The sequence below is a fragment of the Callithrix jacchus genome, chromosome 5, assembly GCF_049354715.1.
Source record: "Callithrix jacchus isolate 240 chromosome 5, calJac240_pri, whole genome shotgun sequence".
NCBI lineage: Eukaryota > Metazoa > Chordata > Mammalia > Primates > Cebidae > Callithrix > Callithrix jacchus.
In genome coordinates, this window is record NC_133506.1 from 132965078 (window position 1) to 133088823 (window position 123746).

At 47.9% G+C, this 123746-nt stretch overlaps 1 protein-coding gene, 1 long non-coding RNA gene and 1 other non-coding gene across 8 annotated transcripts; 2 read left to right on the plus strand and 1 right to left on the minus strand.

Moving 5' to 3' along the window:
- Window positions 1–17695: 17695 nt before the first annotated feature.
- LOC144582721 (uncharacterized) lies at window positions 17696–20354 on the plus strand. Its single transcript, XR_013536022.1, has 2 exons — window positions 17696–17809; window positions 18988–20354. It is a non-coding gene; the product is annotated as an uncharacterized LOC144582721 (long non-coding RNA).
- A 7555-nt stretch (window positions 20355–27909) lies between these two features.
- On the plus strand, window positions 27910–121100 carry SEC14L1 (SEC14 like lipid binding 1). 6 transcript variants are annotated; one of them, XR_013536020.1, is made up of 19 exons: window positions 27910–27994; window positions 29400–29503; window positions 30320–30412; window positions 68297–68446; window positions 68571–68702; window positions 70235–70363; window positions 71465–71699; window positions 73266–73375; window positions 77068–77257; window positions 78403–78491; window positions 80064–80134; window positions 81001–81172; window positions 81494–81628; window positions 84093–84227; window positions 86668–86919; window positions 88037–88215; window positions 88697–88798; window positions 91169–91283; window positions 101387–101797. XR_013536020.1 is itself a non-coding variant. In XM_035301882.3 (18 exons), the coding sequence occupies exons 3-18, from the start codon at window positions 30350–30352 to the stop codon at window positions 118210–118212; spliced, it is 2151 nt and encodes a 716-aa protein (XP_035157773.1). In that variant the 5' UTR covers window positions 27910–27994; window positions 29400–29503; window positions 30320–30349; the 3' UTR covers window positions 118213–121100. The 6 variants fall into 6 exon arrangements, 5 of the variants coding, with proteins under 5 accessions (XP_035157773.1, XP_035157772.1, XP_035157771.1 ...); XM_035301882.3 differs by lacking the exons at window positions 91169–91283; window positions 101387–101797 and adding an exon at window positions 118206–121100; XM_035301881.3 differs by lacking the exons at window positions 91169–91283; window positions 101387–101797 and adding an exon at window positions 89161–91124.
- LOC118154172 (U4 spliceosomal RNA) lies at window positions 38679–38816 on the minus strand. The gene has a single exon (XR_004744067.1). It is a non-coding gene; the product is annotated as a U4 spliceosomal RNA (small nuclear RNA).
- Window positions 121101–123746: the final 2646 nt, after the last annotated feature.

The following is a 123746-nucleotide window of genomic DNA, read 5'->3' on the forward strand; positions in this document are numbered from 1 at the left end:
AGAGAACAGCCTGGGCAAGATGGTAAAACCCTGTCTCTACCAAAAATACAAAAATATTAGCCAGTCATGGTGGTGCATGCCTGTAGTCCCAGCCACTCAGGAGGCCGAGGCAGGAGGATCACTTGAACCTGGAAGGCAGAGATTGCAGTGAGCCGAGATCCCACCACTGCACTCCAGCATGGCCGACAGAGCCAGACTCTGTCTCAAAAAAAAAAAAAGAAAAGAAAAGAAAAAAGGAACAGATGACACGTAGATATACATTCATCTCCATCTAAAAAAAAAAAAGATGAGTGTATATCTACGCATCATCTGTTGCTTTTTTTTTCTTTTGAGACAAGAGTCTCACTCCATTGCCCAGGCTGGAGTGGTGTGATCTCCACCCACTGCAACATCTGCCTGCTGCCTCAGCCTCCCGAGTAGCTGGAATTACAGGCGTGTGCCACCATGCCCAGCTAATTTTTGTATAAGTTTTACCGTGTTGGCCAGGCTGATCTGAAACTCCTGTCCTCAGGTGATCCTCCCCCTTGGCCTCCCAAAGTGCTGGGATTACTGGCGTGACTTTTTATTTTTATTTTTTTGAGATGGAGTCTCATATAGCCCAGGCTGGAGTGCAGTGGCAAAATCTTGGCTTACTGCAACCTGTGCCTCCCAGGTTTAAGTAATTCTCCTGCCTCAGCCTCCCAAGTAGCTGGGATTACAGGCTCATGACACCATACCAGGCTAATTTATTGTATTTTTAGTAGAGACGGGATTTTCACCGCATTAGCCAGGATGGTCTTGATCTCCTGACCTTGTGATCTGCCCGCCTCGGTCTCCGAAAGTGCTGGGATTGCAGGCGTGAGCCACCACACTCGGCCCATAGCTACTCTTTTTATCATAGTTGCATCTCTTTTTTTCTTGTGGAGATGGTATCTTGTTATGTTGCCCAGGCTGGTCTCAAACTCCCAGCCTCACGTGATCCTCCTGCCTGGGCCTTCCAAAGTGCTGGGGTTATAGACATGGGCCACAGAGCCCACTGGGTTATTCTTTGTTGTAAGGGCTAAAGAGAGGGAACTTCATTAGCATGCTAACTAGAGATTGAAACTGGTCTGCTTGGGAAATTTGGCTGCTGTTTCTCTCTCCTGATTTATTGGGAAGACAGATAACAACTCAGTATTGGTTTGCTGAGCATGGGTGAGTCCATTTTTATTTTAGTCTGGTCTTTTGGGGCCTAAAGCAGGAGTTTAGTCCAAAACAAGGGTCTCCTATAATTTTTGTTTAACAATCTGAAAGAGAATGAACTGAAACTAACTGTTCAAAGGTATATTTTCTTTTCTTTCTTCTTTTTTTTTTGAGACAGTCTCACACTGTCGCCCGGGCTGATGCGTGGTGGCGCGATCTTGGTTCACGGCAACCTCTGCCTCCCCAGTTCAAGCGATTCTCCTGCCTTAGCCTCCCGAGTAGCTGGGATTACAGGCGCACACCACTACACCCAGCTAATTTTTATATTTTTAGTAGAGAGAGGGTTTCACTATGTTGACCAGACTGGTCTCGAGCTCCTGACCTCATGTTCCGGCCTGCCTTGGCCTCCCAAAGTATGAGCCACCACATGCGGCTCAGAAGTGTATTTTCTCTTTGCTTTCTGTAGCTTTTATTGTTTAGTGCTCAGTCTTGGAAGAATGTGCTGTTCCATGTGCTCTAAGAGGAACAAAACAGTCCACCAGTACTCAGCTTTACTCATTTCCAGCCACCAGAGTCCCCAGCCTCATCACAGTTTAGCAGACTGTTTTTTTGGGGTTTTTTTGAGACGAAGTCACACTCTGTCGCCCAGGCTGGAGTGCAGCGGCACGATCTCGGTTCACTGCAACCTCCACCTCTTGGGTTCAAGCAATTCTCCCACCTCAGCTTCCCTAGTAGCTGGGACTGCAGGCAGGTGCCACCACATCTGGCTAATTTTTTGTATTTTCAGTAGAGATGAGGTTTTACCCTGTTAGCCAGGATGGTCTCGATCTCCTGACCTTGTGATCCACCCACCTCAGCATCCCAAAGTGCTGGGATTACAGGCGTGAGCCACCGCACCCAGCCAGTTTAGCAAAATGTTAGCTGTTACATTAACTAAATGCATAAAATGCTGATATCCTCTTTTTTTGAAAACGGTGTCATAATTCATCATAATTTGTGGGCATGCAAACATTTTCCTTGGAATCCACTGGACTCCCCTGTGCTTTTTAATTCTGTGCTTTCTGTGCAAACAACACAATAGTTGGAACTGACTCCAGGCCAACTGCTTCCTTTTAACTTCTGTCATGTTACCCAGAATAGAGGCGTGGAGTTGTTTACTCGGTTTTCATTGAGGAGCATTCTTTGTCTTCCAAGGAACACATAAGAAGCGTTCCGGTCTCAAAACACCAAGCTCTGAAAGGTGACTTTTCTGCTAGAGCAATTATGCTGGTTGACTGAGCTCCAGAGAGGAAACGGGTTCTTGGTTGTGGAGGGAGGAAGTGGCTTGCATTGTTGGACAACAAGAAAATGCTTGTTTCCAAGGGTCACTGTCCTCAGCCTCCCTTTAGAGAGCCTGGATCTTGCAGCCATCGGTTATGGAAGTGGCTCTGGGAATAACCATTTGCCCTGGGTGATGACTGTTGATGAAAACAGTCGAACTGTGTAAAATATTTGAAGAGATTTATTCTGAGCCAAATATGAGCGACCATGGCCAGAGACACAGCTCTCAGGAAGTCCTGAGAACGTGTGCCCATGGTGGTCAGGGCAAAGCTTGGTTTATACATTTTAAAGAGGTATGAGACATCAATCAGATACATTTAAGAAATACATTGGGGCTTGGTACAGTGGCTCACGCCTGCACCAAGTAATCCCAGCACTTTGGGAGGCCAAGGCAGGAGGAGCACTTGAGGTCAAAAGTTTGAGACCAGCCTAGCCAACATGGTGAAACTCCATCTGTACTAAAACTACAAAAATTAGCTAGGTGTGGTGGCAGGTGCCTGTAATCCCAGCTACTCAGGAGGCTGAGGTGGGAAAATTGCTTGAACTTGAGAGGCAGAGGTTGCAATGAGCAGAGATCATGCCATTGTGCTCCAGCTCGGACAACAGAGCAAGACTCCAGCTCAAAAAAAAAAAAAAAGAAAAAGGCAGGACAACTCAAAGTTGGAGGATGGGATTCCAGACTATAGGTGAACTTAAACATTTTTAGTTGATGGTTGAGTTTGTCTAAAGACCTGGGATTGATAGAAAAGGAATGTTCAGGTTAAGATAAAAGATTGTGGAGAGCCACAGACACTCAACACCAGCCTAAGAAAGTAGCCAGCAGCCAGCAGCTGGGAGGGGGCTGTACCCTAAAAAGCCACAGGGGTAGCTGCCTAAGGCCTTGGGAGCCCACCTCTTGCATCAGTGTGACCTGGATGTGAGACATCAATTCCTGATGGCAGAGTTATTTTGGAACTTTAAGGTTTAATAATTGCCCTATTCGATTTTGGACTTGCATGGAGCCTGTAGCCCCTCAGTTTTGGTCAATTTCTCCCATTTAGAATGGGTGTATTTACTCAATGCCTGAACCCCCATTGTATGTAGGAAGTAATTAAGTTGCTTTCAATTTTACAAGCTCATAGTCAGAAGGGACCTGTCTTGTCAGATGAGACTTTGGACTTGGACTTGTGGGTTAATGCTGGAATAAGCTAAGACTTTGGGAGAAAGGCACAACTGTGTTTTGAAATGTGAGGACATGAGATTTGGAAGGGGCCAGGGCCAGAATGATATGGTTTGCCGGTGTCCCCACCCAAATCTCATCTTGAATTGTAGTTTCCATAATCCCCAAGGGTCTGGGAGGAACCCGGTGGGAGGTAATGAATCATGGGGGCAGTCACCCTCATGCTGTTCTTGTGATAGTGAGTGAGTTCTCAGGCAGTCTGATGGTTTTAGAAGGGGCTTTTCCCCCTTTGCTCGCTCAGCACTTCTCCTTCCTTCTGCCCTGTGAAGAAGGAAGGTGCCTTTCTTCCATTAAGTCCACAATCTTTTATTATTTTATTATTATTTTTTTAGCGAGACTCTATAGTCTCAAAAAAAAGAGAGTCAAAACTTCTGTATTCTTCTCTTTACCAGACAATAAACTGACTTCAGACAGGCCTTGATAAAGAGGATTTTAAATATAGGTCCTCTTGCTTCATCCCGCCAAGTATTTTGAGATACTCAGAAAACATCTCCCACGACCTCTCTCGGTGCTAATTTTGTTCCTTTTTGCTTAGGAAACGGTGATTTGTATCCTGTGTTTTGAAAGCAGGAGAACACGCTGCTTTGGTTTCAACAACTCACAGTGAAGTCAGTGTCTAAAATACCTTCTCTTGGAGGGGCAAGCATCAGGGAAGAACAGTCGCTACCCAGACTGAAGGCCCCAGACCTCCACCCCTTCTCACCCGCAGCCAAGAGCAAGGGCTGAGCCCCAAAGGGGCCCGAAGCAAGTGGAATTGTTGTAGAAAACACCCTTGCCCAAACTTCAGCACCAAAAAGTAAAGCAGAAGGGCTTGGAGCTTTGAACAAAATACACAGCTGCAGATGCAGGGACTGCAGGTTACATAAAACACCCACATTTGCATTTAGCAGCTTACTTATAACTGGGGCACGGTCAGAGGCAGGCAGCAGCAGGACAGGGGCAGTTTTCTCAAGTAAATGACTAAAGGCAAAACAAGAAAACAGCTCTGCCATCGGGAACTGAGAGGAGACCTGTGTTCCTGCTATGGCTGGGAGCCTCCAGAAAATGCTTCTGGGACTTCATGGTTTGTTTATTGTCTGGTAAAGCAAAGAATACAGAAGTTTTGATTCTCCCCCCTTTTTTTTTTTGAGACTATATATAGAGTCTCACTCTCACCCAGGCGGGAGTGCATCGGCACCACCACTGCTCACTGCAGGCTCCAACTCCTGGACTCAGGTGATCCTCCTGCCTTAGCCTCCAGAATAGCTGGGACCACAGGTGTGCACCACCAGGTTCAGTGAATTTATTTTTATTTGTAGAGATGGAGTCTTGCTATGTTGTCCAGACTGATCTCAAACTCCTGGGCTCAAGCATTCCTCCTGCCTCAGCCTCCCAAAGTGCTGGGATTATAGGCATGAGCCACCACACCCAGCTGACACACATTTTTTTGTTTTTGTTTTTTTGAGATGGAGTTTTGCTCTGTTGCCCAGGCTGGAGTCAGTGGCATGATCTTGGCTCACTGCAACCTCCACCTCCCGGGTTCAAGTGATTCTCCTGAGTAGCTGAGACTACAGGTACCCACCACCATGCCCGGCTAATTTTTGTATTTTTAGTAGAGACGGGGTTTCACCACACTGGCCAGGCTGGTCTCAAACTCCTGACCTCGTGATCCACCCACCTCGGCCCCCAAAGTGCTGGTCAGGTGTGAACCACTGAACCTGGTCCCTGACATACATATTTTTAAACCCTGTAAAAATTCACATTGATTTAAACATTTTGGGGGCTTTTGCTGTTGTAAGAAATTTGTGTGCCTGAGGAATCCCTAAATAAGGCAGACTATTATGAGAACTTTAGTAATGATGTGAGAAAATCCAGAGCCAGAACCCAGAAGGAGGAGAAATTAATTCCGACCCTTAAATCTCGGTGTTACACAGAGGAAATGAACAAGGAAGGATGGTGTGGAACTGTGGAGGGCAGAGGTTGGGAAAAAAAACCTTCCAGTTGGAAGAGGCTCAAAGTAAAGTTCTGGAGTGGGAGCCTGGGAGGAGGCACCTGCTCCTGTCTGAACAGACAGCCGTGTGATGGACCTGCTCTTCAGCCCTTGGCTCTTGGGGCAGAGTAAAACTGAACCATGTTTTTATCATTGTTTGCATATTGTGTCTTACAAGTCTGAGAAGTAGTACAGACACAAATTTGCTAAAAAGTCAGGGCTTTTGATTTGGAATTTAAAGGGACATTTTTATCAGTAACAGGATATTGGAACAAACTTGGAATTTCATGAACTTTTCCACAACCCTCTTCCATGTCTGCAAGGAGCTACCTGACAGGATTGTCAGGGGTCACTGGGGCTGCAGAAGTCCCATCTCATCCATTGCTGCAGAGGTGAGAGTGGGCTGGGGCCATGGGTGGGAGGATTTTTGGACCATTATTCCAGGGAGATACCCCATATTTACAAAATTAAATGGTAGGCATCCTCTTCATTTGCCATAATTGGCTACCTGGTGTTTGTTGAGTTCCATTTGCCCAACAGTTTTCCGTCTTTCTTTTTTCCTTGTAGTAAATGCAACAGAAAGCCGGGCATGTTGGCTCAGGCCTGTAATCTCAACACTTTGGGAGGATCACGAGGCGGGAGGATCACGTGAGGTCAGGAATTTGAGACCAGCCTGGCCAACATGGTGAAACCCCGTCTCTACTAAAAATACAAAAATTAGCCAGGCATGGTGACACATGCCTGTGATCACGCCACTGCACTCCAGCCTGGGTGACAGAGCAAGACTGTCTCAAAAAAACAGAACAAAACAAAACAAAACAATGCAACTGAGGTAAGCTCTACACAGAGGCACCTTTGGGGGGCACATAGAAACCTAATCAACATCTTTCCAAGAGATTGGTATTTTAAAAAGAGAACAATAAGCTATTTTCTCACAGGCCAAATGAATGTTTGACAGCCTAATCAATGTGCCCTAAAGCTTTAAGACAGGGCTGAGGAATTATTATGTAACTTCACAGATCAACCCTTAGATGAGAATTTTCCCCATGGAGTTGGTCTGTCACCAACGAATTGCTCAAGAAAATCCAGCCCTACTAACCCTGGCCATCTCCTGCAGGAAGAAACATTTGGTGCAGCAGAGGGATAAGAAATTCTTTCATGACCAGGCACGGAGACTAACGCCTGAAATCCCAGCACTTTGGGAAGCTTGGATCACCTGAGGTCAGGAGTTCAAGACCAGCCTGGCAAACCTGGTGAAACTCTGTCTCTATAAAAATACAGAAATTATCTAGGCCTAATGGTGGGCGCCTGTAATCCCAGCTACTCAGAAGGCTGAGGCCAGAGAATCACTTGAACCCAGGAGGTGGAGCTTGCAGTGAGCTGAGATTGCATCATTGCACTCCAGCCTGGACAACTAAGCAAGAGTCCATCAAAGGAGAGGAGAGAACAGGAGAGGAGAGGAGAAAGGAAAGGAAGAAGTCTTTCATGGCCTGGCACAGTGGCTCATGCCTGTAATCCCAGAACTTTGGGAGGCCAAGGCAGGCGGATCACCTGAGGTTGGGAGTTCAAGACCAGCCAGCCTGACCAACATGGAAAAACCCCGTCTCTACTAAAAATACAAAATTAGCTGGGCATGGTGGCAGCTACTCTGGAGGCTGAGCCAGGAGAATCGCTTGAATCTGTCCCGGACCAACTAAAATGTGTGTCACCCTAATTATAAAGCATGGAAAAGGGAACAAAGATGACTCATTAATGAGGCCTCCTAGTCTCCACCCAGTGGACGACTGTCCCCGAGCCTCATACATTCCAAGGGCAATGGACATACTTCTGCTATGTAATATTATTCCAGATGCCTCCACGTCCAATGTACAGAGCACTCCAGCTGCTGGTCCAGGAGTGCCCTTAATATAAGGAAAGCCTTGGCCCCAGCCAGAGAAGGTCACGCTTTCCTAAGTCAAGGTTATAATTATGCATTTTGAAAGCCTCCTTCCTGTAATTGTTCTGATGTTCGTGGCAGGCACGCATGCGGGCGGTGCACTTGGAAGCTGCTGTCTGTCATCACCTCTGTACCGCGTTCCTCTCGGATTATGCAGGGAGCTCAGGCTTTGACTGGCAAAGTGATCCCAAGAGGCTCAGCATGGGAAAGAAATAGCTAGTACTTTCCAGAAACCATCCCACCTTCTTCAACAGGATGAAGGAAGCCCTGGCTTTGCTGACTTCCCAAGCAGGGTCTCAAAAGCTCACTTAACATCTGGGAAAACAAACCTCTGCACACACTGATGAAGGAAGAAAAATACAGCCTGTCCAGGCCGGGCGCAGTGGCTCATGCCTGTAATCCCAATACTTTGGGAGGCTAAGACGGTTGGATTGCCTCAGCTCAGGAGCTCAAGACCAGCCTGGGCAACATGGCAAAACCCTGTCTCTGCTAAAAAAAAAAAAAAATTAGCTAGGCATGGTGGCATGCGCCTGTCCTACTCAGGAGGCTGAGGCATAAGAATTGCTTGAACCCCAGGGCAGAGGTTGCAGTGGGCGGAGATTGCACCACTGCACTCCAGCTTGGGCAACAGAGTGAGACTCCGTCCCAGAAAAGAAAAAAAATATACAGTCTGGACAATCGTTAGGCCACCTGTCCTTAGGGATTAAGGGCGAATTCCAAATTCTGTTCTACCCTGGAAGGAATACATTTCAGGAGTTGGAAGGATGCCTTTCAAATCACACCTGGTCTTATTGGTGTGAAATTAAACAAGGTTAGGTGGAAGAACACCACCAAGGAGCTGGTATCCCTGTGAAAGAGAAGACCTGGCTGTTGTCAAGGAGCTAATAAGCTCTCTGGCAGGATGAGAAGCAATATTTATCTTACCCACCTACAGAATAAAAGAGTATGTATTTGATGAAATAATTTATGCTGAGTGAATGGGAAATATCTCTAATTGCAGGCAATTAATGTTTTCACTGATAAGGAGAGGGCACCAGGCTGGCTTGTCTCAAATGGCCCTTACTCTCCAGCAGTTCATACTTCCATTGTGTACATAATCCCTGGATTACATAAACCCACCTGCTTACACCTACCAGCTCCACCCACCCTTGCCAAAGCTGTCACTATGAGAAGAATTAGAGCCTTTGCAAATACATTCTGATCCAGTGCCAGAGAAAAGGCAGCAGCTTGGAACATCAGGAGCAACTTCAGGAATCTGACCTTCGGGACATTTCCCAGGCTACCCTGACCCTCATTCTGGATTTGCCCCGACTAAAAATACTTTCCTTGATTGCCCTGAAAACATTTTCAGCTCATTTCTTACACTGCTTCAGATGTCATTGTTTGGAGATTAGACTGACAAGCATCTTCTTAAAAATGTGAATCATGGGCCGGGCGCAGTGGCTCAAGCCTGTAATCCCAGAACTTTGGGAGGCCGAGGTGGGTGGATCATGAAGTCAAGAGATCAAGACCATCCTGGTCAACATGGTGAAACCCCATCTCTACTAAAAATACAAAAAATTAGCTGGGCATGGTGGCGTGTGCCTGTAATCCCAGCTACTCAGGAGGCTGAGGCAGGAGAATTGCCTGAACCCAGGAGGCAGAGGTTGCCGTGAGCCGAGATCGCGCCATTGCACTCCAGCCTGGGTAACAAGAGCGAAACTCCATCTTAAAAAAACAAAAGTGAATCATGGCCAGGCGTGGTGGTACACGCTTGTAATCCCAGCATTTTGGGAGGACAAGGTGGACAGATCACTTGAGCTCAGGAGTTAAAGACCAGCCTGAGCAACATAGTGAGACCACATCACTCTCTCTCTTTTTTTTTTGACAGGGAATCTCACTTTGTTGCAGTGGTGCAATCTCAGCTCACTGTAACTTCCGCCTCCCAGGTTCAAGCGATTCTCCTGCCTCAGCCTCCTGAGTAGCTGGGATTACAGGGGCCTACCACCACGCCTGGCTAACTTTTGTATTTCTAGTAGAGATGGGGTTTCACCATGTTGTCCAGGCTGGTCTCAAACTCCTGACCTCAGGTGATCCACCTGTCTCGGCCTCCCAAAGTGCTGAGATGACAGGCGTGAGCCACCATGCCGGGCCCCTTCTCTCCATATTCTGAGTGTAAGCATCACCTTTCCAACACAGAAATATCAGCCTTGCTGGGGCTCCGATATGTAACTGAGATTCAGCTAATTGCTCGTCCTTGCCGGAGACTTGGACTCAGAACTGAGGTGAGAGAGAGGCAGGGAACAGAGCATCGTTTTGTTGTTGTGGGTTGTGGCAGACGGAGCTTGGCTCTGGAGGCAGGAACCAAGGCCGCAGCATCCTGACTTGGCAGCTGCCTCACCCAGGTGAGGTGGCAGCTCCGTTGGTGAGCCAGTTCTTCAGTGCGATCCTGAGAGCTGGTTGTTCCTGGAAGCCTGCCTAGTGCCTGTATCTCTGGCCCTCCTGCCAGTTACTTGATCTCTCTCTAACGCTTCCTAAAGCCCTTCTGGCTTGAATTGGTTAGGCTGGATCCTGCTGTCTGCAGCTAAGAACCCCCTGGCTATTGCAGACAGAGCAGGGACAACAGGGGACCAAAGAGCTGTGGAGAGGTCGTAGGAGAGGCAGAAAAAGATTCAGGAAGTTGGCAAATATTTTGAATAATGGCCACTATTTATTGAGGCCATACCATGTACACTATCCTTTTTTTTTTTTTGGAGACAGAGTCTCACTCTGTCACCCAGGCTGGAGTGCAGTGGCACAATTCGGCTCACCACAACCTCCACCTCCCAGGTTCAAGCACTTCTCCTGCCTCAGCCTCCTGAGTAGCTGGGATTACAGGTGTGCACCGCCACACCCAGCTAAATTTTGTATTTTTAGTAGAGACAGGGCTTCATCATGTTGGCCAGGCTGGTCTTGAACTCCTGACCTCAGGTGGTTTACCAACCTCAGCCTCCCGAAGTGCTGGGATTACAGGCATGAGCCACGGTGCCCAGCCCATGTGCACTGTCTTTCACCTTTACTACTCTGTTAGGCATTATTCTCATTTTACAGATGAGGAAACGGTCTGAGAGTGGTTAAGGGGCCTGCCCAATGCCACACAGCCTTAAACGGTGAATTGGGAACTCGAACTCAGATCCTTTGTGCTCAAAGCCTAGGCTCTCCCTGCTTTGTTACTTTGCCCAGGCCAACATTGCCTGCAGAAAAGAGCAGACCCTCCTTTCCCCGTCCTTTCTGCTCCTCTTGTCTTCCAGCTCTCAGAGCCTGGACATTCAGCTAAGCCTGAGGAACACCACCGTTTACTCATCTGAATTTAAAAGGCTGTGTAAACGTGCATTAGTCAGAAGCAGCCCACACATTGGAAAACACTGATACACTGGGGCAAACATTCCCAGAATAGAAGACAGGTCGCTGAGTCCACCACTCAGGGGATGGGATTCTGGGAGCTATTTGCTTTCTGCCTTCAATAGTTGTGATATCTGATTTTTTTACACACAGTAGGTGGATTGCTTCTGTTGTCACATTATATGTTGCAATTAGTGCCACCAAATCAGTTGTTTAAGAGAGATGGGCAGGCAAGAAAACATAAATTGTGATTATTATTGGATAGTGTGATTATTGGTGATTTTTATTTTCTTCTCTCTTCCTTTTTTTTTTGAGGCAGAGTCTCACTCTGTCACCCAGGCTCAGTGCAGTGACACAGTCTCGGCTCACTGCAGCCTCTACCTCCTGTGTTCAAGTGATCCTCCTCCCTCAGCCTCCTGAGTAGCTAGGACTACAAGTGTGCACCACCACATCCAGCTAATTTTTTATTTTTTGTAGAAACGAGCTCTCACTATGTTGCCCAGGCTGGTCTTGAACTCTTGGGTAACATAGGAGCAGTCCTCCTGCCTTTGTCTCCCAAAGTGTTGGGATTACAGGCATGAGCCACCATGCCAACCCTATTTTCTTCCTTATGCATTTCTTTATTAGACGTATTTCTAAAATGAGCATGTGCTCTTGTTGCTTGTAGCTACCACAAACAGATAACCCTGACTCACCCTAAGTACACATGACTGAAGGCTAGCAGAAGGAGGGCCTGGGCCCGGCCAGAGCAGCAACACCACCCAAGGCCCTCTTTGGTCTTCCCACCTCTGCGCTCTGCCGTCCCCGCATCTCCTCCATCACAGGTGGCCTCTTCTCATGGGCACAGCATGGCTGCAGCAGCCCAGAAATCACACAGCATCCAGACACAGAAACAGGGGCTTTCTTTTTTGGTGTTACCTTTTTAAGATTGTGGGAACCCTTCCAGAACCCCTTGAACTGGGTCCCAGGCCACTTTTTTTTTTTTTTAAGATGGAGTGTCACTGTGTTGCCCAGGCTGGAGTGCAGTGGTGAGATCTTGGCTCACTGCAACCTCTGTCTTCTGGGTTCAAGTGATGCTCCCATGTCAGCCTCCTGTGTAGCTGGGACCACAGGCACACACCACCACATCTGGCTATTTTCTTTGTATTTTTCTGTAGACACAGAGGTCTTACCATGTAGCCCAGGTCTTAAACTCCTTGGCTCAAGCTGTCCGCCCACCTTGGCCTCCCAAAGTGTTGGGATTACAGGTGTGAGCCACCACACCCAGCCACCCAGGCCCACTCTGAAGTCAGTTCCTGGCAGGGGGATGCGTCAGAATCAGGTCCACTTGCTGGCTTGGCAGGGGCTGGCCTCCCCGGCACGTGGAGTGGGGTGGATGCCTGAATAAAGTCAGGGCCTTGGGAAGGAAGATGTGGCGAGACAGATGCCATGTAGACAATCTGTGTGTCCTCTATGGCATATTATTTTATAATTTTAAAATTTTCATTGATATAAAAACATTTAAATATTATCCTTGCTGTGTTTCGAAGCCCCACTGAGGATTTTGACAAGAGCCACGTGGGTGGGTTCCTCTATGAAATCTTCTGTTCCTTGTGGAAAATAATCATAGCCTACACACAAACAAAAACCATGTCTTGGCCAGGGGTGGTGGCTCACACCTATAATCCTAACAGTTTGGGAGGCTCAAGGATCACTTGAGCGCAGGAGTTGGAGACCAGCCTTGGCAACATGGCAAGACACTGTCTCTACAAAAAATATGAAAACTAGCCAGGCATGGTGGCTTGCACCTATAGTCTCAGCCACTTGTGGAACTGAGTGGGGTGGATCATTTGCGCCCAGGAGGTCGAGTCTGCAGTGAGCTGTGATCATGCCACTGCGTTCCAGCCTGGGTGACAAAGTGAGACCTTGTCTCAAAAAAAAAAAAAAAAATCGGAAACCACATCTTGTTTCTGCTTCAGGATATTGTTCTCTGGGAATGTCAGAAACCAAACAGGCCCCACCTGGTAGTCACGAGGCCCACATTTCCTTAGCTGTGCGTCACTGGGTCACGGGAGGCAAACTGCTGAACTGGGGCCCCTGTCTTGGTCAATAATGTCCCTTTCTTCAGCTGTAGTGGCTCAAAATTAAGTTTTGTCCTTTGCCGAGAAAAGCATTAAGGTTTTATCAGACATTATTTGATGTCGACTTAAATATTTAAGGGGTTGGCCAAGACAAATGAAGTGATCTTAAAGGTGACTCACATTCCAGCATTGCAAATTTGGAGGCTGGAGTGAGTGAGGCTGTTGGAGGCAGCTCAGGTTTACTGAGTTCATGCATTTCCTCAGTGCTCCTTTCAGCAGGTTGGAACTGGCTGCAGGAGAAACCACTGATCCCTTTCAGCATGTTGTACAGTCGCCTAACTGTTTAAAGCAAGTGACGCAGAAATTAAGGTGGGGCATCTGATGTCTTCCATCAGAGAATAAGCTTTACTTTATATGGAGATCCGAATTGACCTAGCAGCTTGGCTGCTGAACATAAGAATAAGTGGATTTATTGTTATTATTATTTTTTTTTTTTGAGACCGAGTCTCGCTCTGTCCCCCAGGCTGGTGTGCAGTGGCGTGATCTCTGCTCACTGCAACCTCCGCCTCCCGTGTTCAAGTGATTCTCCTGCCTCAGCCTCCCGAGCAGCTGAGACTACAGGCACACACCACCATGTCTGGCTTATTTTTTGTATTTTTCGTAGAGACTGAGTTTCACCATGTTGGCCAGGCTGGTCTCGAACTCCTGATCTCAAATGATCCATTGGCCTCCCAAAGTGCTGGGATTACAGGTATGAGCCACTGCACCCAGAGAGGATAAGTAGATTTAAAGACAGAAAAGAAAAATAAAAAACTCTTCCTATTATTTTCACCAATGAAGGGCACCTTTCAATTCATTCAGCATTCTGAAATTTTAACGTAATCCTTAGATTCCAAAGTTGCAGGGTCTTTTCTTCCTTACCCCAATTATGTCATGCACAAGGCACTCAGGAGCTATGCCATACATCTTAGAACAATAAACGGGTAGAAGAATACATGGAACACTAAGAATCATACAGGTTATTGCCACTTGCTATTTAAAGAATGCATGAGTCAAGCCAATTGAACTGCTACACAGGGACCATATGGAAATATTTTAGAGCCAAATATGTCTGTGGTTTGCCTGCTTGGCAGGGTATCCCAGGACACACAGCACCTAACTCTGTCCGGCATTCACTCAGGCCTTCCTGTGTTGGAGGCCTCAGTCACCCCACCCACCTTATGCGCTTGCCAGCAATGGGCTTTTCACCATGACACCAGGATGTACTAATCTTGAAACTGATGACCCGGAAGGAAGAACAACAAGCCAAAAACTGAAGAACTGAGTTCAACAGAAGGAACAGAGCTGGGTGTGCCGGCTCACGCCTGTAATCCCAGCACTTTGGGAGGCCCAGGCAGGCAAATCACCAGAGGTTAGGAGCTTGAGACTAGCCTGGCCAACATGGTGAAACCCCATCTACAAAAATACAGAAATTAGCCAGGCATGGTGGCATGTGCATGTAATCCCAGCTACTTGAGAGGCTGAGGCAGGAGAAACACTTAAACCTGGGAGTTGGAGATTGTGATGAGTTGAGATTGTGCTGTTACACTCCAGCCTGGGTGACAGAGCGAGATTCTATTTTTTTTTTTAAAAAAAGAAGGAATGGGAATTTGATAGGAAGAGCTCCGTGGACACTGGGGTCAGCATGTTGGATTTGGATTCTCTACTCTGAAAGTCACTTACCCTCTCTTTACTTTGGTGTCCCCATGGGCAAAATGGGCTGCGACGAAGATCATGGTGATGTTTGTTAAATGCCTAGCACAGGGCCTGGGCCCAATGCAATCGGTAGAAAATAGAGAGAACTATGTTCGTTCTTCAAGGAAACTGAAACTGAATTAAATAGGCCCTGAATTGAGACATCCTGTGGGGAGACAGGAACTGTGAGCTGGCTCCTAATTCTGAATGATGTGTGGGGTTAAACACCCAGACGTCCTTGTGCGTCATCTCCCTGGGTGTGGAATAAGCTCAGGCTGTCGGCATCATAGCAGTTCCTTGCATACTCCTGGAATTGCTCAGAGGCTGGTTCCCAAGAAGCCCTCTGTGTGCCTGAGTGTGCCACGTGAGCCAGGTCAAGCTCTTCTCCAGGTGCACAGGGACCTCGGAACAAGCCAGCCCTGCCAAGGACAGCAACATCCTTTGTTCTCTGGTTTCCCAAAGCTCAGAGTCTACCACGTGATGAGCAGGCCAGCCTTGCCCTTCCCTTAGTGTCACCTGCTTTGCAGGCAATAGCAGTGGGTGAGTCAGGCAGGGGTGGGCACCCTCGGGGTCCAGGAGGCTGACCCTGTGGGGTGCAGGTGCCTTTTTAACTGCTCTGCGCTTGACAAGGCTGATACCACTGGCAGGAGAGTGAACAGGGGTGCTTCCCTTCCTCCGACAGGGGTTTCTTTTCTTTCCTTTTTTTCTCTTCATTTCTTCTCCTTCAAAAACAAATGAGATATATGTGCAGAATGTGCAGGTTCGTTACATAGGTATATTTGCGTCATGGTGGTTTGCTGGCACCTATTGACCTATCCTCTAAGTTCCCTCCCCTCGCCCCCCACCACCAATAGGCCCTGGTGTGTGATGTCCCTCCCCTCACCGCCCCACCACCAACAGGCCCTGGTGTGTGATGTTCCCCTCCCTGTGTCCACATGTTCTCATTGTTCAACTCCCACATGTGAGTGAGAACATGTGGTGATTGGTTTTCTGTTCCTGTGTTGGTATACTGAGGATGATGGCTTCTAGCTTCATCCATGTCCCTGCAAAGGACATGAACTCCTTCCTTTTTATGGTTGCAAGGGGTTTGTTTTCCTTTTTCTTTTTTTTAAAATGAAGTCTCACTCTGTCACCCAGGCTGGAGTGCAGTGGCGCAATCTCGGTTCACTGCAACCTCTTCCTCCCAGGTCCAAGTGATTCTCCTGCCTCAGCCTCCCAAGTAGCTGGGATTACAGGCATCTGCCACCATACCTGGCTAATTTTTGTATTTTTAGTAGAAATGGGGTTTCACCATGTGGACTGGGCTGGTCTCTAACTCCCAACCTTAGGTAATCTGCCTGCCTCTGCCTCTCAGAGTGCTGGGATTATAGGAGTGAGCCACCCCACTCAGCCAAGGAGTTTGTTTTCTAACCAGCTGTAGAGGGTTGAATGTAGCTCCCCAAAGATGTGTCCAAGTCCTAACTTCTGGTACTTGGAAATGCAATTTCATTTGTAAAATTGTGTTTTTAGCCGGGCGTGGCGGCTCACGCCTGTAATCCCAGCATTTTGGGAGGCTGAGGTGGACGGATCACAAGGTAAAGAGATCCAGAGCATCCTGGCCAACATGGTGAAACCCCGTCTCTACTATAAATACAAAAATTAACTGGGCATGGTGGTGCACACCTGTAGTCCCAGCTACCCGGGAGACTGAGGCAGGAGAATCACTTGAACCCAGGAGGCAGAGGTTGCAGTGAGTCGAGATTTCGCCACTGCACTCCAGCCTGGGCAACAGAGCAAGACTGTCTCAAAAAACAAAAAATTGTGTTTTAACAGATGTCATTAAGCTAAGGAAACTGAGAGAGCTCATCGTGGGTTTATGATGAACTGGAAATCCACGGTGATCTCATTCTAGTGGCCTCATAAGAGAAAGGAGAGAGATTTAACACATGGAGATGCACAGGGGAGAAGGTGGAAGTGGAGATTGGCGGGAAGTGGCCACAAGCCAAAGGAAGACCTAGGGCAACCAGCAGCCAGAAGAAGCCAGAAAGGACCTTCCCAGAGCTGCAGAAAGGAGCGTGGCTCTGCCAACACCTTGATTTCCCCTCCAGAGCACATGGCTTCCAGAACAGTGAGAAAATGAATTTCTGTTGCCCTCAGCCACCCAGTTCATGGAAATTTCTTGCAACAGTGCGTCAACCGTGGGTGCGTCCTGAGCCTTGTATGGTGAAAAGTTCAGCGTTGTACCGTTTACTTCTAGGGGTATGGAGGAAGGTCACCCAGGCTCTTTGTTTTGCGTCAGTGTGGTTGTGCCTTCTGAGGTGCACTGGAGCTACCCGCTAATGTCCTGTAGGCAGCTGGGGTCACATCTTAGCACAAGCACAGAGCCTGCCAGAGGCCACAGGGGTGGGTGGGGGTGCAGAGCCGGCAGGCACAGTGCCCTTTAAGACAAGTCATGCATTCACACTTGAGTATTTTATTTTATTTTTATTATGTTTTCTTCTGAGACAGTCTTGTTCTGTTGCCCAGGTTAGAATGTGGGAGCGTGATCTTGGCTCACTACAACATTCACCTCGCAGGTTCAAGTGATTCTCCTGCCTCAGCCTCCTGAGTAGCTGGGGCTACAGGTGTGTGCCACCAGGCTCTGCTAATTTTGTATTTTTATTTTTTATTTTCTTGTCTATTTTATTTTATTTTTTTGAGATGAAGTCTTGCTCTGTCACCAGGCTGGAGTGCAGTGGCATGATCTCAGCTCACTGCAACCTCCGCCTTCCAGGTTCAAGCCATTCTCCTGCTTCAGCCTCCCAAGTAGCTGGAACTACAGGCATGTGCCACCATGCCCAGCTAATGTTGGCTGTTCTCAAACGCCTGACCTCATGATCCACCCATCTCGGCCTCCTGAAGTGCTGAGATTACACGCGTTAGCCACCGCACCCGGCCTCATTTTATTTTATTTTTTTAAGATGGAGTTTCGCTCTTGCAGTGCGGTGGCTCCATCTCGGTTCACTGCAATGTCTGCCTCCTGGATTCAAGCAATTCTCCTGCCCCAGCCTCCCGAGTAGCTGGGATTACAGGTACGTGCCACCATGCCTGGCTAATTTTGTATTTTTAGTAGAGACAGGGTTTCTCCATGTTGGTCAGACTGGTCTTGAACTCCCAACCTCAGGTGATCCACCTGCCTCGGCCTCCCAAGGTGCTGAGATTACAGGTGTGAACCACCGCGCTTGGCCACACTTGAACATTTTAAAGTCGAGTGAGCTTTCTGAACGTCAAGGGGTGTCCGAGACTGTTGTGTCCAGCTAAGCCAGATGACCATCTCCCCGTGCACCCCCAGCCCCTTGGAGTCCATTTAGCTTATGTAGCTCATAATTATAGACGATGGTTTGCCAAGAAAATTCTTTGTATTCTTTCAGCCTGTCTCTGCCAAGAGCCGTACAAATGAGCATTGGTCTTTTAATCATATTTTCATATTGGTCTTTTGAACACTTTTCATATTGTTTTTCTGTTGGGAGAAATTTAAGATGGGGAAGGATTTATCTAAATATAGATGACGCTGCTGGCAACCAACTAGAGGGGTAGGCGGGACGATCACAAGAATCTATGTGTACAGAACATTCCGGAGGCAGGGCTGCAGGATGCCTGGTAGTGGACGCATTTCCATAGAACCTAACCATTTACTGAGTGTTTTCATCACATTTTCTCCTCCAAGCTTAACAACCCAGTGAGATTTTCTGACATCAAATTCCATCAACATCCAATTAAAGAATTTTTTTTTTCTTTGGAGGAGAAAAACCCTAAAAGCTTGCTTTGGGCTACTAAGGTGGCTCAGTCAGACACACAGCCCCTGCCAACGTGGGGAGGGATGAGAGGTGGAATTTTCAGAGCAGTGTGAAGTGAGCACATGTGCAGTTCTCAGCTGGAGGTGACACTGTCTACAGAACCTTCCGGGGCAGAGCTGTGGGATGCCTGGTGATGGGATGCATCCCAAATAAAGCACTGAACTGAATCCCTCTGAGTTGGAATCTCGTGGTGAAACAGGAGATTTGGGGGTCTGAATGGTCCTTCTTTAACCCACATCAAGGAGGAAGTGGGAGAGCTCTGGCCTCTGATCACCCTGTGTGTCTTCAGTTCTGTGCGCAGGTGAAGAAGGTGGAGGAGAGTTTTCTTTTCCATAGTCAGCCTTAAGACAATTGCTTTAACTAAATGTATTGAGGCTGCTCAACTGTTTATTTATTTTTAAATTTTTTTTAAGACGGAGTTTCATTCTTGTTGCTCATGCTGGAGGGCAATGGCTATCTCGGCTCACCACAACCACCACCTCCCGGATTCAAGCGATTCTCCTGCCTCAGCCTTCTGAGTAGCTGGGATTACAGGCATGTGCCACAATGTATTTTTAGTAGAGACGGGGTTTCTCCATGTTGGTCAGGCTGGTCTCGAGCTCCCGACCTCAGGTGAGCCTCCCAAAGCTCTGGGATTACAGGTGTTAGCCACCCAGCCCAGCCCTCACTGTTTATTCTTCACTCAGTTCCTCCTTGTTAAGTGGCTCTGGTCTATCCCCATTAGCACTACATTTCTTCCTGGGGGTCAATTAAAGGCAGCAAGCCCCGCCTCCCCTCCAGCTGTGTGACCCACACGCAGCTGCGCAGCCGGGGGACTCATTGCTGGACTTGCAAACCTAAGTCCTGATCCGGCAAAGGAAAGGAAGTGCCATGCAGCTGCGTCCACGTCGGTGAAGCAAGGACTGTATTTTGTGAAACAAGCCAGAAGTATGATTGGGTTGGCTATTTTTATTTCTCTGAGTGGGAAGCTGAAAGGCTTGGGGCGCTCCTTTGTCACCCTAAATCTCATCAGATGCAGGCTACGCTTCCTGCTGCAGAACTTGGTGCCTAAGCTGGCTGCTTCCCTGGACTTGACGTGCTTGCCTGGTAACACAGGGGCAGTGCTATCTAAAGGTGCCGGTGGGGGGTGGAGGGGTGGTGAGAGCATCATCCCGAGGATGCTTTAGTTCTGTCCATGGGATGGGGGATATGTTTTTTACTTGACTAATTAATTAGTTTTTATTTTTATTTGTTTATTTATTTTCGAGACAGAGTTTTTCTCTGTCACCCAGGCTGGAGTGCAGTGGCATGATCTCGGCTCACTGCAACCTCCACCTACCAGGTTCAAGTGATCCTCGTGCCTCAGCCTCCTGAGTAGCTGAGATGACAAGCGTGTTACCAAGGCAAGCTAATTTTTATTTTTTGTTTGTTTGTTTTTGAGACAGAATTTTGCTCTGTTGCCCAGGCTGGAGTGCAATGGCATGATCTCGGCTAACTGCAACTCCACCTCCCATGTTCAAGTGATTCTCCAGCCTCAACCTCCCAAGCAGCTGGGATTACAGGCCCCTGCTACCACGCCTGGCTAATTTTTGTGTTTTTAGTAGAGATGGGCTTTCACCGTGTTGGCCAGCCTGGTCTCAAACTCCTGACCTCAGGTGATCCACCCGCCTCAGCCTCCCAAAGTGCTGGGATTCCAGGTGTGAGCCACCGCCCCGGCTGCAGTGGATCTTCCTATACTCCGGTGGTCACTACGTTCGGGGTACATTAAGGTGCTGAATAAATGTTTGTTGAATCCACAAAAGAATGAATAAATAAATGAATGGAGTGGAGATGAATATAAAATCATTCTGGACAAAGGGAAGTTGGGGTCAAGATTTATAGAGGATCTTGATTGAGAGGCTTTGAAGTTTAAACTTAATTCGATAATCAATGCACTTTTTGAACAAGGGAGTGAGTTTGTGTTTTTGAGAGAGAATTCCGCTAGGAGTGTGAAGGGCGTCCTGAAGGAAGCAAGCCTCTCAGGCAGATAAACCAATGAGTTATAGGGACTTTGCCTCTCCAGACTGAAAGGACATATTTTAGAACTATTGAAGGCTGGATGATAACTTTTGCAGACCTGACTTCTTGGCCTGAAGTTTTCCCAGGTTGGGAATGATGCAATGTGTTAGCTAAAGGCCACTGGATTATTGCCAGGGCTCAATTAGAAAATTGTGCCTATAGGGTAACCTACATTTTCTGTACTTTTCCAGGCTGGAAACTTTGCCGGATGGCCCATGTCAGGAGAATCAGTCATGCCTTGCAAGTCTGTCTTTAACTCTTTACCACCAAATGCCAAAGTGGTCTCTTCCTTTTTTAGGCCTTTATTCTATATACTTTTTTTTTTTTTTTTTTTGAGCCAGAGTCTGGCTCTGTCGCCCAGGCTGGAATGCAGAGGCGTGATCTCGGCTCACTGGAATCTCCACCTCCTGGTTGCAAGGGATTCTCCTGTTTCAGCCTCCCACGTAGCTGGGATTACAGGTGCATACCACCACGCCTGACTAATATTAGTATTTTTAGTAGAGACGGGGTTTCACCATGTTGACCAGGCTGGTCTTGAACTCCTGACCTCAAGTGATCCACCTGCCTCGGCCTCCCAAATTGCTGGAATTACAGGTGTGAGCCATTGCACCTGGGCAATTCTGCATTAAACACAACTCTCCAGCATGGGCTCTGATAGGTCCCTGTAACCTGACTGAAGTGAATCACAAATGCCAGGATGTATAAGGCCACCAGAAAGTAAGAAGTAAGTGCCACTGGGTCTCTTGGCACAGCCTAGGTAATTAGCTGGCCCTGACTCTCAGCAGTGTTTAAAGGGGATTATTCAGCATTATCCCTGGTTTCTTTTGCTATAGTAGCAAAGGAGGCTGAAATTTTGGTTAAGATTGTCACTAGCCTTCCACTGTCTTTCCTGGAGTGACACTCCCCCAAACTATACCCCCAATCCTCCTTTTTTTTCAGACAGAGTCTCACTATGTTGCCCAGGCTGGAGTGCAGTGGTGCATTCATGACTCACTGCAGCCTCAAACTCCTGAGCCCATGTGATCCTCCCACTCGAGGATCCCCGAACAGCTGGGACCACAGGCGTGTACCACTACACCCAGCTAATTTTTATTTTTATTTTTTTGTAGAGACAAGGTCTCACTATGTTCTCCAGGCTGTTCTGGAACTCCTGGGCTCAAGCGATCCTCCTGCCTCCCCCTCAAAATGCTAGGATGACAGGCGTGAGCCACGGTGCCTGGCTCCAGTCTGCTTATGCCACAAGTTCCCATGCTTCTTTTGTTATGGTGGAAAAGAGCCTGGGCTCTGGAAGACAAAATTTCAGTGACTGTTAATATTGTGCTAAGAGCAAAGGAGAAGATATGGCCCGAGGAACCAGGTTAATCCTGCAGGGGAGATGTGCCCTGCCGTGAAGCCTCTGTCCACCCACTGCTGCTTATACAGTGTGATCAGGCAGCTGATACTGTGTCCTGAGGTCAGCCCAGGGCAGCTGAGTGGAACGCAGCTTCAGTTGCAGGCTCCTAATGGGGGCTTGGCTGAGCAAGCCACAGTGTCTTGCTATGGACTTGGGAATCCTGCATCTCAGTATTGTGCCTTCCCAAGGGCACCTGGTAAGTGAAGCCTTTACGAGGCACCCATGGAGGCTTCCATTCACCAAGTGAGAGGTGACGACCGGTGTGGAGCTCACTAATAAAAATGCTCTGGGCCGGGCGCAGTGGCTCATACCTGAAATCCCAGCACTTTGAGAGGCCAAGGCGGGTGGATCACCTGAGTTCAGGAGTTTGAGACCAGCCTGGCCAACATGGAGAAACCCCATCTCTACTAAAAATACAAAAATTAGCCAGACATGGTGTCAGGCGCCTGTAATCCCAGCTGCTTGGGAGGCTAATGCAGGAGAATTGCCTCAACCCAGGAAGTGGAGGTTGCACTGAGCAGAGATTGCACTATTGCATTCCAGCCTGGGTGACAGAGCAAGACTCTGGCTCAAAAAAAAAAAAGACGGCAGGCACGGTGGCTCACGTCTGTAATCCCAGCGCTTTGGGAGGCCAAGGCAGGTGGATCATCAGGTCAAGAATTCAAGACCAGCCTGGCCAACATGGAGAAACCTGTCTCTACTAAAAATAGAAAAATTATCTGGGTGTGGCGACAGGGCCTGTAATCACAGCTACTTGGGAGACTAAGACAGGAGAATCACTGGAACCCAGAAGGCGGAGGCTGCTGTGAACTGAGATTGTGACACTGCACTCCAGGCTGGGCAACAGAGCAAGACTCCATTTTAAGAAAAATGCTCTGGAAGCAAGGGGCATTGCCGCGGTGTTTCAGAGTGCCCACTCTCGTAATTCGACTTTAAAGGGAGCCTGTCTGAGAAAAACAGGTGTGCTGCTAAGCCAAGGGCAGCAGCCTGCTCTTCCCTGCTGCAGTGCTGCAGTCCCGCCAACCTGCCTTCACTGCTTGTTACCTTGCACGGCATTGACTCCACCCTGTTCAGCTTGTGGATGACACTATTAGCCTAGAGAACAGCACCACTTGAACACAGCATGCAACACAAACACTTTTTTTTTTTTTTTCTGGAGACATGGCCGCTCTCTGGCATCCAGGCTGGAGTGCAGTGCTGTGATCTTTCTCTTTCTTCCTTCTTCCCTTCCTTCCTTCCTTCCTTCCTTCCTTCCTTCCTTCCTTCCTTCCTTCCTTCCTTCCTTCCTTCCTTCCCTCCCTCCCTCCCTCCCTCCCTCCCTCCCTCCCTTCCTTCCTTCCTTCGTTCCCTTCCTTCCCTTCCTTTGTTCCCTTCCTTCCTTCCCTTCCCTTTCCTTCCTTCCTTCCTTCCTTCCTTCCTTCCTTCCTTCCTTCCTTCCTTCCCTTCCTTCCCTTCCTTCCTTCGTTCCCTTCCTTCCTTCCTTCCTTCCCTTCCTTCCTTCCCTTCCTTCCTTCCTTCCTTCCTTCCTTCGTTCCCTTCCTTCCCTTCCTTCCTTCCTTCGTTCCCTTCCTTCCTTCCTTCCTTCCCTTCCTTCCTTCCCTTCCCTTCCCTTCCTTCCTTCCTTCCTTCCTTCCTTCCTTCCTTCCTTCCTTCCTTTCCTTCCTTCCTTCCTTCCTTCCTTCCTTCCTTCCTTCCTTCCTTCCTTCCTTCCTTCCCTTCCTCTTTCTCTTTTTCTTTCTTTCAAAATTTTTCAAACACACATCACCATTATATTTTAATAGTTTGATTATGTCCTTAATGAGAGAGACTGTTAGTTGCCACCAATATCCATCCTGTGCTTCTTTCATAGCAACAGAACTCACAGTTTGTAGCTGGGTTTGTGGTCACTTGGCACACAGGCTACATTTCCCAGCCTTCCTTGCTTTTGGGTGTGCTCATGTGACAAGTTCTGGCCAATGGGAAGTATGCATGTGTGCTCATGTGTGTGCACACATGTTTGTACACGCACATCATTTCCAAGGAAGCGTTCTTCAGGGGAGCAGGTTTGCTCTTCATCCTTTCCTCCAACTTGCTGGCTGGGGGGGAGACATATTGTGATAATGGCAATGTGGCAACACAGAAGGGGCCGGTGTTAGGCCATTCTCGAATTGCTATAAAGAAATACTTGAGACTGGGTAATTTATAACTAAAGGAGGTTTAATTGGCCTTTTTAAGAGATAAGAGAAATAAATAATTTCTTTCTTTTTTTTTTTTTTTTTTTGAGACAGAAATTTGCTCTTGCTGCCCAGGCTGGAGTGCAGTGACACGATCTTGGCTCACTGCAACCTCTGCCTCCTGGGTTCAAGCAATTGTCCTTCCTCAGTCTCCTGAGTAGCTGGGATTACAGGCATGTGCCACCACTCCCAGCTAATTTTGTATTTTTAGTAAAGACGGGGTTTCTCCATGTCGATCAGGCTGTCTCGAACTCCCGACCTCAGGCAATCTGCCCACCTCAGCTTCCCAAATCCCAGCTGGGATTACAGGTATGAGCCACTGCACCCAGCCACAAGAAATCAATAATTTCTTAATATCATTATATATTCGAATAGTACTTAAGAGGTTCTGCAGGCTGTTCAGAAAGCATGGCACTGGCATCTGCTTAGCTTCTGGTGAAGCCTCAGGGAGGTATTAGTCTTGTTGGAAGGAGGGAAGGGGACACAGGCGGGTCATGTGGTGAAAGCTGGAGAAGGTTCCAGAGAGTAGGGGAGGTGTCACCTATTTTTAAGTGAGCAGATCTTGTGTGAAATTAGAGGTTACTTATGACCAAGGAGGTGGCCCAAGCCGCTCATGAGGGATCTGCCCTGATGATCCAAACACCTCCCACAGGTGGGACCTCCAACCCTGGGGATTACAATGCAGCAAGAGATCTGAGTTCAGACTATCTCAGGGCTTACCTGCATTTCTGATCATGAGGAATAAGACCACCTGCATCCACACAGCTTAGGCATCAGGACAGAGACCTAAGACCTTCTAGATCAACATAACTTAATATTTGATTCAGGAGATTCTCATTCAGGAGTATTAGACTGTCAACCAATACACGGCTTCACTGTTTGCCTCAATACATTCATGAAAAAGCATTTATTGTAACAAAAGATTGCTCATTTTGACAAATAATCAGGATGACGTATAACCACCCAAAGGGCTCACCTTATCTGCTTCCTAGACCAGAGCTGATTCATCAGGACAGGAGAATTGCAATAGAGAAGGAGTAATTCACACAGAGCCAGCTGTGCAGGAGACTGGAGTTTTACTATTACTCAAACCAGTCTTCCCAAACATTCAGGGAGCAGAGTGTTTAAGGGCAACTTGGTGGGTGGGGGGAAGCCATTGTGCCGGGAGTGCTGATTGATCAGGAATGAAATCACAGGGAGCTGAAGCTGTCTTCTTGTGCTGAGTCAGTTCCTGGATCGGGGGTCACAAGATCAGAAGGGCCAGTTTATCGATCTGAGTGGTGCCAGCTGCTCCATCAAGTGCAGGGTCTGAAGCACTGATCTTAGGAACAGTTGAGGGATGGTCAGAATCTTGTTGCCTTCAGCTACATGACTCCTAACCCATAATTTCTAATTTTGTGGCCAATATTAGTCCTACAAAGGCAATCCAGTCCCCAGGCAAGAAGGAGGTCTGCGGGCCAGGAACCATGGCTCGTGCCTGTAATCCCAGCACTTTGGGAGGCTGAGGTAGGCAGATCACAAGGTCAGGAGTTCGAGACCAGCCTGATCAACATGGGGAAATCCCGTCTCTACTAAAAACACAAATTAGCCTGGCGTGGTGGCATACTCCTGTAATGCTAGCTACTCAGGAGGCTGAGGCAGGAGAATCACTTGAACCCAGGAGGCAGAGCTTGCAGTTAGCCGAGATCACGCCATTGCACTCCAGCCTGGGTGACACAGTGAGACAGCAAGATTCTATCTTTAAAAAAAAAAGCGGGGGGACCGGGCGCGGTGGCTCAAGCCTGTAATCCCAGTACTTTGGGAGGCCGAGGTGGGTGGATCACGAGGTCAAGAGATCAAGACCATCCTGGTCAACATGGTGAAACCCCGTCTCTACTAAAAATACAAAAATTAGCGGGGCATGGTGGCGGGTGCCTGTAATCCCAGCTGCTCAGGAGGCTGAGGCAGGAGAATTGCCTGAACCCAGGAGGCGGAGGGGTTGTGGTGAGCCGAAATCATGCCATTGCACTCCAGCCTGGGTAACAAGAGCGAAACTCCGTCTCAAAAAAAAAAAAAGAAAAAAGAAAAAAAGAGAATATAATTGTCTTGTAGTATTTCCTGCAGTCTGTACTTTGCCAGCTGTTTTTCATGGTCCCATTTAGTATGTTCCTTTATTCTGTATTTCCTGTAAATACAGATCAGGCCAATTTTTTTTTTTTTTTTGAGACGGAGTCTTGCTCTGTTGCCCAGGCTGGAGTGCAGTGGCCCCATCTCGGCTCACTGCAACCTCGGCCTCCCAGATTCAAGTGATTCTCCTGCCTCAACCGCTTGAGTAGCTGGGATTATAGGCATCTGCCGCCACACCCAGCTAATTTTTGTATTTTTAGCAGCAACCAAGTTTCTCCATGTTGGCCAGGCTGGTCTCAAACTCCTGACCTCAGGTGATCTGCCCGCCTCAGCCTCCCAAAGTGCTGGGATTTCGGGCATGAGCCTGTAATCTACCTCTTGTCAGAAAGGCCTTAAAGCTTCTTTTGAAGGTGGAGGGGATTTCTACAAACAGGCAAAAAGCCAGTTAGACTGAGTATAGTGAATAATATGGGTGACCAAGCTGGAAAATGATGGTTTGAGGTGGAACACAGGGGTGATGGGGCCATGAATGATTTGCTTGTGTGTCTGGTAAACTGGCTCTGATGGAAATTCCTCAACAGGTCTAAAAACGTTCCATCCAAGGGCAGCATGAAATGTCCAGCCACCCAGGGTGACTAATGTGAATGGAACAACAGTGACATGGACGGTGCAATTGCATGTTGGTTGTAAAACCAGCTTTGCTGTCTGGGTGGACACCCAAGGTGCCCCTTTCTAGTAATGAGCTCCACGTAAGGACCCCAAAATGTCTCAGTGGTGCCCACTTAGGATTGAAACTTGGAGCTGGACTGCGCTTTCCTGCTGAAATTCGGGAGCTAGTTAGCAGCCCCGCCGAGGCCCCCTCATTTCTGTAAGACAGACCCCGGGCTCCTGTCTTCAGTTCGAGCCCTCGGCCCGAAACTAGAGCCGTCTGGATGTGTAGATAAGGATGCCGCTGGGCTCCACCCGGGGTCCGCCTCTTCCCCATTACTCGGCGACAATGCGGTCGGAGCACTGCGCGCGAAGAGGCTGCCGCTCCTGAAGAGTCAACCAAAATGAGGAAGAACCGGGGCAGCTGCCAGGACGACCAGAGGCGGGCCTCAGAGCAGCAGACCGGCCGGAGGGTCGGGGTGGTTTTGACTTCCCGCAGACTTCCCTTTTCCCGCTCAGCGGAACCCCTCCCCTGCACCGTCCCAGCACCCCGGTCTCACTCGGCCTCCGCCCGCTACTCGCGAATCCCCGCCCCGTTCCCTCCCCCCAACCATTGACGCAGAACTGGGAGGGGCCACGAGGACCTCGGGCACAACCAGTGGAGCTTCCGGGCCGGCGCCTTCTCCAAGCTCCTCCCACGCCCGCGGATCTGGAGCTTGCGCCTGCGCAGTTTGGGCCCAGATTGTCCTCCCCCTCCCCTTCCTTAGCAACCATCGCCGGCTCCCTAGGCCGCGGCTGCGCACGCGCGCCCCTCCCGGCGCCCGGCCCCGCCCACTCCGTCACCCGTAACAACCACTGGAGCCCTCGCCGCGCCCCTCCTCCCTCCCGCCCCCCCGGCCCCCTCCCCGGAACCGGCGGTGGAGCTGCGGCCGCCAAGCAGTCGAACCGCGACGGCCCCGTGGAGCTGCCGGTATGAACGCCCCTCGCCACCCTGCGGGCCAGGTCCGGCCTTTCTGACAAGAGGTAGGCGCGTCGCCGCGGCGGGTCCGAGTGCGCCCCCGCCCCGATCCAGGTCCCGGTCTTATCGAAGTACGGCGCCTCCCAGGCTGGCCCCCCGGAACTCCCGGCCGCCCGCCGGCTGCGCCCGTCCCTCCCCGGCCCCGGCTGCCCTCGGCCGGGCGCCCGGAACGGGCCGCCCCCCTGCTCGCTCCCCGCCCCACTGTTAGCCCCTCGCCGCCCCCGCCCCCATCCTCACCCCCACCCCCGCCCCCACCCCCACTCCCACCCCCATCCCCATCCCCACCCCGCCAGGCTCCCAGCTCCCAGGAGCCGCTGGAAGCGGAGTTTCGGGTCCGGAGCCAGTGCCCGCCCCGCTCTCCCGTCGGCCGAGGCTGGGGGCCCCGTGGGGAGCAGCCACGCGGGACCTCTACTGAGCTGCCGGCCCCGGGCGCGGGCCGCGGCTCGAGCCTGCTCGGGATGCGTTCAGTGGGTCTGGCCTTTGGCTCCTGTTTAAACAGCGATTGTCATGCAGTAGAAGCGGCCAGGGTCCTGAATGCCACTTGGTCGTTCTCCGGATGCCCGCGTAGGGCGTTTATCTGAACCAGAGCATTGGCAACTGGGACCTGGCTGGAGTTCACAAGCACGTGAATTAGCAGGTTCTTCAGTGAGTGTAGCCACTTTGGGTTCTGCCAGGCGGTGGAATCCTGAATGGATCTTACAGTTTCTTAAATGAGCACTCTAAGGTTTGCAAAAGTAAATGGAACAATGTTCCAGCACATCAGGGACTGTGTCAGTCCCATAATCAAGATTAATATTAGAAAGCTTCAAGTTGGGTTTGGAGAACATGGGAGTTTGGCTCTTATTCTCACGAGTTTAGAGGTGAAAGTCTTTCAAGATCATCTCCCGGAAAACTTTATTTTACAGATGAAACTGAGTCCCAGGGAAGTCAAATGGCTCACTCGAGGCCACCCAGAGTTATTCTGTAGCCGTTTTCACACTGTCAAATGGTGGTGTTTTCCACCATGACCTGCTCCTGAGAGGTATGCCAGACATACCAAAGTTCCAAACCTAGACAGAAATTTTAGATGTGGCACAGTGGCTCATGACTATAATCCCAGCACTTTGGGAGGCTGAAATGGGCAGATCCCTTGAGAGCAGCCTGGGCAACACGGGAAAACCCTCTACAAAGAATATGCATGGTGGTGCGTGCCTGTGGTCCCAGCTACTTGGGAGGCTGAGGCTGGAGGATCGTTTGAGCCCAGGAGGTAGAGGCTGCAGTGAGCAGAGATTGTGCCACTGTGCTCCAGCTTGGACATCAGAGAAAGACCCTGTCTCAAAAAAAAAAAAAAAAAAAAAAAAGATCGGAATCTTGGAAGTTTCTGAAATAAAATATATCTTGGTAATTTGTCTTTTTTTTTTTTTTTAACAGCTAGACTTTGGGCACCTTGAGGATATTCAGTTTGTACGTTTGTATATCCTCTCGCCATGTTCAGCATAAAATATCATTCTTAATGATTATCCTCGGCAAGACAGGTAGGCTCATTTGATTTTTTTTCTCACTTTTAAGTAGGGGAGGACAGTCCCAGAGGACTGGCAAGTCCAAGTGTGTTTTCAGAGCAATCTTTGTAGGCTGGCCGCTAGAGAATGATTATTTATGCACACCTAAGCGGGGGCTCCTTGAGTGTGAATTAGGTGTGAACATTTAACCGATGACTTACAGATAGCAGCTGTTTGAGGCTGGAGATCTCAGTGGAGCCTCTTAAGCCAGAATATCCGGCACCTCTGCCGCTTGAAGACAGGTCTCCGAAGCTGTAGTGTACACAGTTAGGAAATAGGAATTGACATGTTTCCTTTGAAGCTAGCTTTTGAGGAGTAGTCCATAATTTGAGATACAGTAGTATATTTTTCCGCTTTTGTTTCCCCAGAGCTAATAGCTTAACGTGAGATCATTTTTATTTGGCTTCTAATAGAAGTTCAAGAGACAATGATTTGAGCACTAATTATATTGGTTATTAGAATAACAGAATCGTAACAGTTCATTGCCGGAAAGAACTCAGGTCAGGTCATGTAATGAATGCAGAGGCCCAGCAATTCCCATGAGGGGACTGGAGTCCCTCTCACACCAGTACTGTTTCTCTCATTGCATTGGGGCTTTGTCCAGTTTTTATTGTCTGATTACCTCCCTTTGCCCTTGTGTATTTAAATATCATCTTTTCATTTTTGTGTGCATAGAATTATGACCTATTGTCTCTTTCTGTCGTTAGAATCTGGTATGATGTGTTGGTGCAGACTTATTAATAATTTGTTTCCGTATTGTGGTTATTTATCACATATATTTATGTTTTGCAGGTGTGAGAGGATTGCTATTACATTACAATCATGGTGCAAAAATACCAGTCACCAGTGAGGGTGTACAAATACCCCTTTGAATTAATTATGGCTGTAAGTACTTGACATTTCAGTTTATTCTTTGGCTTCTTATTTTTAAAGAACAGTGTTAGAATTTGATGATCTATAAATTTAACATTTACGGTTTGTCTCCATGGCATCACTTTTACTTATTCTCTTTTTATGCTTATGAACTGTGTCTAGAGTCTGTAAAATGGTTTTTAAAACATAAGCCTCCGAAAATAAAAATCTGCGAATTAAGAAAAATGCACCTCAGGGTAATGTGTAAATTGGAGTTAATCCTCCCTTTGAACACATGGGAGTGGGATTCCCACTCAGCATTTCTTCCTCGGGATTATGCTCTGTTTTTTCCTTTGTTAGAGTAGCAAAGGGACGTGGCGTGTGGTCTCTGCTGCTCATGTGGAAGGAGTGCTCTGCTTGTGGGTGACTTTACTTTAGGTACTGTTGGAACTGAGCACAGTGGGTTGGAGTTTTACTTACATGATTCAAATGACTCTGTTGAATGAGTTTTTCCCCCAGTATCAAATCCATCAGTTGAGTTAGAATTTCACACATGGGGTAAAGTCTTAATTTTCTTTGTTATTTACCTGAAGAATTTGGCTGAAAATAAGCATTTTGCTAGATGAAAAGCAAACCTTTTCCAGTCATTTTTAACTGGAAATGTAGGGTATTCCTTCTCTTTTGTGTTATTATTAAGATATACATACCAGAAAATAGAATACAGACAGGAGAATGTGTCTTTCATGAGCATATACCTGCTGAAAACACGTTTGTCAGACTGGACACACCTGGAATACTGGCACCACGGTCAGGAGCTGGAGCATAAGCAGCCCAGGAAGAAGTCCACCCTCATTCAAGTGAGCCACTCTTTGACTCAGAACACACAGGGGACTGTTACCTGTTTCTGTTCTTTCCTTAAATAGAAATGCAAGTGTTCTAGCAGCTGGCTGCTTCTGGTCAGCTTATGTTTGTGGGATTTATCTAGATCAATAGTTTTGAAAAACAAAAAGTTGTCTTTCTTTTTTTTTTTGAGATGGAGTTTCGCTGTTGTTACCCAGACTGGAGTGCAACCTCCGCCTCCTGGGTTCAAGCAATTCTCCTGCCTCAGCCTCCCTAGTAGCTGGGACTACAGGCGCACGCCACCATGCCCAGCTAATTTTTTGTATTTTTAGTAGAGACGGGGTTTCACCTTGTTGACCAGGATGGTCTCGATCTCTTGATCTCGTGATCCACCCGCCTCGGCCTCCCAAAGTGCTGGGATTACAGATTTGAGCCACTGCACCTGATCCCATTTTTATAATTGAAGTACAGTGAAATGGTCACATGTCAGGTGTACAGTTTGATCACTTTTAATGAAAGAATCCCCCACACCTTTCTCAAAACGCAGGACATTTGCATCCATCCCCCCAAAGGTCACCTGGTGTGCCTTCTCTGTCAGGTGTGAGGTTTTGGTTTGTGTGTGGGTAAGAAGTTCTGTATTTCTTTTAAATATGTGTAACTAGGTTCATTCCCTGTTATGGCTGTTTAAAAAAAAAGAAAAAAAGAAATATGTGTAACTAGGGCTGTCAGTATGTTATGTTGTTGACTTACCATGTTTGCCATCGTATGTTATCTGTGCTGTTTTGGTTTTTGGTTGTATGGGGCAAAGACCCGCTCCAGCCAGCTTGTGAAGGAATTTCGTGAGTGGGAACATGTACAGTGTGATAGGAATTGCACAGGAATCTGGGAATTTGAGCCGGGGTGGGCTGAACTCCAGAGCCTGGTGGTGGAGGGAGGTTCTGGCTGCTCTGGGGGCCTCAGCCACAGCTTTCTCTAGGATTTTGCCTGGTGGGTCAGTGCCTGGCTCCATGTGCTGGAGCCTTCTCCCCCACACCAGCTGGCTGCTTTACTCACTCCTGGTTTCCCTTCCCTGTGGCTTCACCCCAAGGACTTGCCGTCTGGCTCCCCTTCAACTCTGTGGCATTTCTTGTTGCATTCTTTCAGTTTCTCGGTGACCAATTCCTGTCACATTTCCTTTCGAGAAGCTTGATCTCGTTCATTCCCACCTCACCGCTGCCCTGGCCCTGGGTTTGAGGATATTGGCTAGCCTGTGGATTGTCTGCCTTGGGTGGGAGGCCTGACCCTTGTTGAGTGAGCTGGGCTGGTGGGGCTGGGGAGAAGGTGGTGGGGGTGGTGGGCCTGGGCAGTGCTGGGGAAGCAGAGTGGCTGCCCACGGGGCCCAGGTGGAGACAGGGCAGAGGGTGAGGGGGGTGGATGTTTTCCAGAACACTGAGTGTGACTTAAAAAGCTTAATGCAACCCTGATAGTTTGAGGTAAAAGGCTGGTTTCTTTGCCAAATGTTAGATTAATAAAGGGGTGCTTGGATTGTTTAACGTTCAGACTTCCTTATTTCTCTTCATTATTTTCAAAATTGTGACGTTTGCCTTGCCAGTTTCTGCAGGACTTTTCAGAAGAACTTGAAATTCAAATTCTGAGTTGCCACCAAGTTTTTACAATTAAACCATTTTAAAACTATTGAGATAGTGGTTAATTTCCCTTCTGTTTCTTTCTCTCTTCTCTTTTATTTTTCTTTTTTATGATTTAAAACTTACTAGCTAGAAAGTTGTTTTTTTTTTTTTGCTTCGCCAGCTTCAGGAAATTTTCTTTTGAATTGTTAGAAAAGAAAATATACACACAGATGCACACACATACATGTATATTTTGCCACCCTGTAGTATAAAGAAAACATTTTTAAATCTGAAAATGAAATATGTTACCTTTTTCCTTCCAAAAGTAGAGTGATTTTTGTGTGGTGTCCTTTGCCCCCATTTCTTACTGTAATTGTATAGTGTAAAATCCTCAATATTTGCTTTATTTTTTCTTACTGAGGAAAACCAGTAGTATAATGAGTTAACCTGAAAATGCCCTTTACAGTTCATCATTCAGAGTGAGGAAAAAGGTATATTTACAGTTAAGGTGAGAACAGAACTGTAGCTGATGAATTTGTGAGCATGTCAGCAAGCAAATGTGCCTCAGTGGAACACAGGATGGTGTCAGGAGTGGCCGGCAGGTGGCGGGCAGGTGCCCGGCACACAGTCGAGGGAGGTGGGTCCGAGTCCTGGTTTCTGTGAGTCCTGTGAAGAGAGATTGGGAGAAGCGCCACTCTTTCAACTTAGTGTCCTTGTTTGTATTGCCAGAAAATTGTTTAGGTAAAAAGTGCCTAGTATAAGTAGGTACACAGTTGGGTCAAATGTGTTAATTGCATTTCACTTGATTTAATGAAAATTTACCATTTGTTTTGAGGTCAGTACCATTAAAAAATCATGTTGAAGTTCTCATTAACTCACTTGAGTGGTATTTATATAAGCAAAAATTGAGTGGTGGTTTTTCATTAGGCATTTGCGGTGTGTTCTTTTGTTAGCTACCAGCCTAGAAACAGAATGTCAGAGCTTTGAGTTGGAGAAACCACCTCGCTCAACCCTCCCTCAGAGGGCAAGGAATCTGAGACTGAGGTGGTGAAACTGACACAGGTAGTGCAGCGATCTGATTCTTGAGTTGAGTGTTCTTCCCTCATACTGTGTTTCTTCTCCCACCCAGGGATGTGTACCTGAAACATTTCATGAAAGAGAAAGACAGAACTTTTTGCCCACACACAAATGAAAGGATCTTCCCTTCCCCTGACAGGGAAGGTGCACCAGGGAATCTTCTGGGGCGGTGGTTGCAAACGTCCTGTGTTTTGACAAAGATGTGGGGGACTGATTTTTTTTAATTGAGTTTTAATTTACATATAGTGAAATGGTCACGTCAGGTGTACACTTTGATCCATTTTAACAAAAAGGGCTGTCTTCCTGGCTTTTGGGGAGAGAAATGGGTCAGTAAGGACACTCTGATTGTGCCTTAAATGATTTACAGTTTCCCGGGGGCATAGTGATAAGGTCCCACAGATTCTAGGGTGTTTGAGTCGAAGTGTTTCTTTTTGAAATTTCTAACATAAAGCACAAGCTTTAAAAGTTAAATATTTTCAAGTGCAGATCACTCTCTCCCCATGTTAATGACTCCCTAATAAAGGCTTCAAAGGGAAAATGAAAGAGGTGGGAGGCCACCTAGTGCAGGAAGGCAGCCTGGGAGAGGTCAAGGTCTGGAGCCCTTAAGGAGAGTTGTGTGAGAGAGGGAAGAGCTGGAGAGGCCACCTTCTGGACCCGATTTCTGTGGTGATGGCTGCAGGCCAGACGATGACTTGGACTCTAGTCTTTCTTCTGCTGAGGACAGCTGCCCTCATTGTGACTGGCGGGCACACACGATAGAGGAGGCTCCACTATCGTGCCGTTTCTGTCTAGGCTTTCCATTACACAGCAGATGTGGCCACCTCATTCTTTGCTCTCTCCTTTCCTTTTCCTCGTCCCATTTTTACTGTGCTCCAGGAGTGCTGGTGTTCTCTGGGAACCCCTTCAGTGTCCCTGTCCCTTCAGCGGACACACCCTTTAGACTGTGCCCTCAGGAATCAAGGCACATGGTCCTGTCCCTGTCTGTCCCAGCACCTTCCCTCTCTCTGCAGGGAAAGACCGGGGTCCCTCGTTCCTTTGCACACTAGGTCACTCTGTGTTCCCCTGCCACATACTTTCCATTGTGTCTGTCCTGTGTTGAAGGGTTTACTGTTACCTGTCCTTGCACATCACAGCTTCTGTGCTTTTTCCGGCAAGGCCCTTTATGGCTGTGTCCTGCCTGGCCTGTTTAACCTTACTTCATAATCATGCACACTTCCCAGCCTGAACTTTAACGTTTGTTTCTTTCCTGTTCCCGCTGGCCTGGAACACACAGTGCCATTTCCTGCCCCTCTTTTCTTTTTTCTTTTCATACTTCTTTGTCTCAGATGCTTGCCTTTCCCCATCTGTCTCTCCGGATCTAACACATCTTGTCCTTCCCGCTCCCTGATGCCTCTGAAGATGCCATTCATGTTTCTCTCCCTTCCCCGGGACACATTCTTGACATTGTAGTTGGTACTACACTGAACGGGAGTTTTCTTTATTCACAAAGGCTCTTGAGTGTTGCTCTCCAACTGTGTGTCCTTCCAGGGCGGTGACCTTGACTTATTTCTCTTGTTTTCCCAAGTGCCAGTGCATAGTCTGTGGGCATGCAGATAGATGTGTGTGACTTGTTCACACTGCCGAGAGGATGAGGACCTGGGGAATGGTGGAAATTCACATCTAAAATGTATCTCTAGGGCATGATGGTGCCTGTCTGTAGTGCAGTTACTTGGGAACGTGGGAGAGTGAGGTGGGAGGATTTCTTCAGGTTAGGAGTTTGAGACCAACTTGGGCAACATAGCAAGCTCCTGTCTCTACAAAAAAATAAATTAATAAATAACCCTGTTGTGGTGGTGTGTGCCTGTAGTCCCAGCTACTCAGGAGGCTGAAGAGAGAGGATCCTTTGAGCCCAGGAGTTCACGACTGCTGTGAGCTATGATCACACCACACTGTACTCCAGCCTGGGTTGCAGAGCAAGACCCTGTCTCAGAAATACATAAGTAAATAAAATGCATCTCTGATCCTGTTTTCAGACAAGGGATTTGTGTTTTCTACGTAGAACAGAAGTAACACACTGTGATCTTTCAATTAACCAGTGCCTCACCTGGAAACAAAGCCCTTTTGTGATAAAGTTGGCTAATTTGTGTTTTTTAAAAAATATTTTCATAAATTTTGCAAAACCTTGTTGGCAAACACTGTCATGGCAGTTTAAGTGGTGTGCTTTTCCAGCCTGAATAACCAGAAACCTGTTTACCAGTGTATAGGTTTTGTTTTTGTTTTTGAACACCCTTCCTCGTGGAGCAGGGCTGACCCGCAGGCAGTGCACTTGAAGTAACTGTAGTTGATTAAATGGCCCCAGTGCAGCAGAATTTGTTTCGCTCTCCTGATCCCTTTGCTTTATTTTGTTTTGTACTCTGGCATTTGGGTTTTTTTCCCCCTTCCTCTCAGGTGTCTCGTGTCTTCCCACTAAGACTAGAGGAAGGAAGAGAAAGATTTGCTTTGAGGCCAGGTACCAACCCGTGCCTGCCACAGACCAGCTCTGTAACCTACGAGGCCGGTGACTAGTGTAACACTGCTGTGAGGAATGCTGGAGTGAAACAGACAGCAGGAATGATAGGAGCAAGGGGGACCTGGTGGCACCACAGCCTCCCCCTCTCCCTTCCAGATACCCTGCCCTTCCCCACCTCCAAATTCCAGGGAAACTGAACCAGTTTATATGTCAGTAAGTCACTATGAATGTGTCTCTGTTGGATCCAAATAGGCATTTATATTAAACTATTTCATCCGTTCCAATTTCATATACAAAACAGGGAGATGTGAGGGATCCCAGGATGGACTCAAGACTCATGTACCTTACTTCAGGGTGAGAAGATCCTGCTCTTCCTAAGTGGGGGCGGGCCTTCCTGGAGTCCGACATCGCTGAGGGAGAATACTTTCTGAGGTGCAGCTGCGCCCATATTGCTCCTCTGGTTGGTTGGGCAGGAGCACAGGTCCTGCTTTGCCCTTCCTCCGTCCTTGTGGGAGCTAGCCGCCATCAGAAAGCGTCCATCCACCCACCCGTCCCTTGCCTGAATATTCTCTGAGCCGCCTGTCCCCTTTTCTCTAACTTTGTTTCTTCCTCTGACTGAGATCCTGTGCACATCAGATTTTCAGCATTGTTTTCGTGATTAGGAAATATTTTCAGTCCATCGTTCATCGGCTCAGAGCACATCTTTCTCTCATCCTAGATTTCATTCCTTGGACCTTTTTGTATTTCTGATTCTGGTTTTTTAGTTTCTGATGGTTAGGTGTGATATTAAAATACATCTTTTTCATTAATCAAGGTATTAGATCTTCCAGCAGCCTAATGTGCGGTAGAATTTGTTTTTACCCAAATGAATAAGCAGTCTACTTTTGCGGGTAGCTGACTTAAAACCCAACTTTGTTCGAGTCTGGACATGGAGGGAAATGTTCCAGTTTCTCTGATGATATTTAAAGGGACCTGGTCAATTAGTGGGAGAGAGTGCTGTTCTCATTTGTAAAGTTGTGAATGCCATCATGTGAGTTCTATGGCAGTTAATCAAAGCCGGGTGTAATTAGATTTCCTTGGTTTTGAAAATGGACAGTTAGCGTGAGCTTTCCTTACATGCTAGTTTGTACAGAGCCAGACCTTTTCCCTTGTACTTCCTCCCTCAGCATATGCATTCCAATTGATTTTTTTCCGGTGCTTTTCCTGAGCTGTATCCAAGTGTTTTTAATGTGCTAGAGTGAAGGCACTGTGGTGCCATAGGAAAATATTTCAAGGAGAAATAAAATGGGATCAGATTCAGCTTCTTGGCTCTCTGATTCACCTAGTTTTGTAAAAACAAGCAACCCCAAAACTTTGTATTATGGAAAAGTTCAAGCATACACAATTAGAGAGAATCCTAATAAATGCCATTTACTCATCACCTACTTTCAGTGTTATCAGCATCTTACTGGGTCTGGCACAGTGGCTCATTCATGTCATCCCAGCACTTTGGGAGGCCAAGGTAGGAGGATGGCTTGAGGCCAGGAGTTTGAGACCAACCTGGGCAACATGGTGAGACCTTGTTTCTTTAAAAAAAAAAAAAAAAAGAAAGAAAAGAAAAGAAATCTTGCCAATATTTTTATCAGTTCTCCCTACTTTTTTCTTTCCTGGTGTATTAAAGCAGATTTCAGGTATTTTGTTAATTTGTTGACAAATACTTCAGCATCCATCTCTAAGCTTTTGCTTTTATTATTTTTATTTTTTTGAGACAAGTTCTTGCTTTGTCTCCTAGGCTGGAGTGCAGTGGCACGCTTATAGTTCACTGCAGCCCTGAACTCCTGGGCCCAAAGAGTCCTGCCTCAGCCTGCTGAGTAGCTAGGACTACAGGCTCACACCACCATGCCAGCTAATTTTTATTTTTTTAAATGTAAAATTATATTCTTCTTGCTTAAGATTACTAAGGTGGACTTCTTTTTTTAAAAGCAAGATATTCAGTCGCCATAGAGACTGTCAGAAATGGCCAGTGCTGGCTGGGCACAGTGACTCACGCCTATAATCCCAGTACTTTGGGAGGCTGAGGCGGTGGATCACTTGAGGTCAGGAGTTTGAGACCACCCTGGCCAGCATGGTGAAACCTATCTCTACTAAAAATACAAAAATTAGCCGGGCGTGGTGGCAGGCACCTGTAATCCCAGCTACTTGGGAGGCTGAGGCAGGAGAATTTCTTGAACCCAGAAAGGGGGAAGGTTGCAGTGAGCTGAGATTGCGTGCTGCTGTGCTCCAGCATGGGTGACAGAGCAAGACTTTGTCTCAAAAAAAAAAAAAAAAAAAAGAAAGAAATGACCAATGCCAACTCTATTGCACGTGGCATTGGGAAATATTTATTTAGCAATCATCATGCCTCAGGTAAACCTCATTGGCTGTGATAGTGCCACTGTGCAAAGAGCCTGTTTCCTCTTTAAACACAATCACCGTGTTACTGTCACACTTAACAGAATATTAATAATTCCTGATATCCTCTAATCCAGAGTGCATGTTCATATCTTCTCACTGGTCTGAAAAATGTCTTTCATAAGCTGCTTGGGTCCTGCTTCAAATAAAGCTATTTGTATTTGGTTATTATGTCTCCCAGGTCTCCTTTGTTCTCTAACACTCTTCCTCTTCTTTTGTTTCCTTTCATGCCATTGATTTGTTAGAGAAACTGGGTCATTTGTCCTGTTCAGTTACCTTAACCTTTGCTGATTTCATTGTTCCTTACAGCAAATGGGCACAAGGAGAAGGTGCAGACCTAAATGCAATCCATTTAGCCACCCTTTAGCAGTTCTGTTTATTTTTAAATTATAATTATTATTTTTTGAGGCAGAGTTTCACTTTTTTTCGCCCAGGCTGGAGTGCAGTAGCGCAATCTTGGCTCACTACAGCTTCCGCCTCTCTGGTTCCATTGATTCTCCTGTCTTAGCCTCCCAGTAGCTGGGACTACAGGCTAGCACCAGCATGCTTGGCTAAGTTTTGTATTTTTAATACAGACGGGGTTTCACCCTGTTGGCCAGGCTAGTCTCAAACTCCTGACCTCAAGTGATCCACCTGCCTCAGCCTCCCAAAGTGCTGGGATTACAAGTGTGAGCCACCACACCTGGCTGGCAGTTCTGTTTAAACATCTGCTGGTAGAGATGGAAACTAATGGTTAAAACCAGCCGCTCCCCCTTTCTTCCTAGGATTATTCTATGTAATTTTGAGTTGCAAATAAGATGCAAAATATTTTTTTCCCAAATTAAATTGGGTCATTCTTTTAATGGTTACTCCTTATTTATTTATTTTTATAGTTACTTTTTAGCCCACTGAATGAGTCCTTCTATTTAGTACTGAAAGCAGGTGAGAGGGATTAATTTATTGACAGCGTTTCTATGTGTTACTCGAAGCAGGTGCCTGGTAGCAGTTTGGCCGAGGGCTGAGGAGGCGGGTGGTGTTCGTGTCCAAGGTGTCCGGTTGTGCTGGTCAGTCCGTCCTTGTTCTTTTCTGTTGTCTCTTTTGTTAGAGCTCTGGATAGGGCTCTTGGGCTGCCTGGGGAAGCTTCCCCAGAGAAGTTCACTATAGAGAGGGTTTTGGTTGGCAGATGTTATAATTAATTCATCTCTCTTGACTTTTGACCTGTATGCTAGTGAGGCAGACACTTTTGTGTAGTTCTAGTGGAATTATTTTGCATGTTGTAACAAGGAGCATGAACTGCACCATAATTCTCTTGAAAGGTACAATTTGATGTCAAGAGAACAGCAGCCCTCTGCACCCTCGTATTCTGCACCCACAGATAAAACCAACCGTTCATCTGAAATGTTCAGGAAGAACAACGAAAGTAATACGATAATGAAATATATGAATAAAACACATGTAACAGCTGTTTATATAACATTTACGTTGTATTTGGTATTATGAATAATCTAGAGAGAATTTAAAGCATATGGGAGGGCTGGGTGTGGTAGCTCACGTCTGTAATGCCAGTGCTTTGGGAGGCCAAGGCGGGAGAATCCCTTGAGGCCTGTAGGTTGAGACTAGCTTGGGCAACATAGTGAGACCCTATCTCTATGAAAAACTAAAAAAAATAGCTGGGTGTGGTGGTGCATGCCTGTAGTCTCAGCTGCTCAGGAGACTGAGCAGGAGGATGGCTTGAGCCTACGAGTTTGGGGCTACAGTGAGCTGTGGTCCTGCCACTGGCCTGTGTGACAGAGCAAGGCTCTAGATGTATCTAAGAGGTGTGTCTGTGTACATGAGAGGGTGTGTCAAATATAAAATGCTACTCCATTTTTATATCAAGGACTTGAAAATCTACAGATTTGAGGATTGGAGGGACATCCTGGAACCAGTCCCTTATAGGTAACGAGGGAGGACTCTGCTGGTCCCCCCACCTTTTTTTTTTTTCTTAAGAGAAGTGTCTCTTTGTAATTATGTATCACTATATAAAATAATTGTCATATGTATCTTTATATGTACTGGATCGATTTTCCATTCAGAAATCTGTACTGTTTTTCAGCGATGTGTACTGCCATGTGTGTCAGAGGAGTATCCGAGTTAGTGATGAGCGTTCAATTGTAAATGTCACGTGTATTTGAATAGATGGCTGCCTGCTTACTTCTTTTCCTCTTAGGGGTCCAGGCTCCCCTTCTGATCTGGACTTTTTCATTCTTCCTTGCCTTATTAAGGTGCAGATGGGCCGTTTGTTCCTTTCCTCTGGTTTTGCTGTTTGGTGACCCCTAGCTGTATACTTCGCATTTTCTGGCAATAATAGGTGTTTTACTGAGTAGCTAATGCTATTTTAGGCATAGCTATCTGACTGTCTTCCTGGGCAGCCTCATTTAAACCTATGGCTTCACCTTTCACTTAATAAAGATATCAAACCTTTATCCTCAGCCTAGATGCCCCCCAGGAGCTTCCAAACTCTGAGCCAGCTGCCTGCTAGACAGCTCCATCTCACTGTCCCAGGCAGATTTAATGCCTCTGAAATACTCCTGCCTGCGCCAAAAACGCACACCCCAACAGAAACAGACACGCACCCACACTCACCCACCCACCCCAGTAAAAACCAAACCAATAAAATGCCACTCCGAAGCTCTCCCTTTCCCCTGAGCTGCTGCTTTTGATGTGTGGCCCTGCAGGTACCTTACCCTCAGAGCAGAAACCCAGGCCTCCCTGTCAGCCTTCCCTCCTCACCCCTCAGTCTTGCTGGTGCCCAGATGGGAGCTGGCAGAGATGTCTCCTGGATGGGCTCTCACTTTGCCCTTCTCTAGCCTTGGTGGCTCAGCCCTAGACCACTCCTCCCTACAGTAGCCTCTGGACCCTGAGTCCACCCCTCACCCTTCTGCTCTTCCTTGGGACTGCTGCCAGAGAGATCAGTACGTTGTAAACCTGACTGTGCTGCCTGCAAGCCTCAAATAATAAAGTGGCTGCACCTCATCTTTGTTTATTTCTTTAGAGACAGAATCTTGCTCTGTTGCCCAGGCAGGAATGCAGCAGTGCAATCTCAGCTCACTGCAGCCTTCGCTTCTCTCCTGCCTCAGCCTCCTGAGTAGCTGGGATTACAGGCGTGAGCCACTGCGCCCAGCCCATGCACCTCACCTTTAAGATGAAGTTCCCAGCTTGAGCTTGGCTCCAAGAACCCTTTGTCACTGGCCTTCTTTGTGTCCCTGCAGCCTCCTCTCTACGGCGAGGCCCTCACATCCATTGCACAGTCTAATTATGTTGAATTTCTTGCTGTTTCCTAAGAATACCATTTTTGTCATGGCCTTGGTGCTTTGACCACATGCTTGGCTGGAATACCTTTCCCCTTCCTCACCCAGCTGACAAGTAGCTGCTGCGTGCAGTTTCTCCTGGTGGAGGGCGCTCTCTGTGCGCTGGTAGCCCCTGTAGGGCCCTGACACTCCACTGGTCTCTCTGCCTCTCTCTGTCACCCTCCCTACAACTGCTGGTGTTCCCAGGGTGATGATCAAATCATCTTGCCCTCAAAAATAGACTTCTTGGCTGGGCACAGGGGCTTACATCTATAATCCCAGCACTTTGAGAAGCTGGAATGAGAGGATCACTTGAGGTCAGGAGTTCAAGAGCAGCCTTGCCAACATGGTGAAACCCCATCTCTACTAAAAATGCAAAAAATTATCTGGGCGTGGTGCTGTGTGCCTATAATCCTAGCTACTGGGAAGGTTGAGGCACAAGAATTGTTTGAACCCAGTGGCAGAGGTTGCAGTGAGCGGGATCACACCACTGCACTCCAGCCTGGGCAACAGAGCAAGACTCTCTCTCAAAAAAAAAAGATTAAAGTGTAAATGAGTCACATCTTCTCTGTGAGTGATTTTTTTTTTTTTTCCTCTCAGGACATAATGAAAATTTTGACAAACAGTCCCATGGAAACATATTCTTTTTGTCGGATGTATTTACTATTTATGGTTTAAAAGAATTCGATGCAAAATCATGTTTTGTGAGTGAAATAGTTCAGTGAACTAATACCTTTAGTTGTCTGAAAATCGTGTCCTGGTATACGTATTACTTAGCATTTTGAGTTGCTTTTCTCCTGTGGTGACGAATACAAAGTATATAAAAAATGCTATTTCTTTGGTTCTCCTACAGAACATAAATTTATTTTAAGTAAAATTCTTGACTCTGGTAGAATGGTAATCTGATTTTCTTTTTAAGAGTTCTCCAAATTTAAAACCCAAGAGGTTGGTTATTACATAATTCTTGTTTTCTTAATGAATAAGTTATTCTATAACATGAGGTAGGCCTAATCACAAAATATGTGTTTCTTTTCTTTTTCCTACTCTAATGCCTGTGTATGTATTAAAAATCAAGGCCAGAACTAAAAGCTACAAGGTACATATTCTAAGAAGTAAATTGATTTAAGTGGTCATTGGTGTGTTGCAGGATTAATGTTTAGAAAGCTCTTCTCCAAACACCTATTATCTTCATTTCAATTTTCTTCACACAAGGTTGGTTTAAAATGTAAATTCTAAAAGCTCCAAATTCTGATTCTTCACTGAGTCAGTTTCTGGAGGTAGGTCCCACAGTCTGTGGCTTCGCAAGCCTTCCAGGTGATTCTTACGCCTGTTCAGGTTGGAGAACCACTGGTGTGGATGTGCATCATTTCGTTTTACAGTACATGGAATAGGAAGAAAGGAGGGTGGTTTCTGTTATAACTTTGTTTTTTTGAGGCAGAGTCTCGCTCTGTTTCCTAGGCTGAAGTACAGTGGCACTATCTGGATTCAAGCGATTCTCCTGCCTCAGCCTCCTGAGTAGTTGGGATTTCAGGCACATGCCACCATGCCTGGCTAATTTTTGTATTTTTAGTAAAGACCGGGTTTCACATGTTGGTCAGGCTGGTCTCAAATGCCTGACCTCGTGATCTGCCCGCCTCGGCCTCCCAAAGTGTTGGAATTACAGGCGTGAGCCACCATGCCAGGCCATAACTTTTATTTAAAAGTTTTTCAAAGGAATGATTTTTTTCAACAGGCTGTGTAAATAGGCTCTTATTACATCATGTTTTCATTGAAGGATTTAACGTAACTAGAAGGAGAAGGAGACTGTTTGCTTTATGTACTTCTCCAAATTGCTGTTCATGAGTTTATTTAGGGATATTCACGTTACGTTAGCAAGCGTGTGCTTCTTTGAACTTGTCATTTGCGTGACTTCATTTGCTAATTTTCAGGTAGAGCAGATTTGTACTGTACATTAAAATTTTTTGTTGTGGTAAAATACATAAAGTAAAAGTTAGCGTTGTAACCCCATTTTTTGGGGGGGCGGGATGGAGTCTCACTCCATCACTAGGCTGGAATGCAATGGTGCAATCTCGGCTCACTGCAACCTCTGCCTCCCAGGTTCAAGCAATTTTCCTGCCTCAGCCTCCCGAGTAGCTGGGATTACAGGCATGCGCCACCATGCCTGGCTAATTTTGGTATTTTTTAGTAGAGATGGGGTTTCACCATATTGACCAAGCTGGTCTCAAACTCCTGACCCTGTGATCCACCCACCTTGGCCTCCCAAAGTGCTGGGATTCCAGGCATGTGTCACCATACCTGGCCTCTTGTCTTTTATATTTGACAGATGACAGATCCAAAAAACAAGTTCCTTGAGGAATTCAACCATTATTTTATTCCGTCTGTTGAAAATACAGCTTTAATTCACATCTCATCATTGCCATTACTGTTAATTTCTTAAGAAAGAATTGCGTGTAAAAGCTGATGTGGAATGATGAGCTGAGTGGTGACCCACTTAAACAGAAGAGTGAACTCCTGTGGTAAGGGAAGGGAGGTGGTAGAGAATTCGACAGTTGATCCTGCCCCCTGTTAAGTGTTGAAGTCATATAGTATTACTCCTGGTTTTCTTTTCTTTGTTCTTCAGAGTGTGATTTAAATTGTGAGTGCTTCAAGGTCTATGAAGTACAACCCGCACAATAGATACTTAATAAATAGTGATCAATATTTTCCTGATGGATTAAACAAACTCCTATTGGCAGCCTGCTGACTCTGGAGTTTTTATTCTGGTTCATGAAACCAGGTAATATTTCCATAGCTCACTGCATTCTTTTGTGTGGGCAAACACATGGCATCTTTAAAAGCTGACAGCTGCAATTCCCTAGAACACCAGATGCCTTTCTGAAGTCCACAAATTTATCTTTTACACTCTGGAAAGTAAAACCGCACTCTGCCAAGTCCAGCTGAATCTGAAGGGGAATATGCACACTGCTATTTTGTTGTCAGAGAGAGATTTATACTCAATTTGCTGTTTATTAGACCAAAAATTTAGGAATGGCTTTTGAAAATCATGGCATATTTTAGTTTCCGTTGGATGCTTTCAGCATCATGTGATTGCTTTAAACACAAAATTAAACTCATGAAAAGCAAAGAGAAGTAAAACCTTTCATAGCCCTGTGGACATTCTTATTTGCCTAGGGCTTAAGTAATTGTGGCATGTAAAGCATTTGACATTCAAGATTTATTGACGGAGAACAGATATCTTAAGTATAAAGATCTATTTAAAGATGTGTATACCTCCATTTCTCTAACGAATGTCTTTAATTCTCTAACAGGGATTGGTTATCTTTGTGCTTTTATTTTGATAATCGAAATACTACATAGACGCATTGAGATCATCTGGATATCATGTTTACAGCTGAGCACTATGAGCACATGGTTGGCTTTTATTTTTGTGGACAACAAATAATACTGTTTTAATGGTTGACAGTAAACACAAAAAGAATAGGGTTGAAATTAATATGTAAATGATGTGTTTGAGCCAGCTATAGCCCAGGATACGTACTTTGCAGACAGGGAACTGTACAAATAAAGATTTAAATAGAATGATGGGAGCAGTGAGTCATAAAACAGCTTCTGTCCAGTTTGAAAGGAGCTGTGCCCTGCTGTTCATTTCTATATTCATTTTGAAGGGGAAATTGGTGTTCAACAAATTGTCATTTTCTCCAATAAATATACGTTGTTCACATTTTATAATTATATGAGGTTTCTTGTTTTTTTTTTTCTTTTTGTAACTAGTTTGCTTGCACCTATTTAAGTAACGTTATAATAAAAATAACTGGCCAGTCAAGGTAGCTCATGCCTATAATCCCAAGACTTTGGGCGGCTGAGGTGGGCGGATCACTGGGGTCAGGAGTTTGAGACCAGCCTGGCCAACATGGTGAAATGCTGTCTTTACTAAAGATACAAAAATTAGCTGGGCCTGGTGTCGCATGCCTGTAATCCCAGCTACATGGGAGGCAGAGGCGAAAGAATCACTTGACCCCAGGTGAGTGGGGCGAGAGGTTACAGTGAGCTGAGATTGCGCCACTACATTCCAGCATGGGTGATAGTGCGAGATTCTGTCTCAAAAAAAAAAAAGAAAAAAGAAAAGAAAATTAAAATTAAAATAAGTGGTCAATAAACAGAGTTCTGCAATAACTGGTCAGCATTAAAGTTTCAAGGAAACGTTTCTCTTTTAAAAGGAGGGTTTGTACATTACTCAAGCTTCATATGAGATTTCTTTGTCATGGAGATTTTGCTTTACTTTCATGAGTCCAAATCAGGCAGGTCCTTAAAATAACCCGAGATCAGGGAGGGGAGGGGAATACACAACGTTGTATTATCCTATCTCTGTATTTTTTTTTTTGAAAACCAGAGGTTAAGGAGGGGAAGGGAATAAACATCCTTGTATTATCCTATCTGTGTTTAACACGAGTGCCTGGTTGGCTCAAGTGTTGTTTTATTTTGTTTTGTTTTTGAGACAGAGTCTCACTCTGTCGCCAGGCTAGAGTGCAGTGGCATGATCTCAGCTCGCTGCAGCCTCTGCCTCTCAGATTCAGGCAGTTCTCCTGCCTCAGCCTCCGGAGTAGCTGAGACTACAGCGGCGTGCTACCACACCCAGCTGATTTTTGTATTTTTAGTAGAGATAGGGTTTCACTGTGTTGGCCAGATGGTCTTGATCTCTTGACCTTGTGATCCGCTGGCCACGGCCTCCCAAAGTGCTGGGATTATAGGTGTGAGCCACCGTGCCTGGCCTTTCTTTCTTTCTTTCTTTTTTTAAACCCTTGTGTTGAGGACTGACTTTCAGTAGATGACCTCGAGGGAGCTGCTCTGCTGTGTATAAAATCTCCACTCAGAAGCAGGTCATCTACGAATGGTTTAGAGCCAGGTTCCCCACTAACATGTATTACAAGGGGGTAGCCGCCTTTCCCAGGACGAGGGGCTCTCCACATCGGACCTGGTCCTGGCATGCATTGGGTGGAGGGGGCTGGCTGTCTGAGGCCAGCTGAGGCTCCGCGGGCACTGCCGAATCCGTCCATCTGGGCGGGATTCTGATTTAAAGGGGTTCAGTCATAATGCCACAGATGGTAGCTTTGCCCCATTGGCTCCTCATTGCAGCTCAAGTATTTTAAAATACAGCCAACCCTTCAGTGCAAGGAATCAAATTAGTACTGATTTGACAGTCACTTTAAATGAAGTTGATGTTGACTGGTAAGTCTGCGGTGAGAATGGAAAATAGGAATGACAGTGTCTTCAGTTTCTTCTGGGTGTAATTTAGAGCTATGCAAGTTACATGATGTATGTTTTGACTGCATTATTACCATACGGTAGAAAGGTTATAAAATAGGTTGTGGATTCTCATGGTCATCTTTTCCTTTTCATGAAGGACATTTTAGAGTGCTTTGTAGGTGATGTTAGTATCCTGACATAAAAGTATATCATGTTTTTAACTTTAAAACGCTTAAGGCTATTTAGTTTGAGAATATTGGCCATGTACCAGGGGGTCAGAGGAGTTCTATATGCCATCTGCTGATAGGACATGATGCTCCAGCAGCTTCTGCCCCCTGGGCTCTTGTTATTTCCTGGAGGGGATTGACGTAGCTCCTGCCACTGTGCTTGGTCTGGAGCTTGCAATGGCAACTGAGCCCCTTGGGTTCTGCTCTCAGTGAGTATACAGTCTGTGAAAATCGATGATATGAGTTGGGCTTACCTTGTTACACCCAACTAAACTAGAGTCGAGAGACCAGGGGAGAAGAAAAACTGGGGCACAGAGTGTCTGCCCAAGGATTATCCTGAAGGCCAGCTGCCAAAGTGACCGGCTGTAACTTTAAGACCAGTGTTACCTCCTTGCTGCTGAAATGAACTGCTGTGACTCTAAGACTGGGTTTTCTCAGCACCGTCACTCGCTCGTCAGTCAGAATTTACCAGCTCCCAAAAACCTCACTATAGTACCAACAAGGTTTCAAAACAATGTGTTACCTTTCTTTTCTCTCTTCTCTGCTCCGCTTTTCTTTCTTTTCCTCCTCTTTCCCCTCCCCTTTGCTTTTATACTTTAGCTGTGAAAGTTAGTTACCAGAGCTAAAGTTGTTCTTAACAAGCAGTATTTTTAAGTTCATTCAGAAAGCCTCTCAGACCTTTCGGAGCCTATTCACTTGCAGAGAGTCGACACTAAACAGGTACCACATGTGGTAGCCAGTCTTCTATGCTGTCCAGTTTCTTTAAGATAAAGGAGCAGTTCGCAGCAGGGCCACGTAGATGAGGGACATTTCTCTTTCTAATAAAACCGCCAACCTTCTGTTTGTTCTTCAAACATACTGAAGAGCACTCTGGTCTTCCTGTACGTCTCAAATTGCAGTTCTCTTTTCCCAAATTTGTAGGAAAAGAAACTGTTGTAGGGATTCATCTCTATATTTTTATTTGACCTTGACAAGCTCAGGGTGTAGATGACATTGCTTGGCCTGGAGAGGAGCCTGGGCTCCTGAGTGGTAGCCAGAGATCCTGCCAGTGAACCACAGTTTACAAAATACTTAAAAGAACATGTGAAAGGTCTAAGAACAACATTTAGAGAGTGCTTGTGCGGCAATATCTCATTTATTGCGCACACTTACTTTGTGGGTAGGCTCTTTTATCTCACTTTACAAGTGAGGAAGCAGATTGAAATTGGTTACCAAGTGAGTGCCCTGACCTGGCTGCCTCACATACTAACAGCAATCCGAGCTGACTCGAGGCGGGGACCCGAGCAGGCAGAGCACCTGTGCCCACCTGGAGACCATCAGCCCACAGCGCTCAGGCACTTAGTTTTCCTAATTCCCCTCAGGGCCAGTTGTGGCCTTTGCTTTAAAACATGTCATTGGGAGTCACTCTGAACCAATTCTGGTTTGAGGGGCACTGCCGATTTGGTCATTTAAACTCAATTTTTTGAAAAACTTTGTCTGGGCGCAGTGGCTCACGTGCATAATCCCAGCACTTTGGAAGGCCAAGGTGGGCGGATCATGTGAGGTCAGGAGTTCGAAACCAGCCTGACCAACATGGTAAAACCCTGTCTCTACTAAAAAAATATAAAAATTAGCCTTGCACGGTGCCACACTCCTGTAATGCCAGCTCCTTAGCAGGCTGAGGCAGGAAAATCACTTGAACCCGGGAGATGGAGGTTACAGTGAGCTGAGATCGTGCCACTGCACTCCAGCCTGCGTGACAGAGTGAGACTCCGTCTCAAAAAGAATAAGTGAATATCAAAAGCCTCCCCATTTCCCACCACCTTTTTTCCTTTCCCCCTGTCTGGTCTGGGCTGGCCCCCTGCTGGGCAATGACCCTTTTCCCAGCGCTCCACCCTTGTTGGCAGCTTGCTTTCTGTTTGCTTGGATAGGAGGCCTTTGCTTCTGGGTTGCCCAGCTGGGATTCAAATCAAGGTCCATTGACACGGGAGCCCAAGCTCTCATTTACTCTGCCATATGCCTCCCCACTTTGTGTCTTAGTCCTAGAATGCCAGTGTTGGAAGAGTGGAGGGAAAGGACACTTGGCTAGCTGAGTCGAAGACCTGATGATTGGGTGGGTGCGGGTGAGGGTGGTGGTGGTAGGGGAGTGGGAGGAAGCTGCTAGGAAAGCTGAGTTTAAAATAGCTCCATGCCATAGATACTGGTGCAGTGTGGAGTCTGGTGCCACAGAGAAGGCTTTTGTCCTGAGAACAGTAGATGACCTCCCAGAACTGTGGGCACAACACTCATGTTTACATTTATTCAGGCCACAATGGAGCTGAGTGTTTGCTTCCTGACATGAATTCTTTCCCTTCCAAGTAGATGGTGTTTCTTTATTCTGTGGAAAACGTTAATGCCATTAGAAGCCAGATTCAGTGCTACCTGTAACCGGAAGCCTATGGCAGAGAGCATCTTGTTACTCAGTAGCCCCTCTGCCCATGGATTTGATGAACGTTCTCTTTCCACCTGACCGATGTTTATCTTCAGGGCCATATTTTCTCCTCCTATCAATCGCATATAATATACATAGCTAATCGATGAATTGGGTAACCAAATCCATGTATTTCCGAAGGGCTGAGACAGGTCTTAGTTAATTTAGAAAGTTTATTTTGCCAGGGTTAGGACGTGCACCTGTGACACAGCCTCCTGAGGTCCACTGACACGAGCCCAGGCTCTGATTGCTCTGCCATGTGCCTCCCTGGTTTGTGTCCTTCTGAGGTGCTGACAATATGTGTCCAAGGTGGTCGGGCCCAGCTTGGATTTATATATTTTAGGGAGACATGAGACATCAGTCAGTATATGTACGATGAACGCTGGTTGGTCCAGAAAGGCGAGACAACACAAGCAGGGAGGAGGCTTCCAGGTCACAGGTATGGGAGAGACAGACTGGCATTCTTTTGAGTTTCTGATTAGACCTTCCAAAAGAGGCACTCAGAAGCATTTTTCTCAGTGAGCAGAGGGATGACTTTGAGTGGAATGGAGACAGCTTTGCCTCCCAGCTTGCCTTTTCTCTTTAACTTAACTGATTTTGGGGCCCCAAGACTTATTTTCCTCTCACAATTCATATTATAAAGGGAGTGTTTTATTCTCAGTGCCTAAACTGAAGTGTGATAGTTTTTCTGCCATTATCTTCCTTTGGCCTTTTCTTTCTCTGTAGAAGGAAGGAGACCTATATGCTCTTATTTATACCTAGTTCCTTTTCTTAGTTGGCTAATTACATACTTAAAATAACTGGTTTCTAACAAAGTCTCGTGAGATTTACATCTTGTGTTTTTAGGGTCATGAGTGAGACAATTGTCTCAGTTTGGTTAACACATGGATTTTATTTGGTGCATTATCTAAAGTTCAGTCAAAAAGGTAAATGTCAGATGAAAATGTTTAGTGTTTTAAGCTGTTTGTGCTCAGAAGGTCCCCCTCCTCATCTTGTGCTTAGCTCAGCTGGTTCCTGGACCGTGGGCCTGACGGCGGTTTCACTTCATTGCCAGTAGTTCCTTCCTCCTTGAGAAGCTCCTGTGCCGTATGGAACAGTAGCTACACTTATTGAGTATTGTACTTATTCTATTGTTTGTTTGTTTTTGAGATGCGATCTTGCTTTGCTGCCCAGGCTGGTCTCGATGTCCTGGGCTCAAGGGCCCAAAGGGCTGGGATTACAGGCCTGAGCCATTGTGCCTGGCCCCATACTTATTTTATGTCAGGGCTGGCCAAACACTTTATGCTTTCTTATTTAATCTTTCAAGAATGCTGTAAGTGGAAGAAGGTGAAGAAATTGAAGCTTAATGAAATTGAATAACTCCCAAAGGACTGCTCATAATGGTGGAACTGGGATTTGAAGCCAGATCTGCCTCTTCTAAAGTCTGTGCTCTGAAATACAATGGTAACTGGAGTGGGGCAGACCTGGGTTCAAATCCTGGGAAATTTACTTTACTTCTCTCAGCCTCTGTTTTCTCAGTTTAAAATGGGAGAAACACTTATTTCATGGAAATATTATTATATTTATATTTATAGGTATTAATATATTTATAAATAATACCTATTAAGGTATTTATAAATAATACCTATTAAGGGCTGGGTGCGGTGTAATCCCAGCACTTTGGGAGGCCGAAGCAGGTGGATCACTTGAGGTCAGGAGTTCAAGACCAGCCTTGCCAATATGGTGAAACCCCGTTTCTACTAAAAATCCAAAATCAGCCAGGCGTGGTTGTACACACTGATAGTCCCACCTACTTGGGAGTCTGACCCAGGAGAATGTCTTGAACCCAGGAGGTGGAGATTGCAGTGAGCCAAGTGCTATTTGCACACCAACCTGGGTGACAGAATGAGACTTGGTCCCAAAACAAAAAAAACAAAAGAAAGACTGTACTTATTAAATGCAGTAATCCTTGTGAAGTTGACTATGGTGCATGTGTACTAGGCTCTCCTTATACACATGTTGCTTTGATCATCTCTCTGATGTGTTTCTCCCCAGGTAAAAGCTCTTCACGGGTAGGCCCCTTGTCTTGTGTTCATGTGTCCTCAGCACCGTGCCTGTTGGAGAAGGGAGTGAATGTTGAATAAATAATGTTAGGAATTTTTCTAGGTTCTTAAAAGAAGCTTGTCTTCCTGTTTTCTTTTTCTGTTTTTTTTTGTTGGTTGGTTTGTTTTTGAGACAGAGTTTCCCTCTGTTACCCAGGCCAGAGGGCAGTGTCGTGATCACTACAACCTCTGCCTCCCAGGTTGAAATGATTCTCCTGCCTCAGCCACCTGAGTAGCTGGGATTACAAGCGCAGAGCACCACACCCAGCTAATTTTTGTATTTTTAGTAGAGAAGGGGTTTCACCATGTTGGCCAGGCTGGTCTCAAACTCCTGGCCTCAAGCGATCCACCCACCTTGGCCTCCTGAAATGCTAGAAAGGCGTGAGACATTGTACCTGGCCAGTTTTCGTATAGCATGAGCACAATTGGTTTTTACCTTTGTGTTATTTGATTGCTTTTATTTTTTTTGTTCATATTTAATAGAGTTTATTTTTCAGAGCAATTACAGGTTTACAGAAAATTGAGCAGCTAGTACAGAGAATTTCCATATACCTTCTCCTTCCACCTTACAGATTCTCTGTTATTAACATCTTGTGTGGTATTGGTGCAGGATTTTTGGCTCCAACGCTCAGGTAGGTCTGGGTTCTTTCTCATGACCAGGAAGAAGTAGGCATGTGAACACTTGAAGAGTGAGCAAGGTGGGAAGTTTTATTGAATGATAAAACAGTTTTTAGTGGGGAGGGGACATGGGGATGGTCCCCCTACGCAAAGGCAAGAGAGTTCCTAGGATGGAATGAGCCCAGGGCTTTTTATGGGCTCAGAAGAGGGAGTGTGTGCTGATTGCTTTGTGTATGTGCAAAAAAGGTTAAAGAGAAGACACCACTCAGCAGTGGGCATGATAGCATAGAAAACCAGTTAAGAGGTTGGGCACGGTGGCTCATGTCTGTAATCCCAGTATGTTGGGAGGCTGGGGCAGGTGGATCACCTGAGGTCAGGGGTTTGAGACCAGCTGACCAATGCAGTGAAACCCTATCTCTACTAAAAGTACAAAAATTAGCCGGGTGTGGTGGTGCGCGCCTGTAGTCCCAGCTACTCAGGAGGCTGAGGCAGGAGAATCGCCTGAACCCGGGAGGTGGAGGTTGTAGTGAGCTGAGATTGTGCCATTGCACTCCAGCCTGGACAATAAGAGTGAAACTCTGTCCCAGGGTTGTGGGGAGAAAGAAAACCAATGACGGAAAGGTAGATATATTTAAAATAGGTGAAGGATGGAAATCAATCAGAGGAAAGTGAACCGAATAGGAAGGTGGGTTCTCAATCTCGTCCGAGGATTTACCCAGGACTGTCTCTGGCTTGAAGGTTAGATTTCACCAGGGACTTGCCCCCCATCTGCCTGGGCATTTGTCTGCTTCCTGCCTCCATCAGTATGTTTGTTAAAATTGACGAACTAATATTGATAACTTTTTTTTCCCACAGGATGTCTCTTAAACAATAGTTATGTTTGTTTTTTTGTTATTGTTGTTTTTTGTCTTGAAGCAGTCTCGCTCTCTCTCCCAAGCTGGAGTGCAGTGGTGTGACCTTGGCTCACTGCAACCTCCACCTCCCGAGTTCAAGCGATTCTCCTGCCTCAGCCTCCTGAGTAGCTGCGATTACAGGCGCGCACCACCATATACCTGGCTAGTTTTTGTATTTTTAGTAGAGACAGGGTTTTTTCAAGTTTGTCAGGCTAGTCTTGAACTCTTGACCTCAGGTGATCCACCCACCTCGGCTCCCAGAGTGCTGGGATTACAGGCCTGAGCCACTGTGCCTGGCCACTTCTGGTTATTTAAAAGTGAAGCAAAGACATTCTTTCTTCAACTTAAGTTTATTAATTTTTCAAGTGATTATATGTCCTAATATATTAGGACATAAATGCTTTTTAAATTGTTTGTACCTAATAACTTAATAAATAGTAAAATTTTTTGGCCTTGAGGCACCATGAAAGTTACTGACATCAAGGGAACACATGTGGCAGTGCTGAAGGACAGATGTACCCAGATGAGTCGGTCAGGAATGTCTGAGGTGATTATCTTCAGGACAGTGAGCAAACTGAAAACACAGAGCCCCCAGGCTCATGTCTGAGGTGTCCATCTTGAGCTCTTTCAGAAATATAACAGACAATAGAACTATAATTGGCCTTATTTTTCTAACTTAAATTAAAATACAAAAGATGTAATTAGGCATACTAGATTATACTTTGAATTTTGTTTGAAAGCTCAGTGTCTCTATGCCAGTCTATTAAATAGTGTTAACAGAAGTTTCCTGGTGGTCTTGCCTGGAAATTCTTGGAGAAGAATACATTAAAAGTATTTTAAGAGAAAGTATTCCAGAAGACCTTGTTAAACCAGTTTTAAGTATGGTTAGTTGCATATATGTTATATGTTAGTTTCAGCAGGGAGAGAAGGAATAGTGTTTGTCTTTAACTAGAACAGTTTGAAATTGTCCTCCTATTAAAACATATCTAAAGCTAGGTCTGAATAGTAGTCTTGCTTTAGCCAAATGTAGACATGCTAATGTTTTAATAGATGATTATTTTTCTGCTGAGCATAATTCTTTGTTTTGTGCTTATAGCAATGGTTCGAAACTTAGAAACTGTAATCCTCTGCTGGATACTATGGAGTGTTCACATATGCCTGGTCTTTTGTATGGACCAGGAACAATTTTGACAGGATATATGGCTGTCATATGAACAGTATAAAATCACAACCACTGTCATTGGGGGACAGAGTTGGGGGTGTTGCAGAGCTGTCAGATTAGGTTTGTGGGAATGTCCTAGTTTTTGCTGAGATTTGCTTACCTGCTCCTTGGTACCCGTGGCTTTGCCCCTTTGTTACCTGTTTTTTTTGTGGGCAGTGTTCATGTAGTAGCTCTTGTTTCTAGGACCCAAAGGTTTAGGGAAATTTATGGCAGAAAATCTTAAAGCGGATGGAGCTGTATTTAGTAGCAGCTTCTCTTGCTCCTGAGGAGGAGCCCGTCGCCAGTAATTCTGGTTCACAGCACTTCCATCCCACCTGCCACTCAACTCTGCAAGAACACAGCCTTCCAGAATAGAGTTAAACACAGTGTGGGTGTCACTAACTTGAATTATTTTAAGAGGTCAGAAAAAAAATCCTACTACTGTGTGTTTTTTAACACTATTTTAAAATATCATAGTGTGGATAAATCAGATAAGTGACCTCTCTGTGTAATTAAAACTTTTTACATGAGAAGTTTTTGATTTTATGGGTAATTTTTCCCAGGTCTTTTAGGATTGTGTCACTGTTGCCTGCTAATAAAGTCATGTGAAGGTCTATTAAAGCAGTGCTCCCCAACCTATTTGGCACCAGTGACTGGTTTTGAGGAAGACAGTTTTTCCACCTATTGTGGGGTGGGTGGAGGGGATGCCTTCGGGTGAAACTCTTCCACCTCAGATCACCAGGCATTAGATTCTCTTTTGGAGCCCGCAGCCTAGATCCCTCCCATGGGCAGTTCGTGGTAGGGCTCTCGCTCCTATGAGATCTACTGCTTCTGCTGACCTGACAGGAGGTGGCGCTTGGGCAGGAACACTGGGCTTGCCTGCTGTGTGGCCCGGTTCCCAACAGCCCACGGACCAGCAGGAGTTGGGGACCCCGTGTGTTAAGTGAAGGTAGTACAGGTGAAGCTCAGCGTAGGCTGGAGGGTGGAACGCACAGGTAGTCACCGGATGTAGTGACCTTTCCTTGAGACAGACCCAACAGCCCAGGTGGCACGGATACCTTGAGCTGTGCTGTTTCCTAAGAGAAAACATGGATTTTGAAAGAGATTTTAAAGTTTCTTTCTCCTGTCCTCTAGCAAAAATATATCATACCCAGAACTCTTGGAGCAAAGGAGTGGGTGTACAAATGGAAGAAGCTCCGGTGGGTTGATGCAGAATATCTCACAGCCCTCCCGGTCTTCGCCCATCCGTGTCTGTTGTGTAGTATGTGTGTTGAAATGGCTCCTTGATCAAAAGTAAACATAGCTGCTTTATGGCATTGCGTGGTAAACTGTGAGGGCAGGCATTGAGAGAGGGGTGGTAAAAAGAACCTATTCCTGGTCAAAAATGCTAAAATACTTGGAAGTGCAAATGTTTTGGTGCATGATATATGAGCAACATGTTTACCGTCTGTTCTTTCAGCTATAATTAATGCTTCGATGATACTCATCAGAATCATGCCTTAATGAGAAGGCCCCAGAAAAGAAACCCAACCTTTTATTGGGTTACTTCACACCGATCGTGATGCCTTTTCCTTAGATTTTATAACGTTTTAGGGTGAACTTAATTTTCCATATTAAATGTTAGCTTTGGAGAAAGTGTATCATCAGAACCATGGAATTTGAGGTTTTCTTTTTCTTTTTCTTTTTTTGAGATGGAGTTTTGCTCTTGTCACCCAGGCTGGAGTGCAAGCGATTCTCATGCCTCAGTCTCCTGAGTAGCTGGGATTACAGGCACCTGCCACCACCCCGGGCTAATTTTTGTACTTTTAGTAGAGACAGGGTTTTGCCATGTTAGCCAGGCTGGTCTTGAACTCCTGGCTTCAGGTGATCTACCCACCTAAGCCTCCCAAAGTGCTGGGATTATAGGCGCGAGCCACTTCACCCGGCTGGAATTTGAGGTTTTTAAAGATGAAATTCATAATTTAAGCTTCATATGTATTTGATCTTAGAATAAATGGCTTGGAGTATGTCAAATTTTTACATATTTGTTTTTAGTTTTTTATTTTATTTTATTATTTTTGAGATGGAGTCTCACTCTGTCACCCAGGCTGGAGTGTAGTGGCGTGATCTTGGCTCACTGCAGCCTCCACCTCCTGGGTTCAAGCAGTTCTCCTGCCTTAACCTCCTGAGTAGCCAGGATTATAGATGCCCCGACCACCACACCTGGCTTATATTTGTATTTTGTAGAGATGTTGGCCAGGCTGGTCTCTAACTCCTGACCTCAGGTGATCTGCCTGCCTTGGCCTCTCAAAGTGGTGGGATTATGGGTGTGAGCCACCACACCTGGCCTATTTTTAATTTTAGAGTAGTCATTGTATTTTCTTTTTTCTTTTCTTTTCTTTCTTTCTTTCTTATATTTTTTTTGAGATAAGGTCTGACTCTGTCACCCTGGTGGGAGCGCAGTGTCGTGATCACGGCTCACTGTGACCTCCATCTCCTAGGCTCCTGTGATCCTCCCACCTCAGCCTTATTTTCTGGTTTGATCTAAGTGCAGATTAGCAGCCTGCTGTTGTGCCTTGATGTGTTTGTCTCACTGAAGACTGTACCTAAGGCAGATGACTTTGGTTTAGATGTGGGACTTCTTTCCTAGGATGACGTGCACGCCATGTACTGTTGTGTGCTTGCCAGAAGCGGTCTTCAATCCTAGCTGCGGATGCTCTGCGCTGTCGCTAAGTATTTGGACAAATGAATGGGTGTTCTGTAACTACTGGATCCTGACTTTTCTTTGAAAGGGCTCAAGTTTTTATGAATTTTAGTTTTTATCACTGCCTTATTAGGTACGAACACATATTCACAGATAGGATGCAGTTTGAAATCTGGGTTTACCAGCAGACTAAGTAGAAGTCGTCTCTCTTGGTACCCTTCCAATGAGGAAACAGGTGGGATAAGGAGGCTACAGAGGACTGGATTGTGATTAAATGTAGTCTTCCCGGGTCCTTGTCACTCTGACGGTCTAGAATTAGCTTAGACGTTTATTCGCTTGGAGTATCGGTAGCAGACCTTGGTGCTTGAAGCTGTTCATAGACCTTCTGTAAGTGGGTCTGAGAGGCTTCTCTGGAGTCGGCCCATCCCTGGCTCACTCTTGCTAATGCTCTCCCTCCAGGAATGTGCTCCTCTCTCTCTGGGTTTCTCTTCAGAGCCCTCTGCAGACATCACCTCCCCAGCAAAGCCTTCGTTAACCATCCCAGCCTGAAGTGGTTTCCCCCGAATAGCTTAGCAGCTTTTTTGTTAATACAGTTCATTTGGTGTTAATCGCCTCCTTTCTCAGTCTTCTTTTCTATTGTTGTATATAGTTATATAACAATGTAGTTATATAGGTTTTTTTGTTTGCTTTTGTTTTTGAGACAGTTTCACTCTTGTCACCCAGGCTGGAGTGCAGTGGCACAATCTCAGCTCACTGCAACCTCTGCCTCCTGGTTTCAAGTGATTCTCTACCCTTGCCTCCTGAGTAGCTGGGATTATAGGCGCATACCACCAAGCCCAGCTAATTTTGTATTTTTAGTAGAGATGGGGGTCTCACCATGTTGGCCAGGCTGGTCTCGAACTCCTGACCTCAGATGAAGTGACCCACCCACCTCAGCCTCCCAAACTGCTGGGATTATAAACGTGAGCCACCTTGCTCAGCTAGTTATGAGTTTTTATTTCTTGCCTCCCTAAATAAGCCATGTTCCTGCACCTTCCACTTTTATATTCCTTAGAATCCTTAGAATAGGGCCTGCATGTGGTAGGCCCTCTGTAAACAGCTGTTACTTTGATAATGCACAGGGACTTTACCACCTGCCCTCCCTCCCTCCCTACCTCTCTCCTTCTCTCCTTCCCTCCTTTCCTTTCCCTTTCCCTTTCCTTTTTCCTTTCCTTTATTTTCCTTTACTTTTTCCTTTCCTTTTTTCCCTCCTTCCCTCCTTTCCTTTCCCTTTCCCTTTCCTCTTTCCTTTCCTTTCCTTTTTCCTTTCCTCTTTCCTTTCCTTTTTCCTTTCCTCTTTCCTTTCCTTTTTCCTTTCCTCTTTCCTTTCCCCTTTCCTTTCCCCTTTCCCCTTTTTCCCCTTTCCCCTTTTTCCCCTTTCCCCTTTTTCCCCTTTCCCCTTTCCCCTTTTTCCCTTTTTCCCCTTTTCCCCTTTCCCCTTTCCTTTCCTTTCCTTTTTCTTTTTCTTTTTCTTTTCTTCTTTCTTTGCCTACAGAGTTGGACACATTTTCTTGATAAGTTAAATACGGGTTTCTTTGAGCACTGGCAGCTTGTAAGAGAGACTTATGCCACGTTAGTTGTTTTACTTACTGACTCTTTCTGGGGTAAAACCAGCTCTGTGTATAAATGAGTTTGAGGGTCACCTCTGATGCTGTAGAATACCCCAGTTGTTGCATGGAAAACAGCTGGCTTGCTGTGTTGGCTAAATTGAGTGTGAACATAGTTCACCTTAAAGGTAGGCTCTTTAGATCAAATTTCTTTCAAATGTCTTTTTCTGGCAGAGTGCAGCATTCAGCTCATTAATTCTCAAGTTGAAATGTCTTCACAAAAATATGGCTTTCTTTAGCACAGTACTAGCTTTTAATATGTCAAAACTGCATTCAAAGGTTGGTTAAAAACTGAAGGTGCTGTTGCGAGCCTTCCAAATTGCAGGCTCAGAAATCCCTTTTGAAAGAGGAAGAGTGGGTGTAGGAAGGTGGGAGGAAGCAGTTACCCAGGAGGAGCTTCCTCCCAGGGTCAAGTTGATGAGGCCCTAGTTTTGTTTTTATTCTTGAAACAATTGCTAGGTAAGAATGAGTGAGCAAATAATTACAGTAGTTATTTGTCTTACAGAAGTAATTTTTTCTTTAAAAAGGATACAACAAAGAACATTTCTCCCTCTCTGAAGAAATTACTTCTGGGAGAGTTCATTTTGTTCAGCCTTTCGTGATTGTGTGTCTGGTAAAAGTATTATTAGACAATGGCTGGATGACACTGTGGGTAGTTTGCAGAGATCCCTGGAAACTGCTACCACTCCTCTGGTGCAGGGATTTGAACCTGGTGAGAGTGAAAAAGGGCTCTTCCCACGTTCTTTAACTGCAGAGATAAAACGTGAAGGATTGCTGATGTGGGCTCTTCGGCTCAAATGGGGTTTTAAAAATAGAGAAGTTTTCCATGAAAGTCCAGGTTGCTGGCTTCACTTGAAAAGCATGGGCTCCCCAGGCTGCTGCCCCTCCAAGCCCCAAGATGCTGGAGCCGGTGCTGAGGCCCCTGGGAGAAGGCCCTGTCCCGCGTACTGCACACCAGGCCTGCCACCATCTTGGCTAGAGCTGTGGACAGACCTAAAATTTGTATAGTTTTGACATATAAAATGTGGCAATGTTGTATTTAATCAGTTATTGCAAAAGACAATAAAAACTGTAAGTTGTTTTCTTGGTTTGTACCAATCTGTGTAGGCTCTGACTTTGTGTAATAAAAGCAGGTTTTATTTTATTTATTATTATTATTATTATTTTGAGACAGAGTCTCGTTCTGTCTCCCAGGTTAGAGTGCAATGGCACAATCTTGACTTACAACCTCCGCCTCCAAGGTTCAAGCCATTTTCCCGCCTCAGCCTCCCGAATAGCTGGAATTATAGGCTTGTGCCACCATGCCTGGCTAATTTTGTATTTTTAGTAGAGATGGGTTTCTTTACATTTGTTGGTCAGGCTGGTCTCAAACTCCCGACCTCAGGTGATCCATCCACCTCAGCCTCCCAAAGGGCTGGGATTACAGGCGTGAGCCACCGCGCTTGGCCACAGGTTTTATTTTATATGTGGACTTTCTCACCTAAAGCTACCCTTTTCAAACTATTAATGATTTTCCAAACTTTTTATTTTGAGTAATGCCCATTTAAAAAAAATTTATAGAAAAGGACTGTGAACACCTGTATACATGTCCCCTAGGTAAATTAGCACATTTGCTTTTTCTGTGTCTATCACAATCACATATGCACATACATTTTGTAGAAACATTTGAAAGTAAGTTGCTTTACTTACCCCTAAATACTAAAACATGTTTTGCCTCAGAATAGTTATAATTCTGCCTAGCTGTGATTATTATCACGTGCAAAGAATTATATGCTGATAAAGTAATGTTATTTAAGACTGGCTGTGGTGGGTCACACCTGTAATCCTAGCACTTTGAAAGGTGAAGGCAGGAGGCTCAGTTGAGCTCAGGAGTTCAGCCTGGGCAACATGGTGAAACACCATCTCTACCAAAAATACAAAAATTAGCTGGGCATGGTAGTGTGCACCTGTGGTCCCAGCTACTTGAGAGTCTCAGGTGGGAGGATCACTTGAGCCAGGAGGCGGAGCATGCAGTGAGCCGAGACTGCCACTGCACTCCACCCTGGGCAACAGAGTGAGACCCTGTCTCAAAAAATAAAAAATAAAGATGTTATTTAATATGCAATGTGTGGTCACTTTTCCTCAGCTGTCCCCAGGTGTGTCATAGAGCTGCCTTTTTTTTTTTTTTTTTTGAGACGGAGTTTCCCTCTGCTACCCAGGCTGGAGTGCAGTGGTGTGATCTCGGCTCACCGCAACCTCCACCTCCTGGGTTCAGGCAATTCTCTTGCCTCAACCTCCTGAGTAGCTTGGATTACAGGCACGCGCCACCGTGCCCAGCTAATTTTTTGTATTTTTAGTAGAGATGGGGTTTCACCATGTTGACCAGGATGGTCTAGATATCTTGACCTCGTGATCCACCCACCTCGGCCTCCCAAAGTGCTGGGATTACAGGCGTGAGCCACCGGTGCCTGGCCCATAGAGCTGCTTTCATTCCCGTCCAAGAGCTTGTGCATTTGGTTCTCTTCAGATGCCTTCATTCTAGACAGTTCCTTGCTTTTTCTGTTTATATTTCAAGAGATTGACTTTTTTTTTTTTTAATTCATTTAAGCGTCTAGGGTGGTTGTATAGAATGTTCTGTAATTTGGGTTTGTCTGATGAGTTCTTCATGGTTACCTAAGAGTCAACCATTTTTGTCCTGAGAGCCGCAGCAGCCTGTGGGGACACATCTGCCTCCACTGCGTCGTGCCAGGCCATCCGGCTGTCCTGTTACTGGGGCTCAGTTCAGTCATTTGGTGAAGGTGGTGCCCACGAGATCTTTCTGTTATAAAGCCACCTTTGTCCCTTTGTTAAATTTATCTGTTACCTGCAGGATGATAATTTGAGACTCTGTGTCTTCTGAATGCCTTTCATTAGCATTCCTTGATGATCCTTGTGTGAATCAGTGATTGTACATTGGTGGCTAGAAAATGGTGATTTCCTAATTTTCACTCCTTCCGTGTTTATTAGATTTTTTTTTTTTGTAACATTTTCTCCCCTGTTGAGTATCAGTATGTGGTTTGTAATGCTTTGACACCTTTTTTCTTTCTGGTGTTCTAATTATCCCAGACTTGGTGAGTGGAGCTCCTTCAGGCTAGTTCCTCTGTCCCTTGGACATGTCCCCATCTATCACTGAGCACTCCCTCGCCTCCTGGTAAGAAATGTTTCTGCCTCACCTTGACCTTCCCTTGCTTCAGATTTGTAATCAACCATTTCTCCAAGAAACATGGATTCCTTTTTAATAGGGAATGGTATTTGGAAATCAAGATCTGGCTGCCAGCTTTGCTCATGATGAACTGAGATGTCATTGCTTTTCGTCCCTTCCAATGGAAAGAGCTAGGAGTCAGGACATAGATTGATGTTTTTAATAAAATTAGAATGCTTCTGTTTTTCAGGGCTTGGTTACACACTTTGTAGAAACTTCCATAGCTTATAGCTCATGCTGAAAAACTCAGGTTCTGGTACCTAAACCGTCCCAGAGATGAGAATTACATCTACTTTTTGTAGTCTTTTCTCTTCCAGAACCCTCCACAGTTAGAATTGTGTATGCTGACAGTATGCAGAATTCACTGACCTTAACATATTTCTGAAAGACGGGCCAGGGTAAAAGAGTGCCGAAACAAAAGGCAGGATTTATCTTTTTATTGAGTAAGCTTGCATTCTGTACTTCAAAAAATGAAGGCACTGAAGTCCTTATTCTCCTGAGGATAAAAAGAGACGTGGGATAAAAAGTCTCTGCCCTGTGACCTAGCAGTGCCTTTGGTGGCAGAACGACAGTCTTGGAAGAGAACATGGAGGGAGTAAGGGAGGCGCTTACTAACTGCCCCGATACTGACAGGGCTTTGGAGAGGTCCGTGCAGCTTCTGAGTTAACTGCTCCTTAGCCTGATACCTTAAATGCCGTCTGCTTGGGCATGCCAAGGTAAAGTGAATGTCTCTGCAAATGAGAGTCTATGTGGATGGATAATTTTACAGGGAATGGAAAGTTTTTAGTGTGGTTTAACTTCAAGGTGAGGCTGCGTGGGTGACGCCTTATGCTGACCACTCTATTTCAAGAATTGGAAGGATGGTGTGTGTATTTTGAAAATGGTCTAGTTCATGTACTGAAATAGGACAGACCCAAGCTCAGGCTACTTCTTAGTAAGTGCTTACTCTGCCCTTTATGTCTCTTAAAAAAGACTCATTTGTTTAAAATCTAAGTCTCCATTTCTTGGTACATCATAGTACTGGAGTGTACAAAGCCAGTTTGTTTTTTTTTTAATAGAGTGCAGTTCAAGTCAGTTTAGCTGGTTTTCAGTGTCAGTATAGAATGGTAGTCAACATTTTTTTCCTAGGAATTGTTCAAGTGTTCAGTACTTAAATTCTTACGGGTTTGAATGGGACTTACTGTGGTGGGGTCTGAGCAGGTGATTAAACTTCTTAAGTGTTGTTTACACAAAGTGCATGAAGAGACAAACACTGCACGATTTTTCAAGATTCTGGCGGTAACAGGATTCAGAATATGTTTGAGTAGAAGAGGGGAGTAGATAAATATAAAGAATATATTTTTAACTTCCACAGTAAGAACATTTAAAAAGCAAATATAATTGGCCACCACATGTGGGTTTTGCATCCTTTCCAAACCATCCTGCACATGACTCTCATATTAATTTTCTGAAAATGTGACTCTGGCCACCTGTTCTCGCTCCTGGAGAGGAGAAGGCCAGGGCCTTCTGTCTGCACCTGGCAAGGCATGGTCTATGCCACGTCCCCATGGGCCACATTGACCCCTGGCCTCACCTCCCACCACTTCCCTCCCCTGGGACTGTGGGTCCCTGCTGCCACCTGAGATTTCCTTGCAGTCGCACTCCTGAGTTCTTTCCTGGAAACGCTCTCTGCCTCACTGACTGTGAACAGACCCTGCCATGTTTTGAGGCCCAGTGTGCGTGCTCCTCTCTCTCGAAGGCTTTCCCCACGCTGCCCTTCCATGCAAAGTGTGTTCTTCCCCGTCTGCCTCCTGGCACTTGCTTATCCTTATGACCCTTATGGATGCCATTGACTCCCTTTACTCTGCTCCCTCCTGTACTGACTAGCGTGGCCCTTTATATGTAGGCAGCTGGTGTGGGGCACATGCTTTTCAGATTGATTTAACCTTGTAACATCATGGAGAGAAACTGAGATACAGACAAGAAAACTGAGGGTGACTTTGAAGGAATTGTTGTAAAAACCCAGGTGGAGGAATTCCTGTGATCCTCCAGTCCCTCTGGGAGCTTCATGACAGCGTTTGTGATCTGTGTATTCTATTCAGAAGGGCCGTCCTGTTGAAGGTAAACATCAGGGAATTTCTGCCAGAAAGGATATAATTTCAGTATGATGCTGCTCTGAAACCACTTGTGCCTGTCAGAAGTAAAATCAAAGCCGTTTCTGCCATTTTCATTCATATCGTTAACACCATAAGTTTCTTCCTTAACTCTTTTTGGCTGTGATTAATTTAAGATGGGAATTTATGTCCTCACCCACCCTCTTTTTAGTACAGGTTGAGCGTCTCAAATCTGAAAATCTGAAATCCGAAATGCTCCAGAGCAGAAGCTTTTTGAGCACAAACTTGATGCTCAAAGGAAATGCCCACTGGGGCATTTTGGATTTGGATTTGAGATGCTTGACCAGTAAGTATAATGCAAATATTCCAAAATCTGAAAAAAAAAAAAAAAAAAATCTGAAGCACTGTTGGTCCCAGGCATTTTGGAGACGGGGATGCTCAACCCATATGACCTTCCAGAGGAGTGACATCTATCAGCCAAGCAAGAGTCATCCTGCAGTGCCTTCCTTTATTACGGCAGACACTGGACTTCCTTTCTTGAAGCCTAGATTCTTATTACCCTGTGTGCCCCCTCCCTTTTTTTTAAGATGGAGTCTCGATTGTCGCCCAGGTTGACTCCATTTTGGCTCACTGCAGCCTCTGCCTCCCGGGTTCTAGTGATTTTCCCACCTTACCCTCCCAAGTAGCTGGGATTACAGGTGTGTGCCAGCATGTCCAGCTAATTTTTGTGTTATTGGTAGAGATGGGTTTCTTTCTTTTTTTTTTTTTAAGATGGGATTTCACCATGTTGGTCAGGCTGGTCTTGAACTCCCGACCTCAGATGATCCGCCCGCGTTGGCCTCCAAAGTGCTTGGATTACAGGCGTGAGCCACCACGCTCGGCCAAGATGGGGTTTCCACACGTTGGTCAGACTGGTCCCAAACGCCTGGCGTCAAGTTATCTGCCCGTCTTGGCCTCCCAAAGTGCTGGGATTACAGGTGTGAGCCACTGCGCCCGGCCTTATTACCCTATGTCCTATAGTTTCCTGTTCACATGCACTGTGAGCTATTGGATTTTTTTTTTAATTTGGGACAAGGTCTCACTCTGTTGCCCAGCCTGGAGTGCAGTGGTACAATCACAGGTCACTGCAGCCTGTACCTCCCAGGCTCAGGTGATCCTCCCATGTCAGCCCCCAGAGAGTAGCTGGAATTACAGCCTTGTACCACCACACCTGGCTAATTTCTATATTTTTTGTAGAGATTGGGTTTTGTCATGTTGCCTAGGCTGGTCTCAAACTCTTGGGCTCAAGTGATCTGCACGCCTGGGCCTCTGGATTGCTTAGGTTTTAACGTGAATTCTGCAGTGTCTTTAGTTTGGTAATCTTTGTAGATTGTTACAGAGTAAATTAAATTATTCACAAAGAATAATGTTGAATAACTTAATTATTCACAAGGAATCATATTGAAAGATCCCCTGTGTTCTTTACTCCACTTCCCCCAGTAATAACATCTTGCAAAGCTGCATGCACCATCACGATCAGAATGTTGCCGTGCGTGCGGTCAAGATGCAGCGTGTTTCCCAGGCTCTCTCCTGTGGCCCTCTTGCAGCCACACCTGCTTCCCCCCATCCCCATCCCTTCCTCAGCCCCTGGCCACCACTCACCTGTTTATGGTTTCTATACTTTTGTCTTTTCAAGAATGTTACGCAAATGGAATCATACAGTATGTAAGGGCTGAGGCTTTTTTTTTTTAGCTTAGCATAATTCTCCCACGATTCATCTAGTTCCTTGCATGCATCAATAGTTCATTCCTTTTTTTTGCTGAGAGCATTCTGTGGTGTGGATGCACCACAGTTTGTTTAGCCTTGCGCACGAAGGACATCTCTGAGTGGTTTCCAGTTTTTGACTATTATGAGTAATGCTGCTATGAATGTTTATATGTAGGGTTTTGTGTGAACGTAAGCTTTCATTTCTCTGGGATAAATGCCCAGGAGTGCGGTTGTTGGGCTGTATACTGTTTTGTGTTTAGGTTTTAAGAAGATACCTGTTTTCTAGAGGTGTTGCACCATTTTACATTCCTACCAGTGTTTTGTAAGGGATTCATTTCTTTCACGTCCTGATCAGCATTTGGTGGTGTCCCTGTTTTTTATTTTAGCCATTCTGACAGTTGTATAGTGATACCTCTTTGTGATTTTAATTTGGATTTCCCTAATGGCCCCTTTCTCTAATGAGCATCTGTGCTTATTTGTCATCTGTATGTCCTCTTAGGTGAGATGTCTGTTCCTGTCTCTTGCCCATTTTCTAATTGGACTTTTTAAAACTCTCTGAGTTTTGTTTTGTTTTGTTTATTTTTTTGATCATGGTAAAAGTACAAGAAATTTATTATCTTAACCATTTGTTAAGTTCAGTCGTGCGTCAAAAGACAAAATTACAACAAATTTAATGTAGGGATCTTAATTGGCTTTTGTGATCCCAGAATCAGGCAACACCTCATTCTGTAGAATTCTGTAAAACAGAATGAGTGCTCTCATGAGCTGAGCAGAGGAAGTTGGCTTCGTAGACAGAAAAAGGGTGAGGAAAGCAGACACAGAGAACAGAGAGCAGATAGGTGGTTTCAGAGGGGGGACTTCTTTATCAGGCTGGCCCAAACTGGCCCATTTGGGGATTTGCTGTTCTCTCTCTCTCCTGATTTCTTGGAAAGTCAGATAAGCAGCTTACTTTTGGCTTGGTGGTGTGGAGCTTAGCAAGAGGGCCTCCATTTTGGTTTGGTCTGCTGGGCCTGGTGCGGGACCTCAGTTCAAACCAGTGTTCTCCTGGCTCACTATATTTATGTTAAGTTTTGAGAGTCCTTTATGTGTTCTAGGCACTAGTCCTTTGTCAGGCATGTGGTTTGTAAATACTTCCTCCCATTCTGTAGCTTGTTTTTTCATCCTCCTAACAGGGTCTTTAGCTGAGCAAATGTTCTTAACGTTGATGAAGTTCCTTTTATGTATTTTTCCTCCTGTGGATTGTGATTTGGGTGTCACCTCTAAGAACTCTGCCTAGCCCAGGATCCCAAAGATTTTCTATTTTTTTTCCCTAAAAGTTTTAGTTTTATGTTTTTCATTTAGGTCCCTGACCCATTTTGAGTTCATTTTTCTGTAAGGTGTGGGGTTTAGGTCAAGATTCATTGTTGTTGTTGTTGTTGTTGTTGTTATTGCTTTTGTGGATGTGTAATTGCTGCAGCAACCTGTTGAAAAGGCTGGCCTCCTCTCTTTCCCCCACTGCTTTCACATCTTTGTTGAAAATAGTTGGGGTTCCCTGGCAAAGCTGCAGATATTTAAAAAAAAATCAGTTGGGTGTATTTGTTTGGGTCTATTTCCAGGTTCCATATTTTGTCCCATTGATCTGTATGTCAGTTACCCCTCTGCTAATACTGGATGGTCTTGATGACCATAATTATATAGTTAGCCTTAATACCAAGGTGACTGATTCCTCCCAGTTTATTCATCTTTTTCAAAATTGTTTTTCCAAGTTGTTCTAGATCCTTTGTCTTTCCATATAAATTTTAAAACAATCTTGTCTAAAGCTACTAAAAAATCCTGCTGGGGTTTTGTGAGGAATGGTGTTAGTAATGGAGGGGATTGAGATCGTTACTGGGTTGAATCTTCCAATCAATCCATGGACATTGAGTGTCTTTTTCTTCTTTAGTGAAAGCTTCAGATGTGAAGACAGACGGTTGTGGTGCTGGCTGCTGCCATGCACTGAGAGATGCGGTTCCAGGGAGAACATGCTCAGGCAGGATATCAGGTTGTGTCTTGGCTCACTTCTGCTTTGTTGGTTTTTAAACGTATAGGCCTATGAAAGGAGGTTCCCTACGTGTCCCTTGATTCCGATGTTCGTGGGCAGTGACACTGTGAATGAATTCAAGAGTGAAGATGGGGCTATTCACGTCATCGAAAGGCGCTGCAAGCTGGATGTGGATGCGCCCCGGCTGCTGAAGAAGGTAACGCATGGAAACGATGTCTTGGAGGGCGGGCCCCGAAGACAGCATGAAATTCGGCTACAGCTTCTGTGTAACTGGCTGTTATTAATAAACACTTTTTCTCTTTATTTCTTTTTTTTTAAAGATCGCAGGAGTTGATTTTGTTTATTTTGTCCAGAAAAACTCACTGAATTCTCGGGAACGTACATTGCACATCGAGGCTCATAATGAAACATTTTCCAATCGGGTCATCATTAACGAGCATTGCTGCTACACCGTGAGTAACCTGTCATTTGGTGGAAGATGTTCTGCTGACGCAGGACTTCTGGAGATTGTTTGATCACCATTTTAAACAGTGCATCTTGTTGTCTTAGAGGGTAGTTCTTTGTTAGATTTTGTTGCTCACTTCTCGTGTAGGAGGGAAGGGTAGCAGGTCCGGTCTCCTGCAGTGGATTATGTTGTTGTGGCAGTTAAGGCGGTCGAGTGATGCCGTCAGACAGAGTCTCACTCTCTTGCCAGGCTGGAGTGCAGTGGCGTGATCTCGGCTCACTGCAGCCTCTGCCTCCCAGGTTCAAGTGATCTTCTTGCCTTAGCCTCCAGAGTAGCTGGGATCACAGGCACGCACCACCACACCCGGCTCAATTTTTGTATTTTTAGTAGAGACAGGGTTTCACCATATTGGCCAGGCTGGTCTGGAACTCCTGACCTCACGTGATCTGCCCCTTGGTCTCCTGTTGATTTGTTTTTAAATATTACTTTCTTTTTCTTTTATTTATTTATTTTTGAGACAGAGTTTTACTCATTGCCCAGGCTGGAGTGCAGTGGCACAATCTCAGTTCACTGCAGCCTCCACCTTCCAGGCCTAAGTGATCCTCCTGCTTCAGCCTCCCAAGTAGCTGCACCTATAGGCACATGCCACCATGCCTGGCCAATTTTTGTTTTTTTTGTTTTTTTTGTAGAGATGAGGTCCTGCTCTTTGCTCAGGCTGGTCTCAAACTCCTGGACTCAAGCAATCCGCCCACGTTAGCCTCCCAAAGTGTTGGGATTATAGGTGTGAACCACCATGCCTGACCCTCACCCCTGGTTCTTTTAGCCTGCTCCAAGTTTTCTTTTTTCAACAGCACTTACTTGTATTTAATTTTCTTACATACTGTGTTTCTGGCTAATTGTCTTCCCTGTTAGACTGTTGAACGCTTCCAAGACCAGTACCTTTTGGTTCATAATGGAAGACTGTTCAGTGAGTATGTTGAATGAATGAATGAACCAAAAATGAAAATAGGCAGGGCATGGTGGCTCACGCCTGTAATCCCAGCACTTTGGGAGGCTGAGGTGGATGGATCACGAGGTCAGGAGATCGAGACCATCCTGACCAATATGGTGAAACTCCATCTCTACTAAAAACATGAAAATTAGGTGGGCGTGGTGGGTGCCTGTAATCCCAGCTACTTGGGAGGCTGAGGCAGGAGAATCGCTCTGGGAGGCAGAGGTTGCAGTGAGCCAAGATTGCACCAATGCACTCCAGCCTGATGACACAGCAAGATTCCGTCTCAAAAAAAAAAAACGAAGATCTCCTTTTATAGTAATCTTTGAAATGTTTTTGAACAATTACTTGGATCTCTTCATGATTTAGAACGTGACTTCGGTCCTGATTTTGAACATGATTTTGGCATTTTTCCGTCTGCTGTCTATATGGTAGTAGCATTGTTAGTAAAGTAAGTGTTTCTTCTGGTTACTGGTTAAACTAAGGAGCAGACAAGTGACATTCTGTTGTCAGTACAGTCAGTGAGAGTGCTTTCTCTTTATCTGCAGGTTCACCCTGAAAATGAAGATTGGACCTGTTTTGAGCAGTCTGCAAGTTTAGATATTAAATCTTTCTTTGGTTTTGAAAGTACAGTGGAAAAAATTGCAATGAAACAATATACCAGCAACATTAAAAAAGTGAGTATATTTTGGGATTTTTATGGCAGGGGTGGGCAGGATTCTCTGAGATGACCTGTCTTTTTGGAAGGCTGGGGATTGGTTAGCGAGAGATAGGCAGCATTTCTTGGGTGGAGACTCTGTGATCCCTACCCCCGGCCTCATCTTTGGGTATAGGGGTTCAGGTTGTGCTGGCTGCTAATGGACAAAGGAGGTACCTGTAGCTCCAGCCATGGCACTCTCTGCTTGGGATTGCGGAGAGAGGTGGAAACTGGAGAGAGGCAGCAGCAACTGGCGTACAGCGCCCAGGCCTTGCTGCAGGGTCGGGAGGAGGTCTGGGTCCTGGGGAAGGGCTTGCCGGGCAGGCTGCCCCCCTTGGATTATTACTTCTTCCAAGGGAGACCTTCCCTTCTCGTTTTTGTGCTGTTGCTCATCCATTGTTACGGAATTGTGGTTTTGAAATGTATTGGTGTGGGATTATGGAGTGGTTTTTGAAGGCTCATTTTCAGGGTACTGCATTGGAAAGAATTTGAATTGAGACGTAAATCATATATTGAGTACAAGTACCATAAATCAGCATTTAAAAATAGTCATATAAAAATTCCATTTCCTAAACCTTGGAAAAGAGTAAGTGAAATAAAAACACAAAAGCATTTGGCTTTTTTTTCCTGTTTATTTTATAGCAATACAGATTTATTGGTGTTTTAAAACTTGTGAGGGACTGGGTGCAATGGCTCATGCCTGTAATCCCAGTACTTTGGGAGGCTGAGGTGGGCAAATGCTTGAGTCCAGGAGTTCAAGACCAGCTGGGGCAACATTGTGAAACCCCGTCTTTACAAAGAATACAAAAATTAGCCAGGTTTGGTGGCACATGCCTGTAGTCCCAGCTACTGGGGAGGCTGAGGTAGGAGGGTGGCTTGAGTCCAGGAGGTTGAGGCCACAGTGAGCTGTGATCATGCCTCTGCACTCCAGCCTGGGCCACAAAGCGAGACCCTGTCTCAATAAAAAAGCTTGTGAGGTTCACCATCCTCTGTTGGCTAGAAAAAAAAGACAAATCTTGGGAGGGATGAATAATTTGTGTGTTGAATATATACTCACCTTTAAACTGGTTTTGTTGTAAAGGGAAAGGAAATCATTGAATACTACCTTCACCAGTTGGAAGAAGAAGGCATAACCTTTGTGCCCCGTTGGACTCCGCCTTCCATCACACCCTCTTCAGAGACATCTTCATCCTCCTGCAAGAAACAAGCAGCGTCCATGGCCGTCGTCATCCCAGATGCTGCCCTCAAGGAGGGGCTAAGTGGCGATGCCCTCAGCAGCCCCAGCGCACCTGAGCCCGTGGTGGGCACCCCTGATGGTGGGTCTGGGGGGGCTTCATCCTGAGAACAAAGCTGGGGAAACCTGCCTTGCCATTTTCTCTCTGTTTGCTTTGCCCGTTCTTTGGGACATTAGATAACTCACAAAGAAAAGACCCATCTCTTGTTTCTGGCCCTTATCCTCTAGCCTTTATAAACATTCATTTTACTTTTTCTTAGAGTTTTTGTTAATAGGGAAAAGCGGTTATATCAAATTATTATTTTATTGATACCAGAAGGTGTTTGTTAGTTTAAGAGAGGGGGTCTCACTATGTTGCTCAGGATGATTTTGAACTCTTGGGCTCAAGCAGTCCTTCCACCTCGGCCTCCTAAGGTGCTGAGATTATAGGCATGAGCCACCATGCCCGATCTAAGGAAGGTGTTTTTCTTTTTTCTTTCTTTTTTTTGAGATGGAGGCTAGAGTGCAGTGGTGCAATCTTGGCTCACTGCAACCTCCGCCTTCCAGGTTCAACTGATTCTCCTGCCTCAGCCTCCCAAGTAGCTGGGACTCCAGGCATGTGCCACCATGTCCAGCTAATTTTTTAATATTTTTAGTAGAGATGGGGTTTCACCATGATGGCCAGGCTGGTCTTGAACTCCTGACCTTGTGATCCACCCACCTTGGCCTCTCAGAGTGCTAGGATTACAGGCATGAGCTCCCGTGCCCAGCCCATACCTGGCTAATTTTTAAAATTTTTTGTAGAGGTGGTCTCACTATGTAGCCCAAGCTGGGTGTTTATTTTTCTGTACATTTTTCTCTACAGCCAAACTGTGCCATTTGTGAGATTTCAACAAATGATGGGGGTGGGCAGATGGTTTGGCAATATATTTTATTTTTTAACTTGGGAATTTTTGTTATACTTACTTTGCTGTCTCATTCGTCTAGTTTATTTTACCTTATCAGGAAAAAAGTTTCTTATGTTATTATTTTTTTTGAGGCAGAGTTTCACTCTGTTGCCCAGGCTGGAGTACAGTGGTGCCATCTTGGCTCACTGCAACCTCTGCCTCCTGAGTTCAGTGAGTCTCCTGCCTCAGCCTCCTGAGTAGCTGGGATTACAGGCATGCACCACCACACTTGGCTAATTTTTGTATTCCTGACCTCAGGTGATCTGCCTGCCTCAGCCTCCTGAGTAGTTGGGATTACTGGCGTGAGCCACCAGATTTCTTACATTCTTGAACACAGTAGCTCTATTCAAAATAGATTTAGATTTGCTTGTTTTTTTGTTTTTTCTTAAATTTTATATCTTGTAAGTTCTTTTTGTGTTACGTTTCTCTTAGAACTAAAACAGTCATTAATATCTGTTATAGCCATGAGTAGTATTGTGATTGGCAATAGAGGTAACTCAGCGGTAATCAGGGAAAGAGGAGTGAGTCAGAAAGTTTACCTGTGGCTTAGTCAGTGACTTCTCTCAAAACCTGTCCCTGAAGTCCCCTAGGGATCTGGTTTACTTCTGCCATCTGCGGTTTCATTTGCCTCTAGACTCTAGGGCCACATGTTAACTCCACTGAGCAGAAGGACTTTGGGAGCCTAAAGCTTTTTGTGTAAATCAATGTCGTTTACATTCCAGACAAACTAGATGCCGACTACATCAAGAGATACTTGGGCGATTTGACTCCACTGCAGGAGAGCTGCCTCATTAGACTTCGCCAGTGGCTCCAGGAGACCCACAAGGGCAAAGTGAGTGTTGGCTCCACGCCCAGCGTGCAGGGCCGGGGCTATGTGAAATCATGGAACTCTTCCTGCCCATAGTCACCCGTCTTCCACAGCCATTGTTTCTTCCAGTCTAGAAGTCATTGAATGTGTGTCTCTGTGGAATCTGCGTCCTTAAGCTAGTGATAACGCATGATTAACTGCATGGTTTTAGACTTTACAGAGCAAGGTCTGGCTTACAGACGGTGTCAAGTTAGAGAGCAACATTGTGTTCCAAGTATTCATACATTCAGATTTTCAGAAGCTGTGAAAAGAGTTCAGAGATGTATCAGAGATGAGAGAAGTTTTCAGGATTTTAGTGAAATTTCAGCCTCATAAGGGTGTAGATTTTTATAAGCCTTACATAGTGAGCAGAGCCTGGTGTGTGTCTAGCGAGTTGTTGACATCATCTAGTAAAGGGAAACTAGGCATTGCGTGTATTTGGCCTGATCTCTAATTCTGTCAGTCTGGTTACTCGAGACCAAATCACTGAGTACATTTAACACCAGTCATCGAGAAAACACTGCATTCATGATGGCTACTGTTTGCTGTATACTTACCATTATTAGACACTGTTTTAAGGTCTTTATTCAGTCCTTTCAGCAGCTCTCTCTGGTCCTATTTTTTTCCCTGGTTTTACATGTGAGAAAACTGGGGCACAGAGAAGTGAACTAACTTGCCTGAGGTCTCACAGCTAGCGAGTGGTGGGATCAGGATTTGAACCCAGGCCATTTTGTTTTGGAAGCTACATTCTTAACCACGATCATAACTGTAGTCCTTTCTGAGTGAAGATGATGCCACATCAGTAGGCCACATGCTTTTGAGTTATTTCCCAGGAGTTGGGGTTGTGAGTAGCTCATGCTCCCACTCCCTTCTTGTTCTCCTCGTGGACCAGCCTCTGAGTTGATAAGCACACGGCCACGGATGAAGACACTTAGTCCATGTGACACTAAGAACATGGCCTTGGCCTTGTTCTTTATTCAGGGAAGCCGGCCTGTTGATTGAGTGTTGGAATCTGGAGAAGATTCCTGTATTAGTTAGCAACACCGCCACATTACGAAAGCCCAACATGCTTTTTTGTATCCTGACTTTTTCTTTAATCTGTGGTTTTCGTTTTTAATTATCTTAAGTCTTATGATCACTCATAATTTTTAACTTTGTGTGTATCTCCTCTAATCTTTCTAATGAGTCGGCAAAAGCACCATTGCCAATCACATAGATGCGTGGTAGTTCCACCGTTTTATGTTTTAGAATTTTGTATTTTATAGAGCCGCTCTGTCACCCTGGCTGGAGTGTAGTGGTGCAGTCTTGACGCACTGCAGCATCTGCCTCCCGGGTTCAGGCTGTTCTCCTGCCTCAGCCTCTGGAGAGCTGGGATTAGCTCTGCCACCATTTCTGGCTGACTTTTGTATTTTTAGTAGAGAACAGGGTTCCACTATGTTGGCCAAGCTGGTCTTGAACTCCTGACCTCAAGTAATCCGCCTACCTTAGCCTCCCAAAATGCTCAGATTATTACAGGTGTAAGAGTCATTGTGTCCAGCCTCAAATGGCTTTTAAAAGACAATGCTAAATTATAACTTAGTCTAACTTAAGTAGTAAAGAATTCAGAAGTAAAGTTTAACTTGCTACATTTCTTGTCATACTGACTTTTTTTTTTTTTTTTTTTGAGATGGAGTCTCGCTCTTCACCAGGCTGGAGTGCAGTGGCATGATCTTGGCTCACTGCAACCTCCGACTCCCTGGTTCAAGTGATTCTCCTGCCTCAGCCTCCCAAGTGGCTGGGATTACAGGCATATGCTACCACATCCAGCTGATTTTTGTATTTTTAGTAGAGATGGGATTTCACCATGTTGGATCTCCTGACCTTGTGATCCATCCACCTCAGCCTTCCAAAGTGTTGGGATTACAGGTGTGAGCCACTGTGCCTGGCTTCTGAATCAGAATTCTTAAAATTCAAAAAACAGAACATAGTGCTTTAAGCAGAAGCCAGCCTTAGTTGAATCAGGATTGCCCAACAAAAATATTCTGATGATTGTTCATGGTCTGAATTCTGGTGTGTGAGATAGATCTATTAAATTATGATACACATTAAAAAGTCATGACAGAGGCCAGGTATGGTGGCTTGCATCTGTAATCCCAGCACTTTGGGAGGCCAAGGCAGGCGGATCACGAGGTCAGGAGGTCGAGACCATCCTGGCCAACATGGTGAAACCCCATCTCTCCTAAAAATACAAAAAAAATAGCTGGGTGTGGTGGCGCACGCCTGTAGTCCCAGCTTCGGGAGGCTGAGGCAGGAGAATTGCTTGAACACAGGAGGCGGAGGTTGCAGTAAGCCAAGATTGCGTCTACAGCCTGGGCAACAATGCGAGACTTTGTCTAAAAAAAAAAAAGTCATGACATTTCGGTTTTGTAATAAACAATGCAATGACCAATTATTATTTATTAGTAGCTTTTTTGAAATAAACTTTCAAGTCTGCCCTTTCTGCCTCCTTCTTAACACCAGTGAAGACCATTTTTGTTCCAGGGATTCTCCAAATAGCCCATCAGCGTGTCCTCACTGCAGGTGATGCCTTTGTTCTTACTGGCATCTGTGTTAGAGTCCAGTGGCCTGACCTGTCTTCCACCCAGAGAGACTGTGGAGATCTGGCCCAGTCTTGTGCTGGCCTCCCTTTTTCATGGTGTGGCACTGGGCACCCTTCGGAACAAAAGTCTTGCCTTTCTCAACATCACCCATGTTTAATTCTCTTTAGTCACTAGCACTACGAGGGTTTCCATTCAGAAGCCAGGTGTCCTGCTCTCACTTTATTCTGACTTTTTATTTTAATGTAGTGTGTATACAGAGAAGTGCACAGAGCATAGTAATTCATAGATCCGATCGTTCATAGAATTGAAGCATTTGGTGTTTAGGGTATCATCTACGCCTTTGCTGTACTTTGCAGAAACCAAAATGGATTACTATAAAGATTATTCAAACTGATAATGCTGATTTTCTCTAGAGTAGTAAGGGAGATTTTTCTGGTACCAGCTCATTTTAAATAGTATAATAATGCAGCTCACTGTTGATTAGAAGTGGGAATTTTAGGCCAGACGTGGTGGCTCATGCCTATAATCCCAACCCGTTGGGAGGCCAAGGTGGGAGGATCGCTTAAGCTCAGGAGTTTGAGACCAGCCTGGGCAACACGGGGAAACCACATCTCTACAAATACAAAAATTAGCTGGGCGTGGTGGCGTGTGCCTGTGGTCCCAACTACTCAGAAGGCTGAGGTGGGAGGATTGCTTAAGCTCTCAAGTTGGGGGCTGCAGTGAGCTGAGATGGTGCTACAACACTCCAGCCTGGGTGACAGAATGCGAGCGCCTGTCTCCCAATGAAAATTGGAAATTTTAGAGTCTTACTCCCTTAGCAACTTTTTTATTAGTGCAATAGTGCGATCTTGGCTCCCTGCAGCCTCCACCTCTCAGGTTCAAGTGATCCTTCCCCTGCCTCAGCCTCCAAGTAGCTGGGATTAAAGGCATGCGCCACCAGTCCTGGCTAATTTTTATATTTTTAGTAGAGATGGGGTTTCATCATATTGGCCAGGCTGGTCTCGAACTCCTAAGCTCAAGTGATCCACCTGCCTTGGCCTCCCAAAGTGCCCTTTACAACTTTTAACGTTGCTTAGAAACATCTTTCTCTCTTAATAGATTCCAAAAGATGAGCATATTCTTCGGTTCTTACGTGCGCGGGATTTTAATATTGACAAAGCCAGAGAGATCATGTGTCAATCTTTGACGTGGCGGAAGCAGCACCAGGTGGACTACATTCTCGATACCTGGACCCCTCCACAGGTCCTTCAGGATTACTACGCAGGAGGCTGGCATCATCACGACAAAGGTACCAGATGGAGTTGAAACTGTCTGTGTTTCCGTCATTGTCTTGCTGTGTCGTTGGAGAGATCCTCTAAGACCTTCTTCCATGGAGTTGAGTGGGGCCCTGCTGAGTGCGGGTTTCTCTTCACTCTGAGAATTGGGCATCTTTTCCCAAGTTGAACAGACTGATGCTCCACTTCACTACAGGCGCACTGGTCCCGCCCTGGGCAGCCAGGAGAGGCCTAAGCCTGCTGCTTCCCTATGGATGCACGCCATCCTTGGGGTGCAGTACAGTTTGTTTTGACCTATTGAAAAGACAGCGCCACAGTGTTAATTAAGGGAATTTTCGATGACTTAAACCCTATGATAGCTGAAAACGGTTCAGCCAGGTTTTCTCCATCAGCAGTGAGCACTTCAGTTCTGCTTTGGGAGTAGGGCGTGGATGATGCACCTCAAATGAAGAGTGATTTAAATGAGAGCCTGAAACACAGTTCCCCCGAATGCCTTCCATACCCTGCCTTGCAGGAAGACCTGCACTGTCAAAAATGCACTCTTTCCTGAGCCAAAGTTTGCCAGCTGGGCAGGGCAGCATTGGAGGCATCAGTGAGAGGGAAGCACCGTGGAACTGGCCCTTCTTCGGGAGTGGGAATTGGAAGCTGGCTTTTAAAAATCTTGTATTCAGATTTTAGTGATCGATGACATGAAAAATAATAGTTTTCTAAAGAAGGAAATGTGAATGCCGTCTGTAGTCATGGAAGTGTCTGGCTAGTCTGATGTTCCCTTGCCATTGAGAATCTGAGCTCTTGGGCAGCCCCAGTTGTTCAAAGTGAGGAGACTGAGCCCCGCCTCTGGGCAGCTTGAGCTGAGCCCCGACTGGGTTCCCCTCATCCCGGCACAGCCTTCTGTTTCCAGGACTCTGCACAGCTACTCTCTCTGTCAGTTGGTTTTTATTTTTCTCGCTTACAACTTTTTGGGGAAGATACTGGACACACACCCCCTACCCCACACAGAAATCAATTGCCGCTTCTAAGAATCACAAAGACCTTCAAGCACACCCAGAACACAGGCGAACTGGCATTTTCCTGTTAAGGGTCTTAGAGTCATATCCTCAGTGTCAGTCAGCTGGGACGGTGCCGGTGCCGATAACCCATTCCTTCCCCTCCCCTGCAGATGGGCGGCCCCTCTACGTGCTCAGGCTGGGGCAGATGGACACCAAAGGCTTGGTGAGAGCGCTCGGGGAGGAGGCCCTGCTGAGATATGTAAGTGCGGGGCCGAGAGACCCCAGGCTCCAGTGTGGCGTCACTGTCTTTTTCTGCCAGCAGGATGGGGGTGTTAACCAGCCTGTTAGAACAAACGTGAATTGCTTTTGTAGTTAGAACTGAAAATATATTAATGTAGTCTTAAAATTTGCAAAGAAGACACAGAAGTTACGGAAGTGTTTCTCTCATTGGCAGCGTCAGTGCAGCAGTCAGAGTCTTCCCCCGAGATGCCTGTGTGGCTGTGGTTCTGTCTTTTCATTCACTCCCACGTGGAATTGCTCTCTCCTGGGATGCCACTCACAACAGACCTCTTGATAGCATTCTCTCCACTGGCCCTTCCTTGACATGCCCTCTTGGCATCTTTCTCTACACCATCCTGAAGGCCCCGCTGACCCATCGTCCCACTGACTCTGGCCAGGCCCTGCTCCGCTGCTGCGGCCAGTGTGTATCTGTGCCTCCCCCTCCCAGAGAAGAAGATGGTCCTTTAATTTGAAAACAAACAAACTTAAAAGGCACATTTATGACCCTGTTACCCTGAAATACGCACTTTTGGCTTTATTTTTTCTTTACTTTTTTGACACAGAGTTTCGCTCTTGTTTCCCAGGCTGGAGTGCAATGGCGTGATCTCAGCTTGCTGCAACCTCTGCCTCCTGGGTTCAAATGATTCTCCTGCCTCAGCCTCCCGAGTAGCTGGGACTACAGGCTGTCACCACACCCGGCTAATTTTTTTGTATTGTTAGTAGAGATGGAGTTTCACCATGTTGGCCAGGCTGGTCTCGAACTCCTGACCTCAGATGATCCACCTGCCTCAACCTCCCAAAGTGCTGGGATTACAGGTGTACGCCACTGCACCCGGCCAGCATTTTTTTTTTAAAGAGACATGGGGTGCAGGGTCTATTCATGGGTGTGATCATCACTCACTGCACCTTCAAACTCCTGTCCTCAAGTGGTTCTCCCATGTCAGCCTCCTGAGTAGCTGGGACTTGTTACAAGCACCACCGCTGAGCCTGGCTTACTGTTGGCGTTCCCTTGTGTATTGCTGTTAGTCTGCCCCCACCGCCATGTGTGTTTATCCACACATGCATATGTTCACACATGAAGATATGGATGGACTTCATCTGCAGGGGAAGGGTTTGTTAATCTGAAACAGAAGATCTCTTGAGCCATGCCTGAAGTCTATGCTAAGACTGCCTTTTCTCTTGGCTGGCATGTGATATTAGAGTGTTTGCACACTCACAGATGCTTATCTGCTGTTCCCATGCCCTTGTTCTGAAGACAGAGCCCCAGTGTGAGGCCCCTGCTCATCCTGTGATTCCTCTGGCCCGCACTTCTCTTTGGATAGCTGTTACCTTTGCTGTACATGACAGTGTTTATTCTCTTTCAAGGGTCACATTTTTTTGTTGGTGGTGATGTGGTTAGTACATGTGAATGTGTAAGAAAACCTACATAGGTCACTTTTTTGGTTTACATACTTACCTGTAAAATGCTGTTTATGTCCCTCTTCTATAGCTGCACGCGTTAGTTTCAGCCTGAGACTAATCATGGGAAATTTTCATCCTCTTCTGTGTGTAGGTTCTCTCCATAAATGAAGAAGGGCTAAGACGATGTGAAGAGAATACAAAAGTCTTTGGTCGGCCTATCAGGTAGATGTGGGATTTTGCTCTTCCTTTCAACTTACTGAGAAAACAAATTAAATATTTCTAGTTGATTTTTGGAAGTAAAATCTGCTTCTTATTTTCCAAGATGCTCTAAAAGGTAGAAAAGAGGTGAACATGTAATAATGCCAGTGGCGAGGGACAAGACAGTCACTGTTTCCTGTCCCAGGCATTGCTGTCCATCAGCCTGGGTGGGTTGGCCTGTCTGCCTGGTTCGTGTGGTCCACATGGGCCTAGGGCTGCACGTCATTTCCTTGTTTTTGCCTCTCCTCCTCACCCAGATGACTCTGTGTTCTGAAACCATGCTTTCAGTTTCAATCCACAGTCCTGAAAATGTTCAGCGATTTAGAGGTTGACATTGGTAAGGGTGTAGATGGTTCACTGGGATATAAGTTCCGTGAGAACAGGGATTTTGAGGGCTCTTTGCTCACTGCTATATTCTCAGCTCCTGAGACTGCTTGCCTCTCGCTGTTGAAGCATAGCTCACTGCAGTTCAGACACAGTATGTGTTAAAATACCAGCTGTGTGCCCTATTGATGGCAGGTTAGGGGGTGGTTTAGCACGTGGAGGACAGCACACTGTGGCTTTGCTTGCCAGCTCACTGAACACATCTGAGAGAGATTTTCATGTGCTGCCAATCAGCCTTGCAGTTTCAGCCTTGGTTTTAACACACTGATCCTGTGTGTTTTGTACAAATAGATATAAACAGAGTTCATGGCACCGTAATTTGAGAAATTGATTATTGTGTATTTGGAAATAGCTGAAAGTGACCAAAAAGGAAAAAAGTCATAAGACACGGTTTACTAAGTGTGCTGCTGTCTGTTGAATGAAACACGTCTCTGCACAACCTGCAGCTCCTGGACCTGCCTGGTGGACTTGGAAGGGCTGAACATGCGCCACTTGTGGAGACCTGGTGTCAAAGCGCTGCTGCGGATCATCGAGGTGGTGGAGGCCAATTACCCTGAGACGCTGGGCCGCCTTCTCATCCTGCGGGCACCCCGGGTGTTTCCTGTGCTCTGGACGCTGGTGGGTTCAGATGCCTTTTGCAGTAACTGTGAGCCATTTGGAAAGCAGATACACATGCATTCATACACACGTCTGTGACCTAAAGCCTTAACTACTTAGAAAAAAACAGCATGCAAAGATATAAAATTTCTCAAATTGTTTAGGGAAGGGGGAAGAAAAGCACAGTCTGTCTGAGTGTCCTAATGCCTTGCAAATAGACTTTACAGAAAAAGTGTATAAACTCGAATTCCCACCCCCCATTCATAACCGTAGTGTCATTTTAATCTTTGCCAGTCAGGCCTCAGATCAGATATGACTCGATGGTCTTTCTCCTCCTCACAGGTGAGTCCCTTCATTGATGACAACACCAGAAGGAAATTCCTCATTTACGCAGGAAACGACTACCAGGGTCCGGGAGGCCTGCTGGATTACATTGACAAAGAGATTATTCCAGATTTCCTGAGTGGGGAGTGCATGGTATGTAGCCAGGCGAGGAACTGCACACTTGGCTCCTCAGACAGGTGGGAGAGGTCGATGTTGATGTGCACAGATGATTTTCAGAACTTTTCATTTGGATGTTTTGTTTCTGTTTTGTTTCTTTTGGCTGCCATTTCTCTGATCCAGGATCAGGCTAAAGAGAACCATTTAAGTAATTGTTGACACTATACATTTCTTTGCTGTTAAATAAAAATGAGAATTTGTTGTAGAATCGGATACAATTGTAGCTCTCTTTATTCGCAGGGTTTCATGTGAAGCAGATCTTTAAACCATTTCAGAGGAGCTGTAGTGTTTTTTTAAAATACTATTAAACTGAATCCGTTTTCAAAAGTTTTCACCCACCCCTCCCCCTCCTTCATTTTTATGGAGACAGGGTCCTGCTCTGTCACCCAGGCTGGAGTGCAGTGGTGGGATCACATCATAGCTCACTGCATCCTGACCTCATGGGCTCAGGTGATCCTCCTACCTCAACCACCCAAGTAGCTGGGACTATAGGCATGCGCCACCATACCCAGCTCATATCTGTATTTTTTGTAGAGATAGAGCCTCATTATGTTGCCCCAGGCTGGATAACATTTTTGGGTGTTGTTTTTTTTTTTTGAGATGGAGTCTCCCCGTGTCCCCCAGACTGGAGTGCAGTGTTGCAGTCTCGGCTCACTGCAGCCTCCACCTCCATATTCAAGCAATTCTCCAGCCTCAGCCTCCAGAGTAGCTGGGATTACAAGCATGTGCCACCACACCCGTATAATTTTTGTATTTTTAGTAGAAACACGGTTCTACCATGTCAGCCAGGCTGATCTCAAACTGCTGACCTCAAGTGATCTGCCCACTTCGGCCTCCCAAAGTGCTGGGATTACAGGCATGAGCCACCATGCCTGGTCTGGATAACATTTTTAAAGTAGAAGAATGAAGGGAAGTGGCTCTCAAAATATGTTTGGGGTTTTTAATACACTGAGTTACTGGGTAATCAAGCAGAGGCCTCCACTTCTATACCCTGTGCTCTGAGAAGCTCAGAACCTTGGGGTCCTTCTAGCCATGGCGCCCATTGTGCCATGGGAGCGTTAAGGAAGCCAAAGCCTGTGGAAGTCCCAGTGACTTGTTCCGTGGCACGTGGTGGCAGCTGAACTCAGCAGGGAGGGAATGAAGCTTCTTATCCAAGGGCTCTCTAGTCATCCTTCATATAAAGTTACCCATTTGAGATATGTACCCACTGGGTTTGACTCATGTATTTAGCTAATGAATTGGACACTCAGGGGACTTCGAACTTTCTGAATGGTTAGAGAAATTTAGAAAACAAATGTAGCATTTACTTCATCAGTTCCAGTTTCGGGAAATGGCAGGCATCATCACAGTGCAATGCAAAGAGTGAGTCAGTAATAGTAAAAGTCATGGGACCAGAATTTAGCAAGTGTCTCTGAGGTTAACACGGGCTCCGGTTTGTCGAAACCTTTGAACACTTTTCGTTATGTGAGCTAACCATCCCGAAGCAATTACGACATGAAGAATTGAGCTGGCGCACAAGGAGACTTGACACAGACTGCCAGTCACAGCCATGTTGTTACATGCTGACCTCCGTAGTGTGTTTGCCATGTTGAATGTCTCTGTGGTTAATTAAGCTCTCCAAAAACATGGGCCTTCTGAGACTTCTTTACCGCTGTCCTGAGCTGCTGTTTGGGCTGGTTGTTGAAAGGAGGCTGTGCACTTCTGCTCTTTGGTGGCAGAGTAACCATGGGCCAGGCTGGGACTTTTCCAGCATGCTCTCGCTGTTGTGACTCTCTCCACTCATGCTGCCCTGCACGCTGAAAACGGAGATGTTTATTTTCTATGTAGTTGCTTCCCAGGGCTGATGATAAAGGTAGGACTTGGATTTTATGAACTTTAGTGTGGAGTCATTGTATCAAGGTTAATTAGGAGATTTACGATATGTACAAATTCTAATTCAACTTGTTTCAGGCAAATTCAAAAGAAGTTCTTCATTAGGTTTTGTTTGGTGTTATAGACCAGTCATTTGACTTTAGACACAAAACATTATTCATTGATGCTATATCTTGACTATAATTTCATAGCATAAAAATAATGCCTGTGGCTACTGAGAGCAAAACTCTTCTTAAAGTAATGCTCTTCCTTTACAGGGCAACGTAAATAACCCTAATGCTTAAATGAGCCATCTTTAGTAATTGGGTGTAGTGCCGCATGCATGTTGCTATGATTCTTTCGTAAATCAGCTTCGACTTGTTCTCATTTTTGCAAAGTGAAACACATGTTGAAGTGGTTTAAAAACATACCGCTGGGCAGTGCAGAGTATTTTACGACCCTGCCAGTGTTTTCCATTTTCTCAGCAGCTTCCAGGAGTGGGGCGTAGCGGATGGTGCTGGCTGTCAGCTGTGTTTCGTGCGGTTGGTTTGGGTTTGCACTACTTTCACTGCCTTGTTTCTGTTTCCAGTGCGAAGTGCCAGAGGGTGGACTGGTCCCCAAATCTCTGTACCGGACTGCAGAGGAGCTAGAGAATGAAGACCTCAAGCTCTGGACCGAGACCATCTACCAGTCTGCAAGCGTCTTCAAAGGAGCCCCACACGAGGTACACCCGCCTTCCTGCACCCGAAGGCACCTGGGCAGCCGGTCCTCCCACCCCCGCAGGGCTTCTGGCAGCCTTTCATTGAGAACAGTACTCGTTTTTCTGGTCTTTGTCTTCAGGCTTTTGTTGACACTTGATACCTAGTTTCAGTAAATGTCAACACCGAAGAACAGGTCTCTCCTAGAATAGAAAAGTGCTTGATCAGAGTGCCTGGAAAGGAAATTGGATCTCTTGACCTCCATTTTACTAAAGACACGAAACACAGAGATAGGAATAACTCATCTTTCCTTGTTGAAGCACTTAACTCCTGAACTTAGTTTATTTCTTGGTTATACTGAACAAGTTTCATTTGCTACTTTTCTTTCTTTCTTTCCTTCTTTCTTTTTTTTTGAGATGGGGTTTTGCTCTGTCACCCAGGCTGGAGTGCAGTGGCACTATCTCAGCTCACTGCAGCCTTTGTCTCCCAGATTCAAGTGATTCTCCTGCCTCAGCCTCCCAAGTAACTGGGATTATAGGCACCTGCCACCATACCCGACTAATCTTTGTATTTTTAGTAGAGACATTTTCACCGTGTTGGCCAGGCTGGTCTTGAACACCTGACCTCAGGTGATCCACCTGCTTTGGCCTCCCAAAGTGCTGGGATTACAGGCCTGAGCCACTGTGCCTGGCCCATTTGCTACTTTCTTGACTGGGTTTTGGTTATTTATAGATATTTTGGGAATTTTCTGATTTCTGTAAGTCTGTGTTCCTTTCTTGCTATTACTTTTGGTGCAGAAGCAGGAGCTTTCCGTGTTCTGTGCATGCCTTGTGTTTGTCCTGTAGTGTACGAGTGACCTGAAGCAGGAGGGGCCTGCAGCAGAATCTCCCTTCTCAACTCAAGGGCCAGGTTCATGGCCCAGAGTTGCTGGAGAGGATGGTGGGGCTCTGTGCAGAGCAGGTGTTCAGTGAGGATATGGTGCTAGCTTGGGCAGTGGTGCCGACTCCAGCCTGCTTCCTGCCATGGCAGCACCTGGGTCAGCCGTCTGCCAGTGGCTTTTGCTGCACTGTCTTTCTGAGCGCCTCACCTGGCAGGTGGATCAGGGAACACTATTGCCATAGTTTGAACAAGCAGAGACAGATTTGGTGTGCCTTACTTGTAGACACACAGGGAAATCTCACATTTCCTAACATCTTGAGGATTATCTCTCTTAATTTCTTAACTGAAGGACAGGCTCCAGGACGCTGGGTTCTTACTCATTGTTGAGTATGTGCTGTCACTCTTGTCCATGTTTCAAGAATTTGGGGTGCAGTGTGTTTCATGTGAATCAGGGGGCATCTGTAAACATCCACGTGGTCAAAACCTCAGTTCTGCTTTGGGTATTAAATAAAGCATAGATTCGAGATGGTTGCAAACCTAAATGCATGCTGGAGCAGAGGCCCCAGCTTGAGTGCAGCAAAGAGGCGCCTGTCAGCACAGGGGCTAGGGTCTCCAGCTGCAGCGCCTGAGGAGCTGCTCTGCTGAAGAGTAGGCCGTGCTGTGCAGTGCTGCCTGCTGTCCTTAGCAGGACTCTTGTACCTCATCGAATCTGCTGTGGAAGGGCATTCCAGAGTGGCGTTTCAGTGGTGAAGTGGCAGTGGTGGGGTTGGAAAAGGAGCCCGGCTTGCAGAGCAGCCAAGTGCTAAATGTCACGGTGACTGGCACGCAGTGGGTTGACGGGCAAGCACCAGGGCAGAGGGCCGTGGTCCTGGCTCTGCTGCTTCCTTAGGCGGAGTTTTCAGTGAATGCAGAACTCTGCACAGCTGCTTTTAATTCTCATGTTCCTCCCACACTAATCTTTAAAACTAACTTTGATCATTCCCTGCTGAGAAGCTCTGTCGGCACCGTGTGAGTTCAGGTTTTTGATTGGTTCTCAGAAGCCGGGGTGGTGGTGGGGGACTGACCACCCGCCCCCTCCTCCACCATGCCAGGGCCTCATCCCACTCACCAGCCTCGCCACTGCTCTCTTGTGCCAGCCTCACACTGCAGGCCCCTTCTTTCCCCTTGCCGGGAACACTGTCCTGAGGCTCCCCCACCTTCTGGTTCTTCAGCTTTCACCTTCTCCAGGGCCTTCTGTTGCTCTCCAGCCAGGCCAGTCCTCTGAACCACTCATGTACAAGCTCAGCGTTTGGTGTTACACTAAGACCTGGTCTCTTCACGTGTGTCTGAAGATGGTGTATGGGAGCTCTCAGGCCTTTAGATGCAGGTCACAAAGAGCACAGAGCTTGGTGCACGTCATGTGGCAGGAGCCAGTGGTTGAAAGACGGATGGTGGTGTGACTCTGGGCAAAGAGATCCGCCCGTGCCCATTCAGCCTTTCCCTCCCCAGCTTTGGCACCTGGGCCTGGAGCCCCTGGAGGGGATGGTGTGCACCAGCACACGGCCTGTGCTCGTGGAGTGTGGCTGTCTGACGCTGTCTCTTTTTCAGATTCTCGTTCAGATTGTGGATGCCTCTTCAGTCATCACTTGGGATTTCGACGTGTGCAAAGGGGACATTGTCTTCAACATCTATCACTCCAAGAGGTCGCCACAGCCACCCAAAAAGGACTCCCTGGGGGCCCACAGCATCACCTCTCCAGGCGGGAACAATGTGCAGCTCATAGACAAAGTGTGGCAGCTGGGCCGCGACTACAGCATGGTGGAGTCGCCTCTGATCTGCAAAGAAGGAGAAAGCGTGCAGGTAAAATCACACGCACGTCAAATCGCGCATCCGTGACTGCAGCTAGGCCACCCTGTCTTGAGCAGGAGTCTTTGCTTCACTCCTTGAGCAGCCTGTGTAGCTTTTGAGACGCTGGCTGTGGAGGAGCAGCTCGCCTGGAGGTAGCAGAGTGACTCAGGAAGCCAAGCGGGTCTCACAGGAAAGAGGTCAAGCCTAACAGTGCTTTTGGACAGAATCTGTGACTTTTCCCCAAAGCAGCATGTGACAGGAAGGGAAGGCACGGCGTGCCCATGGCCAGCTGGGCTTCAGAGGACCTTCCCCCAGGCCTCATTTCACCGGGTTGCATTTGTCTTTTTCAAAGGAAAATCACCCTAAATAGAAGTGAGAGGAAGGAGTACTTAGGGAGCTATTAACTCTCATTACCAAACCTTCTAATTTGTTTCAGATGCTTTCAGTTCCTTTTAACATTGTGGCTGGTTATTTTGGGTGCCTGTGCTCACAGTAATTCTGGGGGCGGGAGGGTGCTTGTGGCCTTCATAATAGATGCAGCATTTTGCTGCCTTCACTTTTCAGAGGTAAGCCTCGTCAGTGTTTCAATGGTCTTAGAGGCAGAGTAAAAGAATACTTCATCCAGTTTAAAAAAAAAAAAAACCTCTAAGCTATATTACCACAGTCATGAATTTCAGAACGACTGGAGAAAGTGATTTTTGTGGATTGATGTCTCACTTCAGGGTGACATGCCTTGAGCCCTGAACATGCTGGATGATTGGCAGCATGTCAGAGAAAGTGAGGCCTGTTTAGAGAAGCTGTGCTGAGCCCTCCCTCCAGCTTGTTGCCACCACCCCTCCAGGCTCCTGCCTCCGTGGGTGGAGGTGGGGTGGGGGTGGCCTCATGAGGGCCACAGACATGGAGTCTGTTCCTGTGGCCTTCCCAGCACCTGGGAGTGACCACACTCAGTAGAGAGAAGGACATTGTCCCACCTGCTGGTGAAGCAAAATAGCAGATTCTGAATCGCATTGAGATGGTCCTGTAGCTACATGAAATCCTGCAGACAATCCCCTTGGCTCTTGTCAGACCTGCTTTAGGCTGGGGGTGAGAAGTGTGTCGCTGCCAGCTGCCACTGCCTTCCTTGTTTTAGGGCTCCCATGTGACCAGATGGCCGGGCTTCTACATCCTGCAGTGGAAATTCCACAGCATGCCTGCATGCGCCGCCAGCAGCCTGCCCCGGGTAGACGACGTGCTCGCGTCCCTGCAGGTCTCTTCGCACAAGTGCAAAGTGATGTACTACACCGAGGTGATCGGCTCTGAGGATTTCAGGTACGGCCGCCCTTGCCTTGCCACAGCAGGTGCCACCAGAGAACTGGGCGGGGCAGAGGTAGGCTTCAGTCCCATGCCGTGTGCAGGATCGGCACGCAGGTGCTGCTGGAGAGCTGGGCGGGGTCGGGGGGGTGTTGTTCAGTCCCGTGCCATGTGCAGGATACGCAGTGTCGGCGGATGTCAGGGATGCTGGGGGTGGGGGCAGAGAGAGTGGCTCTGGGGTCATTTGTTTGCGTGTCTGCAGAGGGAAGAGTGTCAAGGACGAGCAACTTTACCTTTGCTTTAGCTCATGATGCCATCTGCGTGTAGGCTGTGGGAAGCTGGTTCCTGGTGGTTATTCATGTCCACCCCCTGTTTGCAAGTACTGATGGGGATAAGAAGTGAGCAGAGAGCAGGGTGGGCCATGAAGTCCAGCAGGCAGTGTGGGCGGAGGGTGGCAGGCAGGGTAGTCCTCATGTCGCCCTTCCCTGTGCTGTTACAGAGGTTCAATGACCAGCCTGGAGTCCAGCCACAGTGGCTTCTCGCAGCTGAGTGCTGCCACCACCTCCTCCAGCCAGTCCCACTCCAGCTCCATGATCTCCAGGTAGTGCCGCGCCGCCTGCGCCTAGCGTGCAGAGGGGATGGCCACCCCTCCTCCAACAGCCAGCTGCGCCGCCCACCCACCCAGCGCGACATTGTACAGACTCCTCTCACCTCTAGATAGCAAATAGCTCTCCGGATGGTAAATGTAGTCATTTGATCCCAGAACTCTCTTGGCAGATAGTTTTAACTCTGATCCTAACTTAACTCAATAGCCATAGATTTTGTATACGTTGTGCACAAAATCCAACCAGAGCATAAGGGCTCTCTTGAAAGAACAGTAGCTTCTATACCAGTTAAGAGATTGATGCGGTCCCAGATGTTGATGCAAAAAATTTTTCCAATGAACTCTGCATTGTCTGTTAGTGAATGAATTCCTGTGACATCCTCGAGAGATGGCCCCTCCTCACCTGGGACAGAAGCTGCCAGCACGTTTCCCCCAAGCTGCATCGTGGCCTCCTGTCACAGTCGAGATGGTCTGTGGACTTAGGGACGGCCCATGAGGTCCTTCTTCCTCTGAGGATTCAGAGGCCGCCTGCGGAGCACCCTGTCCCGTGGGCAGACCCCCCCACTCCACATGCTGTCCTGAAGTGGGGCTGGGGGCTCAGGAGGGGCTCTCGGGAACTCCGGGTGACTCCAGGAAAATGCTGCCATCATTCAACGTTACTTCCTCTCTCCTCCTTTTCAAATCTTTTTAATACTTTTTAGAGCTGGATTTTTCTGTGTGTGAACTTGGGTGGGGGGGGTTCTTGCCCTTTTTCCTTCTGCCTATCGCCCCCTCACCTGCATTCAGCTCAGTGTAGGCATCTCCTCTGTGTCCTCCTGTGGCCACTAGAGGCCGTCTGGGAACCAGCAAGTTGCATTTGCCGTTTGACACCGTCCACAGGGTTTTATTTATAGCTAAGCAGTATCTGTTACATTCACATCAGGGTGGCGTGTAGCCTGTAGGAGCCCTGCTTCTTTGTACAGGGAACGGTGGACTCAAGCGTGTGTGTGCGTGCATGTGCTGTGTGTGTGCATGTGTGCATGACGGTGGGGTGCTGGGGGGACGGGATGTGTAGAAACTTAGTTTGAGTAACACAGGAGTCTACAGAAGCAAATCAGAATCTGGAATTTGTTTGCCTTTTACATTTTCTGTTTAATTCCTGATTTTAAAGCCTGCTGTATCTGGTGCAGGCCCTTATGTTTCAGCTTTTCATGGGAAGAGCAGGTGATTTGAGAATCTGTCTGGAAGCTGCATAGGGGCGGCCTCCATGGTAAAGACATGCAGCGTGTGTCTCTGTGCAGCAGAGGCCGTGTTTTTCATGCCAAACCCCATGTGGCTGTCACCTGTGTGCGTGGTAAGCGTGGAAATCCTGGTGGTGCTGTCTCAGCGCTGCTCTGAGGCATTGGGTGGGTGCTGCGTCACTGGAGGGCTGTATGGAGGCTGTGTGTGCCCTGTAAGGGTATCAGGAGGGCTGGAGAGGGACCCAGCAGCCCTCTCGCCTGGTCAGGTCAGCCCCAGTGGCTGCTTGCGTACTGTAGATGTCCTGACATGCACGCTGTAGATATCCTGGGCCTCCATGGTGGTCACCTGCCTTTCGTCCACATTTGTGTATTTGTTTTTAGAGATCCAGCTCCTCAGTTGTACCGAAGCCTTGCTCCCAGAAAGTGGGGTAGGGCTAGTAGCGCATCTGTGCTGCCCCCATTTGGTGCCTCCTGTTCCCAGATCACAAGGACCTGAAGATGGTCCCTGCTTTCTCTTTCTTTCTCTCTTTCTCTGTGTCTCAGATGGCGATTTTGCTGACAGCTGCCAAGAAAATGCTTCATTCAACAGTCCTCATGTGCCCAGAGATGTTTATAGAACTGTTTGAATTGCAGCCATCCCCTGCCCCTCCCAGGCTGAAGATCTGTTCTTTTTAAGTTGATTCGGGAGTGGCACTCTTTCATCCCCAGAGAATTGAGTGCATCTTTAAGAGCCCCAAGCACATGACTGCACAAATGCTCCCAGGGTCCAGGTTCTCCTGAGCAATCCGGTCTTGCTCTCCCTGTAAGGGAGTCTGGGGCAGCTGTGGTTCGAGTATGCCGTTTGCATTCCGTCTCTACCTTTAGTACCTCGCCACTCTTTTAAAATGCTGCCGTCATTTCCCCTTTCTTAGTACTAATGATTCTTTGATTTTCCCTCTATTACTAGTGTCTTTATTCACTTCCTTCCTAAATCTGTGATTTGCATATCAAATTCTGTAAATGTTTTGTAAACATATTACCTCACTCTTGGTAATACAGTACCGATAGTCTTTAAAAGATTTTTTTATTGTTATCAATAATAAATGTGAACTGTTTAAAGAAAAGCATGGCTTTTTCTTATCGTGAACCAACAGTTTTCCTTGAACAGTTTGAACTTCTTGGGAGAATTTAGAGATTGAAGAAAGAAGAGAGCTTCTGAAGCCAGAGTACTGATACTCTAGAGTCGAAGGAAAGCTTTTCGCTTGCGTGGGATTGTTTCACAGGTGAGTGGACCGTCCTCAGATAGGCCACAGCTGTATGTTTGCTGACGCAGAAGCAAACCTGGTTTTTGTAATGGTTTTTCTTAAATGCAGCCAGATCACACATCACCGTGATGGTGCGATCCCTGCTGTGATGTTTCTTTCTAAGTAAAAAGGATTGCTTTAATCAGGTGCCTCCAAAAAAATAAAATAGGTGTGGATCTTTGGAGGTCTGAGTTACCTTATCTCCACTGCCCTGCCAGTCACTGGGCCTTTAGGGATTGTAGCCCAGTGGGCAGAGCAGGCTGCTGGCTCGCCAAAGCACAGGGCAGGCTGGAAAGCAGCTCAGGGCAGCTCGGTGCAGAAGCCAGTGCCCCACTCTGTGGGGTCATTGGATTATAGGCATGAGCCACCATGCCTGGCCAATGTGATTATTCTCAAATACATCATGTTTCCTTTAATACCCCATCTCTTTTTAAAAAAAAAAAAAAAAAGATGGGGTTTCACCATATTAGGCTGGTCTTGAACTTCCGACCTCAGGTGATACTCCCCCAAAGTGCTGGGGTTACAGGCACTAGCCCCCTCCCCCGGCAATTCCCCAAAAACACCCAAAAAAACACGTTTAAAAACTAAGTTTATTTTTTGAGACCTAGTCTTACTCTATTCTGGTGCGATCTCTGCTCATGGCAGCTCAAGGCAGCTTGGTGCAGAAGCCAGTGCCCCAGGCACTGTGGGGTCATTGGATTATAGGCATGAGCCACCATGTCTGGCCAATGTGATTATTCTCAAATACATCATGCTTCCTTTAATACCCCATCTCTTTTTTTTTTTAAAAAAAAGATGGGGTTTCACCTTATTAGGCTGGTCTTGAACTTCTGATCTCAGGTGATATGCCCCCAAAGTGCTGGGGTTACAGGCGCCATCCCCCACACCCGGCAATTCCCCATCTCTGTAGAACTTTGGCAGAGCCCAAACCGTAGGTTGTCTTCCGGTTCCGGAGTTGTGGTGGAGGCATTCTTACTAATGTCATCATGAAACAAACCAGTTGAATCAGTTTTGCTGGAAAAGTTGGGGCTTTGGAAAGCCAGTGTTGCTGGGAAGATGGCAGTAAGTACAACTAGCCTGCAAAACCTAAAACCCGTGGACAGCTGGACCGACTTTCAGATGGTTCAAATGGCAGTGCTGGTTACGTGTTTTTTAGCACAACAATAAGAAAAACCTGTGGACATCATTGACAGCAAAACTAGGTGATAAAGTAGCCCCATAACCCCCAAACTAAAGGCATGTTGGGGTAAACCACCAATAGTCGCAAGACCTACCTGACCCATAGGTTATCCGTGCCTGGGGGAGAAAGCAGAGGTTCCACGCAAGACTTCTGATTGATGGGAGAGCAGGAGAAGCCATGAGGCCCCATGAGCCAGTGGGGGGCACAGCAGCCAGTGTGCGCTCAGCAGGTGACACAGGCCAGCTGGGGTGCACCTGGAGGCTGGGGTACAGAGGCCACATTGGGGACAGGATTGGATTGAGGGGAGCAGACCAGGCCCTCTGGACTCTCTGGACTGACCTGCCAGGGCTCACTTCTGGAAGGAACCGCTTGCTGAGGAAGTAAAGCACATTCCACTGCTTGAAGTGGAAGAAAGTCAAGCAGGATGGAGGCTGGGTCCACACTGCGCCTGGGAGGGTTATGGGCAGGGCAGCCATGAAAGCAAACGGACACGATGTTTTAACCATGTCACAAAATAACAGAGAGGGAGCATCGCAACATTACAGCAGCTTTCTTGAAGTATACTTCATTCTGAATGTTTATAATTTTCCATAAAAATGAGCATCGGGAAAAGAGCACAGTCAAATCTGTAGAAGGCTGAGAATAGGGAGCAGAATAATACTCCCACCAACAATGAGAGCAAGCCAGAAAGGGTGCCTGCAAAACAGACCTAAAAAACACATTTAAAAACTACGTTTATTTTTTGAGACCTAGTCTTACTCTATCCTGGCGCGATCTCTGCTCATTGCAACCTCTGCCTCCTGGGTTCAAGCAATTCTCCTGCCTCAACCTCCTGAGTAGCTGGGACTACAGGTGTGCACCACCACGCCCAGCACTAATTTTTGTACTTTCAGTACAGATGGCGTTTCGCCATGTTGATCAGGCTCGTCTTGAACTCCTGGCCTCATGTGATCCACCCACCTCAGCCTCCCAAAGTGCTGAGATGACAGGTGTGAGCCACCGCACCTGCCCATTTTTTATTTTGTTTTAAAAGAAAGCTTGCTGTGTTTCCCAGGCTGCTCTCAAACTTCTGGACTGAAGCAGTCCCCCCACCTCGGCCTCCTGAAGTGCTGAGATTAAAGGTGTGATCCACCACACCCAGCCTAAAAGCAATTTTTTAAATGTACTAAAAACTGTGAAGAACATGATAGGAAACGTGAAAGGCGTAGTCAGAGAAACTCAGAAATGAAGTGACAGGACTCAAGAAAGAATTGGAAATGCAGGAATCTTTTCAGAAATTGAGACCACTTGGAATGCAAAGTGAAAATGAGGATGATTTTATAAATCAAAAAAAGAAAAGGATGGAAAGCCTTCCAGAGTGTTGCTGTTGAAAATAAGTGATGGGGCCATTGAAAGAGCGAGGGCCTGAGAAGGAGCAACACCAAGGATGTTTTAGGAAAAGTGCTGGACTTAAAAAAGTCCTTGGGGCATTCTGGGAATCAGGCTTTTTGAGGACTGCACTTTCTGCCAGAAGAAAATACAGATTTTTCAAGGAAAGAGTAAGCCAAAAATTTTACATCCAGCAAAACTGACCTCTAAGTATAAAGGGCCCTGATACAGGCCAGGTCATGTCAAAAGGAAACTCACAGAGGCTTCACTGGCCAGGAACAGGACGAGGTCACCTTGTCCCAATTATTATTGTCTCATAATAATAATCGCAGGATGCCATTGAATTAAGATTCATGAGTTTATAACTTTAATATATAACAATTTTGGATGATAGGGAACCAGTTACTTTGAAAACTGGCAAATAAGCAAGCATTTATCCTGACCTTTCCCAAATGCATAGTATATGAAGATTAGTACCTATGAAGTTATTCCAACTTCTAGTGACTGTAAAACTGTTAGAATAACATCGTTCTGCAATCCCGATGAATAAATAGACATAGGTATTAAGCATCAGCTGCTAAGATCACACACACAAAAAGATGCCAGATGCCCTGTGTCTCTTAGAGATCTACAGTCTTGCCAGAGTTTTACGATCCAACCTGAGTAGATCCAGTCTCTGAATCCAGGTGCCAATTGGCAAGAAGTACAGAGGCCAAGGAAACTGTTGGACTGCATTATGGGAAACTGAAGTCAGAAGGCTCAGGCCCTTTATCATTTTTTTGAGATGAAGTCTCCTGTCGCCCAGGCTGGAATGCCGTGGTGCGATCTCGGCTCACTGCAACCTCCACCTCCTGGGTTCAAGCGATTCTCCTGCCTGGGCCTCCCTAGTAGCTGTGACTACAGGCATGTGCCACCATGTCCGGCTAATTTTTATTTTTAGTAGAGAAGGGGCTTCACTGTGTTGGCCAGGCTGGTCTTGAACCCCTGATCTAAAACGATCCATCCACCTCAGCCTCCCCAAGTGTTGGGATTACAAGCATGAGCCACCACACCTAGCCAGAAAGTTCAGTCTCTAATTTGTAGGAAATGCCCCACCCAGTTCTTTGTTTTTCTTAGAGCAGATCTATTGTAAATTTTAAAATCCAAGGAAGTAATCCTCACAGCGGTCTCAGAAGGTGCCTTCTCCCAGGGCAGAGCCTGTGGTATGGTGTGGGGTCTGGGCAGTCCTGGCATTGGGGCCATCTGTGCAGCTTGTGCATTTCTGTGTTTTGTTCTACAATAAAAGGGTTTGTTATTGTTTGGTTGTTTTTGTTTTTAGTTAACGGCTTTAGGTTAGTTTGCCTTGGAGAAAAGTAACTGGTTATTTACTCAGGACCTCAGGATTTCTTCTAGCCAAATCATGAGGCTGCTGTGACCTGTGGCACAGATGCCCTCGGGGATGTTCCCTGCACTGGCTGGTGTCTGGCCCGGTGTGCGTGGTGGCTGTGCCGAGGACAGCAGCCTCCATGTTCCTAGTCACTTCTGTTCTCCAGGAGAGAATCTGAGGTGGTTCCAATGAAAGCTCTGTCCCCTGCGGTGTGCTGTCTGTGACCTGTCCTGCCTTCAAATAGAAGCAGCCAGACTCTCCCACTCCCACCTTGCCTTTGGGCTTAAGAACCTGCATCAGGACCCAGTTTTGACAGTGACAAAAAACTCATCACAAGCCCTTACTGTGTCTCTCTGCACTGTCCCCAGCCAGGTTATGTCCGATTAGAGACACGAGGGAGAGAAGAACCTGCTGTCTGCCCTCTCAGGGCTCTTTCTGAGAACCAGTAAGGGACAAGAGACCTAGTGTCACTCCTGATGGAGAGAACAGAGGCTGCAGAGACAAGGGGGACCCTGTGGCTCCATGTGTAGAGCCGTCTCATTTTTGCTGAGTACATATTCAGTCCGAAGTTGAAGGTTAAGTCCTTGTCTGGCTGCCAAGCCCTGCCCTTTCCACCTTGCCAGGCTGGTGTACTAGTTCGCTCCCACATCGCTATAAAGAAATACCTGAGCCTGGGTAATTTATAAAGAAAAGGGGTTTCCATGGATGAACCTGGAAACCATCATTCTCAGCAAACTGACACAAGATAAGAAAATCAAACACCGCATGTTCTCACTCATAGGTGGCTGTTGAGCAATGAGAACACATGGACACAGGGAGGGGAGCATCACACGCTGGGGTCTGTGGGAGCGGGAAATAGGAGAGGGACAGTGAGGGGTGGGGAGTTGGGGAGAGATAGCATGGGGAGAAATGCCAGATATAGGTGATGGGGAGGAAGGCAGCAAATCACACTGCCATGTGTGTACCTCTGCAACAATCTTGCATGTTCTTCACATGTACCCCAAAACCTAAAATACAATAAAAATGGGGGGTTTCATTGGCTCACCGTTCTGCAGGCTACTGGAAGCATGGCAGCATCTGTTTCTGGAGAGGCCTCAGGGAGCTTTCACTCATGGTGGAAGGCAGGAGCAGGAGAAAGAGCAGGGAGAGGCTGCCACACTTCAACAACCAGATCTCTTGATAACTCACTCACTATACTGTATCAAGAAAGAGTGGTGTATTTGTCCGTCCTCATTCTGCTAAAAGGACATACCCAAGACTGGGTAACTTATAAATGAAAAATGTTTAATTGACTCACAGTTCAGCATGGCAGGGGAGGCCTGAGGAAACTTACAGTCATGGCAAAAGGGGAAGCAAACGTCCTTCTTCACATGACAGTGGGAAGAAGTACAGCGTGGAGGCGGGGAAAGCCCCTTATGAAACCCTCACATCTCATGAGAACTAACTCAATATCATGAGAACAGCATGGGGGAACTGCTCCTATGATCCAATTACTTCCCACTGGGTCCCTCTCACCACAGGTGGGGACTATGGGATTTGGGTAGGGACACAGCCAAACCATATCAGATGGTGCTAAGCCATTCATGAGAATGCCACCAGCCAGTCACCTCCCAGTCAGCCCCGCCTTCAACACTGGGGATTGCAATTCAAAATGAGATTTGAGAGGGGACGTGGATCCAAACCATATTAGCTGGTTTACACCCAAGAGTGAAGCCAAGCAACAGCTCCCCAAGGTGGAGCCCTCTGGAGGTGATCCTGGTTCTGCCAAGAGCCACTCCTCCCCTGGCACCATCCTGTGTCTCTCGTAACCTGGCTGAAGCTCTCAGAGATGGGGCAGTGACAGCTTTGGCTTCTTCAGCTCTGCCCTTGGAGTCAGAGCCACAGGGGGAAATCCTCCAGCCTGCGTGCTTTGCCTACTGGTGTGTTACCTGGGTCATTTTTTTTTTTTTTTTTGATAAGTTTCACTCTTGTCACCAGGCTGGAATGCAATGGCACAATCTCAGCTCACTGCAATCTCTGCCTCTTGGGCTCAAGTGATTCTCCTGCCTCCGCCTCCTGAGTAGCTGGGATTGCAGTCACCTGCCACCATCCCAGTTAATTTTTTGTATTTTTTAGTAGAGACAGGGTTTCACTATGTTAGTCAGGCTGGTCTGAAACTCCTGACCTCGGGTGATCCACCTGCCTCAGCCTCCGAAAGTGCTGGGATTACAGGTGTGAGCCACTGCACCCAGCCTTGCCTGAGTACTTTTATGTGTCAGCTTGACTGGGCCACGGGGTTCCCAGATGTGTGGTCAGACATTATTCTGGGTGAACAAGAATAAGCTCTTCCTTAAAGGGAGGGTGCCACCTCCTTGAGCCCCTGCTATGGGGTCGGTGTGGAGTGGTGCTTGGGCTGTGCTCACCCTCTGCGTCCCTGATGGGGCAGAATCTGGCACCTGTGGAGTTCCCAGGAGGATCTGTGCCTGGATGCCATCGTGAGCTGTGCCTGGAGGCTCTGTAGGAGAGGAGGAGGTGGTTTCCTGACTGTCGGAGTGTGGGACGGGCTGGTCATGGGGCTCAGCTTCCTGGAGGGCTGCTGCTTTCTTAGGCCTGGCACCTGCCCCTCCAGACACAGGCTGTCTGATTGCTCTGCAGGAGGTGCCAACCCCTAGTTCCGGCAGCATCAGAGGAGCACATGGACTGAATGCTTCCAGAAGGCTCCACCGCTGGTGGGGAGAAGCCTCTGGAGACCTTCAGTGAGTCGTGGCCTGTTTCCCGCTTCTCTCCCCACCGCTTGATGAGCCTCCCGTGGCATAGCTGGAAGGATTGGGCGCTGAGGGTGTCAGCGTCAGGTCAGCCCTGCCTGGGCTGCTCACATTCTCTGCCCTGGGGGGACGGGCGCCTGACAAAGCCCTTGTGTAGTCTCAGTGAGGTGCCCGGTGATGGGCTCAGGCCAGTCCTGTCCTGAGCTGCCCCATGGCCATCCAGGTCTTCCCTCCTGCCCGCCTGCTCTTGTTTTACGTTTCTGCCCAGGTTGACTCTGGCATACCTGACAACCTCCTGGCTTTAGCCTCCCTGCCGCTCCCAGAGAAAGGAGGGCTCAGGGGGCCCACAGTGTAGGAAGTGGCTGGATGGGAAGGCCAGAGGGTCATGATGGGTGGTGGGCACCCTCCCTGCTGCCCAGTCTCACTTGGCCCCTGGAGTCACTCATTCGGGCTCACTCTGTGTCCTCAGCGGCTCCCTCTCATCCCAGCCTCAGAGGTGCAGCTGGTCCGGGCAGGCACGTGTTCTCTGAAGGAGCAGAGTGATGCATTCATTTATTCTTTGTTGATTCTGAAAGTCTAAAGCTCCCAGGGAATCTGGACTAATCTCTTTCCTAGAAGTGCCTGGTTATTTGCAAAAGGATCTGAGCTTGCTGAGTGGGAGCTCCACACCTCACCTCCAGTGGGAGCTCCACACCTCACCTCCAGTGGGAGCTCCACACCTCACCTCCAGCGCTCTGCTTCTGCTGTTTCCTCTGCCTGGGATGCTCCAGCCCCTCGAGGAGAACTCGGGAAGCTTGACTGTGAAGACATTTGTCAGGGCTTGGCCAGCATCCATTCGTGTCCCACTTGTCCCTGCACAGACTTTTGTGCAATGCTATGAGATTTATTTTATATTTTATTTTTTATCTTTTATAGTAATGGGGTCTCACCATGTTGACCAGGCTGGTCTCAAATTCCTGGGCTCAAGCGATCCTCTTGCCTCAGCCTACCAAAAGGCACAGGCACAAGGCACCTTGCCTGGCCCCGTGATGTTCATGGAACCGACTTGTCCCAGGTCTGTCTCCTTCTCCTTCCTACCTCTGTGTGACTGACTGAGCCCTTGAGCTGCGCTGGACACTCAGAAGGTGCTGGTGTGTGGAGGGTGGTCAGAAGGGCCTCCCTCCTCCAGGGAGAAGGCAGGGCCTGCCACGGCATGGGTGGGCGCCTGGGACGTGGAAGCAAGCTGAACTGCTTCTAGTCCAGGCTTCTCAGGCTGCATTCACGGGCCAGAGCATTTCTTTTCTTTTTTTTTCAGATGGAGTCTCAATCTGTCTCTCCCAGGATGGAGTGCAGTGGCACAATCTTGGCTCACTGCAGCCTCCTCCTCCTGGGTTCAAGCGATTCTCCTGTCTTAGCTTCCTGAGTAGCTGGGATTACAGGCATGCACCACCGTGTCCGGCTAATTTTGTATTTTTAATTAGAGTTGGGGAGTTCACCATGTTAGCCAGGAGGTCTTGAACTCCTGACCTCAGGTGATCCACTCACCTGGGTCTCCCAAAGTGCTGGGATTACAGGTGTGAGCCACTGGGCAAGCCCTCCTACAGTTCTGATTAGACAACCCAGCCCTGCTTGGCTGACCTTATCTTCCCACCTGGGGCCCAGAGGATGGGGTGCTCTGCTGGACCGCAGGACTGGGGATGTGCCCACAGCTGGGACAAGGAACCAGCCAGCAGCCTCCCTGGCAGGCCCATCCCAGCCAGCAGAGACCACAGCTCCTCTCAGCTGTTCCCACGGTGGGCATGGGGATATGACAGCGAATCAATCCAGTTTCCCTGCCCTTGTGGAGCAAGATGGAGGGAACAACCTGCTGCAGTCGCTCCTGCTCCTGGGAGACACAGCAGGGAAGCAGTAAGCCATGTAGGAGAGTTGGGGATTGACGTCTGCTTCTCCCCTGTGTGCCCTCCCTGCCCCAAGCTGTCAGTGTCTCAGTGCTAGTCCGGACCTTCCCTCCCTTCCTGGGGCTCAGGGAGGGAGTCTTTGCCTGCTGGCCAGAGTGGGAAACAGCAGATGCTGCCCGGGCTGGCCTGTGGGGAGGAAGGCTCAGTGGGGCCATGGACAGATGGTGTCCGCCAGGCCTGTGCAAGGTGAGATGGGCCTTCATGGTGGTCTGGCCTGGCCAGGTACAGGTGGGGCTCCTGGTGATGCGTCCCTCCCCTGGCAGGCAGTAGATTGGAGAGGAGCCCTAGGAGCATGAGAGACCCCAACTCGGGGGACTTCAGAGCTGCCTGCCTGGGTGGGGACAGGTGCAAGGATGAGACTTCCAGGACCCCGAGGGGAGGAAACAGCCACAGACTTTGAGGCGCATGGCAAGAAGGCTGGGAGCTCCGAGAAGGCGAGCACAGGGACCCAGAAGACAGCAGCAGGCAGGAGCCCTGCGTGGGCCTGGGGGCCAACCACCAGGTGAAAGCTTGGTGGAAGGAGGGAGGGAGCCACCAACAGTCCTTGAGGGTCCTTGGATGCCTGTTTATGGAGGAGTAGCTGACACTGAGAAGTCAGGGACTATCCAGGTCCCAGCCTGGGTGAGCCAGGTGATCTGGCTGGTTTGGCTCTGTGTCTCATCTTGAACTGTAATCCCTACTTTTGGAGGGAGGGAGGTGATTGGATCATGGAGCTAGTTTGCCCAGTGCTGTTCTCGTGATAGTGAGTGAGTTCTCACGAGGTCTGATGGTTTTATAAGGGTCTCTTTTCCCTTCCTTTTCCTTCTTTCTCTCCTGCTGCGTTGCGAGGAAGGTGCCTGCTTCCCCTTCCGCCCTGAGTGTAAGTTTCCTGAGGCCTCCCCAGCCGTGCAAAACTGTGAGTCAATTAAACCTCCCTTGTTTATAGATTACCTAGTCTAGGGCAGTATCTTTACAGCCGCTTGGAAATGGACTAATACAGTGGGTGATCTGGAAATGGAGAGGAAATACCTCTGGGAATGTCACTGATGAAACCTGCCTGTAGTAGGAGTGGGTGACAAGCCACACTGCTGAACCGATTTCCTGATCCTCAGGGATTCCTGCAGGGGTGGCCCGGGTTCCTGCTCTAGGATATGGAGAAGCATGGACCCGCTTGTCTGGTTCCAGCCTTTGGGGTGCTGCTGAGACTTGCTGGGACCACAGGAAGGGGAGCAGTTGGCTTCTTGTTTGATACCTTTTCAAGAAGTTTTCAGGGTGTAGATGAGTGAAGGACCCACATGCTGCTGTGCTCCCGGTTTAGGAACTACTGTTCTTTGCTGACTCAGTGGAGAGATCAATAGATGGAATGGATGAAAGCCTTTGCTTTTGAAAGCAGAATAGAGAACATCTGAGCTATGCAAGAAGAGCATGGACAGGGACCTATTATAATTCTGTGAACGGCCGCCTCTTGATAATCTCCACTGCTGTGAAATTTGGTCTTTCGACCACAGGAAGAAGCTAATTAGGAGTCAGCTGAGGAGTTGGGCCACTTGCTGAGGAGATGGGCTGCGTGCTGAGGAGTTGGGCCGCGTGCTGAGGAGTTGGGCCGCGTGCTGAGGAGTTGGGCCGCGTGCTGAGGAGTTGGGCCGTGTTTCCATGCGCTCAGATGGTAACAATGTCGTGCAGCTTCTCTTGCCACAAGACCCAGAGTCAATTAAAACAGGGACTCCAGCATCTTTGCACAGAAGCCAGATCGTCCAGCCGAAGTGGATTCAGTGTGATTACAAGTTTGCTACTAATGTTGCCCTGGTAGATTTATTATTTTAAACAGCAAAACCAAAATGAGGCAATTGAATCAGGCTTCATGGTGATGGAGAAAAAGCCTGTATCTATTTTTAATTAAAATTGCAATTGCAGGACATCACGCTGAGACATCCTTTGACCCTTTCTTTACTCATTTTCCCCCAATGGCCACATTTTGCAAAATTATAATTCACTGCGACAACCAGGCTATCAATGTTGGGACAATCCACCGGTCTTATTATTCGTTTATTTATTGAGATTGAGTCTTGCTCTGTCTCCCAGGCTGGAGTACAGTGGTGTGATCTCAGCTCCTTACAACCTCCACTTCCTGGGTTCAAGTGATTCTCCTGCCTCAGCCTCCTCAGTAGCTGGGATTATAGGCATGCACCATGATGCCCAGCTAATTTTGTATTTTTAGTAGAGACAGAGTTTCTCCATGTTGGTCAGGCTGGTCTCAAACTCCCGACCTCAGGTGATCCAACCGCCTTGGCCTCCCAAAGTGCTGGGATTACAGGTGTGAGCCACTGCGCCTGACTACAGCTGGTTTTAAATATAGAAAAGCGGCTGGGGATGGGGGCTCATGCCTGTAAGCCCAGTGCTTTGGGAGGCTGAGGCAGGAGGATCACTTGAGGCCAGGAGTTTGAGATCAGCTTGGGCAACATAGTGAGACCCTGTCTCTACAAACACATTTTTTTAAAACTAGCTGGGCATGGCAGTGTGTGCCTGTAGTCTTAGCTACTCAGGAGGTTGAAGTCAGAAGATCCCTTAAGCCCAGAAATTCAAGGCTGCAGTGAGCTATGATTATGCCACTGCACTCCAGTCTGGGCAACATAGTGAGACCCCCATCTCTAAAATATACATATGTTAACATTGGCGAATCCATATGGGTCTGCAGCAAGTTGATTCTTGCTCCTTGGAGCAAAGAATTTGGTTGAGGGGCATAAGACAAGGCGAGAGACCAATACAAGTTTTAGAGCAAGAGTGAAAGTTTATTATTAATAAAAGGTTTTAAGGCTGGGAGCAGTGGCTCACACCTGTAATCCCAGCACTTCGGGAGGCCAAGGCTGGCGGATCACCTGAGGTCAGGAGTTCAAGACCAGCCTGACCAACATGGAGAAATCCTGTCTTTACTAAAAATACAAAATTAGCTGGGTGTGGTGGCGGATGCCTGTAGTCCCAACTACTTGGGAAGCTGAGGCAGGAGAATTGCTTGAACCAGGGAGGTGGAGGTTGCTGTGAGCCCAGATCGCACCATTGCACTCCAGCCTGGGCAACAAGAGTGAAGCTCCAACTCAAAAATAAAAAAAAGTTTTAGAGCAGGAATGAAAGGAAATACCGTACCCTTGGAAGAGGGCCAAGCTGGTGACTTGAGAGATCCAAGTGCCCTGCCCGACCCTTGACTTGGGTTTTACCCATTGGCACGGTTCTGAGGTTTGCACTTCATCTCCCTTGATTTTTCCCTCCGGGCGAGCTGTCCGCGCGCGCAGCCAGCACTTGGGGGACACCTGTGCACAGTCTGTTTGCTGAAGGTCTGCACCTGTTCATTGGAAGCGTTTTTCCCTTACCAGTCAAGTGTTCCCAGGGGAAGGTCTGATACCAGTAAGCGCTGCCTTTTGCATCTCAGTGCGCATGCTTGAACCCACTCACCCAACTCCTGAGATCTTACCTGGAGGCAGCTGATCACCCGCTTCAGGTGTTTTCTGTCTATTAGGAGGCTGCCTTTCCCTGGCATCAGATGCCACCAATTGTTACTTACCTGATGTTTGCCTGATACTCCCCTGGTAAATCAAAACTGAAAGACTGCAAAGATGTAAATAACTTCGGATCTCTCCCTTTTCTTTTAAAATTGCAGATGGGTGTTCTCAGATGATGGTGGTGTTGTGTTTCCAAAGATCATTTAAGTCTTGATAGGGCCCGGTGCTTCTAGACCACCCCACATGCAAATTACAGGTTGTGCCTGTGGACTTGTGTGAGTCACACTTGATGTGTGACTACAAATGCCAGGTTTCAGGGACAATATCCTCGTTTTTAGTTTAGTAATTTGAGTGTCCTCCCTCCCTGATTTCCTTCTTTCTCTCCTTCCTTCCTTCCTTCCTTCCTTCCTTCCTTCCTTCCTTCCTTCCCTCCTCCCTCCCTTCTTTTCTTTGAAGTACTTTTGTTTTGAGACAGAGTCTCACTTTGTTGCCCAGGCTGGAGTGCAGTGGTGCCATCTCAATTCACTGCAGCCTCCACCTCCTAGGTTCCCTCCGGATAGCTGGGACCACAGGCATGCACCACCACACCAGGCTAATTTTTGTATTTTTAGTAGAGATGGGGTTTCACCATGTTGGCCAGGCTGGTCTCAAACTCCTGACCTCAGGCGATCTGCCTGCCTTAGCCTCCTAAAGTGCTAGGATTACAGGTGTGAGCCACCGTGCCTGGCCAAGTAATTGGTTTCTGTCATAAGAAAGTACTTCCTCATAGTGAAAATTTCAAACCGAATGAAGGAGGTAAAGCAGAAATAATGTCCCCTCCCACCGGGTCCCCCTTCCTCCACCTTGTGACTCCTGATCACTGCCTGCCCCACTTCCCAGAGAGGACTAGCAATAAGGCTCCGAGCCTCTCTTAGGGTCATGAGGCATACCCATGTGTGTGATGACTGCTTGTCCCCAGCGCGGGCCTGCCCCTTGTCCACCCCCTCCACGCGTCTCAGGGGTCTTTCCACGTGGGCTCAGCCAGAGCCACATCAGTCTCAGCTGCCTGTCTCCTCTTAGTCTGGCCTCCATCTCAATTGGTTCAAGCAATTGTCCTGCCTCAGCCTCTGGAGTAGCTGGGACTATAGGTGTGCGCCACCATGCCCAGCTAATTTTTGTGTTTTTAGTAGAGATGGGGTTTCACCATGTTGGCTGGGCTGGTCTCCATCTCTTGACCTCATGATCCGCCCTCCTCAGCCTCCCACAGTGCTGGGATTATAGGCTTGAGCCACCGCGCCCGGCTGGAAACACTTTCTCTCCTCCTCCAGGAGCGTGTCCAGGGCCTCACTGTGTGCAGATGTTTTTCTATTTCACACTTACTTATTGCTTCGATCTGTGTTTATGGAGCCTTCACTTTGCATCCCAGGGGTCCCAGAGGGTGGACTCAGCCATGAACAAGAAGGAGCTCAGCCCTCCAGGAGCCTGCGTCCTGGCTTGAGATGACGGGCAGTAGCAGGAACCCGGCTCCCCCGGCCTGAGCAGCCCTACCCTCTGCCCTCGGCTCTGTGTGCTGGGCCTGGGGTTCTGCCCACCATGCCTCCCAGCCTCTTCTGCCCTGCCTGTGGGAGGCCCTCACAGGAGGTAGTACAGGAGAAAGGGGACTTCCTACCTCCTGCTCTTGGTGGCTTTGTTCCAGCAAGGTCAGCCACCCAGGGCTTCTGCTGCCAGCTACTGTGTCCCCAGCTTCATCACATGGCCACGGGGACACCTGCAGCAGCCAGGCTGTGCCCTGGGCAGCGGGGTCCCCATCAGGCCACACTCTGAGCCTGTGAAGTACCTGCCGGGCTGAGCCCTCTGAGACCTCAGCACCCACGACTGCACCCCCTCCCAGAGGCCCAGAGCTACCCAGAGCATCCCCTCAAAGCCCCAAGCCCCCAGCAAGGCTGGCCCTCCGCAGCCCCACCCCACGTCACACCCCTTCCCCCAAGCTCTCTCAGCCCTAGAGTATGACTGCTACCCAAAGATGGTGATGCCATGTCTCCTCCAGCCTCCAAACTTGTGTTTCAATTCTAGGCTAAATCTGGTTGCTCAAAAGCTCTAATAGGAGTTCTGCTTTCCCTGGCCGCACTATGACCATACACCCTGTCTGAAGATGGTATGTGCTATGAGAAGGTGGAATCTGGGCCGGGCGCAGTGGCTCACGCCTGTAAGCCCAGCACTTTGGGAGGTTGAGGTGGGCGGATCACTTGAGGTCAGGAGTTCGAGACCCATTTGGCCAACATGGCAAACTCCTGTCTCTACTAAAAATACAAAATGTAGCCACACGCGGTGGCGTACACGGTAGTTCCAGCTACTTGGGAGGCTGAGGCAGGAGAATCACTTGAACCCTGGAGGCAGAAGCTGCAGTGAGTCAAGATCATGCCATTGCACTCCAGCCTGGACAACAAGAGCAAAACTCCATCTCCAAAAAAAAAGAGTGTGGAAATATCCTAGGAATACCATCACCTTGCAGAGCCCCACAGGAAGGGGTTTCTGGCCACCGCAGGCAGCAGAATGTCCTTTGGTGGATGTGACAAGGGTCTTTTCTGAGGCACCCTGTCTGCAGGCCCGGGGGCCTGGGTAACACCCTGTGTCAGCTTTTGGTCAGTTGAAACACGCAGCTAAATAACCAACTGGCTGTCTTCCAAGAATAAGTGATTTATTTTTATTGCATCATTTTTAAACGCTTCAACATTCCTCCCAAGAAGCTGTGTGGTTTGGAAAAGCGTAAGAGGAAGCTGAAGAGAAAATGCGAGCTGGAGAAGAGTGGGGCTGCTTTGCTGGAATGTTCTTCCGGAAAGCAGCTCGGCTCTGCCAGGCACGTGTTTTTGGCCAGCATTGTGTCTGGGCCCAGAGATGATGGACGTTTCCTGTGCAGGGTCTGATTCCACTGTGGATTTGAAAGAGGCATGCAGATTTTTATTCTTAAACAACTCAATAGAATGTTGTAGCCAGACTTGGTGGCGAGAGCCTGTAGTCTCAGCTACTAGTGAGGCTGAGGTGGGAGAATCCCTTGAGCCCAGGACGTGGAGGTTGCAGTAATCCAAGATCATGCCACTGCACTCCAGCCTAGGTGACAGAACGAGACACCCTGTCTCAAAAAACAAACAGGCAGGCTGGACACGGTGGCTTACAATCCCAGCAGTTTGGGAGGCTGAGGCGGTGCATCACTTGAGGTCAGGAATTTGAGACCAACCTGGCCAACATTGCAAAACTGTCTCTACTAAAAATACAGCCGGGTGTGGTGACTCAAGCCTGTAATCCCAGCACTTTGGGAGGCTGAGGCAGGTGGATCACAAGGTCAAGAGATCAAGACCCGTCCTGGTCAACATGGTGAAACCCCATCTCTACTAAAAATACAAAAAATTAGCTGGGCATGGTAGCGCGTGCCTGTAATCCCAGCTACTCAGGAGGCTGAGGCAGGAGAATTGCCTGAACCCAGGAGGCGGAGGTTGCGGTGAGCCGAGGTCACGCCATTGCACTCCAGCCTGGGTAATGAGTGAAACTCCATCTCGGAAAAAAAAAAGAAACTCTGTCTCAAAAAAAAAAAAAATTAGCCGGGCATTGTGGTGGGCACCTGTAATCCCAACTACTTGGGAAGTTGAGGCAGGAGAATCACTTGAACCCGGGAGGTGGAGGTTGCAGACAGCCGAGATAGCAACACTGCACTCCAGCCTGGGCAACAAGAGTGAAACTGCGTCTCAAAACAACAACAACAAACACAAAACAGACAAAACCAAAATACAAAAAACAACTAAAGAACACTGGTTTCTCTGTCTCAAATAGGTACTGAACATCTCCCAATCTAAGGAACACTGGTGTTAGCCAGCTGAGGTAAAAGACGAGACCATCCATCTCCAAGCATCCTGGCTGAGGCTCTTTTTTTTTTGAGATGGAATCTTGATCTGTCACCCAGGAAAGTGGCCCAGGGCCCACTGCCTGCAGCCACGTGGACCCTCTAGACCCAGCTGAGGCCTCCTCCAGGTCAGAGGTTGCAGCAACTTCAAGGGGCGCTAGGGCCCAACCTTGCCTCATTTTAAGGGAAGCGCCCTGGGCCTGGGCACCCCAGCAGCTGGGTAGCCCCCGCCCCACCTGCCTGCTCTCGCTCCCCACATCCCACGCTGACCACCAGGACCCAGCAGGGTGAGCACCCAGGCCGGCCGCAGGCTTTACTCTTTGGCATCTTCTCTCCCCTCCTCTATGCTCCCACATTGTGCAGTGGCACAATCTCAGCTCACTGCAAACTCTGCCTCCTAGATTCAAGCAATTCTCCTGCCTCAGCCTCCCAAGTAGCTGGGACTACAGACTCCTGCCACCACACCTGGCCAATTTTTGTATTTTTAGTAGAGATGGGGTTTCACCATTTTGGCCAGGCTGAACTCGAACTCCTGACCATGTGATCTGCCCACCTCAGCCTTCTAAAGTGCTGGCTGGGGCTCTTAAAGAACCAACAAGCTGGGCTCGGTGGCTCACACCTATAATCCCAGCACTTTGGAAGGCTGAGGTGGGTAGATCACCTGAGGTTAGGAGTTCAAGACCAGCCTGGCCAACATGGCAAAACCCGTCTCTACTAAAAATACAAAAATTAGATGGGCATGGTTGCAGGCACCTGTAATCCCAGTTACTAGGGAGGCTGAGACAGGAGAATCGCTTGAACCCAGGAGGCGGAGATGGCAGTGAGCAGAGATCACACCACTGCACTCCAGCCTGGGCAACAGAGCAAGAGTCAGTTAAAAAAAGAGAACAAAAGAGGAAAGGAAAGGAAAAAGGGAGGAAGGGAGGAACTGATTTAGCTTGGCTTTGTGTCCCTACCCAAATCTTATCTCCCATGTTAATCCCCATCACCCCCAGGTGTCAGGAGTGGGACCTGGTGGGAGGTGATTGAATCATGAGGGTGGTTTCCTCCATGTTCCCAAGATAGTGAGAGAGTTCTCAGGCAATCTGATGGCTTTATAAGGGCCTCTTCCCCCTTCGCTCATTCACTTTCTCTTGTCTGCTGCCATGTAAGACATGCCTTTCCTTCTCTCTCACCCTCTGCCATGATTGTAAGCTTCCTGAGGCCTCCCCAGCCATGTGAACTGTGAGTGAATTGAACCTCTTTCCTTTATAAATTACCCAGCGTCAGGAATTTCTTTAGAGCAGTGTGAGAACGGACTCATATGGAAACCAAAAGAAAGGCTGGATGGAGGAAAGAGGGCAGGTCCAGGACTTGGTCACGTTGATGCCACAATGTGACATTTTGTCCCACGGAGTTCCCAGCTCTGGCTGTCACATGTTCAGGGCTCAGCCACCTGAGCCTCATGTATTCTCCAGTGTCTGCCGAGCAGGAGGATATTTCAGGGAATCTTACTGGTATATCACCAGATCTCCCTGGAAGGCATCAGGGACAGTGGTGAGCTTGGCAGTGAGCCTTCTCCACCTCCCTAGTTCAAGCCCTGCCCATGGAGAGGCAGGGGCCATCTTGGTGCTGTTGGGCCATCCTGACCAACATGGCAGCAGTGGGCTGGGTTTGCCCATGGCAGGTTTCTCAGTGGGCACTGCTGATGTGCTGGGCAGGGTCATTCTTTGTGGGGGGAGCTGTTCTGTGCACTGAAGGATGTTTAGCAGCATCTCTGGCCTCTACCCACCAGATGCCACTAGTGCCTGCCCAGCTGTGACAACCAACAATGTCTCCAGACACTTTTTTTTTCTTTTTCTTCTTCTTCTTCTTTTTTTTTTTTTGAGATGGAGTCTCGCACTGTCACCCAGGCTGGAGTGCAGTGGCGCCAGCAATCTCTGCTCACTGCAACCTCTGCCTCCTGGATTCAAGCGATTCTCCTGCCTCAGCCTCCCGAGTAGCTGGGATTACAGGTGCCTGCCACCACATCCAGCTAATTTTTTTGTATTTTTAGTAGAGATGGGGTTTCAGCATGTTGGCCAGGCTAATCTCAAACTCCTGACCTCAAGATTGCCTGCCTTAGCTGCCCAAAGTGCTGGGATTACAGGTATGAGCCACTGTACCCAGCCCCATTTTTCTTTGTTGAAACAGAGTCTCTGTCACCCAGGCTGGAGTGCAATGGCACCATCTTGGCTAACTGCAGCCTCTGCCTCCCAGGTTGGGTTCAAGCGATTCTCCTGCCTCAACCTCCTGAGTAGCTGGAATTACAGGTGCCCACCACCTTGCCCAGCTAATTTTTTTTAATTTTTAGTAGAGACAGGGTTTCACCATGTTGGCCAGGCGGGTCTCAAACCCCTGACCTCAAGTGATCCGCCTGTTTCGGCCTCCCAAAGTGCTGGGATTGCAGGCGTGAGCCACCATGCCTGGCCAGACAGTGTTTCATGTTCCTTGTGTGGGTAAAACTGCCCCTAGCTGAGAATCATTGATCAACTCTAACACTCTGATGACTGAGAGGAAGAAACTGAGGCCCAGAGAGGTTAAGACACTTGCCTGAAGTCACACAGTGAGCCCTGGGGGTGGGGCTGGGGTTGGGCATCTAGCGCGGGCTCCCAGACTGGGGCTCCCTCTTTGCAAATACAGCAGCAGGTGTGGTGTGCGTGATTCTGATGAAAGGTGAGACTGGAATCCACCTAAGATTGAACTCCCCCACAGACATCCCTGAGATCAGAATGCTGACAGGACAGACATTAATCTCCTTGGTGGCACAAAGAGCCGAGTGCAGTTCAATTCCAGGCCCCTGCAGAAGCTGTTCCCAAGGGTTTGGCAGGTGTAGACACTACCCCATCAGATCCTGCCCTCGTTGGCATGATCTGAGCGGCTTCTCCTGCAATGGAAGGTCCACACCCTGGCAGGGCAGGGAATGCAGGCTTCTGGATCAGGACCTGGGACGATGGGGACAGACGGCAAAAGGCTTGCCTCCGAATAATGCCAGTGTCCACCCTGTTTATCTCACTCAGCTTCATGGTGGTGTCTTCATCGTCGTTATAAAAAGCACTTCAGCCAGGCGTGGCAGCTCACGCCTGTAATCCCAGCACTTTGGGAGGCCAAGGTGAGCGGATCACGTGGTCAAGACATCGAGACCATCCTGGCCAACATGGTGAAACCCCGTCTCTACTAAAAAATACAAAGTTAGCTGGGTGTGGGGGCAGAGGCAGGAGAATTGCTTGAACCTGGGAGGTGGAGGTTGCAGTGAGCCAAGGTCATGCCACTGCACTCCAGCCTGGTGCCTGGTGACAGAGTGAGACTCTGTCTCAAAAAATAAATGAATGAATGAATGAATGAATGAATAAGCAAGCACTTTGGCCCACCCCCGGTGCATACCATGCTGCTCTCCTGAGGCAGGCAGATGCAAGTCTGTTCAATAAACACCTTTCCAGTGTGTGAACTCCTATTTTAAAATGTGTTCTGGGAAAAGGCTGTTGAAAGAACCCTCAGTAAGAATCTTTTTGTCATGCCAGATTTCTCTCGTGATCCCTTTCTGATTTTCTGTTTAATACGTGAAATTACACATGTAATTTTCTGAGAGCACAAACACATTTATTTGAGAGTTCTGGAGGGAGGGTGTGTGTGTGTACCAGGGGGTCAGACATACCCTAAGGATTGAGTTTGCCTGTACTAGGACAGGATGTGTGAATTCATGCATGCATTTGATTTTAGAATCCTTGAGTTAGTGGCTCTGGCACAAAACAAGGCAATTGGAGAACACTGAGCAGCAGAGGTTCTACGCCAGGCCCGGCTCTCCAGCCTCCCCAGGGGGCATGCCACAGAGCCCATGAAAGTTTCTTTTTTTACGGAGTCTCACTCTGTTGCCCAGACTGGAGTGCAGTGGCGCGTTCTCGGCTCACTGCAACCTCTGCCTCCTGAGTTCAAGCGATTCTCCTGCCTCAGCCTCCCAAGTAGCTGGGATTACAGGTGTGTGCCACCACACCCATCTAATGTTTTTGTACTTTTAGTAGAGATGGGGTTTCACCACGTTGGCCAGGCTGGTCTCCAACTCCTGACCTCAAGTGATCTGCCTGCCTTGGACTCCCAAAGTGCTGGGATTACAGGCGTGAGCCACTGTGCCTGGCCCCATGGGAGTTTCTTATCTTACTCCAGCTTCTCCTTGAGTCCTGGGTCAGTGCTGAGTCCTGCCTCTTGACTGTAGATGACCTTAAGCTGGGCTGGACTGAGACCCGGCAGCCCCAATGTGGAGGATCTTCCTGCTGGGAGTGGTTGCAGGCAGGGCAGTGGGGCTCCAGTCCTCAGCTCTGCCACTGGCCAGCTGCACTACCTTGAGGAAGCTCCAGGCCTCCTTAAATCTCCAGCGGCTATTCTCTGGGTAAAGCCAGCTCACACACCCACATGCCTATCGTGCCTCACATCCGGCCTCGTGAATATCAGCTGCTGTGAGGAGGAGGAAGAGGACAATGACGATTCAGGCCTGACTCAAGGCCCTTCTGATCACACACTTAGGGTTCAGTCCCTTCCCATGGGTGATCACCACGGATCCGGATCTTCCGCTGGCTCAGCTGCAGCTGGGACCCCTGTCCCTCCCTTGGCTGTGTGTATGTGTGTGTGTGTCCTGGGAACTGTCGCAGGCTGTCTGCGGTGCTGTTCCTCTTGCTCTGGCTTTTCACAGCCAGAGGGAAGCCCATTTGGTCTTAGAGGAAAGGCAGGTGGAGGAGCAGAAAACCAGATGAGAGTCTCAGCCTTGCTGGTTATCCCCGTGCCAGCTGGTCTGGGGCCAGGACACAGGAAGCTTGTGTCCTGGACAGGCCAGGGGGAGGGAAAGCAGCCCAGGGCCCACTGCCTGCAGCCATGTGGACCCTCTAGGCCCAGCTGAGGGGCCTCCTCCCAGCCAGGGGTTGCAGCAGCTGCAAGGGGCGCCAGGGCCCAACCTTGCCTCATTCTAAGGGAAGCACCCTGGGCCTAAGCACCCCAGCAGCCGGGTAGTCCCCCGCCCCGCCTGCCTGCTCTCGCTCCCCATGTCCCACTGTGACCACCAGGACCCAGAGGTGAGCACCCAGGCCAGCCGCAGGCTTTACTCTTTGACGTCTTCTCTCCCCTCCTCTGCGCTCCCAGGAACTCAGCCCCGAGTCCCGCATGCGACACCATCCGCCTCCCTCTTTACCGAAGCCGCCGCCGAGAGCAGGGGCTGTTCTTTACCATCTTGGGCTCCTCACCCTGGAGACGTGTCTGGTTGTCACAGCTTTTGGACATGTGTGTGTTGTGTCTAAGTGTGTGAGTGTATGTGTCTGTATGCAGGGGAGTGTGTGCGTGTGTGTGTGTGATGTGCCTGTGTGTTCATGTCTGTGTCTGTGTGTGTGTATATGGAGGAGTGTGTGTGTGCATGTGTGTGTCTGTGTGTGTGCTCATGTCCGTGTCTAAGTGAGTGTGTGCGTATATGGGGGAGTGTTTATATGTGTCTGTGTGTGTCTGTTAGTGTGTGTATTTGGGGGAGTGTGTGTGTACATGTGTGTCTGTGTGTGTGTCTGTGTGTCTGCGTATGTCTGTGTGTGTGGTGTGTTTCTAATGGCATATTGTGTGGGTAGGGACCAGGAAGGCTCCTAAATACGCCACAATGCACAGCACAGGCCCTTATGTCAAAGAGCGATCGGGCCCAAATCTCAGTTGCGCTGTGTTGAGAAACCGGTTTACACAGCAGGTGCCGTGAGTTCTGTGTTCCAGGTGTGTGTTCATGGTGGGCATTGCAGGTGCTGCTGGAGGCTGAAAGGCAGGAAAGTGAGCCTCCCCTTGGATTTCCCAGAGAGAGCCGGCCCTGCCGGAACTTAGACCTCAGCCCAGGGAGACCAGTTCTGGACTTCTGGCCGCTAGAAAGATAAGCGTTCATTCACCCCAGGTTAAGCCACTCAGTCTGTGGTGATTTGCTACAGTTGCAATGAGAAACTAAGCACTCACCTGAGGAAAAAAGAAGAGGCGATGTCAGTGGGATATTTATTATATGGTGAGATCTTGGGGCCCAGGGACGGGAATAAGTCAGGCTTCCAGAAGGATCTAGAACGGAGAGCCAGAAAGCAGCCTGCATGGCCGGCTCCCAAATGCGTCTTGGCCTCATTCTTCTCTCTCCTTGCAGCCTGGCCAACTTCTGCTGCTCCAGCTCACAGAGAGGAGCAGTGGCTGGAACGTCCTAGCTTAGAGCAAAGGCCGTGGTGGTCCAGCGCTACCTCCCTCACTTTCTCCATCCCAATTCCAAAGTCCCTTCCCTTCCCCTTCCCCCTTGCCTTCCCTTCCTTTCTCTCTCTCTTTTTCTGAAAAATGGGTCGTGCTCTGTCACCCAGGCTAGAGTGCAGTGGCAGAATCAGGGCCCACTGCTGCCATGACCTCCTGGGCTCAAGCGATCCTCCTGCCTCAGTCTCCCAAGTAGCTGGGAATACAGGTGGGCACCACCACACTTTAAGTGGAGATAGGGTTTCGCCACATTGCCCAGGCTGGTTTTGAACTCCTAGGCCCAAGCAACCTTCCTGCCTTGGCCTCCCAAAGGGCTGGGTTTACCTGCCTGAGCCACCACGCCCGCATAGTATCATTTTGAAAGTGAAATCATCTCTTCCATGAGGAAGGGAGGTGAACTGTGGAGCCTCAACCGTGTGCATGATACGAATCCTTGCTTCCTTCTGGGGAAGTATCAGCCCCTACGGGCTTAGGCGCTCAAGTAAGAGGGATGTCAACTTGGATGAAAGCATGAGCCTCATGTTTGCATTTTCCCAAGGAGTGCCATCTGCATTTGTAGGAGTTTACTGAGCCTAGAGTCCTTCTCCAGACGCTGCTGAGGGGAATGAAGTCATCTGGGGGTGGGGGCACAGGTGTGGGGGGAGAAGCACATCCTCCAGTCCCTTGGGCGTGGCAGGCTCCCTGTGTTTATGGTGGTGCCCACAGGGGCAGCCCCTCTCACCAGCATCCACCTTGAGGTTGTCAGCTCTGATGTGACCCCAAGAGATCCAGTTCCATCATGGATTAGTGAGAATTATTTTGAACACGTTGTGGGAAGATGGTGGCTGCAGGGGGAAGTGGGGGTGAGAGGACACCAGGTTTCCCTCCAGGGAGCCCCACTGGACGTCGCTTCTCTGCAACCCAGCCTCTGGACAGACCCCCTTTGTTAGCATGCCCACCCTGCTCAGCAAACCCAAGTAAGGGTCAGCAGAGCAGCACCCCCACCCCAGTGTCCCCAAACCCGGAGGTCGGCCGAGCAGTGCCCCCACCCCGGTGTTCCCAAACCTGGGGGTCGGCTGAGCAGTGCCCCCACCCCGGTGTCCCCAAACCTGGGGGTCGGCTGGGCAGTGTCCCCACCCCGGTGTCCCCAAACCTGGGGGTCGGCTGGGCAGTGTCCCCACCCCCGGCATTCCCAAGCAGGCCCGGTGTGAGGGTGACTCAGCTTGTTCCACTCCCTCTGTTACAAAAGGCACTGGACCATCCAGGGTTGAAGCTGGGTGGGATTTTAGGGGTAACTTCCATCCTGCCAGAAGCTCTGCTGATATTTGAGAGGCAAGCTAATGAAAACAGTCACAGTTTAAAATCTTCACTCTCTAATATCTATTGCAAAATTGCACTGGATCATTAAAATCAAAGAGTCTAGCACCCTAGATCAGGCTCTTTCCTGGGGACACTGCTCCCAGGTTAGGATTTCACATGACACCTCTGGCATTTCCAAAGGGCCAAACCCAGAATTGCTCATTCCCCAGCACACCTGGGCTGTGAGTGGCACCCCAGGTAACACAGCAACCCCCTGCTAGCCCACGCTGCTAAGAGATGCTGCTGGGTCAGACGCCTCACGCCTGTAATCCTAGCACTTTGGGAGGCCGAGGGGGGCGGATTGCCTGAGATCAGGAGTTTGAGACCAGCCTGGGGAATATGGTGAAACCCTGTCTCTACTAAAAATTAGCAGGGAGTAGCATCATGCATCTGTAATCCCAGCTACTCAGGAGGCTGAGACAGGAGACTAGCTTGAACCTGGGAAGCAGAGGTTGCAGTGAGCCAAGATCGGGTCATTGCACTCCAGCTGGATGACAGAGCGAGACTCTGTCTCAAAAAAAAAAAAAAAGTTGAAAACAACTATTTATTTTTAGTATAAAACAGTTATTTTTAGTTTAAAACAACCTTTATTTTTAGTAGAAACAGAGTTTCCCCATGTTGGCCAGGCTGGTCTCGAACTCCTGACGTCATAATTTGCCCTCCCTCGCCCTTCCAAAGTGCTGAAATTACAGGCGTGAGCCACCGCGCTCGGCCTGAAAACAGCTCTTTATTATGAAGACTCTCAACCTCGGGAATCGCAGACAGTAGCCTTGTGCGCGCCTCCAGATCCAGCCTCTATATTTAACAATCGCTGACATTCCACCATGTCTGCTTCATCTGGTCTTTTCTAAATTAGTCTAGAGTCAGTTACTGTCTGTGTGACATTTCCCCCTAAGTCTTTTTTAGACATTTTCTTTTAAAAATGACATTTTCTTTTACTGAACTACAATGCCATCATCACAGCTCACAAAATTAACCCTGATTTTTTTTTTTCCTTTTTCTGTACTTTTATAAACTGCCTTTGTGTAACTCTGATTTTCTAATGCCACGTCGTATGCAGTCCACGTTTGCCTGGTTGGCTCCCAAATGGCTTTTCCAGGTGGGCTTGTTCAAAACAGGATACCAGGCCAGGCATGGTGGCTCACACCTATAATCTTGACACTCTGGAAGATCAAGGCAGGTGGATCACCTGAGGTCAGGAGTTTGAGACCAGCCTGACCAATACAGTGAAACCCCATCTCTACTAAAAATTTTTAAAAAATTAGTCAGGTATGGTGGCACACGCCTGTTACTCCAGCTACTCAGGAGGTTGAGGCAGGAGAATTGCTTGAACCTGGGAGGTGGAGGTTGTAGTGAGATGAGATTATGCCATCCTCATAATCCTGGGTGACAGGGAAAGACTCTATCTCAGAAAAAACAAAAAAGCCAAAACACCAGGATCCCGATAAGGCACATACGTGGCATTTGGTGGTTTAGTCTCTTAGTCACCTTTGACCTGCCACCCCTTTGTTTTGTTTTTTAATTGTTTTGAGACAGAGTCTTGCTCTGTCACCCAGGCTGGAATGCAGTGGTGCAATCTTGGCTCACGGCAGCCTCCCTCCCAGGTTCAAATGAATTCTCCTGCCTCCTGGGTAGCTGGGATTTCAGGTGCCCACCACCAAACCCAGCTAATTTTTGTATTTTTAGTATGTGTACGTGTGTGTATATGAATGTGTACATAGGAGCATGTTTCCATGTGTCTATATGCATGTGTGTTTATGTGTATAGCAATGTGTGCATATAAGCATGTGTGTCCCTGCATACGTGTATATGTTTGTATGTGTGTATGTTTGTGGCAGCAGGTAGCTCTGGGGACACAGGGCCATAGGTGGTCCTACGACTCTTCTCCATCTCATCCCGGTGACAGCTGCCCCTACCGAGTCCTCTTCCCTGAGTGACGTGGGTCACTCTCCCCACGTTTTTGATGAGGACTGCTTATCCCCAAAGTCCTTCAGCACAAAGGTGACAGGTGTCCATGGACTATTCCATGGTCGTAACTGCTAACAGCCAGTTACGTTCCAGGTGCGTTTGTTCGGGTAGCTCCTCTAACCTACCCTGCAGGTATCTTATTACAGGGGGGAAATGAGGGGCGTGCTGTGGAGGGGTCCAAGTGTCACGGCCAGGACTTGAACCCGAGCCCTGCAGGAGCGCGCACCCGCAGCCAGTCGGACCCAGGCGTGCGAGCATCCAGCCCAGCTGTGCCGGCGGCACCCACACCCAGGGAACCACCTGGCCCGCTCGGGGACCCGGGTGTGCTGAGAAGGGGGTACTGGGGGGCTGGCCCGGCATGAAAGGTCACCCCGCACGCAGGTGAGGTGGGTGCAGGACCCCGGCTGCCACAGGCATCGGAGCGGCCAGGAGTGGGAGCAGGGGCCGGCAATGAGATCTCCCTGGGTGGGTGCTCGCAGGGACCGCATCGGGCGCCGGGGCCGGCGGGGCGGAGGGAGGCGCCCTGCTCTCCCGTCCCTCCCTTCCCGCTCTCGCGACCCCCTCCCCTCGGCGAGCGCCGCCTGCGGGACCTGCTTCGTTCCAGGGGCGACAGCGCCACCTTCTGGAGCACGTGCGTCTGTGCAGCGGGCCGGGTTCCGCAGGTCCTGGGGCTGCGCCCGAGACCCCCGACCCGGTCTCCGGTGCCTCCACCGCTTCCCCGGCGCCTGGGCTGCAAGGGGCGCTTGTCCGCAGGGCGACCTTGCAGCAGTCCTGGAAGGAGGGGCCCCCTTCCGTGGCCTCTGAGGACCGAGGTCGGGAACCTGGCGGGTGTGGAGAAGGGTCTGGCAGTCAGCGCCGGTCCTTGGGCTCTCGGCGACAGCGACCTCCCTCCTCCCCGCGATGGTGACCAGCGCTCTCGGAAGGAGTGGCTGCCACACCAGGCGCAGGGCTGTCTTCCAAGCATGTGGTCCTCTCAGACCTACGGAGTTGGTGCTGTCTCGCTCCCTCTTAAAGAGTAGGAAACTGAGGCACAGAGAAGTCCCACCACTGGGGGTCGGGCTGGGAAGGGCCTGGGGTTGGAACCCAGGCGGATTGGCTCCCATTATCAGTGGTTCTCTCTGCCTGAAGATTCTTTCACCTTCCACACTCATGAGTTGCTGCTTACTCTTTGGGTGGCATTAGATGTCAGCTCCTCCAGGAAGCCCTCCCTCCCCCTCCACATGACGGTGGGTGGTCCTGCTGTCTTGCTGGCCCTTTGCAGGCTGGATCATCACAGTCTGTTCACTTGTCCACCTTCTCCCCCTTGTCCAGGACTCCCAAGGATCATTTGTGTCTGTCTTGTTTACCTGCCCTTTGTAGTGAGCGAAACCTTTAATTGCACAATTTTAAATTGATTTTCAGGGGCTGAGAGCTACAGAGGAGGAGCCAGGTCAGAGGGTGCATCAGATGCCCATCTTTTACTGGATGTGGCTGGGTGCCCATCTGGGCATGTCCCTCCAGGGAAGAAGCTGAGCTGGGCCTGGAGCACCGTGGAGACCGGACCACATCTGCCATGCTCAGAGATGTGTACCAGGGACACTGGCTTGTTACTCAAGACTCCCCACTCCATCTGCCTTCCCCTACTCTCCCAATAACCAGGGGGACCCACCTGCAGGTCACCACTCATGCTCCCAGGTGCTGGGCACCCAGGGATGAGAAGAAGGCTGGGTGTTCCTGGCTCCCACGCTGCTTCCCAGGCCTGATCCTCATCTTTATGCATCTGCCTCCCACCTACCAGCCTTCACTAGACTGGAAGCCTTCAGATAGCAGGCGCTGCACCTCTTTCCCAGTGCCCAGATTCCATTGGCATTTAATCACAGACGAGGGACTGTGTCCCCTTCTCCACCTCTGTGGAAGCTGTGCCCCGCTTTCTATTCCAGGCCGAGCTGGCCTCTCCTGGAAGCCCTGTGCCGTCAGCCCTCACCTCGCCCTTCAAGCCTAGACATTCTCTTCTGGCATAAATATGTGCTCAAGGCTCTTTGCACTAAAAGCAAGGAGTTGTCTCCTCTCCCAGGTCCACTTCCTCTCTCTCCCGAACTCCCTGACCCTCCACGCCATCCCTCCTCCATGACCTCCCCCTACTCACCATCTGCCCCTTCTGCCAACCCAGCGAGCGGCAGCTCTCCTGGCATGTCACTCTCTCAACCTTCTGTCCCGTGATTACCGGTGCAGTTCTGGCCTGTTTCTTTGGCTTCTCCCAGCCCTTCTTTTTCTGCTTTCCCCTTAAAGGTGGACATCCCTGGGTCCAGGACCTGGTCTCTGGCCCTTCTCCTCTGAATCATCTCGGTGGCGTTTCTCCCAAGTCCCTGGCTGCAGCCACAGCCACATGTCAATTATGTCACCTCCATGTCCTGGCTCAGATGTGCCTCCCTGCCCCTGATGCACCAGCTCCCTGTTCCTTCACATCCCCTACTCAGCGAATGACCCCTTGTTGACCCACCGGCCCAGGCTTCGCTTGCATGTCCCCCAAGCCCTCGTGTCCAGGTCTCATCTCCGAATCCTGGCGATCTTCCCCCAGGAGGTGTGGGCTCCTCTTCTCTGCCCTGTCCAGCGTCCACCTCTCCCAAACGGCTCACCGGTCTCTCCCTCCCGATGCCCCTGCATCTAGGATGGCAAAGCTCTTCATGGGAGCCATAGCTGGAGACCTAACAGAGCTGGCAGCTGGCCAAGGCCTCTGCTCCAGGGGGTCAGCTGCGGGCTTCCAGAACCTGTTCAGCCTCTGAGTTCCATGTTGCCTGGAACCTCCACCACTGATCAGCGTGTCAACACCTATGTGGGGGATGTGGGGGCGGGGGTTCCAGGAAGGCGACTTTTGGGTGATAGGGCGGGAAGAAAGAGGGACCCCAGAGGCCAGTTGTTCCCCCATCCTAGTCTGTTTCCTCCCATAAGCATGGGAAGTGTCTTTCTGCACCCGATCCTGTGTGGGCAGCGGGTGGGGCACACAGATGAATCAGACCCGGCCCCCTCTTTGTGCCAACTCATAAGCACGTAATCCATGGCTCAGCCTGTGAAAGAGCTCAGCGGGCCCAGAAATGTAATGAAGTGAGAATACTTTCCAATCCTGTCTCCAGGTAATGGGGCTGCTCCCCGTCACAGAATAGGGGCCTCATAGGCACACAGCATGGGGTGGCAGGCCAGGCCTCCTGATGGTCAGCGCTGTGAGGCTATCTTCTCTCCCACTGCGGAGGCCCAGCCTCTCCTGTGCCCTCTAGGCCTGTCCTATACCCCCTCCACCTCTCCTGCTGGGGCCTGTCAGTGGCTCCTGGAAGGTGTGACCTGGGTCAGCCACCCCAGGCCTCTCCATCCTGCTCTCCTTCCCCCTATGGGGGTTTAGGCTCCTCCTGGGGTGCCCACCCGACCCCAGTGCCCTCCATCTCCATGAAAGCCTGTCATTTCTGAGGACTGAGTCACTGCCGGCTGGCGGCAGCCCATTCAGCATGCCACTTGGCACGTGGCACAGACATGAGCTACTGGGTCCTGCACCCTGTGGTTAGGAGTCCAAAGGCCTCTTTCCAGGCGACGTTGCCGGTTTATACGTCTTTCAGCTCAGAGGCAGGGTGGAGAGGAACCACTCCTCTATCCCCTTGCCCTCCCATGCCAGGAACTGCTGGGCTCCCTGTGACCAGGGACTTTCCCAGATGCCTGGGATTTGTAATGAAGCCGGGAAGCAGAGAATATCCACGTGCGTGCTCAGTGCAGAGTTGGCACTGGACATGTCTACACTGGACATCCCAAAAGGTGGCGTAGAGGCCCAGCAGAGGGCTGCTGTGGAGTTCCAGGCACAGACCCGCTGCTGTCAGGAACTGAGTTTGGGCTTGCCTGCTGAGCGGCTGTGAGACCTGGAGCAGGGGACGTGAGCTCTCGGTGCTTCTGTTTCCTCATCTGTGAAATGGGTGCTGTAGGAACTGTGATAAGATGTCAGTGAATCTGTGGTGTGAAGCACAGAGCCAAAGCCATGTGTTAAGGAAGGGACCTGTTATCCCCACATGCCGAGGTGGGAGATGACTGGATCATGGGGGCGGTTCCCGACCTTGTAAGCCACCCACTTTGGCCCCCCAAAGTGCTGGGATTATAGGCATGAGCCACCATGCTAATCTGATGGTTTTATAAGTTCCTTCTTCACTCACTCTTCTCTCTCCTGTCACCTTGTGAAGGAGGCGACTGCTTCCCCTTCACCTTCCACCAGGATTCTAAGTTTCCTGAGGCCTCCCCAGCCATGCAGAATTATGAGTCAATTAAACCTCTTTCCTTTATAAATGAGTCTCAGGGAAGTTCTTTATAGTAGCATGAGAACGAACTAATACACACCCTCCCTCACCCATCGTGCATACCCCGCCCCTGTGCGGCCAGCGAGCACAGCTCTTGTAAAGAGGCAGGAGGGACCCCTGTCTCATATCAGCTTCTGCTTTGTGCCCTGCGCAAAATCCCTGACATCTTAGAACGGGGGCTGGGAAAATATGGAGAGAATATGAATGAATTAGAGTCTTGGGAATCATCCTCTCGAAGGGGTCTAGCGAAGCCAGGCAGCCCCTGGGGACTATGGATGTCCCCTGGAGGGAGCAAGGGAACAGTTTGCCTTGGGGACAGCAAGGCAGGCGATTCAGTGCAGGTACAGGATGGCCAAATTGGTCTCCTCTAGGGCTCTTCAGCCTCTGGTGGGTTCCTGTGTTTGCAGGGGCTGCTCGGAGGGACCATATCTAGGGTAGAGCCAGATGCCCCGTGAATGATGACCTCTAGCTGTCACAGCTGTTAAATGGATGTTTATGAAAACACACCCTCAGTGCCACCAGGAGCCATGACTTTCCTTTCTTTCTATTCTAAAGGAGTATGCATCACCTGTGAGCTCCAGATCACCAGAACAGTGGGTCATGACCCATTATTCATGCATTTGCAGAATGTCCTGGAGGGCCGCAGAAACTGGCCTAAGGACCGCACTTGCCAACCCTCTGTGCCCAGGGAAAGAGGCGAACAAGGAATCCGGCTCCTTTATTTTTTTCAAGACAGAGTCTTGCTCTGTTGCCCACTGCAGAGGTGTGATCTCTCTGCAACCTCCATCTCCCAGGTTCAAGTGATTCTCCTGCCTCAGCCTCCCCAGTAGCTAAGACTACAGGCACCCGCCACCACACCCAGCCAATTTTTGTACTTTTAGTAGAGATGGAGTTTCACCATGTTGGCTGGGCTGGTCTTGAATTCCTGACCTCAAGTGATCTGCCCACCTTGGCCTCCCAAAGTGCTGGGATTACAGGTATAAGCCACTATGTAAAAAAAAAAAAAAAAAAAAAATTAAGACAGTTTCTCTCTGTCACCCAGGCTGGAGTGCAGTGGCACAATCACAGCTCACTGATACATCCACCTCCCCGGCTCAAGCAGTTCTCCTGCCTCAGCCTCCCAAGTAGCTGGGACTACTTGTATTTTTAGTAGTGACAGCTTTTCACTGTGTTAGCCAGGATGGTCTTGATCTCCTGACCTCGTGATCTGCCCACCTCAGCCTCCCAAAGTGCTGGAATTATAGGCGTGAGCCACCATGCCCAGCCAAAATAGTCTTTAAAAAAAAAGAATAGAAAAAATTTTTAGAAGAAAGAAGAAAAAACAAAATAAAAATCATACCTTTAACTTCAGGATTTCTCACTGATTCTTTTTCGTGACCACCTGTTCTTAATTCATTTAAGTCAGTTTTGGTTTTACAACTTCTCACTTTCTTGATGATCCTAAACATTTTAATTTGAGATCATGTTCAGATGCTTCTGTTGTTTCCATTTTACCTGCAGTGATTTAAGGGTTGATTTTCTTCATCATCTTTATTAGCAGCAGCTTTGCCATGTGGTCGGGGTGAGGTGTGTAGATTCATCTTGGGTAGATGCTCCTCTCATTTCAATCTCTGTCTCTCCCTCTTCCTCCCTACCTCCCAGTAGGTGGCCCCATTCCAAAATGGTGAGGCTGTGTGTTGCTGGCTCGGAGCGCCCACCTCCTGGGGGACTGGGGATTTTGCCATCCAGGTGCTGAGTCCCTGGGCACCAGGGCTCTGAGGCCGTGGCTACCTCCTCCCCTCTCCAGGTACATGGATGGGGAGCCCTGTTCCCACCCCTATGCAGAGCGTGGCTCCAATGCCATGCCATATTTTTAGTGTCTGTCACATGGAGATGGTTACCTTACTTTTAAAAAAAATTATGGCTATATCTTATAATTTCATGTTTTATTTTTTTCTTTTTTTGAGACAGTTTCGCTCTTGTTACCCAGGCTGAAGTGCAATGGCACGATCTTGGCTCACCGAAACCTCCGCCTCCTGGCTTCAGGCAATTAATTCTCCTGCCTCAGCCTCCTGAGTAGCTGGGATTACAGGCACATGTCACCATGCCCAGCTAATTTTTTGTATTTTTAGTAGAGACGGGGTTTCACCATGTTGACCAGGATGGTCTCAATCTCTTGACCTCGTGATCCACCTGCCTCGGCCTCCCAAAGTGCTGGGATTACAGGCTTGAGCCACCGCGCCCGGCCAATTTCATCTTTTTAAAGTTTATGTCTTTGCTATGCAGGATGACTTGGAAAATGAACTTAAAATGCCATCTTTTTAATGCTTTAAATATTTTCTTTTATTGTGAGTCCATTAAAAATAGAAAGTAGTGTAATTTTTTTTAGCTCTTTGGAATGTAATGGGTTTGGAGGTTAATTTTTAAAAATAAGGCCTCATGAAACTGACCCAAATGTGAGTTTAGCTGAATGTTTTTTTCCCCCACAGTGGGCCCTGCCAGCTGCATGCAGGCCACAAATAATAAATTACTGGTCCCGGATGGGCAGGGTGGCTCACACCTGTAATCCCAGCGCTTTGAGAGGCCGAGGCGGGTGGATTGCCTGAGGTCAGGAGTTTGAGACCAGCCTGACCAATATGGGGAAACCCCATCTCTA

Coding starts and splice junctions, on each gene's coding strand:
- SEC14L1 (XM_035301880.2), top strand. CDS start 30,350: ATGGTGCAAAAATACCAGTCACCAGTGAGGGTGTACAAATACCCCTTT. Junction 73,376..77,067: donor AGGAGACCCACAAGGGCAAA/GTGAGTGTTGGC, acceptor CTCTCTTAATAG/ATTCCAAAAGATGAGCATAT. Junction 81,629..84,092: donor TCCTGAGTGGGGAGTGCATG/GTATGTAGCCAG, acceptor TTCTGTTTCCAG/TGCGAAGTGCCAGAGGGTGG.